Source organism: Triturus cristatus, chromosome 3_1 (assembly GCF_964204655.1).
Source record: "Triturus cristatus chromosome 3_1, aTriCri1.1, whole genome shotgun sequence".
NCBI lineage: Eukaryota > Metazoa > Chordata > Amphibia > Caudata > Salamandridae > Triturus > Triturus cristatus.
Window position 1 is genome coordinate 924248526 of NC_140583.1, and position 144179 is coordinate 924392704.

The window sequence follows — 144179 nt, forward strand, 5'->3', positions numbered from 1 at the left end:
GCACCGCACATCATCCGACGCTGGTAGGTTCTGTTTTCGGATGATTCTGCCTCGGGGAGCTGCTGAAAATTGGCCAGAGAAAGCGCGTGGACCAGGAGCCGAGACGGTCTACGTCTGCTCGGCCATCTTGCCCGGCCACGCCCCCAATAATGATATTTTTAACAAAATTAATTACATTTAATATACATTTTAACCAAATATAACAAATGAACTTAATTAAAAAACATATAAAGAGACAAACATAATAATTTTTATATATTCATATATTTACTTAAAAATAATTTATTAACTATTTCCTTTATTTGATTTTGAAACTTTAAAATTATATGACCCTGGCCGTGGGCGTCTCATACAAGAGCCTAACCCAGCTGCAGAAATTAGGACCGAAACCCAATCCTTGGAGTACGATGAACAGATATGGCCACTTGATACTATCAAAGGCCACTGATGCGTCCAACGCCATCAATGCCATCTGTTGGGTCTCAGTATACCATTAGTCATGTGCAACACCCCATAGAGTCTCCGCAGATTATACCGGGTACTTCTACTGGGCATAAACCCTGATTGGTCTACGTGGACCAATTCCGTAATGTCAGACACCAACCTGTCTGCCAGGGCCTTGGCCAGGACTTTGGCTTCTACATTGATGAGGGAAATAGGGCAGTAGGAATTACACTTAATGGGGTGGCTTCCCGCCATTATGAATCACCACTATCGTCGCTGCCCTCTGAGCTCGCGGCAGCTGCCCTATTTCGCATGCCTCCAGCAGCAATTCTCGGAGCGAAGGTAGTATGATTGAGGCCTCTCGCTTGTATATCTCTACCGGGAGCCCACTGGGACCTGATGCTTTCCCGGATTTAAGTGAGCCCAGAGCGTTGCCCAGCTCTTACTCTGTGAGGTCTGCCTCAAGCCGCTTGTATGCCTCCGGGGACAACATAGGCAAGGCAAAATCTCTCAGAAATTATGCACAGTCCTCTTCTGACCTTGTACAGACTGGTGCATAAACTCGCTCAAAATGCATAGCAAAGACTTCTGCTATATTATTCCTGGTAGATTGAAGCCACCCCGTCTCGTCATACACCCCAATCACCCAGGTTCTATTCCGATGGCAGCGTTCCAGCCATGCCAGGATCTTCAGGGCCTTGTCCACAGCATCATAGACTCGATGTTGCATCACTAGCTCGTAAGCCCACGCCTCACCAACTACCAGGGCCCTAAGGTCTCACTGTCTCAGTGCTAGCCTATGGCGCAATTCCACACATGAGGTCGTCTCCCTCCATCTGACTAATTTCCTGCTCCAGTTGACGGATCTGCAAGGACTCCTCCTTTTTCTGCGCTCCCATCAGCGCCGGTGCCTGTCCCCTCAATACTGTCTTATAAGCCTCCCACATATAATGTGTGACTCTACAGACCCTTTATTTTCTTTGAAATATAGCTCTGAGTCCTCCCTGAGCTTGTCCCCAATTGTTGGGTCATTGAGATGCCAAGGGTCTATCCTCTGGAATGCGGCTTTATCAACTAACGGGCCTCGGAGAGTAACACACACTGGAGAGTGATCCGAAATTCCCAGTGTCATTTATTTGGAGTTAAGAAACTCCCCCACCTTATCGTTCCGGGTAAAGAAATGATATATCCTGGAGAAGGACCCATGTTCTGCCGAATAAAAGGTGTAATGCCTTAAGGATGGATTGTGCGCCCGCCACAGGTCTACCATAGAGGTGTGGTGCCGCGGCCAGGGCGACTGACTCCAGAATCTGGGGATCACTGTTCGATCCCCGGCGCCGGAGGCAGATTAGCCGAGCACCATGTGACTCTGGGCAATAGCTTGCTTAATCTTCCCAATGGCCCCCAGCTCCTAGAGACCCTTACGGGTGATTGTTCGCGCTTTACAAATGTGGATTATTATTATTATTACCATACCCATTGCAGTGACGAAGTCTGCCAGACCTCGTTCCCTATGCCTGCCAGTCCGGGAACCAGACCAGTCCATTTCCGGATCCATAACTGCATTAGTGTCCCCACCAATAAGGAGGACACCCAGGGGAAGGTTTGTTATAAGAGAACTAAACTTCGGGAGGGTCACTGAGTGGAGACCCGGCGGTATATAGCAAGAGCAAAGGACAATCAGGCGCCCCTCCCACCTGCCCGCTGCCGCAACTAAGCATCCTGCATCATCCGTCCATGTGTCCGTTATGACAAGGGACAATGTGTTACATATCAGGATTCCCACCCCGTGTCCCGAAGGTAAAACCCTAGTGGGCTATCATTTTGTAACCAAAGTGGTCTGAGACCTTACACCTATTTCCCTTCAAATTAGATTCTTGGATCAAAACTACGTCTGGGTAGTGCCTCTTAATGTGTTGCATAACTAAGGTGCGCTTGATCTTGTTCCCAAGACCATTTACATTCCACGTTCATATCTGCATACTGGCTGGGTCTCCCATGGTTACGAATTGTGCCTACTTTAGCGGGGTGCGCCCTCGCTGTTAGAATAGTCTCTATGTCAACCTCCAAAAACTGGTGGATATCAAGGTCTCTAGCATAAGGCCCCTACCCCCCAAACAAAATAAACAATCAACCCAACACTCCCTCCCTGAAACCCTGCTGAGTGAATCCCCAACCGCCCACCTCCCAAACATGCAGAGTGCCTGTCACCCAAACTATGCAGAAAAAAACATTTCTGAGGAGCCGTGAACCAGCCTCCAGCGCCAAGTATCCCATGTTTGCTGACGGAGACTATAAGCCTGTAAAATGATGTTCAAAGGCCCTCTGCAATGACAACCCACACGGCCCAACTGTATTCCTAGACAAGAAAACACAGGACAGGTGGGCCATGCACTACGGCAGTCCATTCAAAAATTGCAGGCCCCCTGTACCAGGAGGCACCATGTCTCGTGTCCTCCCTCCCAGGACCCACTGGCCCCTCAATAGTGTTCGCAAAGGAGTGCAGTTCAATTTCAGCAGAGTAAGGGGTGCCCCACTAGTCTGTTCATTGCATCTGGCCACCGGATGACCGCTCAGTCTCATGGTCCAGCTACTCTCGGCTCTGCCCTCCTTTGCAACAGACAGTTCGCCAGCCCTCCAACCAGTCACTTGCATCCTCAGGTGTGTCGAAGAAGTATGCTTTCCCTCCGTCTAGAATTTTAAGCCTGGCTGGAAAAAGCATCATGTATTTCACACCTTGTTCCCGAAGGGCTTTTTTGACGGCATCAAAGGTGTGCCGCTGGTGTTGAATATGCAGCGTAAAGTCTGGAAAGAAGCGGATGGTAGCATTTTCGTGCCAGAGGTCACCATGCCTTTGTGCCGCATGCAGGATAGCATCCCTATCTCTGAAATTCAAGATGCGGGCAATGATTGTACGCGGGGGGGCTCCAGGGCCCTATGAGCACGTTCTACTGAGAAAAGGTTCAATAGGCGTTTGGGCTTTAGGTGATTTAGGATTAGGTCCTCTAGGAACAAGTCCGTTGACGGTCCCTCCATACCCTCCAGCACTCCCACTACGCGAATATTATTGCGCCGGGCTCTCCCTTCCCGGTCTTTAAGCAGGGCGTAAATGTCCGATTGATTCTTTGAGAGAGTGGCAACCTGGTCCTCAAGACGTTTAGCTTTAGACTGTAGGCCCCCTATGTTTGCCTCCGCCGTGGAGACCTTCCCAGAGATTTTGCGGAAGTCCGATAGGGGAGAGGGACCACACCCCTGCACTCCATCTGGGCAGCTAAATCTCAGCAATAACCAGTGCCTCAATTGTTTCCAGGCCACAATGTATTGAGGATTCCAGGATCCATTCTAGGGCCGCTGTTGATCTCTGCTGCAGGGGAGCAGCTTGAGGATAGGCCTCCGCCTACAGGAGGGCGCCATCTTGATATTGTGAGCCTCCGGCCTCAGCTCGCTGTCTCTCGGTGTTCTGCACCTTTCCACGAGACCTGCTCCAACCTCACTATCACCGCCCTGCCTCTGCCACACTGTTGCTTGTAACCAGCCTGCTGGGCTGCGGATTATGTCGGATGTACGGGCAAATGCGCTGTCTGCTAGCGCAGCACGATTAACTAGCGGCCATCTTCCACGGCTGCTAGCCAAGCCCCCCTGAATAAACTAAACACTTCACATTTTTAATTAAATTTATTTCCATAATTAACATAATTGATAATAAATTGAAAAACATCTTACTAATGAAAAAAAACTAAATATTAATTGAGTACACAAGCTTTAATACTCTAATATCCACAACACACACCTACATTAAACTATAAAATAAATAGACACAATTATATATTATTTTTTTAAAGAAAAACTATTCCTATTAACAACTAATAAGTAAATAACATTTTATTTAATACCCACCCTTTACCCCTTCAGAAGTAAAAACAAAACACAGAAAAATAAATATTTACCCAAAATAGATGTCAAATAATTAACAACTATTTAATAATTAATTAAACACAAATTCCTTCCCACCCTTTACTCCTATAAACACCACAACACACACATACAATTAATTACACAATTACCATAATTAATTAGCAATCAATAATTGAAATGAATTAACAACTAATTAATAATTCATCAATGAAAAGTAATTTACTTCCCATCCTTCCCACCCTTTACACATATTAAAAACTACCATACACAAATATAATTAATTATTCAATAACCAGAATTAATTACAAATTAATTAAAATTAACAACCAATTATTATAAATTTCTTCCCACCATCTACTCATATAAATACCACAACACACACCTACATTTAATTATACAATTACCATAATTAATTACCAATTAATTTACTTAATTATCAACCAATTATTAATTAATTAATAATACATTTATTTATTTACACATTTAACACTATAACATCTCAATTAAACAAATATTAATAAATAAAAATTAATTCATACATTTATTATAATTAAATTACTTCCCACCCTATTCCCCTATAAACCCACAACCCATTACGCAACTAAAAACGCTAAATTCAAACACAAAAAATGTAATGAATTTAATATAATTAAAAGACTTCCCACCCTATTCCCCTACAAACTCACAGTCCGCTACGGGACTTTAATAACTACAGAAAATGTAACGCATATATTAAAAATACAAACAAATCTTATTAAAAAAACCATACATCATATACATATAAAATATATACTAAAATACATAACAATAATAAAAAACAATATTTTAACAACTATATTTTTGCAAACGATATTTAACACTTCGATATTTTTAAAAACGATATTTCTTACCTTAAGTCGATATTCTTGACCACGAAATTCTTGCTGTCGATATTCCTGACCCACGATATTAATAACTTGATATTTGTGCAACTCGACATTTTGTACTCAATATTCTGTCTCTGCACCGACAGCCATCACCCCAAGTCCCCGAGGGACAACATCCCGTTAGGTCAGTTCCTGCGCTGCAACTGCGATATCCTGCATGAATACGATCTCCAAGTGAAGGAACTCTGGACCACCTTGTTCACCTGCAACTACCCCCGAAGAATAGTCACCCGTGTTACCACCTTCACACCATCTGCCAACCGAATCCAAAGGATTGTCAAGAAAAACTGGTTCATCCTGAAACAGGGATCCTGAACATTCCCAAACTGAGGTTTGCATTTAAACGCACACAGAATATGAGGGATCTTCTTAATCATTCATGGACCACACAAAACACCTGAAACTAACCAACCTACCCCATGAGTATTATCAAAAGTGAAAGGATATTACACATGTGGCAGTTGCACAGTGTGCAACCTTACAAAAGCAAGTAAGGAAGTCAATCTGGGTGAAACTTGTCCATGGCTACAAAGAAACCATACCAACTTTAACACAAAAAACTGCATAAACCTGAAAACCTGCCCATGCAACCTACGCTACATTGGAATGACCACAAGACCTATAAATACCAGAATTATGGAACATCGCAACAATGTTCGGTGCAAACGCATCACAACCAACATGCAACCTATTTTGTTAATAGCAATCACACACGGGAAGACTTAAAATTGACTATTTTGGAAACCAGCCATCGATGGGACCAGCGATCGCTATTTACGAGAGAACAACAGTAGGTTTTCCATCTTAGGAGCCACACACAGGGTTTAAATGATGAAATCCCCTGTCACAAATGCAACAGATGACTTTACACATATTAGGATTGATTTATAATACTTAGATTCCATAGAATAATCCTCCACTTATATGATACATTTATTATTTACATGATCATAATGACTCTCTGGCATTAATTATGGATGATCGAGTGGGATTATCCTTTTGGAACCCACGTCTGACATTATCATGACCTGGGACATAATAACAACATCCTCTCACTAATAAGTAATGGGACAAATCAGTTGTGTATTACAGCGACCAGCATTGCGGGATGGGACACACCAATGATGTCCACTCCCCGCCTTCATCTTACACAATTGGAGTAGAATCTCCCCCCAGGACGTGCAACTGACATAACCACTCTTAGTTTGCCATAACAAAGGGCACTGACATTTCCAAGATGGCCGCCATTATAACAAACATCAGCAGTACCGCTCTCATCTATCCTCTCCAGTGTGACCACCTTTGTAAAAATACGGGCATCGCGATTTTTCCTTCCTGCCCCAATATGGCTGCCAACGAGAGCACCCAGGCATATAGCAAGCCACACACTACCGTGGACTGCCCCCCTTGACTATTAACTCACTAGAGGAATCACTTTCCCATCGTGGTGGGAGTTTTTCCCTGGAAGGAGTCCATATAATGATGTTGCTCTCTAAATACATTGAGGTCAATGCATGTGTAGGCTTAGTTATTCTCCCTCTCTAATATGGCCGCCAGCTAGAGCAATCATTGGCATTGCCACATACAAAATTGACACCAACCGCACTCGTGAGTAACTTCAATGTCCCCAGCCTTGCTTGATGCACCTCACCTGCGGCTCGAACTTGCTTTAAAATATCGGAGACATCCCAGATCCCCGACTTCCAGGAAGGCAGGGAGAGGGGTAGGTCTGACGCTACACTCCATGCATGAGACCTTGAGTATGGCCAAAACAAAGGTCGTTTGGTGTTCGTGAGTACTCGTACAGCACCCTGAGGAGCTCATTCCAAATAATTACTCCTGATTGTTTGTTGTTCCAGACTGACAACCGCAGTAATTACGCAGTCCTCTGCCATGACCTAAGGCACACGTAGGCCAACTATTGGAGGTAAGAGTTGCCGCAAACCCTTTTTGAGGAATTACGTTTGTCAACGCTAATACCTGATATATCATGTTAAACAATTAATAATAATTTATTCTATGGTTGTCTTCTCAGTTTTTTCTCTTTAATCTCCAGGTTGGATTAGGAAACATGATGGGGTGAGTATATTACAGGTACTTTCTTGACCATATGCATAACCACTAGGGCATGTTAAATATGAATGCACCTTGATACTCTCTCTGATTTAGGGCAGGGTATACACATCTCTGGTCCTGAAGAAATGCCGCGGATCCCCCTGGACCACGAGGGCATTATACATGTGGACCTCACTGAGTAATACCAAACTGCCATTTCACATCAATTACCAGACATTTGTGCTTCATAATTTCGAGCAGACCGTCCTCCTTTTATTTCTTTTAACCTTACCAAACGGACCTCCAAATAAACCTATCGCTGGGCACCCTTTAGGTAGTTTTGGCACACCCACTCATCAGCTCTGCACACCCGCATGCATCATCATGGCTGTTTTATTTAGAAGATCAACGACCAATAGCCCTCTTGCCGGGCACGTGGAGCATTGCAGCACCAAATCCATGAGGAGCACAAAGCCTGATGATGAAGCATGATACCCACATGGGTGTGTGAGGGTATTACTTCCTATTAAGGAAGATTCCCCTCACCATTACCTATACTAACCGTTCTCTTAACTCTTATCTATATAGGAACAAGAACCCCGTTGCTGTTATAAACCATAAATGACCCACTTAAGTCTTTTTCTATCCTGCCTACATGTTTTCTAGTTCTTCCAGAATGTGACTGGGAATGTTACTTAGGATTTTTCAGTGCCTAGCAATAAATTCTTGTTCACTTTAGTGCTTGTTAAGGGCAAAGCTTTTTGCTTTTAAAAATGTTTGTGCTGGTGCCAAATCATGGCTTGGAATTTGAACACTATTCAGCTGTTTTACAAGCCTTTTGCACCACCAGTGCGTTACTTATAATGACACGCCGGCAGTGCAGAGTGCAGACCCATATCTACGAGGCTACTCAAAACCACTTTGCATGGCTTTTCATGGGCTCATAGCTATGGTGTAAGGCAATTCAGTGCAAGTCGCTGTGTTGCCTTATACTGTGTAAGGGAGGCATTCCAAAGGTGTTGCAGTGGGTGTTTCCAAGCAACACCTATGGGTTTTGATGCATTCCAAGATTTACCAGGATCTGTAAACCTGCGAATGCATCAAAACTGTACGCCTCCCCAAGGCAGGCGTAACGAGTAGAATTATGTTTATTTCTCCTTGTTGTTTTCCATGGCCCAGATTCACAAAGGTTTAGCATCCGGTTAGCATAATTTTTTTAAAGCACACCAGACGCTAAACCTGCTTAGGGATTAGCACACCAACGCAAATTGGTGTTTGTGTTGGTTTGTATGGAAAAGTAACGCAAAGCAGCGCAAATCGCTGCTTTGCATTACTTTGCGTCAAGGAGGCGTTACATGGGTGGTATATGGGCATTCACATGCAACCACCCATGCTTTTTGACCCAAAATCCTATCGGCTAACATTAGTAGACAGGGTTTAGCACCAAAAATGTATGCTGCTGAAAAGCAGGCGTTAAGAGGAGAAATGTTTTCATTTCTCCTTGCTTTTCCGACTTTGCATATGTACTGCACTGTGCAGCATACATACAACATGTCTAGCCATAGAATTTTGTACAGGAAGGGTAGGGCCACTGCAGCCTGCACCACCCAATGCCACTGCCAGTAACTGTGCCAACGCAACTACTAACCATCGCACTCCTATAAGTGTGTCAATTCAGACTATCCCAGGCCACCGAAAGCAATAAGAATGGCGTGCAATATTCTGAATTGTAATTTTTAATGTATATAAAATTATTGCACACCGGCTCAAATGAAGCACTGCTAGCACTATGGTGCTAAGGTGTATGCTTGGCGCAGAGCAGCAAAAATCAGCTCCGGCACTAGGGAGAGGGGAGGGCCATAATGTAGATATTTCCTGCCACGCAACGCAGCGCAGTGCAGCATTTTTGGCTTCTGCGCTGCGTTCCGTTATCTTTTTTGAGAATCTGGGCCTTAGAGTTCAACACATCTCCCGTCATAGTTTGAGCATTTTTAACACACATGTCATAAATTTCATAAATGCTCGGTCAGAATTTTTTTTTTCTGTGGATTTTCCGTTTCCGCCCACCTCTAAATGGGACCCTATTTTCATCAATGGTATGGAACAAAATGCACTGGGGGAGGAGATTTTTACTTTAAGTACATGTGAGTAAAGTTTGAAATGTGATTAGGTGCCATCTGAGTGGTACTTGTGCATGTCCTACTGGATATGAAGACTTCCTTTGAAAACTTTTTCTTAGTCTCAACTCTCACGCCAACATTGGGGACTGAATTTCTTGCTCAATCTAGGTCAAACTGCCATTTCAGCCCATCTGCAACAATAGGCACCGGGGGAGTAAAGAGATTTCAGTCATCAGAAAAGATAATATTGCTACTTTCCTGTTATTTGAGAAGGGGCTAGTCAGGGAAAGCTGATTTATGGCACTACTTTTGGAATTTTTCCCGACAAAAGTGATAATATCACTCCTGCATAAACTCGGCTTGGCATTTTTTGTTTAAATACAAACTTATCAATTGCCCGCATAAGCAGTCGCCATAACAGTGTTTATTGATGCACAAACATTTTTCAGTACATGTACATTTTTTCGGGCCTGGGAATAAATTATTTCTCTTCCTGCCTTTAAGGTCAGTTTATGTGACACGTTTTAAGTATTTCATCCAGACACCTGGCTACATATTAACATGTATATACATATACAACGTCTAACAACATATGCAAAAACATAAATTATGAAGTCAGAAGTGGGTGGAGGCGGGTAAACTGACCTTGTCTCCCCTTTTCAGTACCTAGTGAATAGATTCCATTCTGGATAACCCCTGATGAAATGGTTCTCCTGTGTTTTGTAAACATGTCTGAACAATAGTGGATGTGAAATGTTTGTTTACCACACAGCTTTTCAATCTTTTTCCGAATCTGACGTGCATAGTCATATTTTGTAGAAACCATCTGTATACAATTCCATGGAATTGTAGAACCCCAATTATGAGGCCGGTACAGAAACTTAGACCTGCTCTATTACTGCATACATAAATAAGAAACAATATCACCAAAGCATTGCTACCAGGGCCATTTATAGAATGGTCAAGTATTTTTTTGCATATGAAAATTGTGGTTTACAAAACATAATGTCTTGTTTCCGGTTTCTTTGTGAATGAATGAATGAAATGAGATTTATAAAGCGCGATGGCTACTCTGAGGCCTCCCAGCGCTACGGCCAGCACAGCCAGAACCGGTGAGATGCATGTTAGAGCCAGCTTTTGTAGAGCCAAATTTTTAAGTTTGTGAATCCAATTTCAATATCATATTTCTAATTAAGGTCATGCACAGTGGCGGCTCCTCTGCTAAGGCGGAGGAGCGTCGCCCCACTCACTGCTTTGCAGCAGTGAAAGAAAGGAAAAATACAATGATAATAACTTGATGTTATTATCATTTTATTTGTTCCTGCTGCGGCGGCATGGGGGCGGGGCGGGGCGGGGCTGCTTTGCTTAAAGAGAAGGGCTGGGGAGACTGGTGGGCACAGAGGCAGGATCTACATGTGTACAACTTATTAGAAAGCCACTTACATAACATTTACGTTCCAGTATTTGTACAGTTTTTGAACTAGCAAGCCTGTCTTACAGAAACTGGATGAGACAGAAGGAAAGCTGCCCATCTAAGATAGGTATTCCAAATAAGAATTTGAACAATGCACTAAAAAAGGCCCAAAGTCAATCCTTAGCTGCCTGAGGCAAATCTTCAGAGAACTGCAAAACTAGGCAAGCGCTTATCAGGGCAGATAATAACCATCACATTTGATCAGACACAAAGGATGGACAGGCTAAAGAATAATCAAAAATAATACTAACCTTTGTTAAAAAGAATTTTCAAGCATATTGTACCAACGCTTCGATATAAGACGTTAAAAAAGTCATTTCATGCACTGCTTCAGCCTGGGAAGTATTTATAGGCCAATCTTGTAATTAAAAAAATTAACCAATCACTAAGCCGAGAGCTATTAATGATATTCAACCGGAACCTAACTTGCCAAGGCCAGAAGTTGAGGATGTTTGGAAATATATTATTGTCTCAAGGAAACCCCAGGAAATTAAGGGCCTGGCAGTCTGTGAATTCATCTCCTCCAGTAGGATTTGCAGTTGTGGACCAGAATTCTTTAGGAATTGGATCATTATTAAAACCTCCCAGTCTAAGTCTGATAAGGCATTTTTTTTTAAAGTGAAAATAGAAATTCTTCGTAATTATTGGCTTCCCTCACCTCTAAAAGAAAACATTTTGCTTCCCATCCCTAACAAGTTCAAAAGGACTGGCACATTCTTAAAACACAATCCGCCTGGATGGCCTGTATTTAGGTCTGCCTCTCAACATTGCATAGCTGTGTTGCAAAGCAAATACTCAGAAAAATATGCAAAGAACGAACCCCAAGCTATCTAAGTAACAATCATTGACAAGGTCTATGGACGAAGACTATAGCAGGAACTGAGAAATTTGGCATTCCAGCCCCAGTGCTGCAATTAGTGATCCAACTGCTAAAACTGCATCATCTGATCTGGGTGAGGATCCAGTTAAATGAAGAAACTATGTACTGTAAACAGACTGATGTGAAATATGATCTCAAGTTAGGCTGCATCCTAGCCCCATTCCATTCTCCGTGTACGTTGCTGATCTGCAGATCGCATTCCAATATGCCCACTCCTTTCAATCCTAAACTAAGGGGATCAAGATTTCAACATCAGTGTATTTCTATGATTTTATTCTTTTGAACCCCACTTTAATTAAGCTAAAGGGAAAGCGAAGGGCATTTGATGCCTATAGTCGAGCTAACACATTGCATTTAATCATCCATTGCAGTAATGCAATTATTTTTATTTAAAGAAGTCCTACACAAAAGATCAACAAACAGTATTTATGAGATCATCCATGAACTAGGGTAAATATTTGTAAGTACTGCGGATTACATGTTAGATATTCCTTCACTATCATTGATCATACACATATTTACTGAGGTCCTTATTATGAGTTTTGGTGGTCTTGGAGCGGGTAGCACGCCACTGCTTCACTCCAGGACCGCCGTAACTCACCGCCGCCCGCCCGATTACAAGTAATCTTATGATCTGGCGGGTGGTGTGGCTGTCCCGCGGAGGTGTTGTTTAAAGGCTCATTGTGAGCCTTAAACAGCACTGATGCAGGATCGCCAGTGCACGTTCCTGCACAGGAAGGAATGCACCATGCCATGCATTCCTTCCTGTGCAGGAACTGGGGGTGCATAACTGCAAGGGTTAACAACATGTGCCCCCTGTATGCACCCCAGTGCCCTGTAGGGCCCCATTTGTTGCTTCACCGCAACCCTTTTCATGTGGTGCTACAGCCATGACAAGGGTGGCGGTGAGGCAACTCAAAATATGACCGGCGGTGCCGCTTCGGCACTATCAGCATATTTTGGTCTCGAACTGCTGCGAACCACTGTAGGTTCCTTGATCTACATCAGTAGCAGCGGTTCAGTGGCAGGTCGACCACCACACTTATAATACTTCGGGCGGTCTCGCAGTGTGGCAGTGGTCAGACTGCCACCACAACGTAGTCATAATAGGGCCCTAAGCCAGTGCAACCTCAATTAATTCTATTCTGTTCTATTCTGTAGTTTTTGTATAGTGCATGGCTACACAAAGTCTTCCCACTGCTAATCGCAGCTACTGTGTAACGACCCCAATGTAACACTATTCATTAAATCGCCAGGTCTTCAAGGCTTTGTGTAATGGGAGTTCCTGCTTCAGCTGACGTAGCTGCTGAGAAAGAGAGTTCCGGAGCTTGGGTGCCAGATAGGACGTAGAGTGTCCACCACAGCATGATCTTAGAATACTGGGGACCTTTAGTAGGTGGGCAGAGGCTGATCTGAGATGCCTGCTGGGTACACAGAGGGAGACCAGTGATCATAATAGTTGGGGACCTCTGCTATTGATTCCCCTGTGAATGAATTAATAGAGGCCTCTTGAGTTTTATCCATAGCTGTAGAAACAAAGGATTGATATTATAATATATTCATGAATCCAAGATCCCTGTGATGCTGTTGCCGGTGCTGGTCTAGCCAAACCTAGGGATGTGGAAGATTTTATTCCATAATCCATGTCTTAAGCTTCTTATGGAACTTAAGAATTGAACAGGATGATCAGATGTGTAACGACAGGTCGTACCAGGCATTAAGAGTGATGTAGGAGAAGGCCCAACCCCCTGTTCTATTTCTGTGTATGTATGGGATATGTAAAAGTAGCAGTCCAGCATGGTGAATGTGCCCGGTTGGTTTGTGAAATTATATTAATCTATTGAGGTAGGCTGAACCTGTGCTATGCAGTGCTTTGAAGGTGTGTGTGAGGTGCTTGGATTGTGATTGTTTGTGGTGGAGGCCTCCAAAAAGATAATTACCACTTGACCTGTTGAGCACAAATGATTCAGCAGGATATATCTCAACAAACTACCTCCTTCATTTCAGTTCAGAGAAAGACTTCTGAAGCTCTGGGTAAGTGATAAAGCCCACATTTTCAAATCAGATTATGGCCATCTCTCTGGTATGCTTTCTGTGGGGCCTCAAAGCACTCCTTAAAGTTACATACCTAAATCTTACCCCCCCCTAATGCCATATTTTAATGCAACAATAAAAAAACAATCATCAATTGTATGAGGGTCTCCTTGATCAGCCCAAAGATGACATTTTTGCCAGAAGCTATGAACAGCCTCACTACTGTGTGGTCAAAGGAATGATTGGGAGGATTTAAATGAAAAGGCAAAGTTGCTGAAATACTTGTGGAAGTAGAGAAAGAGATAGTGATTTCCTATTACGTTTGAGACTGGGGAATGTTGTGTTGTGGTATGTTTATACCCCTTTTCATTGAGCTAAAAAACATAACCAAAAGGCATTCAAAACCCCTAAAAATAAATGATACATTCTTGGCTCTGAACCATGCCAAAACCAACTCCCACCATAAATTCTATTATGCAAATATTACCATCCAGAAATATTTATTCCCCTCTAAGCGGAACTGTTTTTCATGCAGAAATCCTCACCATCTCTACTCTTGCTACAGAAGGACTGCCTCCTAGGAACAGATACGTCCCTTTCAGCCTTCACTGTGCTCTTATTGTGTGAGATGTACCTAGATAAAATCAAAAAACACAAGCTTGGGTCTGCACAAAAGTAAGCTGGCATATTTGACATATCATATCATTTATATTATCAGATTAGTGGACCCTGGAATATGTAATTTATGAACAATTTTAATGTGCTTTTTATAATGGGTAATATATTCAACTCAGGAATCTGCTCAACCGCGGACGTGATCTTTATACCCAAATAGGTTGCTGCTGGTACTGTTGGGATCTCCTGCGGTCTTGCAGTATCGGAGTGTATGACCTGGGTTTTATTGGCATTTAGTTTGTAACCTGATACAAAACCAAATTGTTTCACAATATCATAAACCGCAGGCAAGGCTGATCTAATGTTTGTTGTGAATATACCTACGTCGTCAGCATATGCTAATGTTTTATACGAGATCCCATGTACCGTAACAGCTTCAATCCGTTGATCAGCATCCAGCTTACTGAGCAACGGATCAATATACAGGGAAATTAGTAATGGTAAGCAGGGACACCCCTGGCGAGTTCCTCTGCTGATAGATAATTCACTGGACTCTTGCCCAGAAATCCGGACACAGACTTTAGGTGAAACGTATGGGGTCTGTACAGCTGTAAGAAATTTCGGCGGGAATCCTTTAGTCCTCAACACCAGCCAGAGAAACCCCCAGGAGACCCTGTCGAATGCTTTCTCTGCATCCAACAGGATCATCCCCAGGGGCCTCCCTGAGGCCTGGGCCCAATCGAACAAGGCTATTGCCCACCTAACATGGTCCGATGTATCCCGACCAGGAATAAAGCCATGTTGACGCATGGAGACCAGAGGAGCAATAACCCTTCCCAGCCTCAATGCTAATATTTTGGAATAGATCTTGCTATCAGCGCATATCAAAGAAATAGGGCGATATGAAGAGGGGCTGAGTTCCGGCTTGTCCTTTTTTTTAAAGACTACAATTGTTGTTCTATGCCAGGAGCAGGAGTCTGGCCATTCAGGCCTTTTAAAAATAAGAGCTCCAGTTCCCCGAGGAGGACTTGTCTGAAAGTACGATAAAATTCCAGGGGCAATGCATCAGGGCCAGCAGCCTTACCTGCAGCCAGCAAAATTATGGCAGATTCAATTTCTTCCCTTGAGATCGGGGCAGAAAGCATAACCCTCTGTTCGTGAGTAATCTGAGCGGTACCGTAACCAGATAGAAAGTCCTCATCTGAGGTTACAGAGTCTTCATTTTCTATGGCGTATAGCCCCTGGTAAAACTCCTGAAAGATCTCAAGAACTTTGGCCGGGAGATCCTGAATCTGTCCCTTGGAATTTTTTATACTACAGATTGTGTTCGCAACTGCTCTTTGCTGAATCCGTGTAGCTAGTAGTCTGCCGGTGACCTCTCCATATTCCTGTATATCAGCCCTGTGTTGCTTAAACTGTATGGCTAAATCCTCCCCGAGATGTTGATGTATTTTAGTTCTTGCTGTTGCTAACTTTTTTTGACATTCCTCACTCCTCTGAAACTCCCCAATTACCCGGATAAGCTCTTCCTCAGCCTTCCTGAGCTGATCCATCAAACCGTTAACCTTCTCTTTTATCTTCTTCTGTTGATGCAAAGAAAAGCTCAAAGTTTTGCCCCTCACTTCCGCATTAAAGGCATCCCAGACTATTAGCTCAGATGCAGTCCCCCTGTTCCTCTCGAAAAATTCCACTATCCACTTTGAGATATGTAAACAGTATTCTAAATCAAGCAAAAGCTATCTGTCAAAAGTCCACGTTGTCATTACTTGTGCAAAAGTTTCGATCGGGAGTTGGATCAATAAAGGGTTATGACCAGATACAAGTCTTGGGAAAAGCCCACAAGTGACCCTTCCTGCTATTGTATTGGTAACAAAAGAGTAGTCTAACCGTAATTTTTTTTATGGGGAGCCGAAAAGAACGTATAACCGAATTTCGTTTGACACTGACTATGCCAAATATCAGTTAATCCGTGTTCCTGGCATAACCCCTGTAGAGCCTTGAATGTCTTAGCCTTCGGTCCAGAATAGGAGTCATTACTATGGAGATTGAAGCAGGCATTCAGAAGGATGTTGAAATCCCCACAAAACACTATTAAGGGAGACCACAGAGCTAACTCAATATTTAAGTGATCAAGACTAGTGGGGTCATCTAAATTGGAACCATAAAGGGAGCATATAGTGTACAGTGTCCCCCTAATACCTACTTCTATAGTTACCCATCTCCCTAAGTTGTCTTCCTTAACTCGATTACAAGTTAAAAGCCCATGCCTTGCCATCATAGCTACTCCTTGAGTGTTAGTTGCTGAACGCGTACAAGCAAGGAGATCGAGCCCCAAGTCTTTTAACCACATCCGATTATTCCAACAGATATTGGTCTCCTGGAGACATAATACATCGACCCTCATAAACCTGATAAGTTTCGCCAATATGCTCCTCTTTTTCCTATCATTGAGGCCACAGCAATTTAAAGAGCAGATTCGGATATTTTTATTACTACCTGCCATACCAAGGAATTACTTCTAGCAGCCAAAAGGACACTAAGATTTTACCACCTACTTTCCTACAAAAAAAGGAGAACTTTATAAGATATTGGATCTTGTCACAGTTGCTATTTTTGTCAAAACTACACAATTGAACACGTGCTTGAGTACCCCCCTCATTCCCCTCTGGCCACCCCCCAGGACCCTCCCCAGTAGAAGCCCTCCCTTTCCACCCTCTCCCCACACCCCACCTCCCCCCAACAGACCTCCCATAACGCGAGGCATGGGGACCTACTGTCCCTGGTGATGCTGAGCTAACCTACCCATCCCTCCGGACAGTGGGACCTTTCATCCTAGTCTGTGTGCATTTCATTAAAAAAAAAAATAGATGGTTTGAACACCCAAAGAATACAATTGTGTGTAAGGGTGAAAAAGAAAGAGATAGGCATATAGAAAAGGAGGAGCCGATTATAGTCTCGAAGGTTAGCGCTCACAGAAGGTACTTCAGAACTGAACTCTTATTCAGTCGTGCCAGCAGAATTTTGAGACATATGCATTGACAATAAGAATTCTTTAGCCTGGATTTCTGAGTGAAAGTACTGCGTGCGCCCCTGAGAGACCACCTTCAATTTGGTTGGATTGATGAGAAATGCCTGAGCCCCTTTTGCTTGAAATTCAGATATTAGTTGACGAAGAAGCCAATGCTTTTCGACCGTCTTCTGGTAAATGTCAGGGCATACAAAAAAATCACAGCCCTTCCTGGTTCTTTTACGATCAGGTCTAGCAAGGTTATATAGCGATTCCCTGGCTAAGAAATTATTTAAAGAAATCATAATAGCACATGGGCGGTTGTTAGATTGTCCTTCTGCTCTCCGTTGATTGAAAGGGAAACGGTGTGCCCTTTGAATTTGCGTCTTCCAGTCCCATTGTGATAAGTCCGGGAAGGCCTCCTCAAAAATATCTATCACAAACTGGCCCTTCTTTGCCCTCGGGGATGCCCAGTATTCGCAGATTATTTTGTCTAGCGCGATTTTCTAAATCCATCAGTTTCATCAGTGTGTCGTCCCTTAACATTTGCATTGACTCAGTCTTCTTTTTCTGCATGTTTAATTCATCCTCCAATTGAGATATCCTAGCTCTGCCTCCCTGATTCGAGTTGCAAAGTCTGCACAAGTCTTGGCGATTATTCAAATAGAGTTTTACAGCTTTCTGCAGGCCCCTTGAGTCTGAGAGTTCTCAGCCCTAGTTTCCTCCCGAAGAGCCATGATCACTTGGTATATCGTAGCCAATGTTATTTCCTCAGTGCCTTGCATCGTACTGCCAGATTCGCCCGGAATCTCTCCTTTCCCCTCGATATCTTGATTCTCTCCTAAGTTTGGCGAGAAGGAGTAGTCCCATATCATGCTACCGGTAGCTCCCTCGGTCCTGCTAGTCGATGTAGGGAAGTTAGAGGCTTTTTTAATCGTGCCAGGATTAGACAGAGAGCTATCCACCTCTTCTTCCCAGTACAGGGGTACTGCCTGGGTGATTGGATGAGTGCATGGGTACAGCCTGCATGACTTCATGAGGGCAAGAAAAATGCCAGGGTGCTTAGATCAGTGCATGGGTAGTGCCAGAGTAAAAGGATGAGTGCAAGAGTAATACCTGGGTTATTGGATAAGTGCATGGAAAGTGCTTGAGTGAATGGATGAGTGCATGGGTAGTGATTGAGTGAATGGTTGAGTGCAAGAGTAGTGCCTGAGTAATTGCATGAGTGCATGGGCAGTGTCTGGGTGATTGCATGAGTACAGGCATAGTACATGGGTGATTCAATGAGTGCATGGGTAGTGCTTGAGTGACTTCAACAGTGCAAGGGTAATACCTGGGTGCTTAGATCAGTGCATGGTGCACTTTTGTAAAGTGTAATACTGCTCCTCAGAAATATTATGATACTTTTCAAATAGTCGAAAGGATGAACATTATTTATATTAGAGACAAATAACATATAATTACATTTAAAACATTTTTCCTTCTTATCATGCATATTAAATTATGTCTTCTTACCTTCCAAGTAATTTTGATACATTACTCAGTAAAACTAATTTAGAGTATTATTATCCTAAACAGCATTAACCCGTTCCCTGCTCATGACGGAACCACTCCGTCATGAGCCACGGGCGCCGTGTGCTCATGACGGAGTGGTTCCATCATGCTGCGGCCGTTGGCGGCCGCTCCGCCCACGCGGCACTGATTCCCCGCCTGTGCGGGCGATCAATGCAAGTGGGCGGAGTCGTGACGGAACCACTCCGTCATGAGCACAGCGCACCCATGGCTCATGACGGAGTGGTTCCGTCACGAGCATGGCGGCGCCGCGCTGACCCCGAACCCCCCCAGCGCCGCGGCGGAATTCGTGCCGCGGCGAAGGGGTTAAAACTGTTTTCAAACTTCAATTGAAGCCATCAATCAATCAATCAATCAACAAAATCTGTATAGCGCGCTACTCACCCGTTAGGGTCTCAAGGCGCTGAGGGGGGGACGCTACTGCTCGAACAGCCAGGTCTTGAGTTGTTTCCTGAAGGAGAGATGGTCCAGGGTCAGCCGTAGGTGGGTGGGGAGGGAGTTCCATGTCTTGGCCGCCTGGTAGGAGAAGGATCTTCTTCCGACGGTGGATTTGCGGATTCGTGAGACGGAGGCGAGGGCGAGGCTGGCGGAGCGGAGTTGGCTGGTGGGTGTGTAGAATGTAAGTCGGCTGTTGAGGTACTTCGGGCCCGTGTTGTGGAGAGCCTTGTGTGCGTGGGTGAGGAGTCTGAACGTGATCCTCTTGCTGACGGGGAGCCAGTGCAGGTCTTTCAGGTGGGCAGAGATGTGGCTGTGGCGGGGGATGTCCAGGATGAGTCGTGCTGAGGCGTTCTGAATACGCTGGAGTCTTTTCTGGAGTTTGGCAGTGGTTCCAGCGTAGAGGGTGTTCCCGTAGTCCAGACGGCTGGTGACGAGGGCCTGGGTAACGGTCTTCCTGGTATCGGTGGGGATCCATCGGAAGATCTTTCGGAGCATGCGCAGGGTGTTGAAGCAGGATGAGGAGACGGCGTTGACTTGCTTGGTTATCGTGAGGGAGGAGTCCAGGATGAAGCCTAGGTTGTGAGCGTGGTCCGTTGTCTTGGGTGCGGTTCCCAGGGCGGGGGGCCACCAGGAGTCATCCCAGGCGGTGGGAGATGGTCCGAGGATGAGGACTTCCGTCTTGTATGAGTTCAGTTTAAGCCGGCTGATCTTCATCCATTCCGCGACGTCTTTCATTCCTTCCTGGAGGTTGGCTTTGGCGGAGGCGGGGTTGTTGGTGAGGGAGAGGATCAGCTGGGTGTCATCGGCGTAGGAGATGATGTTGAGGTTGTGTTGGCGTGCGATGGCTGCGAGAGGGCTCATGTAGACGTTGAAGAGGGTGGGGCTGAGTGAGGATCCTTGCAGAACGCCGCAGATGACTTCGGTGGCCGAGGAGCGGAACGGGGGGAGGCGGACTCTCTGCGTTCTTCTGTCGAGGAACGAGATGATCCACTCCAGGGCCGCTCCTTGGATTACGGTGTTGCTGAGGCGCTGTATCAGGGTGCGGTGGCATACGGTATCGAAGGCTGCTGAGAGGTCCAGGAGGATGAGGGTGGCAGTTTCCCTGTTGTCGAGCAGGGACCTGATGTCGTAAGTGGCTGCGATGAGGGTGGTCTCGGTGCTGTGGTTTGCTCAGAAGCCGGATTGTGAGGGGTCGAGGGATCCGTTGGTCTCGAGGAAGGCGGAGAGTTGTCTGTTGACGGTCTTCTCGATGACTTTGGCTGGAAAGGCGAGGAGCGAGATGGGGAGGAAGTTCTTGAGGTCTGTGGGGTCCGCGGTGGGTTTCTTCAGGAGGGCGCTCATCTCGGCATGTTTCCAGCTCTCCGGGAAGGTGGCGGATGCGAAGGAGCTGTTGATGATGTTCCAGAGTTGGGATGCGATGATGGAGTCGGCTTTGTTGAAGATGTGGTGTGGGCAAGGGTCGGTAGGGGAGCCGGAGTGGATGGTGTTCATCAGGCGGGTGGTGTCCTCAGTGTTGATCGGGGTCCAGGTGCAGATGGTGGTGGTGGGGGGCGTTGGTTCGGTGGTTGGGTCCGTGGTCTGCGCGCCGAAGCTGTTGTGTATATCAGCGATCTTGCTGTGGAAGAATGAGTCGCAAAGGTCTTGTGAGGGTGTGATGTCATTGTTGCAGGCGCTGGGGTTGGTGAGCTCTTTGACGATGCTGAAGAGTTCCTTGCTGTTGTGGGTGTTGTTGTCCAGACGTTCTTTGAATGTTGCCTTCTTGGTGGTGCGAATCAGCTGGTGGTGTTCTCGGATGGCGTTCTTGAGGGCGGTCATGTGTTCTGCTGTCTGTTCGTGGCGCCAGGCTTTCTCGAGGGTGCGGCAGGTTTTCTTGGAGTTCTTGAGTTCGTTGGTAAACCACGAGGCCTTTCTGCTGCTGGGTCTGCTTGGAGGATTCTTCAGTGGTGCGAGTTCATCGGCGCAGTTGATGAGCCACTGTGTGAGTTGCGGGCTGCTTCGTTTGGGTCCGTCGTGTTGGTGGGCGGGTTCTGGCTGAGGGCGGTGCTGAGCTGGTCGGTGGTGATCTTGCTCCAACTTCTGCGGGGAACCTGTTGCGGATGGTGGTAGGTCGTGGTTCTCCTGAAGCTGAAGTGGACGCAGCTGTGGTCTGCCCAGTGTTGTCCGGTTGAATGGCTGAAGGAGATGTGCTTGCTGGAGGAGAAGATGGGGTCGAGCGTGTGGCCGGCGTAGTGAGTGGGGGTGTTCACCAGTTGCTTGAGTCCGAGGTTGGCGAGGTTCTCCAGTAGGGCGGCGGTGTTGCAGTCCTTTTTGTTCTCCAGGTGGAAGTTGAGGTCCCCTAGGAGGATGAAGTATGTGGAGGTGAGGGCGTGCTGACTGATGAAGTCGGCGATGGCTTCGCTGAATTGTGTGCGAGGTCCCGGGGGTCTGTAGATGAGAGTGCCTCTGAGGGTGGTCTTGGGGTCGGTGTGTATCTGGAAGTGTAGGTGCTCGGTGGCAGTGAGGGTGTCGTCGGAGTTGGTCGTGATGCGGATGGTGTTCTTATGGACGATGGCGATGCCTCCTCCAGTTTGGTTGACGCGGTCCCTCCGGATGATCTTGTAGCCCTCCGGGATGGCTATGGCGATGTCGGGTGCTAAGGAGGCGTTCATCCATGTTTCAGTGAGGAAGGCGACGTCTGGAGATGTTGAGTCGAGGAGGTTCCAGAGTTTGACGGCGTGCCTGTGGATGGAGTGGGTGTTGAGCAGGATGCACTTGAGGTGGTTGTTGTTGCTGGTGGTTGGCTTGGCGGGTGCGGTGCAGGTTCAGGAGGCAGGTGAATTTGCAGACTTGGCAGGTGAAGAGTCCATGGGTGCATTTCAGGGTGGCTCGGTTGCAGGCGGAGTTCCGGCCGGCGTTGAGTGCGAGGAGGGATGCGGCGGCGTAGGTTCGTCGGGTGCGCTGGCATCGACGAGGACCAGGGGTTCTGGTGCTGGGCGCGGTCCAGGCGTGGACGGGCGTAGACGGGCTTGCCTTTGGGGTGCCTTCGGCGCACAATCGGCGCTCCCGCTGCGCGTATTGATGGATTGATTGATTGATTGATAACGTCTGCTGCTATTTTTCCAGTTGTAAACAAGTTCCTTAGTAGTTGACTTTCTTAAAGCTTGTTTACCATGTTCCGTCAAGACACCAATTCTTATGTCTTCAAGAATATTTCCATAATCTTCATCACTTGCTTGTCGCATAGTCTTAAGAAGTTTTTTGTATTCAAAATGTAACCAAATGTTTACATTTCCAATACATCCCAAAGATTTCCTTGTGTCTTCATGGAGAAGTGTTTTAAAAACAGGTTGTCCTTTTACAGGAGTATGTTGTAGTAGATCTCCAAATACAATTAAATGTTTCCTTCAAACAGAACATCATAATCTGTTTTTAAAATATGTTGCATTCTTAAATGTACAAAGGCAAGCATTACATTTTTCTGCAGTACTCTTGAGACTTCATAACAAGCTTCTCCAGATAGCTTCTGATGTTCCAATTTGCATTTGCATTTGCATTGCAGTTTCTACTTCATTCATGGCTATTGCTGCTTCGTTTTCAATAATTGGTTGTCATTGTGGATCTTGACTCAGTGGACCAGAACTTTGACTGCCTTGTGAACTTTCTCTAGCTATTTCGGCTGCAGTAGTAGTTACTTGTTCAATCTCATCATTTAACATTTGTAGGTAAGTTGGTAAAATTGTGCACTTAATGCTATCTTTAAAAGATTCTTAATAGCAGTCAAAATCTCCAAGTAATTCTGTTTCATTATGCCAAGGCTTGAACAGTTGCAAAAGTGCTAAATAGAAAAGTTCTCTCTTATCTGGACTTTCGCAACTGAGTTTTCTGTGGTTAATATGATTTCCTTAAGCATGTTTTACTAAACAGACATAGGTTTTTGTGATGTGGACTCCTTTTGGGATAGTATGTATCCAACATATTAGTTTTAACAATATGCATACTTTCTGGTTCATTCTGTGCTAAGTATTGGATTTCTTGTAAAGATTTAAAAACTCTATTTTATGTGGAGGCAAGACTTACCCAAATGATTCCTCTTGACTTTGAATATAACCTGGCAGAGCTCAAGTGATCCGAACGTTCATAGGATCCAATCTCTTGATGGGAAAGCATTTTCAAGCTAAAGCTGTACAATTTCTTACTAAGGATCTTCTCTGCTGAAATTTCTTCCCACATTTCTTTCATCTCTGTCTTTTCAGATTTGGTTATATACGATCTAACATAGTGAGCAACTGCAATTGAATTGTCTGCAAAATATTGAATATCCATGTTTGCATGCCACATTTTCAAAATAACTGGATTGTAGTCATTAATGTACTTTGAAGCTTCTGTTCTTTTAAGTTGTATTTATACTTGGGAAATTTCCGAGTTATTGTACTGCTGACAAAAAACTATTTACTCTTCCTTTAGAAATTATACGATGTGGGAATCCAAAACAACATTTTGTATAAAATTTCCCTTTACACTTGTATTTTCTTTGGCAGTATTTTCCACATCGATGACTTTGAAACCGTAAAACTTGTTGTCTCAAGCTCTTTTGTCCTCCATCTCTTGGAATTGCACATGTAACATACTGTTCGAAGAAAGACAAAACAGTTTCATCAGTATAAGTTCCAAATTTTGGTGTATTCTTTATCCTTAATAGCATGTGTATATGAGGAGCACCTCCAGGTGTCTTCAATTCAATATTTTCAACATTTGAATTTGATTCTCATAGAACTTCGAGTAAATCTTCTCACACATATTCAGCACAGCTAAGTGGTACAAACCATGTAGGTGTACCTACGTTTCTTCACATACATTTAAGTTCACCATGATGAGAAAGCCAATATTCATTGGTACCACATTGACATGCCATCAAATTAATTAACTGAGATTCAAAATGTTCATCTCTTTATTGAACTTTGTCCCAGAATTCTTTTGCAGAAACATGTTGAAGATGAACTCTTGTTTTTAATATGTGGTTCACTGCATATGAAAGTGCAAACAAATCACTTCCAAACAGATGATGAAATATATATGGAATACACTGTTGAAATCTTGGATCTTCAGAGTACCATCTTGTTGAGTGGTATTCTGAAGCTGGAATCCGTACAGCTCCTCATCAAATCATCCACCGTCTCCAGTGGGGAATAGCTGTGGAAAACAACAAGCTTCTAAACCTTTTTCCCATATACTCATGGAAGTTCCCTTTGGTTTCCTCATTTGAATTAATTCAATACTGTTTCCTATCATTTCTTTCAAATGTAGAGGGTGTATAGTATAATTATTTTTTTGTCCTCATTAACCTCAGACCACAGTGAGCAACCTAGCCGCCAGTACCCTGTATGTTATTGGAAAGGCAGGGGGGGAATCGCCCACCTGCAGATACATCTGCGGAATCGGATAGCACAGTCCCAAAAGAAAGGGCACAGTCACTCTCCAATGTGATCCAGTTAACACTGACGACTGTTAATGTTGGCAGTATACGAACGGGAGTGCCCAACACTGTCTGGAGAGATCCAGAGAGGCATAATTATAGGACCCATTTTGGCTACAGGAGTATACACATTTTAGGTTTCTTATCAGTTCTCACATATCTTAGCATTTGACCATCTCAGTAGAAAATCCCAGTATGCTTTCCCCCTCCTACTCTGGGTCCCACTCAAATCCAGCCTGGATATCAGAAAAACCTCAGACAATCACTCAGCATGCAATGGAGATGAGCTTTCTACCCATATTGTGCATATTTCTCTCCTGGCCAAAAGCATAGCATAGAAAAGGAAGGACCTTGCTGAGCCAGTGACTTCGCTGTAAATCCCAAAAATTATCAGGGAAAGGCTTATTTGAAGGTTCAAAATATCTGAGATAGTTTTACCCACTTTTAGCAAAAAGTCAGCAATAGCCGGGCACTACTTAAACATATGTAGATCAGATACTTTCTCCAAGCCACATTTCTTACATCTGACTGGGGGCCCTGCTGTCATCTTTGACAACCTTAGGGGGGTTAAGTAAGCCCTGTGAATCGTGAACAGTTGGTTTCTTCTCAACCATGCCGGTTTAACTGTGGCAAACAGGATGCTAAAAGATGTTTGCCAAATATGTTCCAAAGGTTCATCAGGTAGGCTGGCGCCTCACAGTTCCTTTGCCAGTTTAAAGTCCCCATTGATTGCCTCTTCAATGCTCCAATACCAAATGGAGACCGCCTTCTTCCCTCTCGGTCTTTTGACCAGCTGTTCCTCTAAGGTGTTACCTATGCCTATAGGTGATTTCCGATTTTGGGCCCAACTTTGAAGTTGAATATTTTTGAATTTGGAGATGCCCCCTTCCAAAATAATATAAAACCTTGACCAGGGTAGAAGTCTGCCCTCTTGAGCTAAATCCCCCACAACTTCAGCCCGGTCTCTCTAAGTGGCTGTGCTAGTTTATCTCTTAGGCACTACGGTGCACCAGGGGAATCCCACAAGGGGGCCAAACTAGAAAAATAGCTGAGCCATCTAATATTTACCCATATTCTTGCCATTCCCTGTAGAACTTTTTGCCTTATCTTCTTGAAGAACTTGGGTTCTCCATATTTGAAGAGGAAACCCTCCTGGGACAGACAAGCGCCCTTTAGCAACACTGAAAATATTACCCCTACCCCAACACTCTCCGGTGTTTTTAAAAACATCCTGGAATGGGACAATTGGAAGGCCCAAGCATAGTATTGCAGATACGGAATGCAAGAGTCCTCCCTTCTCCCTCCTACATCTCAACTTCTTCCAGGCAATTATGGTTCCTCTATAGGCCCATATGAATGAATTGATAGCCTGCTGAAGTTTGTCTATAGATGGTTTATCAAATTGTAATGGAATGACATTGAAAGGAAGGTGATTTTGGGAAGCACTACTATCTTGACCAGGTTTACCCTGCCAAAGATGGATAGGGGGAGGTGGGCCCAGCTCTTCATAAGCCTCTGACATTCCTTTGTTACGTTTGCCCGATTGGTCTATGAGATTTTATTAATATCTTGTACTATTCTGACCCCAAGGTACCTCATGTATTGGTCTGATGTTGACACTCCCCCAAGTTCCATGACATAACCTCGGTCTTCTCAGCATTTATCTCATACCCAAATATCTGACCAAAATCTTGGGCATTGTTAGACTTGGGGGTCTCTAGTTGGCACAGGTATGCACTTGTGGCAAATAGGGACCTCCTCCTCCAGTCAGGGTAAAGGGGTACACTCCTAAAATAACCCCTGCTCACCCCCTTGGTAGCTTGGCATGAGCAGACAGGCTTATCTCAGAGGCAGTGTGTAAAGCATTTGTGAACACATACAGTAATCATGTGACAACACTACAGATGGACACCACACAGGTTTTATATAAAAAATAAGTATTCTTTATATAGATTTACCACAAGACCATTAAACGACAAAAATACACAATACTGTTACTTTAGATGGTAGAATTTTGCTTAGTTCTCTTAAGTTCTTAAATGCAACACTTTAAGTCAATGTACCTTTTAGATGCGACACGCAGGGCAACAAAAGTGTTGCAACGATGTTGATGCGATGAAGTTTTTGGTGCAAAGAAATAAAGACGTGAAGATCTTCTAGATGCGGCACGCTTCTCCAATGTTGCGAGAAGACTCAACTCGATGCTTCAGCTACAGCGGCGACACACTTTACGCGATGCGACGACAGCGTCCTTTGCAGCAGCACTCTTCTACGACGTTGCGAGACGCTTCCGCTCGATGCGATGTTGCAGCGGCGACACCCCTTTACGCGATGCGACGACAGTAGCTCCGACAACGGCACGCTTCTCCGTGGATGCGAGGCACTTTTCTTGATGCAGTGCAATGCGACAACTACGATGGCTGCGATGGCGACACGCTTCTTCCTCGATGCAAGACTCTTCTCTTGATGTGGTGCAATGCGTCAGCTACGATGGCTGCGATGGCGACACGCTTCTTCGGCGATGCGAGACGCTTCCGCTCGATGCGATGCTGCAGCGGCGACACACTTTACGAGATGCGACGACAACAGCTCCGACGGCGGCACGCTTCTCCTTCTTGAGTCGCGCTTCCAGCTCCTTGCGACACGCAGTCCCACAGAAGGCCCAACAACAGCAGCAGGCACTTCCAAAGAACTCTGGGGAGCTGGGGGGCGAAGTCTGTTGTTCCTGAGACTTCAGCAGGAGGCAAGCTCTTTTCCAAGCCCTTGGAGATCCTTCACAAGTTGAGCAAAAGTGCACACAAAGTTCCTTTCTCCTCTCTTTGGCAGTAAGGCAACCACTGCAGGCCAAGCCCCCAGGTTCAGGGATAGTTTCCTCCTCGGCTTCTTCTGGTTCCTCCCTCAGCAGAGGTTCTTCTTGTTTTCCCAAAGTGATCTAAATTCTTGGGATCAGGGTCCCAATATTATACCCAGAAATCCTTTGTCTTCTGAAGGCAGAGGGGCCTTTTCCCAGTCCAAACCAGTTCCTGAGCACTCTGTTTACCAGACTTCTCCTTTCCTTTCATAGTGCAGGGCAGAAACATTAGACGCCCCACAGGAGGTGGAGCCAGCATTGTGGAAGGTAAGTATAGCCCTGGAGCACTTTGTTGACAGGATTCCTTCTCTTCATTCACTGTGCAGGGCAGAGACATCAGCCGCTCCCCAGGGGGTGGATCCAGCATTGTGGAAGGCAGGCACAGCCCTATTCAGGTCCCAGGTTCAACTCCTCCCACCCATCTAGATGCAGATCTCTGTATTCACCACTGGGGCACCTCACCCTGTCTCCTGTAATTCCCCAGCCCTGTCACTCAAACTCCAGACAAAGCCTAGCAGAGGCAGGTTTGAAGGGTTAGACAAGAAAATGCATTCTTTCTAAAAGTGGCATTTTCAAACACAGAATGTTAAAACCAACTTCACTAAAATATGTATTTTATCATCCTGAGTTCAGGCATATTAAATTCGAATTCCTACCATGTTCTCTGAGTCAGTTAGGATTATAAAATATAATAACCAAACTGCCCCTTCTGGCCTATGGAGAACAGGTAGCCTTGCAATAGTGAAAAATGAAAATGGCTGTTATTCACTATTAGAACATGCCACACACACCAGGGCATGTCCTACCTTATCCTTACAATGCACCCTGCCCTTGGGCCTACCATAGGGGTGTCTGTTATGCAGAAAAGGGAAGGTTTAGGGACTGGCAAGTGGGTGCACTTGCCCAGTCAGCATGACAGTACCAGACTGCATGCAGGCACTGCAATGGCAGACCTTAGACACATGTTTACAGGCTGCTTCTGTGGGTGGCACAACCAGTGCTGCAAGCCCACCAGCAGTATTTGGATTACAAGCCCTGGGCACTCCTGGTGCACTGTACTAGGGTCTGACAGGTAACCCAACCCAATCGATCATGGAATCACAAATTATACATCAATGTACAATAGGGAGCACTTGCACAGCAGATGCACAGTGCCCTGAGCAACTAACACCAGCAAAAATACATGAGGCAACAGCGAAAAATGGAAGAGAGACTCACGCCAATGGGCCAGGTCTAACAGGCATGCTTTATTACTGCCGGCAGAGCTGTAGAGAGGTCTGAGGAGAGAACCAGAACGTCATCGGCATAGGGAGCCACCTTTCTTTCCCATCCCTCATATTTAAATGGTAAAATGCCCAACTCATCTCTTAACCTCTGGGCAAATGGCTCAATATACAAGTTGAAGAGAAGGGGAGATAAGGGACACCCCTGCCTAGTGCCCCTTGTGATTTTAAAAGGGCAGGTTAAACTGCCATTGACCAACAGTTTTGCAGATGGGTCTTGGTAGATCAGCTGGATGGCTCGGTGTAGTTTTTCGCCGAGGTTGAATTTCTCCAATACCGCCGACAGATACACCCAATTGACCCTGTCAAAGGCCTTGGTGGCGTCTAAGGTCATAGCTGCAAGGGAGAGCGAGTAGGTTGTGGCCAGATCTATAGCACCTATAAAATTGTATGTGAGATCATATGATTTCTACCCTTGAAAAAACTTTTTGATCAAGGTGTAGAATTTCTCCTGCTACTGATCCCAGCCTACCTGCCAGGATCCTTGGAAAGGTTTTATAGTCTACGTTTAGCAATGAGATAGGTCTATATGACTTACACCTCGCTGGATTCTTCCCCGCTTTCAGTATCAGGGAGATGGTTGCCTTGCCCCACGAACCTGGCAGCTTTACTCTGTCTGTCGAGTAGAATCTCATTAAAAAGCTGGGTCAAACTTGGAGCCAAGACCTCCCCCAGCAATTTGTAGAGTTCTATTGGCAGACCGTCCGGCCTGCTGCTTTTCCCCCATTACAGGCTAGAATGGCCCTCTTGACCTCTTCCTGAGAGATGTCTTGTTCTAAAAATTCCTGTTGGATTAAATCCAAGGAATTAAGCCATTCCACAACCTCGGATTTATCAACTACCTTGTCTTCAAGGTATCAATTCTGAAAAAAATCATAAAAGGCACCCCTATCTCTTTGTCTGTGTACATGACAGTATCCCCTTCCACATCATCAATTGCTTTGATCAGATTTTGCGTCCTATCTGATTTTATCTTCCAAGCCAACAGCCTGCCTGCCCCCTCACCATACTCAAAATGGGCAAGCTTACTCCCCTCCCATCTGTTCATAACCGTGGTCTGAAGGATGGTATCAAGCTGCTCTTTTAGTTCTTTCAATCTGGCTATGCTTTCCTGCTGTTTCTCAGGTTTGACCGCAATGTTCAAACCGACCTCTACAATCTTCATCTCTGCTTCCTTTTAGGCAATCTCTTCTCTGTATTGCTTATTTTTAAAACACAACCTACTGGTGATGGTCCCCCTTAAAAAAGCCTTCAATGAATCCCAGACTATGGAGGTTGAAGCTGAGCCTATATTATAGCCTAAAAAACACTCCGTCATGTGGGACAGATGCTTCATCCCCTCAATATCTAGAATCAGTGTCCAGGCTCTAGCGTTCTGCCTACTTTCCAAATCCAAATCCTGCCATACCCCTCAATGGTCAGATAAATTTGGTTCCACAACATCCGGAATACCAGAATTAGAAACCTAACCATAGGGAGAACAGGGATTCCACTGAACATGTGTGAAAAACCCCTCTTTCCAGAAAGAAACATTCTTTTCTAGAGACCCCTCACCCACCAGGGTTACCCCTAGGTGGCATGCTTCATCATTGGGGTCCTCTTAATCCGCTGCGTATTGAGGCATGCCCGGACTTGTGGACTACAAAGGAGAACTTTGTTTTTGCATGTGTGGTGCAGTGATGTGGAGTGGGAAAAATAGGTTAAAAATACCTAGCTGGTGAGCTAATATTTTATTCCTGCTCCTTGTCGGTATGTTTTAAAATCAGGGGTTAATACTAGGGAAAGACCTAACTGTAATGAGTGTGGTGTCCCTAGTACTGGGTCAACATGTTTCAAGCTTTTCCCTAAAGTTCTTCTTCAGGAGCACACGAGGGCCAGCCCCGTGCTTACCACTCCTAAAGAATTCTGTGAATAGGAAACAGTGGGGTGCACACCTAATGTGTGTTCACCTGATATTTAAAACATATGGTTGTGCATTGACTCGCTGTAGCTGTAGGAAATATAGCAAAAGGAAAATTAAAAAAGCCTGCCTACCAGCCAAGCAGGCATGCCCTTATAATATGCGGCATCGTATCTCGATCAATCAGTCAATCAAACAATTAATCACACGTTTGTTAAGCGCTACTACTCACCCGTGAGGGTCTCAAGGCGCTGGGGGAGGGGGTTTCGCAGGTTCCAGTCCATCAAGTACTCCTCTATAGTACAGCTATTTTGTGGGAGCATCTGTGGTGGAAGAAATCAATCACACACGATGTCTTTGTGAAGAAAAGTGGTTATGTACAAATTGTAGTCTAAAAGCACTAGTGGAAAAGACACAACTTGACATACAACATATCACGAAACAATAGTATTACATTTCAATGACACATACTTTTGTTTAGGCAGAATTATGCCTCATGATCTGCAGGGGTAGAGGGGCTTGTAGTCACACCCTAGAATGGTAATGGGGAAATAGAAATAGTCATTAGAGTTTCCTGAAGGTAAATGAGATAGGAACCATGGAGAGAGTTCCCAGTGCCTTGGCTTTCCTGGAAGGAATATAGAAATCTTAATATTTCTTTGGAAAAATGAGAAACAAGGTTAAACGGGTCTGGCTTGACTTACTTCGTCAAAGCACTCTTCTCGGAAAATTACCTGATGGCACCCCTGTAGACCACATCTTACCGCATCTGTCTCCCAGTGGCCAATAAATAGACCTGGAGCAGCTTAGTCATGCTTACTTGAAAAAACTAGACCGTGTCTCTCACAAAATGGCTGCTGTGACTGGCAATGGAGCGGGGCCATCTTGGGCAAATGAAATAGACCTGGATCAGCTTAGTCATGCTTACTAAAAAACTAGACCGTCTCCCTCACATAGTGGCCGCTGTGACTGTCATTGGAGCGGGCCATCTTAGGCGAATGACCAAATTTGTCGCGTATTGTGGACAAAAAAGCTGAAAATAAAATTAAATAAAACTTACAAGGGGGATAACTTGGACACTCAAATATGATGTAGAGTATTAATTGGTGCAGTATGTTGTGAGCACAACGGTACCACTGATTGATCCGCAAGACCCTTAGACATAACTGCTCGACTGTGCTCTTCTCAGTATAGCTTGTATGTACATCATGAAATGACTGATCCTCACGCCGTGTTAGGGGAAGTTGTGAAAAATGTCAGATTCCTGAATAATGCGGTACATCAGAATGATGCGCAAGATCCTTAGACTTAACAGCTGGACTGCATTCTTCTCAGAATAACTTATATGTACATCATGTAATGACTAAACCTCATGTTTTGTTAGATGGGAGTCAAAAATAGTGCCCCATTACTGGATAATGCAAGATATCATGTACGGAATAGTAGACTTGTAGTTGTTAGTTGGAGCCTGAATGCCACTGATAAGCAGTCTGCTGTTCACAAAAGAGCCGTTACTAGTAGAATGGTGATGGGGCCTTCCTGGGTAATTGGACATTCTATATGAAGTGGTACCCCTGTGTTATTAGCGTTATGATAAATGTGGTGTCAAATAGCCAATATCTTTGACTTTCCCCCTCAAACTATGGCTAGCCAGGATGTAGTCAATTCTTGATTTAGCCATACTTTCTATTATAACAGGAGCCTCCTAACTGATGGCCAGATCTGTTCCTCCAGATATCGCAGAGTCCTGTCTGCGTCATCATTGAATGGAGATATGCCCAAGATTTAGATGGTGCAATTGCTCTGCTATTTGAAGACTTGTCCAATTTGAGGTCCAGTACGATGTTAAAGTCACCATCCATGATTACTGGCTTTGGGAAGTCCAACAAGTTTGCAAGGATAGTTTTGAGGGGAGTAGGAGCATCCTGATTTGGCCCATAGTAGCCCACAAGAGTAAAAAGAGAGCCCAAGATAATTACCTTCAGGATAACCCACCTACTACCAGGATCAACCAAGAAGCCCAACACATGTGCTGTGGCTTGTTTTTTGATTAATACCTCTGGTGTTAGCACTCTGGTTAGAACAAATCATATGTTCCACCCATTTCAGTTTCGTCTATATCTCAGTTGACTCATATTTCGAAAGGTGAGTTTCCTGAAGAATAATGACCTGCGCGGGGGAGTCCCTGATATTTGTAAAAGTTTTGCCCTTCTGAGTTTGACACGTAGGCCATTCACATTATGTGACAGGATCTGAACCATTCTCACAGGGGCTTAACCTCGAGGCACATGGAACGTATGAAGAACAGAGATTGCCACCACCAGACCGAGACACTTAGAACTGACATAGCTAGAACAACAAAAGCAAGAAAAAAGCTTAGGTGACTGAGGATTTTTTTTCCCCCACATGCTCCCCACCCAGTGCACCCCCTCCCCCCCGAATCCCTCCCTGGAGATCCCCCACCAATATTATCCTGGACTGATGAAAGTCTGGTCTTCTGCACCCGGAAAGGAAGAAGGATAAAGAAAAGCTAGAAGCCTACCATAGTGACCGGTAGACTTATTTACTTATTTGTTTCTCGGTATGTCTCTGTAAAGCTTTCTGAATAATTCTGTATGATTCTACGAAGCCTAAAATTTGTGTTAGTGAACCCTACTACTAGTGCCCACCCACCTTTCTCACATGGTTGAGTGCCATAGCACCAAGGAGAGGCATTGCTAACTAGGCAGCACCTTCCTTGATGCCTAGTTGATGCTTTCTAGTAGCTCACCTGCCTCTTGTGATGACCTTACATTGTGCATCTTGTTCTAATGCATAAGTTTCAGGGTCGCTGGGAATTTAAGCTGGGCCACTGCCCCTAGCTTTTTAAAGTCATCTAGCTTTCTACCCAACTCCCATTGCCTATCAAGTGTGGCTTGGGCCAAATAAGAGCGTATTTCGAATGAAAAATCCTTCACCCTCAGTGATTTTACCTTCAGGGCCATGTTAAGGATTTTTTCCTTCAGGGAGTAGGTGTGGAAATTAAGGAGGATTTTTCTGGGTTTAATTCTGTTGGGGTTTCTTCTATATGGGTCTCTGTGCACCCTTTGAATGTCCTTCTTTAGGTCTTTTTCGGTTTTCTCTATCTGCAATGTCTCATTCAATAATGAGACAATGTAAGATTTGAGGTCTCCCCACCCCCCCCCCCCCTTCCCCTCTGGAATATTCAAAACGCGCAGATTGCATCTACGGGAACTGTTCTCTAGGTACTCCAGTTTGTCTCGAAACATCTCGTCCTCCCTTTTAAGTACTAATATATCTGCTTTCGCTGCGCTAAGTTCTTCTTTTAGCTCACCTACAGAGCTTTCCAGGGTGTCAGTTCTTGTTTTGAAGAGGTCAATCTTCCTCTCCAGGGACTCACAGAAATTCCTGATCTCTCCTTGGTTGGACTCAGACACAGAAAACCCGTTTTAATGTCCTGTGAGAGAGTTCAAAATAGTGCTTACACCGATGCCACTGAGGCCCCTATTGAGTCCTTAGGACCTTTTTCAACACCCGGGGAGTGGCTCCCTCCCACAGCATGGGCTGCAGTGACCCTCTGGCTTTCGCTTTCAGGGTCCTCGACTACATCTGTTTCTACTGTCTCTTGCCCCTGTGCGGCAGTAATAGACGGTAATGGAGAGCCCCCCGAAGCCTCCATTTTCTCCAAACTAGACCCTAAACAAAACAAAGCTGCTGACCCCCTTCTAAGTACTTCTACCTGTTTTACAACATCAAGCACAGTGGGATGCACTTTAAAGTATGACCTAAGTGAGGGAGTAATCCTTACTTTGAGATCTAAAGGTTTAGTTTTGGCTTTCCCAGCCTTTATACTCCTACTTTTTACCTCGCACCTCTGGAAGGCAGAACAGCTATTGTCTAAGCCTATTCCCTGACTGCCAGCTTGCAAAAAGGGGGGGAGCTCCTCTTGCTCCCTCCACCAATAGACTTCTCCTTTCTGGGAGCCTGCTTATTCCCCTTCGGACCTGATTTTTGGGGTCCCTGGAAAGCCCCCCAATACCCTTTACCTTCCTTTGCTGGATGCGCAGAGCTTGATAGAACTTGGTCCGATGGACTCGCCTGTGCTTGTTGGAGGGTTGGAGGTATCTTTATGGTTATGCAGGGCCCCAGCACGTCTGCCTCTTCGATGGCAGTAGCAGCCTCCTCCACAACCGAGCAAACCCAACTTGTGCTGCCGCTGCCCACACCGACCCAGCGGAGACTGCACACCGCTGCACTGCAGCCCCTCCTCAGCTCCAGGACGGCCGCCTCCCCTCAAGTGGAAGTAGTGGAGGCAGCCGGCAGGCAGATCTCAGCCAGCACCAGAACGACGTGGCACATACCCCGATGATGGATGGAGAAAAAAATGCAGAACAGCCAAGAACTCGAAGGTGCCGGTAATAGGAGAGAGGATTCTAGCTTTGCTTAAGCATTGGTGTCATGGGTCACGAGTGCCTCTGGAGAGCAAGTGGCAGTTCATGCAGTGACCGCCATGTTCCCCCAGGATGTATTCTATGATGTTCATAAATCTCACCAGTCCTGGTCTTGTCCACTTTTTCTATTTGACCACTAGACTTTAGTGTTTCATGTTCTAAGCATATTACTTCTTCATCAACATTTACATTCTTATAAAAAAGTATTATTCTGTACCAGGTACAATGCAGCCTTGTGAAGTTTAGTAACATCTACAAACTCTTACCAGATTTTCCGACTCTTTGTTGGTACACCATTTACTAGAATAACTACTGGCTCATTTTCCTCCCTGTCTACAAGAACAGATTCAATGTTTTTCTTACAATCTAAAGGTAAGTACACAACTCTTCCTTTCAGACCTCTTTGGGAAATCTGTTGGTGGTAGCTTACCTGTTTTAGGCTCCATACGAACTATGGCCTGAAATGGGTGTAAAGATTGAATAAGAATAGACTCATATGCATTCAAATATGCCAGTTCCTGAGAATAGGTACCAGCTCTAAGTTGTTATGTACTGCTCTAGCTGGCATTTTGTTGTCTTCTAATTTGTTGTAGCAGTAGTTACAAATAACTTGATCAGTAGCCAACTCCAACTGACTTTCTACCAACAAATAAGCAACAAATTGCTGCCACTCATCATTGTTTTCCTTTTTATTTTTTAAATATAAATCAACATTCATAGTTTGACTTCTATAGTGAGTACATCGACAACAAATACAAACAAAGTTTGGTTTTTCAGATGAAACTGTCTTAAACTTTGTCATTTCTTCTGCAAACTCATCAATACTGATTTCTTTTCCGTGTTCTACAACACCTACAATTATCAGACTCTCACTTTCTCTACACTCCTCTTGTGAATGAAAAAATGAAACTGTAAATCATCACAAGCTTTCTGTACATCTGATACTGAACCATTCAAAAGAGCTGTGTTCATTTCACTTATACATAATGCAGGAGTTTTTACATAGTAGGGCCTCCTTACTAACTTCCGCAGTTCAGAGTGGTGTAGCGCTAACATTCTTAAATGATGAAAAGTAGTTTGGCACACTTTTTTGGAAAGACAAACCAGAGAATGACCCTGCAAGTTAGTATATTTTCTTATTTGTCATTGATCTAGTCCTTGTAACGTCTTAATCTTCTATTTAACACATGTTTTGGTATATTCTCATTAAAAAATTGTATTATGTCAATAGATTCCTGTCAAATACTGCTACAATCTCACTTATATGTTTGAAAAGTAACAACCTAGGCAATTCTTGTAGATGACAACTAAAAATAATTTTATATCCAACAGTCAGAACAATTTAAACAATCTCACTTATATACAGGCGCTTGTGTATGGCTCCCTTGAACTTCTTCAGCTATTACTTCTTCCACATTCCTAACAACCATTTTTTCTTTTGGAATGGGACAACCATCTTTAATCTCTTAAGCATCAGCCATTAGTATCAACTGCATGTACTAATGTGTTCTCTTGAAAATAGCTTTCTTTATTAAAGAAAGGCTCAGTATTAGAAGTGTGCTTCCATTCACCGGTAAAAGTTTTACAAAAGTTACTTCTATTAAAAAGTCTTTTTCTTTTGCTTTTCTCTTTCATAAACACCATTGTTTTATCCAATGTTCTCATTCTCTTCACTAATAATACATATAATTTTCGTTTCAATTCAAAAGCAGTATCTACTACACTTTCAATGTGTTGCTTCTACTAATACGCTGATGATCTTCTTTTATACTTTTTACAATCTTTTGATACATTTTGAATTACTCTACTTCTAAACATTCTTATACGTATCTCTTTAAATAGTTTTTGCATTCTTATAATATCAGTTGTTTTTCTAAAAGCTAATATTTTTGTGCCATTACAAAATTCTTCTTTTCCTTCTCGTTTCTTGTAAAACTTTTTTTTTTTCCGTTCATTATTATTCACTTTCTTTAATCTCTCCACAACAGTTTTAAGAAACTGTTTAGTGCTCTTACCAGAAGAGATTTTATCCCGAGTAACATTTTGCTCTCTTCCTAATGCATTTTTTTAAAAACTTTTCCTTAGGTAGTACTGTTTTCTTTGTTCTTCAATTTGTGATCCAAATGAAATACATTTCTAAAACAAAGAACAGTTTTAATAGTTTGTTACATCAATTAACAATTTTAAATTAATTACATGTCTATATTCATAATAACCACTAAGCAATTACATTGATATTCTCTTATAATAAGTAAAAAAACAAAAGTGCATAAACAAGCAACAGAACTGCAGAAATAGGAAGAAAGGTGCTGAAAAAGAAAGAAAGAGACAGAAAGAAAAAGAAAGGTTCAGACAAAGTCAAGAGAAATGCACAAAGAAGCATCAATATACACAGAAATGTGAGAAGTGCAGAAAGAGGCAGCAGAGGTGCAGAAAGAGACAATAGGGGTGCACAAAGAAGCTACAGAGGTGGAAACTTGCAAGAGAAGTGCAGAAAGAGGCTAGAGAGGTTCAGAAAGAGGCATGAGACGTGCAAAAGAGCCAAGATGAATGCAGAAAAAGGCATGAGAGGTACAGAAAAAAGGTGGAGAGGTGCAGAAAAAAGCAAGACAAGTCTATAAAGAAGCAACTGACGTTAAACAACAAGCAAGAGAATTGCAGAAAGAGGATGAAATGCGCAAAAGGAGCCTATAAAGATGCAGAAAGAGGCAAGAGAGGTGCACAAAGCAGCAACAGAAGTACAAAAAGAGGTAAGAAGGGAGAAGAAAGAGGCAAGAGGTTTGCAGAAAGAAGCAACAGAGATGCATAAAAAGGCAAGAGAGGTGCAGAAAGAGAAAAAGAGGTATGGAAAAAGGTAAGAGAGGTTCAGAAAGGGACAAGAGACATGAAAAAAGAAGCAAGAGATGTGCAGAGGTTGGCAAGAAAGGTGCAGAAACAGGTGAGGGAGGAGCAAAAAGAAGGAGGAACAGTACAGAAACAGGGAAGAAAGGTACAAAAAGAGGCAAGAGGAGTGCACAAAGAAGCAACAGCGGTGCAAAAGAGGAAAGAGGTGTAAAAAAGGGACAAAAGATATACAGAAAGAAGCAGGAGAGGTACAGAAAAGGGCAAGAGAGATATAAAAAGAGGTAAAGATGGTGTAGAAAGAAGCAAGAGAAGTGAAGAAAGAAGCAAGTGAGCTCCAGAAACAAGCAAATGAGGTATGGAAAGAACTAAAAGAGGTGCAGAAAGAGTCAAAAGATGTAGAGAAAGAAGAACGAGAAGTACAGAAAGAAGTAAAAGTACAGAAAGAGGCAAGAGAAGTGCAGAAAAAAGCAACGGAAATGTAGAAAGAGGCAAGAGAAGTGCAGACAGAAGCAAGTGAGCTCCAGAAACAAGCAAATGAGGTATAGAAAGAACTAAAAGAGGTGCAGAAAGAGTCAAAAGAGGTGGAGAAAGAACGAGAGGTACAGAAAGAAGTAAAAGTACAGAAAGAGGCAAGAGAAGTGCAGAAAGACACAAGAGAGCATTAGATTGAGGCAAGAGAAGTACAGAAAAAAGCAACGGAAATGTAGAAAGAGGCAAGAGAAGTGCAGACAGAAGCAATCGAAATTCAGCAAGAGGCAAGAGAAGTGCAGAAAGAGGCAAGAGAGGTACAGAAACAGGCCAGAGATGTGCAGAAAGAGGGAAGAGGGGTACAGAAAGAGGCAAGAGAGGTAGAGAGGTACAAAAAGATGGAAGAGCGGTGCAGAAAGAGGCCAGAGGGGTGCAGAAAGAAGCAAGTGAGGTGCAGAAAGAGGCAACAAAGCTGCAGAAAGAGGCAAGACAGCTGCAGAAACAGGCAAGAGAAGTGCAGAAAATAGCAAGAGAAGTGATGAAAGAGACAAGAGAGTTGCAGAAAGAAACAAGAGAGGTGCAGAAAATAGCAAGAGAAGTGCAAAAAGAGGCAAGTGAGGTGCAGAAAGAGGCAAGAGAGGTTCCGAAAGAGGCAAGTGAGGTGCAGAAACAGGCAAGAAGTGTACAGAAAGAATCAAGAGAGGTGCAGAAAGAAGCAACAGAGGTGTAGAAGGAGGCAAGAGAACTGTAGAATGAAGCAAGGGAGTTGCAGAAAGGGAGAGCAGGGGTGCCAAAAGAAGGAACAGAGGTGTGGAAAGAGGTACAAGAGGTCCAGAAAGAGGCAAGAGAGGTGCAGAAAGAGGCAAGTGAGGTGCAGAAAGAAGCAAGAGGGAAACATGAAGAGGCAAAAGAGGTACACAAACAGGCAACAGAGGTACCAAAAAAAGTAAGAGAGCTGCAAAAAGGAACAGGACATGCAGAAAGAAGCAAAGAAATGCAGAAATTGTCAAGAGAGGTGCCGAAAGAGCCGAGGGAGGATGCAGAAAGAAGCAAGAGGGAAACATGAAGAGGCAAGAGAGGTACACAAACAGGCAACAGAGGTGGAGAAAGAGGAAATAACGCTGCAGAAAGAGGCAAGAGGAGTATAGAAAGAAGCAACAGAAATGCAAAAAGAGTCAACAGAACTGAAAGCACCAATCCTTTCCATGTCACTGTTGTAAGTCTCACGATATTCTGATAAATCATGCATCAATCAATCAATCAATCAATCAATCACAAAATTTGTAAAGCGCACTACATACCCGTGAGGGTTTCAAGGCGCTGGGAGGGGGGGGAGGAGCTGTTACTGGTCGAAGAGCCAGGTCTTGAGTTGTCGCCTGAAAGACAGCAGGTCTTCGATTTGTCGTAGGTCGAGGGGGAGGGTGTTCCAGGTCTTGGTGGCGTGGTGGGAGAAGGACCTGCCTCCGGAGGTGGTTCTCCGGATGTGAGGGACCGTGGCCAGGGCGTGGTCGGCAGAGCAGCGGTTCCTGTTGGGTACGTAGAAGGAGAGTCTTCTGTTGAGATAGGCTGGGCCGGTTTTGTGGAGTGCCTTGCGTGCGTGGATCAGGAGTTTGAAGGAGATTCTTTTGTCGACGGGGAGCCATTGCAGGTTCCTCGGGTAGGGGGTGACGTGGTCGCGGCGCGGGACGTCGAGGATCAGGAGTGCGGATGCATTCTGGATTCTCTGTAGTCTGCTGATGAGCTTGGACAGGGCTCCGGCGTAGAGGGCATTTCCGTAGTCGAGTCTGCTGCTGACTGGGGCCTGGGTGACTGTTTTCCTTATGTTTGTTGGAATCCATCTGCAGATCTTGCGGAGCATGCGGAGGGTGTTGAAACAGGTGGAGGAGACTGCGTTGACTTGTTTTGTCATGGAGAGTTTCGAGTTGAGGATAACTCCCAGGTTGTGTGCGTGGTCGGTGGGGGCCGGGGGGACCCCAGTGAAGTGGGCCACTAGGAGTCATCCCATGCGGAGGGGTTGGGTCAGAGGATGAGGATTTCCGTCTTGTCTGTGCTCAGTTTGAGGCGGCTGTCCTCCATCCAGTCGGCGACAGCCTTCATTCCCTGGTGAAGGTTGGATTTGGCGGTGAGGGGGTCCTTTGTGAGGGAGAGGATCAGCTGAATGTCGCTGGCGTATGAGATTATGTTGAGGTTGTGCTGTCGGGCGATGCGTGCTAGTGGTGCCATGTAGACGTTGAAATGTGTCTATCACTTTTGCTAGTGGCATCATACATAAAAGAAACATACAAATAGTTGTATACCTGTGTTTCAGACATCTACATCTTTAGATGCATAACACATGTGCGAATACATGTACAAGTAGACACATACCTCAGTCACAAGACCACACATACCTTTAAACTTGGAAGACTACACTTCCATTTCAAGCAGACACCTACATTTATACTGCCTGCTTCAAGTGTACCTTTCTAGAGATTCATCCAAAGTACTCTAATCACTAATTCCTCTGCCAACATGTCTTAAACCCCACTTTTCTGCTGCACCTTCATTTTTCACCGACAACCCAGAATGTTAAACCTACCAAATTTAAAATAGCCATGCTTCCCATTCTTCTGTTGTAAGTCTCACCATGTTTCTGAAAGCATGCATTCATGGGTCTGTGCCCTTTGCTAGTGGCATCATACATAATATAAACATACAAGTAGTTGTATAGTACCTGTGTTTCACATGTCTACCATCTTCAGATGCATAGCACGTGTGAGGATACATGTACAAGTAGATATATACCTCAGTCACAAGATCATGCAGACCTTTAAACTTGACAGACTGCGCTTCCCATTTCCAGCAGACACCTAAATTTATATGGCGTATACCTTTCCACAGACTCATACAAATAGCCTAATCACTAATCCATTTACCAACATGTCTTAAACCTCACTTTTTTGCTGCTCCTTCATTTTTCACCGACTGCTCAGAATGTTAGAGCTACCAAATTTAAAACAGCCATCCATCCCATGTTACTGTTGTCTCACTATGTTCCTGAAAGCATGCATGCATTTATCTGTGCCTTTAGGTAACAGCGCGCGGTTAGGCCACCCCTCATGCATTTAATCAAAAACCATTGCTGCTTACTTGCACGGCTTGCACATTGCTGATTTGCACTATTTTGCTTTTTAATCCTCGCTTTTAAACTGTCATTGTTATTTTAATCTGGGAGTATTTGTGTTATTAGAGAGACTGCTTACCGGGAAAAAGCGTGGGTTCTGTCGGTTGATCGCGGTCCCCGGTCAGTCACAGCTAACAGTGCCGATTGAACGGAGGAACTGACGCGACTCCGCCCACTTTCGCCCTTCACTTCCTGTCTTTGGGTACTTGAGGAAGATGGCTTGCCGGCTGCGCCGCTGGCACGCCGAAGGCGCGCCACAGGCAAGCCCGTCTGCGCCCGTCCACGACCGGATTGCGACCAGTGCCGGTTATACTGCCGGCAGCAGGAGCGGTCAGCCTTTATGTTGGTCGCGTGATGAGCTGTTGGGCCTACGTGGCCCTCCCTGCGCTAGACTCCATTGGGTTGATTTAGCGGTCCACCCACTCCCACACTGCTGCGGCACATGCAACATGAGCCGGATTCAGGCCAAGGCCCCTAATATGAGACCAATACGTCCTGGGGCTTGATGAAGGAGTGCAAGGTTAAAATTAAGGCCTGCCTTATTAATTGTAGATCCCTGGTCAAACATAATACGGAGGTTTGGTCAATTTTATGTGATGGTATTTGGGATATGATGTTTCTTACAGAAACCTGGCCTAACCTAGATACGGTGACATCAATTCCATTAGCTATACCACCTGGTTTCAAAATGTTCCATGCCAACAGAGATGGCGGGAAAAAGGGGGGTAGGGTGGCCATTATTCTTAGAGACTCGTGGGAGCTGGTGTCCTCTAACCCACTGTCTGAGCAGGGCATTGAGGTCCTTAATTTTTGCATACAATTTAATCCCTCTTTCGCCCTTGCTGGCATCCTTATATACAGGCCCCCCAACTGCGCATCAATGGCTCTTCAGAACCTATGCAGTCTCATTGTTCAAAAATCAGTAAATTACACTAACTTTATGGTTCTAGGAGATTTCAATCTACATGTGGATGTTGCAAATTGCGCACAAGCTGGACAATTGATTTCGTCCTTAGCAGGTGCTAATCTTATACAACAGGTGCTTGCCCCGACGCATATAGCAGGACACACCCTAGACCTAGTTTTTACCACCCTCTCTGACATTGTTATAGAGAGTCCGGCCCCTCTAACTTGGTCTGATCATTATCTGATCCCTTTTGGCTTTACTTTGCCCAACCGGGGGCACGGTGAGGGAACTCGCTTTGTACAAAAGAGAAATTGGAAAAACCTGAACAAAGCAGGATTATGCACTGCTCTGCAGGCCACTCCCCCCTGCTTATCCTCTGACCCAAATGTAGATACAGTCTCCATACACCAATGGATCGCTTCGGCAGTTGACTCAGCCACGCCGGTTAGAGTAGTAAAATCTGCTAGACTGTCCCCCAATGCCCCCTGGTTTTCTTGTGCCCTCAAGGATACTAAAAGCAAGTGCAAAAGATTGGAACGCCAGTGGAGAGTGAGCTATAGCGACTTAGCCAAGGCAAAAAGGCACTAAAAGATTTCCATAGGGACATAAAAGCAGCCAAGAGAGACTATATCATTAACCGGGTTCAGAGTGCAGACCATTCCTGTCGCGAGGTTTTTAAAGTAGTACAATCCTTCTTTAATCCCATGGCGTTGGAGACCAAAATAATACCATCCCTAGTCTTGTGCGAAAAAATTGCCAATCACTTCGATAGTAAAATTTTAAAGGTCTACTACTCCTTTGGGCCAACGGAGCCAACTATAGCAACAGACAAATCCCCGATCACAGCTGAGGCTCCTGTGTTCAGCAAGTTCACCCCAATACTACCTCAGGAAGCTCTAGCGGTAATCCAGAAATGTCGCTCAGGCGCTCCGGATGATCCATGCCCGCCCAAACTGTGGAAAATGTTATCCTCCCCCCTGATGCTCACACTGCTCCAGTTATGGAACTCTTCTTTGGATACAGGCATCTTTCCTGACAACTGGAAACATGCGACACTTCTTCCGCTAAGAAAGAAACCAAATGGGGATCCGGATGATCTCAGTAACCTTAGACCCATTTCTTTACTTTCCGCCCCAGGTAAAATGCTGGAGAAATTGGTACAGCGACAACTGACCACTTTCATCGAGCAGAGCGGGGCCCTGCATGACACACAACCGGGCTTTTGGGCCGGCTTCAGCACAGAGACCGCTCTCCTTGAAGTTGCAGAGTCGGTAAGATGGTAGCTGGACTCAGGAGCTTCGGCTTTGCTGGTGCTCCTGGATTTGTCGGCGGCTTTTGATACCGTGGACCATTCCATACTGGTCCAGAGACTACAAGGCGCGGGATTTGGGGGGAAGGTTCTGGCCTGGCTGACATCCTATCTGAGTGGGTGCACTCAGAGGGTCGCCCTTAAGCCATTTGAGTCTAATCCAAAACCGCTCTGGTGCGGCGTCCCTCAGGGCTCTGCCCTGAGCCCCCTACTCTTCAACCTCTACCTAGCCCCTCTTTTTTCTCTGATTGCCGACTGGGGAGTGAAAGCGATTTCCTACGCTGACGACACCCAGTTGTTCTTCTCATTTAAGGAGCAGACGGTAGAGGCTTTTAAGAATTTTAAAGGTTGCTTGCGCGACATAGCTGTATGGATGAACTCGAATAAATTAAAGCTTAATGCGGGGAAGACCGAAGTTCTGTTTTTTGGGCAGGGCGGTGCCCCTGATGCAGATTTGTGGTGGCCGGCAGAAATGGGCCCAACACCTTCCCCCGCTAAATGCATTCGTAATCTAGGGGTGAGATGGGAGTCTTATCTCTCCCTCCTAGCCCAAATACAGCAGGTCTCTGCAACTTGTTTTAGTAAATTAAAAAACCTACGGAAAATTTTGCATCTTCTCCCGGAAGATTGCCGTAAAATAGTAGTTCATGCCACAGTTACATCCAGGGTGGACTACGCCAATGGCCTGTATCTTGGCCTTCCTAAATATGACATTCATCGCCTCCAGATGATACAGAATGCGGCTGCGAGACTGGTTCGTCGTGTTCCATTTCGACACCATGTCTCTCTGCACCTTCAGAAGCTCCACTGGCTCCCAGTGGAGAAAAGAATCATATTCAAGGCCATGACCCTGGCTTATAGGGCTTTGAACGGAAATTGCCCAAGATATCTGAAAGATAGACTGTGTCCCTACAAGCAGAACCGTGTACTAAGTTCTAATTCCCTCAATCTGCTGCATTCTTCCCGCTTCAGGAAATCACGCATGGGCGGCAGAACTTTCACGGTCAGAGCAGCCTTACTGTGGAACTCCCTGCCTGGTCATCTGCGGCAGGCAAACTCGGAACCCGGTTTCCGCAAGGAGCTGAAGACATGGCTTTTTAGGACAGATTAATCTATTGGAGGCGGCTATTTACCCTATATGGCGCTATGGTTACCTGCTGCTCTAGCGCCGGGACACCCCTGCTTGGGGTAGCTGTCGCGCTTTATAAGCTTCGGTATTATTATTATTATTATTATTATTATTATTATTACTACTGGCATCATGCATAAAAGAAAACACAAAAATAGATGTATACCTGTGTTTCAAACATTTTCAGATGCATAATACATTTACGAATACATGCACAAATAGACACATACCTCTGTCACAAGAACACACAGACCTTTAAACATGACTAAGTGCATTTCCCATATCAAACAGAGATCTACATTTAGGCACCCTACTTCAAGTATACCTTTCCACGAATAAATTCATACAAAGTACCCTAATCAATAATCCCTCTACCAACATGTCTTAAACCTCACTTTTCTGCTGCACCTTTGTTGTCCACCGACTGCTCAGAATGTAAAAAGCTACCAAATTTAAAACAGCAATCCTTCCCATGTTACTGTGGTAAGTCTCACCAGGTTCATGAAAGCATGCATGCATGTGTTTGGGCCTCTTGCTACTGGCATCATACATAAAAGAAACACACAAATAAATGTATACCTGTCTCTCACATGTCTAGCATCTTCAGATGCATAACACATGTGAGAATACATGTACAAGCAGAGACATACCTCAGTCACAATACCACACAGACTTTTAAACTTGACAGACTGCATTTCCCATTTGAAGTAGACACCAAAATGTATACGGCATACTTCAAGTGTACCTTTCCAGAGACCCGTGCATAGTACCCTAACCACTAACCCCCTGACAACATGTCTTAAACCTCACTTTTCTGCTGCACTTTCATTTGTCTCGAACTTCTCAGAATGTTAGAGCTACCAAATTCAAAATAGCAATCATTCCCATGTTACTTTTATAAATCTTACCATGTTCCTGAAAGCATGCATGCATGTATCTGTGCCTTTTGCTACTAGCATCATACATCAAAGAAACACAAAAGATGTAAGCTGTTTTTCACACGTCTAGAATCTTCAGATGTATAACACATGTGAGAATACATATACAAGCAGAGACATGCCTTGTGCTCAGAATGTCTGTATCTTTGCCGTTACACTGTTATAAGTCTCACAATATTCCTGAAAACATGCATGCATGTGTCTATGCCTTTTGCAACTGACATCCATGTGTTTTTCACGTCTAGCATCTTCAGATGCATAACACGTGTAAAAGTACATATACAAATAGAGACATACCTCAGTCACAAAACCACACAGACCTTTAAACTTGACACACTGCTTTGCCCATTTTAAGCAGACACCTACATCTAAACCTCAATTTTCTGCTGAAGCTTCATTTTTCAACTACTGCTCACAATATTAGACCTACCAGATTTAAATCAGCATTCTTTCCCATGTCACTGTTATAAGTCTAACCACAATTCTGAATGTATGCATGCGTATGTCTGTGTCTTTTGCTAGTGACATGATACATAAAAAGAAACACAGAAATACTTGAATATCTGTATTAAGGACCGCATACTCTCTAAATTTATGTAGAAGAAAGTGTATGTATTCCTTTCTAATCATAATACAGGGGACATGGGTATAGAGCTATATAGACAGGGATATAATTTAATACATATGTCAATATGAATTCAATATCAGTTTTCTGTACTTCTTTAGTTAGAGCCTTAGAAAGCACACAACCTATTTCAATCTTCATTTCAGTACAATAAAACAAACTACAATACACTTTCGTACATTTGGTAACATATTTCAAACATCACACCTCTCTAATACTTTGCAAACTTTATAAATAATGCTTTTCAAAGTTAAAAATATCACTACAAAGACTTAAGAACTACTACGCAATACATAACACACCTTACAAATGTGTAACTCACCTCTCAAATAATATTGCAGAATATGAAATACGAAAAACTCAGAAAAGATTTTCTTTTTCACACAATAAACGTGATGCACCACTCTCAACAAGGTAAAACCAGTAATGGCAAACTTTCCCTCTCTTTCTGCACACAAATAAATGTAAGTAAGAAATCAAAATGCTTCCCTCATTATTTCAAATTCTGAAACCCATTTCTATTGGTTACACATAATAACCTTTTATTAGTCTCTTCTAAAAGTGCCCAAACTGGTTCTTTAATTTGCCGGAGTCGCGACTCCACAGCGGTGCCTCAGTGTAGCGTCACGATGGAGCTGCGAACCCTTATGGGAGTTCAAAAATCTATTTTGAATAATATTTGTATTTTTTTTTAACATCATACTACTTCTAAACACAGCGCTGATTTAGGAAAACTTACTGTAGTAGCATACTACTTATATGTAAGTTAGCATTTCATATTTTGAAGCCACAGTTAAGTTTCAACCCTTCCCCCATTCTGCTTAATCCTAGTTTCCATAGTAACACTTTCTGCAACATTCAACTGTATTGGCAGGTTGCAAGTTCACCATATTTTCAAGTTCTGCACACTAGCTTACAAATGCAAATAGCAGGTGTGATTGACTTTTGCAAAATATAACCTTATCCTATCTACTGTACTTTTCAAACATTTTTCAATAACCAATCAGAAACACGCTTCTTCAGGAAAGTAACATGAATCCTATTTTTTAAGAATACAATGTTTATGATCAACCAATCAGTCATCTGCTTTTCCTAAAACAGCACCATCTCCACCATTTTAGATACCTCTCATTCCACCAACTGACTTACTCAGCTACAGACGTCTTTTGATTCCTTCCACACATCCCTTCAAAATGCTTACAGTATGGATTGTAGGCCACAGCTATGTTTTCTGGGACAAAAGGTATGCTGAACACGGAGGTATTGACAAAGACCTAGGTGTGCAAAATGTGGATATTAAATGGTTTGCACAAAGAGGATTAAAGTGGCTCCAATTGATGCCTTTGGTTAAAACCTTTTTGCATCTCCAACCCCCTGACCTCATGATTGTGCACTGTGGTGGCAATGACCTAGGCAATATTGACTGGGGTAGGGCTGGAAATTCTAATGAAGGATACCTTTGCACAATTGATGTTGCTTTTCCCTCAAACTGTCTTTGTATACTCTAATATATGCCAAAGTCAGAAATTGAAGTGGTCAAATCAATTCTGTCCACAGATTGAGAAGGCGAGGAAGAATGTCAATAAAGCTGTTTCTGCATTCCTCTGAGACCATAGGATGGGCTTCATCTTTAACAACAATTTACGTTTTGATATGCATGACATCTACAGAAGTGATGGAGTTCACTGCACAGATGAAGGAAACAGAGTGTTTCTCAACGACCTTGAGCTGTGCATCCGCACTTACATGTAGCTCCAACAAAGTCATATTGAAAACAACAGCTCTTGTTAGAGCCACCCTATAACCCAACAGAGAAACATATTTATTTTTTTACATACATAATCTTTTTTAATATTTTTCCGGATTCGCGACCCCGTAGCGAATTCACAAAACAAAAGCACGAATTCAAGGTACTAAAACACATTACACTTTTCAAGTTTAACTTTTAATTTTTATTTTTTACATTATTTCTAACTCTATCAATTTTAATGTGATTATTAACTTCAATCTCACTAGCTCTATAAAAAAAGTACACAAATGCAACACTAATTTCGGAATTATATACTATTCATTATTTAATAAGGCTGGATCTGCGAATCCACCCCGACGTTACACGGGGGGCGTGCTGAGAGTCGAGACTCCTATCATGAGAGAAGAAACATATTATTCCCCCTACTTCCATTGCCCCATATCGGCCCTAGGGACCCCACCCTGGGGCCCGGCAATTTAAAAAAATGAATTAAAAAGTGATACGGGCTGCTTGGCCCCCCTCCCAGGCTATTTTGGGCTCCGGGGACCCCATCACCTGGGTCTTGGCCTCTTTGTGGGGGCTGCGGGGAGAGCCCCAATGCCCCCGCGGTCCCTGCCGGCTCCTCGACTCCTGCGAGAGCTGGCATTGATTTTAGGCAAAGGGAACTGCGTGTTTAAACTGCTTCACTTCATGGAAGCGAGAACAGTTTTCGTGCTCTCGCTACCATGAGCCGAAGCAGAGGTTTGCTATGGCATGGCAGGAACAGTACTCCCGCCATGCCATAGCAAACTGCAATGTCCCAGGGGGCACAGGGTCAAGACTGATTTGCATATGGCTGGGTCCAAACTGGAATGGCATGGTGAGCAAAAAAACTATGGATTTAGGCCCAGATCTCTGCACTGGGGTGACTGTATGACATTGTTCTGCATTCTGTCCATCAATAGTTCTTTTTGCATGTGTCACCCGAGTGGGACGGGTATGCTCACACGTGAGTCCCGTGCTCTCCATGCCACTGGAATCAACCTATCCTGGCTGAAGAGGGGTGAAACCCCGAAACCTGTCCTAGAATGCTTGTTTCCAGTTCAGGGAGGACCTGGCCTGGCAGTTTGGCCTGGACTGTTCCCATTGGGCACAGGGTCAAGACTGATTTGCATATGGCTGGGTCCAAACTGGAATGGCATGGTGAGCAAAAAAACGATGGATTTAGGCCCAGATCTCTGTACTGGGGTGAATGTATGACAGTGTTCTGCATTCTGTCCATCAATAGTTCTCTTTGTATTTGTCACCCCGAGTGGGACGGGTATGCCCAGGTGTGGGCCCATGCTCTCCATGCCACTGGAATCAAGCTATCCTGGCTGCAGAGGGGTGATACCCCGAAACCGGTCCTAGGATGCTTGTTTCATGTCCAGGGAGTACCTGGCTTGGCAGTTCGGGCTGAACTGTTCCCATGAGGCACAGGGTCAAGACTGATTTGCATATGGCTGGGTTCAAACTGGAATGGCATGGTGAGCAAAAAAACGATGGATTTAGGCCCAGATCTCTGTACTGGGGTGAATGTATGACATTGTTCTGCATTCTGTCCATCAACTGTTGTTTTTGCATTTGTCACCCCTAGTGGGACGGGTATGCCCAGACGTGGGTCCCGTGCTCTCCATGCCACTGAAATCAAGCTGTCCTGGCTGAAGAGGGGTGAAACCCTGAAGCCTGTCCTAGGATGCTTGTTTCCAGTCCAGGGAGGCTGAGGGGGTACCTATGGTGCCCACCTGTTAATCCCTGCACATTGTGGCAGGCACCTTGAGGTGCCTGCCACAGGGTGCAGGGATTAACACAACCTCACTTTTCTCTATGGGAGCATGTACTATGGCTGGTTTACGGCCATAACACATGCTCTCATAGGGAAATGTGGAAATGCGACTGCATCATGTGCAGGCGCATCATATTCAGGCGGTCGGGACCGCCAACCAGAGGTCAGTCGGTCCCATTTCTGCCACAGTGGCAGTCAGAGGAAACTCCGACCGACATTGTAATAAGCCCCAAAGTGTGCCAGAGCACTTTTCATTATTTCAGCATGTTAATTGTATACCACTCAACAATGCAAACTTTTGTTAGGAGGCTGTAATATGTGAAAACTCCTGCTTTATGTTCAGGAGAAATCAATAAAGCACTTTTGTGTGGTACTGTGGCAGATGTAGACAGGTTTATGATGATGAGCAGTTTTGGTTCTTTGGTCCTCAGCAGGATTCTAGGGAAAATGAAGAGTTGTTAAGAGGAGGAGTTGTAGAACAGGACACATATGTTACAATTGATCGTTTTGAAGAAGAGATTGCAAAATTTTACACAGTGAGGTCTAAAAAACCAGAGTATGTTTGTATATGATGTTGACGCACTCACTAGAAGATGTAAACAGAGACTGTTGACTTGTGTTTTAAAAGTGAAAAAGTAAATAATGATAACTGGCGAAAGTTAGCTGTGTATTTATTTGTAGAGGAATGCTTTGACTTGTCCATCCGGCAAGTTATATATAACTAGTGTTACAATAAATTAGAAGGTAATAAAATGAACAACATATAGCTATTAGATACCCATTTTGTAAGATAATAAAATTCCTGCTAATGTAGAAAAACTATGAAGGGCCAATAATAAATAATAAATTACATTTCTGATTCTTTGTAGCATTGCTAAGGGCTCTTATGGACGGCTCTCCAGTACTCACTACAACTCCACAATCCATGCAGTATGATGCTGTAGGAGAGTAGGATCTGCACTTATGTTGCCCCCACTTTTGTTCTGATGTTAACACTGGTTTCTGGCTATAGTCAGGCTGGGTCCCTGCTAATCAGGGCCCCAGTCTCTCTGTTCTCTCTAAACGACTTGGAGTTCATATTAGAGGCACTAGTGATTGGTTACTGTGGTGCCTTATGAGCCCCTAGTATATGGTACCTTAGGTACCAAGGGCATAGGTACTTCACAGGCCTACCAGGGGCTGAAGCATGTATTATGCCACCCCTAGGAAGCAGACTAAATCTGACACCTCAGGCCAGCTACTGCAGCCTGGGTGAGATAGTGTTAGCACTCCTCACAGAGGTATAGGTTCCTATATCTCACTATACACACACATATAAACCTATCAGTCACCCCTATGGCAGGCCCTATCAATCCTGAGGGCAGGGTGCTTGGTTTACAATGTGAGGGGGTGCCTCTGCCTGAGCAGGGCCCCTCTGCAGCTGGCAGGATCTATTCTCTGTGGCTGTTTGTGGATGCGGTTAAACCATATACTCTTAAGTGCAGTATAACCTCCCGGTTAATGCTAAATTTGGAATGACTGCATCAAAACATGTCGTGTTTGTTGTCAAACATCTTGAAATCATACCCCCCCCACCAATAACTGGTGTGGGAGTATGATCCCACCCTTCTAGAGGGGATGACATGTACCCACTGTAGTAAAATGACAGAAATCTGAAAGAGCCCTGGCTTCACAAAATGGATGCCACCAGCACAGACACTGGGCTGCCCTCCTGTTGCTGACTGAAACTCACAGTGGAGGAAGCCCAACCAAAGGCATCCTGTCACAGGGAGGTGTCACCACCTTCCAGACAGGATTTAGTGTATTGGAGCTGGGTGGGTGCACTCTTAGAGTGCTTTGAAATCCTGCACTGGGGGAGCAGTAGGCTCCTCTGTGCATATGCCAGCTCAAACCGGTTCACCAGGTGTGAAGGGGGCACAGTACCTTGGTCTTTGTAGAAGTTCGTCAGGGACGGCGCAGTAAATCCTCAGCGTGCGTGTATGGCGCGATGTCCTTTCAATCGCGGTGCGAGCTTCGGCTCGAAGGTGGCCTCAGTCGCGGTGCTCAGGGGGACGGTGCAGACGTACGGTGCGCTGGCTCTTAGTTGCGGCGTTCGAGTCGTACCTTTGAGGACGGCACCTTTGTTCTCAGCGTGATGCAAAGCCGGTAACACGCTCCGGTGGGGTGCCATGAACCAACCATTCTAGGAGCCACAGACTGCCCTCAGCAAGGGTAGGGGGGTACGCAAAGTGGCACGATGCAGAGAGGCAAATCAGGTGTCACGAAGTCCTTCCTTTGCGTTGCGAGCTACGGCTTTAGTCACAGTGCTTGGGCTGGGCAGGGGGCACAGGCTTGCGAAAGTACACGCCGGGTTGGGAGGCACACACTTCTCTCGGCGTCAGCTTCACAGGGAGAACGGCGGTTCTTAAAGGAGGTGAAGTCCGCTGGTCCTGGGACTTCATTCAGGGGGCAAGCTCAGCACAAGCCCTTGGAGACCTTAAACAGCACAAGTTGAAGCAAAGTTTATCAGCAATCTTTCTCCCCTCCTTCAGCAGCAAGGCAACCACTGCAGGCCAATCCCCCTGGTCAGGGACAGTACTCCTCCTACAGCTTTCCCGGTTCCTTCTCCTCAGGCAGAGGTTCGTCTTGTAGTAGGATCTGATTTCTTAGGAGCAGGGCTCCTTCATTTATACCACATTTCTTTTGTTCTCCCAGGCCAGGGGGGCCCTTGCCTAGTTCAGTCCAGTTCTGGAGCACTTTGTTTACGCGATGCAGGCTTCTTCATTCAGGGTGCAGGGCAGAGTCATCAGACGCTCCACAGGGGGCGGAGCCGGCATTGTAGTGGCAGAGCACAGTCCTATTCAGAGTCCAGGTGCACTCCTCCCACCCATCTACCTGTCAATCGTCCTATTCAACACCAGGCTACCTAGCCCTGTCCATCTGGGTTTCCCCAGCCCTGTCACTCACGCAAGCCAGACAGTAGATACACATCACGCAGAGGCGGGCTGAAATGGTTAGGCAAGCAAAGGCCAGCTTTCTAAAAGCGGCATTTGCAAACGCGGAATATTAAAATAAACCTTACTAAAAGGTGTACCTTATTATTCTGAGTTCAGGCATACTAAACTCGATCTTCTACCATGTTCCCTGGGCCTGTTAGGATCATAGGATGTAACAATCTTAACAGCCCATTCTGGCCTATGAGAACAGGGTAGCCTTAAAATAGTGAAGAACGAAAATGGCTGTAATTCACTATTAGGACATGCCACACACATCAGGGCTTGTCCTACCTTATGCTTACAATGCACCCTGCCCTGGGGCCTACCAAAGGGGTGACTAATATGAAGTTAAGGGAAGGTTTTAGGGACTGGCAAGTGTGTGCACTTGCCAAGTCAGCATGTCAGTACCAGACTGCACGCAGGTTCTGCAATGGCAGACCCTAGATACATTTTACCAGGCCGCTTCTGTGGGTGGCACAACCAGTGCTGCGAGCCCACCAGCGGTATTTGTATTTACACACCCTGGCACTCCTGGTTCACTTTCCTGGGGTCTGATAGTAAACCAAATAAGCCAATCATGGAATCCAACCAACATATACATTTTACATAGGGAGCACTTGCACTGTGGCACTGGTTGGCAGTGGCACAGTGCTCTGAGCGGCCAACACCATAAAAACACATGAGGCACAGCGACAAAAAGTGGAAGGGAGACTCACGCCAGGGTGCCAGGTCTAACAAGGTGGTAATCAGAATAAGGGTGTAGTGGGGTTGACCCTGGGTTCTGATGTGGACTCTGGCCTAGTCAGAGAAACCACACAGGCAATGCTGGTTTGTGAGGGAGTCCTTAATATGTCCTTCCTAGTGAGCCCCAGTAATCTGGGCAAGTACAAACAGCAGCCTATAATAAATGGCAAACATGCTTTGGCATTCAGGGACACAGGTGCTAGTGTCACCATGGTGGAAGAGGATCTAGTGGACTCTGCACAGATCATCCTGGGTGTAATGTACCAGGTTACCAATGCAAGCAATGTCAGGACCAACCATAGTCTGGCAGTTGTGAATTTCTCCTGGGGAGGGGTAACTGGCCTTAAGAAAGTAGTAGTCAGTGCAGACCTCCCTGTCGAATGTCTATTGGGCAATGATCTGGAGACTTCAGCTCGGTCTGAAGTAGAGTTATGGACTCATGCTGAGATGCTGGGCATACCTGCAGAGGTATTTGCTGTGACCGGTCACAAGCCAAGATGCATAAAGCTGAACCAGCTCTGGATCCTGAAACTATGGACCAGATGCTACCCAAGAGGAGGAGCAGTAGGGTTAAGGCAGTGCCTTCCCCTCTGTCTCAGATCTCAGATTCCCCTCCTGAGGGAGGAGAAGCAGAGCCTGAAGAAGGAACTGCCCCGGAGGAACTTGAACCTGATCAGGTTGAGTTCCTGGGGCAGGGGGACCTTACAGGGAAGATCTGAGCAGCGAGCAACAACAGTGCTGCCCCTCTCTTGAACCCCTCAGACAGCAGGCTGCTGCTGAGGCTGCTGGGAGTGCTAGTGGGTCCCATAAGGTTTATTGGGATGAGGGACTCCTATATTCTAAGGCTAGAGATCCTAACCCTGGAGCCACCAGGAGGTTGGTAATACCTCAGAAGTTTAGGGGGTTCCTCTTGACCCTAGCACATGACATCCCATTGGCAGGACACTTGGACCAAAACAAGACCTGGGACAGGCTTGTCCCTCATTTTCATTGGCCACACATGTCAGAGGACACCAAGGAGTTTTGTCGCTCCTGTGTCACTTGCCAAGCCAGTGGCAAGTCAGGTGGCACAACAAAGGCCCCCCTGATACCACTACCTGTGGCGGGGGTACCCTTTGAAAGGGTAGGGATTGACATTATTGGTCCCCTTGACCCTCAAACAGCATCTGGGCACAGGCTTATCCTGGTGTTAGTGGATCATGCCACCAGGTACCCAGAAGCAATTCCCCTCAGGACCACCACAGCCCCTGTGGTGGCAAGAGCCCTCATTGGAGTCTTCTCCAGAGTGGGCTTCCCTAAGGAGGTTATATCTGACAAAGTTACAAACTTCATGTCAGGGTATCTGAAAGCAATGTGGAAGGAGTGTGGTGTCAATTACAAATTCACTACTCCCTATCACCCACAATGCACTGGGCTTGTTGAGAGATTCAACAAGACCCTAAAGGGAATGATTAAAGGCCTCCCAGAAAAGCTTAGTCGAAAATGGGACCTTTTAAATGTAAATGTTGTAGACTTGTAAAGCGCACAGCTGCCCCAGCAACGGGGCGTCCCGGCGCTGTAGACCGCTGGGGAACCTGTCCTGGCTATCCCTGTGAGATGGTCCCATTCTGGGTATCTCCAAGGTGAAACCAGGCATCCCCGGTGTCTGTGGGGGGCTGTTGTAGAGATGAGGCAAGCTTAATGCCCAGAGTTGCCGAGTGTGTTCCTGGTTAGAGTAGGTACCGAGGCGAGAATTATCGAGTCCGTTTTGACCCTGGTCCACGACCCTGCCGCGTCGGGAATTCAACCCTGGTCCCTGGCCGATTCTCTGCTTACGGGTCTGCCGCCTCTAACTAGTGAGCCACACCTCTCCTGGGCACAGGTTTATCCTGGTGGTAGTGGATCATGCCACCAGGTACCCAGAAGCAATTCCCATCAGGACCACCACAGCCCCTGTGGTGGCAAGAGCCCTCATTGGAGTCTTCTCCAGAGTGGGCTTCCCTAAGGAGGTTATATCTGACAAAGTTACAAACTTCATGTCAGGGTATCTGAAAGCAATGTGGAAGGAGTGTGGTGTCAATTACAAATTCACTACTCCCTATCACCCACAATGCACTGGGCTTGTTGAGAGATTCAACAAGACCATAAAGGGAATGATTAAAGGCCTGCCAGAAAAGCTTAGGTGAAAATGGGACCTTTTACTTCCCTGCCTTCTGTTTGCATACAGGGAGGTCCCACAGAAGGGGGTTGGCTACAGCCCTTTTGAACTTCTGTTTGGGCACCCTGTCAGAGGCCCATTATGTTTGGTGAAGGAGGGCTGGGAGTTACCTCTCAAACAGGATGTGATGGACTATGTACTTGGTCTCCACTCCAGAATGGCAGAGTACATGAAAAAGGCAAACAAAAACCTTGAGGCTAGCCAAGAATTACAAAAAGCTTGGCATGACCAAAAGGCTGTCCTGACTGTTTACCAGCCAGGCCAGAAGGTGTGGGTGTTGGAGCCTGTGGCCCCAGGAGCTCTCCAGGACAAGTGGAGTGGCCCCCATACAATTGTTGAGAAAAAGGGAGAAGTCACCGACTTGGTGGATCTTGGAACTCCCAGGTGCCCCCTTAGGGTGCTCCATGTCAACAGATTAAAGCCATATGTGGACAGGGCTGACATGGGCTTGCTCATGGCAACTAATGAGGACCAGGAGGAGGAGAGTGACCCTCTCCCTGACCTGCTCTCACAGAACCCTGAAGATGGGTCAGTTGATGGTGTTGCTTTGGCAAGCAGCCTCACTGAGCATCAACAAACTGAATGCAGACAGGTTCTGCAACAGTACAGACATATGTTTAGACTGACCCCAAGTCAGACCTCCTGGTGCACCCATGAGGTGGACACTGGAGACAGTCTGCCTGTCAAGAGTAAAATCTACAGGCAACCTGACCATGTCAGGGACTGTATCAGGACTGAAGTCCAGAAAATGTTGGAATTAGGAGTTATTGAGCCTTCAGATAGCCCTTGGGCTAGTCCAGTAGTCCTAGTGCTAAAACCTCACACCCAGGGTGGTAAGAAAGAGATGAGGTTTTGTGTAGACTACGGAGGCCTCAATGCAGTCACCAGGACTGACGCCTACCCAATTCCAAGGGCAGATGAGCTCATTGATACTTTGGCCTCAGACAAATATCTGAGTACATTTGACCTAACAGCTGGCTACTGGCAAATCAAGTTAGCTGATGATGCCAAGGCCAAAACTGCATTTTCAACCCCTGGTGGGCACTATCACTTTGTGGTAATGCCCTTTGGTTTGAAAAAGGTTCCTGCCACTTTTCAGAGGTTGGTAATAAAATTCTGACTGGTATGGAAACTTATTGCTCAGCTTATCTAGATGATATTGCTGTCTTTAGTTCCACCTGGCAGGATCACCTGGTCCACCTCAGAAATTTTTTGGAGGCCCTGCAAAAAGCAGGCCTCACTATCAAGGCCACTGAGTGCCAGATAGGGCAGAGTCAGGCTGTGTACCTGGGCCACCTTGTAGGTGGAGGTCAGGTTCAACCATTGCAGAGCAAAATCCAGACCATAATGGAATGGGTAGCTCCAACAACCCAGACACAGGTTAGAGCCTTTTTAGGCCTGACTGGGTACTATAGGAGGTTTATTAAGGGATATGGATCTATAGTGACCCCCTTAAATGATCTTACCTCTAAGAAAATGCCAAAGAAGGTTCAGTGGACAGCTAGCTGTCAAAAGGCATTTGATGACCTCAAGCAGGCAATGTGCACTGCCCCCATCTTGCAGAGTCCAGACTACCAAAAGAAGTTCATTGTCCAAACAGATGCTTCAGATCTTGGTGTGGGAGCTGTACTGTTTCAACTAAATGATGAAGGTCAAGACCAGCCAGTAGCTTTTATAAGCAGAAGGCTGACCCCTAGAGAGAAACGTTGGTCAGCTATAGAGAGGGAGGCATTTGCTGTGGTGTGGGCCCTGAAGAAGCTGAGGCCATACTTGTTTGGCACTCACTTCATAGTTCAGACTGACTACAAGCCCCTTCTATGGCTTAAACAGATGAAAGGTGAAAATCCTAAACTGCTCAGGTGGTCCATTTCCCTACAGGGGATGGACTATACAGTGGAACATAGACCTGGGTCCCAACATGCCAATGCAGATGGACTCTCAAGGTATTTCCACTTAGAACATGAAGACACAACTGGTCAAGTTTAGTTTAATGTCCCTGCGTTTGGGGGGGTTGTGTAGAAGAGTAGGATCTGCACTTATGTTGCCCCCACTTTTTTTCTGATGTTAACACTGGTTTCTGGCTATAGTCAGGCTGGGTCCCTGCTAATCAGGGCCCCAGTCTCTCTGTTCTCTCTAAACGACTTGGAGTGCATATTAGATGCATTAGTGATTGGTTACCTTATGAGCCCCTAGAATATGGTACCTTAGGTACCAAGGGCATAGGTACTTCACAGGCCTACCAGGGGCTGAAGCATGTATTATGCCACCCCTGAGAAGCAGACTAAATCTGACACCACAGGCCTGATACTGCAGCCTGGGTGAGGTAGTGTTAGCACTCCTCACAGAGGTATAGGTTCCTATATCTCACTACACACATATAAATGTATCAGTCACCCCTATGGCAGGCCCTATCAATCCTGAGGGCAGGGTGCTTGGTTTACAATGTGAGGTGGTGCCTCTTCCTGAGCAGAGCCCCTCTGCAGCTGGTAGGGTCTATTCCCTGTGGTTGTTTGTGGATGCGGTTAAACCATATACTATTAAGTGCATTATAACATCCCAGTTAATGCTAACTTTGGAATGACTGCATCAAAACATGTCGTGTTTGGTGTCAAACATCTTGGAATCATACCCCCACACCAGTAACTGGTGTGGGAGTATGACCCCACCCTTCTAGAGAGGATGACATGTACCCACTGTAGTAAAACAACAGAAATCTGAAAGAGCCCTGGCATCTCAGAATGGATGCCACCAGCACAGACACTGGGTTGCCCTCCTGCTGCTGACTGAAACTCGCAGTGGTGGAAGCCCAACCAAAGGCCTCCTGTCACAGGGAGGTGTCACCACCTTCCAGACAGGATTTAGTGTATTGGAGCTGGGTGGGTGCACTCTTAGAGTGCTTTGAAGTCCTACACTGTAGCTCCTCTGTTCATATGCCAGCTCAAACTGGTTCAGGGGCTACCAGACCCTGCTCTGGCACGAAACTGGACAAAGGGGAGTGGGTGTAACCACCCACCCCCCTGACCCTCCTAGAGGAGTGGTCATAGAGCTAGTCCCTCCCTTTCTTTCACTATAAGATAGGTACACCTTGCCATTGCAAGTTAGATAACCCTGGATGACGCTTTACAAGAAGAATCCTGGCCCTTCGACATTCCACTACCTTTGGAAGACGGAAGAATCTCCCTTGGAGTCAAGGAGTGACTCCCCTGCTTTGCAGGCACCTGAAACTCTAATCGACAGTCGCAAACTTTGTCCGAAGTCCCTGCAGCCCCAGAAGTAGATTTCCTGACCTCTCGTTGGCCATTTTGAGTCCCCAGCAAAGCTGTGGCGTCTGGACCCCACGAGTGACGAGGAACTGCAATACCTGGGAACCGTGCACTATTGTCGAGTGCAACCCCTTCACGACATTCAATGAACTTGTGCTTTGGATCATTTGTGGCCCAAGCCTCCAGCAGGTTTTGCAGCAAAAATCAGAGGCCTACCACGTCCCGAGTGACCGTGGGCTCCTGTGAAGTATTTCCTCAAGAGCGTCTTCGCGATCCCTTGCCCATTGGCTAGTGGGTCCCCCGAAGACTTTCTTATCAATTCAAAGGGCTCCCCTGGTTGCTCCAGGCCTACCCTCACTTACCTTCACTGGGTAAGTCCCTCAGACCTTGCTGGTCTGCACCATCGACTTTCTTCACTCTAAACGAGACTTGCTTTTGTCAAGGCCTGTAGGCTCCAATCCGGTTGTCGACACCGCCATCAGCTGCAGACGTCGTGGGCCCTCTGAATCCAGCTGCTGGTCACCATCGATCTCTCCTGGACCTCGTGAGCGAAGAGTCAAAACACCATCATCGACCTGAAATCACCCGACATCCATGGGCATCCATCTTCCTGGCACCGGGTCAATGGCAAGTGACTGTGAACACTGTCCCTTCAATTTTCAGGTCTTCTACATCTTGAATCCAGCCTTGGATTCCACCGGACACTTCTTCAGTCGCCGCAAGCAGCAAGTCTTCTTTGGTCTCCATAGAAAACAGCGACGCGACCCGACACCAAAAGACACCTATGCACCCGGCTTCCCTGGGTGAGGTAACTTGTGCACTCTGGTGCCCTAGTGTGTGTTGGCCCTCGAATTACTTACCTTGTAAGTGGCTTGCTTGTGGACTTCCTCGAAGTACCCTAAAACTTTAAAAATCTAACCGCGACTTGCTCCAGTATAATCAATAGGGAACCCGCGTCTGTGTTCTCACACTGCACGCGTCTCCCGTGGGCCTGTTACTTACCTGCTATCACTGCAGCCATGAAGCCCCAGCGATTCTACAGGCCATAGGCCTTGTTATTTTGCAAGTCGACTTCCTAACCCATTTTTTTAGTATATGGTCTGGTATGCCCCTAGGGCCCCAGCCATATTTGTGCTTAACTTATTGTGAAACGTTGATACTTGAATGTGTTCCTGGCTTCTAATCTCATAAAGAGATTAGTAGAGTGTGTCTAGAAATAAATACATATATATTTGATATATATACTTGTGTGGTGTCCTTTCATTTGGTAATTCAAGAGATTATAAGGTAAAACAAGCTGCTTTACATTCCTCTGAGACTTAGCCTGAAGGCTGCTCTCCACAGCTACCACTAAGATAGCTTTCTTTAAAATCTACCATAAGAGTCGAATTGGACTGGTGCAAGGTGGCCACTATAAGTAGTGACCAGCATCTGCCAGGCCAACTTCTCACAGATGCCATACGGAAAAAATGTGGAGTCAAATCTGGAAGTTAAAATTGGACTTCTCAAAGGTCTGTCTGCCCCGGTGTTTTTGTGACTGGTATTCAAGTTCAGGGTCCTTAAGCCTTGCGTTGCCTTCTTGCTGCTTTTACACTATTGCTTTGGCAAGTTTTAGATGGTAAAGCATTGATATAGTCCCACAAAAATATGTTTTATTTTTACCCCTTGACAATGTTATGTGACATGTTGTGCATTGCACAAATATGCTCACTATTAACTCCTCTTAATGAATGTTCAAGATAGATAAATCTGCGTGTTCTTTTCATTTTTTTAGTTGAAAGGTACATTATCCAATGATATTACTTTATTTCTCAGTGACATTATTTTCTGTTTTGTTTTTGATTTTTTTTGTGGTTTCATACGTGGCCATTCTTGAAAACTCTGGAGCCATATGTGTTGCAGTAGTATGCACCTCTCAAAGGACTTTCTGAGTGGGAATTGTTGCTGGTGCCACTGATGTAGATGGTCCTTCAGCTTCCGTCTACTTGATTGGCAGTTAGAGATGTTTTCAATATTAGGTTTTCAGACGATAGACCATGGACGTCATCCCACACGAATATTTTCTATTTGTCCCTCTAGAGTGGATCTTATTACATAGTGTGCATTGTACTCCTTTTGGAGCAATGCTTGATTCGTGTTGAGTTTAGGTCAGAATGGGTAGTTTTGTGGGTGTTTTGTAGTTATGTTTTATTTGTGAGTTCAGGTGTTGAAAGTTATTTTTTTTAATTGTTGTTTTTGTTAAATGTGTTGTAAAAACTAAAGTTAAACAATGATGTTACTAAACAGTCAAACTCAAACCTTGTGTAACATATCTTTAAATATCTTTTTTACCTCTTGTCATTTGTATTTGTCACTACTGATGTCATTGAGACCTTCGGTGTTGCTGTGAAGAAGGAAAATGCATTTTTGATGTAGTTATTTCGATAAATGTATACAAAGGGGTACGTTAAATTAGTATATTACTAAATAACTACACTGAAATGTTATGTAAACTATGACTATATATGTATTTTACACTTTGTAAAAAAAAACAGTATTAACAGTATATCCTTGGCAATGACACACATAGAATCACACAGGCACTACCTGTGTAATCATGAAGGACGTCCTTTATCCAACACTCTGCAAACATTTCTCATGGCACAGTAATCGTTGGGGGATGAAGTCCCCTTGGCTGTTGAGGGTTGTTAAACTAAAGATTACAGGGACATTATAGTTAGGAATTAGCATTTAATAAACCTTAGAAATTCACTGAAACAAACCAAAGGTTACAGGAACGTTAATGTTAGGCTCAGATTTCACATGCACAAAACCAGAGAAATTCAACAGTTATAGTTAGTTGAGCTATCTATAGCTCACGCCCCCGCAATGCACTGCTTATGGCCTGACATATTACATACCTCAAGACATGGTCATTTTTGACTTGCCTATATCTTTGATGCTGTTTGACAAATCTTCATGAACATTTTGAAAAAAAGTGTGTCAGTGATCCTTGTTGTGCATGGAAAGTTTTGGGACAATGCGCCAAGTTGGGGCCAGGAAAAACGGGGGGTTAAAAAAAGAAGTGCCCTTCCCATGTTAATTCCCTTAGACTCTTTAGACACTCCTGCAGACTGAACAGCGGGATAGAATTACACAAAATTTGGCAGGAGGCTAGCTTTTGGCCCGCAGATTGGGCTTTTTATTATTTGGTGTCAATCGTTCAGTCATTTGCGAGATATTAAAATAAATCAAATTCGGATATCTGGGGACGTGAATAATTCATGATGATTTTGCAACAAATCATGAATGCGCAAACCAACAGGAATGCTGTGATTGTCTGACCGCTACCTGAGCAGAGAGTTACGGCTGCCATTTTAGTCCATCGGAACAGACCCTAGGGCTCAAACATAATAGCAGAAAGTGTAATAAGGGGTCAGATTGGCTGTGCCCTGACCCCATGGCTGGAACATTACAGGTCTTTGAGGAAACTCCTGATATTTACGTGATGGTCAGTGTAGCCCCCGGTGTAGCATCATGATGAATTCTTGAATATCAGTGATAAAATAAAAAAAATACATTCAGAGACCCATTAAGACACTAACACATTCACTTATAGATGCACTCAGAGACTCAAGCACCCACCCACACAGACACTTATATACCCACTCAAAGACCTACTCAGACACTCATGTAGCCACTCACAGTCCCACTAAGAGACCCACACACTCACTCACAGATACACTCAGAGACTCGCATACCCACTCATAGTCCCACTGGGACACCCACGCACTCGCTCACAGACACTCACCCACCCACTCTCAGACCCATTTAGACAGTGATGCATCCATTCACAGACCCACTCAGACAGTCCTGTACTCGCTCACATACCTACTCACAGACACACACCTACTCACATGCCCACTCAACAGTCATGTAGCTACTCACAGTCCCACTCAGAGACCCATGCACCCACTCACAGATGAACTCTGAGAGTTGCACAGCCACTCAGAGACCCACACACTCACTCACATAACCAATCAGATACTCACAGACATACTCACAGTGCTACTCAGAGAGACCCACATACCCACTCACAGACACACCCACTGAAACATGTACTCAGAGGTGCATGTGCCCACTCACAAACCCACTCAAAGACTCACACATTCACTCTGAGAACCAGTCAGACATTGATTGACCCATTCACAGACCCACTCAGATACTCATGCGCCCACTCATGGATTCCAATTAGACACTTATGCACCCACTCACAGAACCACTCAGAAACTGATACACCAACTCACAGTCTCACTCATGGAACCACACACCTACTCAGGGACTCATACAGCCACTCACAAACCCAGTCAGACACTCACACAGCCACTCACAGACCCACTCAGATAGTGATGCACCCACTCACAGACCCACTCAAACAGTCCTGTACCCACTTACAGACTGACTCACAGGCTCATACACTCACTCAGACACTGAAACACCAACTCACAAACTGACTCATACACTCATGCACCTACTCCCAGCCCCACTTACAGACTCATGCAGCCACTCACATACCTACTCAGAGACTCATGCACCCACTCACAGACCCACTCAGAGAATCACACACTAACTGACATACCCACTCAGATCTTCACACACCCACTCACAGATACACACAGGCACTCATGCACACAGTAACACACCCAGTGCAAGACTTATGCAGCCACTTCCAGACCCACTCAGATACTCATGAACCCATACACAGACCTACTCACAGGCTCACACACCCACTCACAGACTTACTCAGAAGCTCATGCACCTACTCACAGACCCAGTCATGTACCCACACACATAGCCAGACACTCGTGTACCCACTCACATACTCATGCACCCACTCAGACACTCACACACCCATTCATAGATACACCCACTCAGAGAGGCATCCAACCACTCACAGACACACTTAGAATCTCATGCACCGATTGACAGTTCCACCTAGAGACTCATACACTTGCTCCTGGACCCACTCTGATACTCTAGCACCCACTCACAGGTCTACTCAGAGACTCATACACCTACTTACAGACTCAGTTGGATACTCATGCACCCAGTCACAGTCCCACTCGGAGACTCACACACCCACTCACACACCCATTCAGAGACTTACAAACCCACTCACTGCCACACTCAGAGACTCATACTTGTTTTTAAAGATTTATTTATGTAGTGATGTACTCAGCAACCCATCGTCCTGAATATTACAAAAAATGTTAAAAAAAATATATTTATAAAACAATAATGATGAATAGGGTAGCTCTGAGAAGAGCCTTTGTGTCCATTGAGAGAATGTGAGAGCTACACATAAGATACGTTTAAGTTGCAGAGAAACACCCTGTTGCCTTCGTCCATGAAGTGAACTCCATCACTTCTATGTGTTCCATACACATCAAAACACAGGTTATTGTGGTAGATAGAGCCCATGGTCTCTGAGGAATGCAGAAACAGTTTTATTAACATGCATGTTGGCTTTCTCAATCTCTGGACAGAAATAATTTGACCACTTTCATTTCTGGCTTTAGCATAGGTTGAAGTAGATCAAGACAGTGAGAGGGAAAAGTGTAAATAAGTGTGCAAATGTATCTTTCATTAGGAATTCCAGTCCTACCCCATCAACGTGCCTAGGTCATTGTCACCACAGTGTACAATCATGAGGTCAGAGGTTTTGGCAATGTACAATGCTTTTAACCTAAGGCAGCAATTAATGCTTGTTGGACTTGGCCCTTCTTGCAGGGTCATCCCTAAACTTGTTGCCTTCCTCCTGCATTTTTTCTGACCTGGTGTTGGCTGTTTTATGACTCTGGGCACCTCACCACTGCTGACCAGTGCTAAGGTGCATATGCTCTCCCCATGGTAAAATGTATTATGTGAATTGACTTCCACGTTTGGCATATTTGGTTTACTGTCAGTCCCTAGTAGAGTGCACCAGGGGTGCCAAGGGCTTGCATATCCAAATGCTGCTAGTGGGCTTGCAGCACTGATTGTGCCACCCACCGAAGCAGCGGGGTAAAATGTGTCTAGGATCTGCCACTGCAGAACCTGCGCGCGGTCTGGTACCGTCGCGCTGACTGAGCAAGTGTCCCCACTTGCCAGTCCCTAAACCTTCCCTTAACTACATGTTAGTCACCCCCCTGGTAGGCCTAAGCGCAGGGTGCAGTGTAGGCATAAGGTAGGACATGCCCTGATGTGTGTGGCATGTCTTAATAGTGAATTACAGCCATTTTCGTTTTTCACTATTGAAGGCTACCTGCTCTCCATAGGCCAGAATGGGCTGCTGGGATCGCTACACGCTGTGACCCCAGTGGACTCAGCGAGCATGGTAGAAAGTCATGTTTAGTATGCCTGAACTCGGGATAATAAAATACATCTTTTAGTAAAGGTTATTTCAATATCCTGGGTTGGCAAATGCTACTTTTAGAAAGTTAGCCTTTGCGTGCCTGACCATCTCAGTCCGCCTCTGCTGTGTGTGTGTTCTGCCTAGCAACAGTACAGGAGCAGGGCTGGGGGATTCCAGGAGACAGGTTGGCTGCCAGGTGGTGGGTAGAGAGATTACACCAGGATGGGTGGGAGGAGTGCACCCTGACTCTTGAATAGACCTGTGCTCTGCCACCACAAAGCCGGCGCCGCCCCCTGTGGAGCGGCTGATGTCTCTGCCCTGCTGCTGAAAGGAACAAGCCGAGTCACCACAACAGAGTGCTCCAAAACTGGACTGAGCCAGGCCCAGGCCCCCTGGCGCTAAAGAACAAAAGAATCCCTGTATAAAAGTAGGAGCCTGGCTCCTAAGAAATCCGATCCAGATTGAACCACAAAGGAACTCTGCCCGACTAGAAGGACCTGGAAGAAGCTGAAGGAGGAGTAACTTTCCCTGACCTAAGGGACTGGCCTGCAGTAGGTGCCTTGCTGAGGAAGGAGAGGAAAAGACTGAAAGAGACTTTGCACTTTGTTTTCAACTATCTCCAAGGGCTTGGAAGAAGAGCTTGCCCCCTGAACTGAACCCCAGGACCAGTGGGTTCACCGTGTCTCCGCTCGTCTGAGAATCCGAGCCGTGTGCTTTCTCCCGCCGGAGTGCCCTGCGCACCTGCGCATCCCTCCTAGGGCCGTGACACCCAGAAGCCTGGCCGCCTCCACTCGCCGAGAGCCCCGCTCTACCTGAGTCGCTCCGGACCCATCGAGTCTGGCCGTCCCGCTTCCCTGTCACCTGCCTGCTACTGGAGCGCGCTTGGTGCCCTCTCGCCCTCCCGCCGGATTTCTAGTGGGGAAGTGAAATCCAGCCTCGGACGGCCGCCCGTACGTCGTAATGTATCCGGCCGCCCCGCTTCACCTCCCAGCCTGAGTCTGACCGTGCCGCCCTCCGCAGTGACCACCCGCACAGTCCGTGTCGGAGGCCCTGGGCCGCACCTGTCTACCGAGAGCCGCCCGCTGAATTCTTGATCCGGAGACCTACGAGGTGCAGAACCGGCATCTCCCCCGAAGACTCGTCCAAGCACATCGCACGTTCCCAGGTACAGTGAACTTTCTATCGGACTCGGGGTCCGCAACGTTCTGATTTCCCCGTATCACTGTATCCCGGGTGCACTGCGCTTCATCGTGACTGGACCGACTCAACCGAGCCCTGTGAAGCGCTCGTGATCAAATAAGTTACCAAAGACAAGAACAGTGCCTAATTATCATCTTGTGGCTTCCATTTCGCAACCGTTATTGATGGTCTTGTACATGCCTGCGTAACCCAGAATCTTTTATATAAAACATCCGTATTTTTGATACAACCTACGCCTGGTGTCCATTTGTGGGGGATCATTGTGGTTTACTGTGTGTGATCATAAATGCTTAACTGACTAGCGCCCTGAAGTTTAGCCCTGACTGCTCGCGCCACACTACCTATAGGGTGAGCAGGGGTTGTTCTGAAGGGGTAATTCTCTCGCCCTGAATAGAAGAAGGGACCACTGCTTGTCACAAGTGCTTACCTGTGCCAACCAGAGGTTCCCCATTCTAACATTGGTGGCAGCGGTGGGATTTCGAATTTGCATTTATGATTTACATACAGTGAATTATTGATCACCACGTAGAGCAGACCTATAACGCAGCCACAGATTGATTGACAGTTGTTGCTAAAGAAGAATCTCCACCTTAAGGAACCATGCCTAGCTCAGTCAGTGGAGGCGGAGCGTCCTCTATATTCTCTGGAGTTGATGACATCGATTGGGAGCAAGAGGCACTGAGGAAGTGCACAAATGATGTCCTGAAAGGATATCTCTCCAAGTACAGAATTAAACAAAGTGGATTATCAACCAAGAATCAGTACGTAAAGGCGCTGAGGGCCTGGTACAAATCAAAGTTCCCAGAGAATGTGCTGGAGGTGATACCCCCAGAAGGTGCTTCTAAGCCTGGCAGAGGCCTGTCGCCAGAGGAGATGGCCAACAGGAGGGCTGCAAGAGCACATGAAGTGGAGATGGCAAAACTGAGAATGGAAATGCAAAGACAAAGGCTGGCCATGGAGCATGAAGTAAGAATGAGGGAGTTGGATCTCGAGGCCAAGAGTTTAGACAACTTTCCCTCTGGTGGCAGCAATATTGAATTTTATAGTGCTGAGAGGATAGTACGCACACCCAGAGATGTGGCGCCTGACTTGAAGGAGGGGGTTAACATACACCAGGAGGTTCAAGGGCATGAGGTAGCTCCAGTAGTGCGCAGTATCCCTGAAGGGAATAGGGTAACTGGCGCAGGGGTTCATAGTCCTAGTGGAGGGAGGGACACTCTACTGACTCTAGCTGAGAGGTGCAGGGAGAGGGGTTCCCCCAAAATTGAAGTCCTGGTGGGTGAGTGTGAAGACCGCCCAGAAGAGTGTGGGTTGTGTGACAGAGACAGTCAGGTACTGTCTAGCCAGTCTCAGGAGAGTGGTGTGGAGTACGTGTGTGAGGCACTGGATGGTAAGGTGAAGGATAGTTTGGTTAACCCTGCTAGGGGGCTGTGTGATCCAATTGTGGGAGAGCATATTGTAAGTCCCTGTTTTCCAGAGCTATGCCAACACCTGTGTGAGGGTGAGTTCTCTGACCGCAGAGAGCCCACATTGGAGGCAGACCTTTTGGTGGATTCCAGAGGGTCTGGAGATGCATTGGGGAGTGACCCCGTGGGGAGTGGCTCAGGTATCTTCCAACCCAGAGTGGCGGAAGTGGTGCAGAGTAGCCCAGCTAGGTCCCATGGTAGTGGGAGGGGTGTAGGGGCTCACGTCCTGTCTCAGTGGAGAAGGAGTGAGTGTGGGGCTGCGTGCCCCCAGGTGCCCGAAACCCAGTCTCAGAGCCTGGATGGTTCTTTAAGGGAACACCAGGCGGGGAGCCTAGGCTGTCCTGATGGTCCGCCCGTTGAGGGGGATCCCCTAGTGTCTAGTGGACGGGGAGTGTCTGTAAGCAGGCCTCCCCCGGTTCTGGTATCTGGCAGTACCGCTCCAGTTGGGAGGGTGCAGAAGTCCAGAGTGAGGGGTGAGAGGGGGAAAGAGTCCCCAGTGGAAGAACCATTGGGTCAGGGGCCAGGCAGAAGGGCTGCGTCACCAGTAAAGGACCATGGTGACATCACTTCTGTCCTGGGGGATCTTCAGGCAATGTCAGATGGACAGGGGTCAGGAGATCAGCGCCAGGCAGACTGTCACACGACACATGAGTTATGTGTCACCCTCAGGGGGGGCATGCGTGCTCCCTGGGAAGTCCTGGTGCGCCAGGCAAGCGTTCAACCGCATGGGTTGGTCCCAGGGTTGGGAAGCCAGGTTCAGGTGTTATCTGACCTGGAGGGTGGGACAACTGTAATCAGTGTCCTGACCCAGGTTGCTTCTAGGGGTACCACTCCAGTTGGGAGTGTGCAGTACTCTGGAAGGGGGTGCAGAGGGAGGGAGTCCTCGCCTCTGACCCCGGCTTAGCTGAAGGGTTTAGACCCTAGGTTGGAGGGCCAGGTTCAGGGTGTCCCCCCTGACCTGGACGCCCAGTTGCAGGATAGAACCCCTGAACTGGTGGGTGAATTGCGCAAGACACCTGCCACAGGTGCCCTGGCAATTCTAGAAGGGGGTACCACTCCAGGTGGGAGGGTACAGAGCCCCAGGAGGGAGGACCGGGTGTGGGAGAGGCCACCCCAGTCTTTAGCCCAGCTGCCGGGTACAGTCCTGGGGCTGGTGGTTCAGTGCCAGGATGTCATACCTGACCTGACAAGGGGGAGAATGGACAAAGGGTGCCAAGCACCTGGGGCTACTGCCCCCCGCTCCCTGGCGCCACAGAGGTTCGAGAACCCTGAGAGGCATACGGCCTGGGTCTCATCCCTGACTACTGTCAGTGGCCACTGTAGCATTTTGCTGTCTGTCTGTTGGGACACACCTGTGGGCCAGTTAAGGTTAGGTGTTGCACAGGTGGTGTCCACAGGTGAGGAGAAGGGTTCCCCATGGATTGGCTTGGTGGGCCCTGAGAGTATGGACAGAGGGATTCCAATAGGTTCAGATTGGCGTCGAACTGGAGTCTGCCCCTGCAGTTGCGGGCCAGGTCCTTGTTCTATCGCCCCAAGCAGGGAAGACCATCACGGTGGTGATTGGTCTACCCTGCGTTTTGGCTGGAAGGGGGTTGTGTTGGACTTGGCCCTTCTTGCAGGGTCATCCCTAAACTTGTTGCCTTCCTCCTGCATTTTTTCTGACCTGGTGTTGGCTGTTTTATGACTCTGGGCACCTTACCACTGCTGACCAGTGCTAAGGTGCATATGCTCTCCCCATGGTAAAATGTATTATGTGAATTGACTTCCACGTTTGGCATATTTGGTTTACTGTCAGTCCCTAGTAGAGTGCACCAGGGGTGCCAAGGGCTTGCATATCCAAATGCTGCTAGTGGGCTTGCAGCACTGATTGTGCCACCCACCGAAGCAGCGGGGTAAAATGTGTCTAGGATCTGCCACTGCAGAACCTGCGCACGGTCTGGTACCGTCGCGCTGACTGAGCAAGTGTCCCCACTTGCCAGTCCCTAAACCTTCCCTTAACTACATGTTAGTCACCCCCCTGGTAGGCCTAAGCGCAGGGTGCAGTGTAGGCATAAGGTGGGACATGCCCTGATGTGTGTGGCATGTCTTAATAGTGAATTACAGCCATTTTCGTTTTTCACTATTGAAGGCTACCTGCTCTCCATAGGCCAGAATGGGCTGCTGGGACCGCTACACGCTGTGACCCCAGTGGACTCAGCGAGCATGGTAGAAAGTCATGTTTAGTATGCCTGAACTCGGGATAATAAAATACATCTTTTAGTAAAGGTTATTTCAATATCCTGGGTTGGCAAATGCTACTTTTAGAAAGTTAGCCTTTGCGTGCCTGACCATCTCAGTCCGCCTCTGCTGTGTGTGTGTTCTGCCTAGCAACAGTACAGGAGCAGGGCTGGGGGATTCCAGGAGACAGGTTGGCTGCCAGGTGGTGGGTAGAGAGATTACACCAGGATGGGTGGGAGGAGTGCACCCTGACTCTTGAATAGACCTGTGCTCTGCCACCACAAAGCCGGCGCCGCCCCCTGTGGAGCGGCTGATGTCTCTGCCCTGCTGCTGAAAGGAACAAGCCGAGTCACCACAACAGAGTGCTCCAAAACTGGACTGAGCCAGGCCCAGGCCCCCTGGCGCTAAAGAACAAAAGAATCCCTGTATAAAAGTAGGAGCCTGGCTCCTAAGAAATCAGATCCAGATTGAACCACAAAGGAACTCTGCCCGACTAGAAGGACCTGGAAGAAGCTGAAGGAGGAGTAACTTTCCCTGACCTAAGGGACTGGCCTGCAGTAGGTGCCTTGCTGAGGAAGGAGAGGAAAAGACTGAAAGAGACTTTGCACTTTGTTTTCAACTATCTCCAAGGGCTTGGAAGAAGAGCTTGCCCCCTGAACTGAACCCCAGGACCAGTGGGTTCACCGTGTCTCCGCTCGTCTGAGAATCCGAGCCGTGTGCTTTCTCCCGCCGGAGTGCCCTGCGCACCTGCGCATCCCTCCTAGGGCCGTGACACCCAGAAGCCTGGCCGCCTCCACTCGCCGAGAGCCCCGCTCTACCTGAGTCGCTCCGGACCCATCGAGTCTGGCCGTCCCGCTTCCCTGTCACCTGCCTGCTACTGGAGCGCGCTTGGTGCCCTCTCGCCCTCCCGCCGGATTTCTAGTGGGGAAGTGAAATCCAGCCTCGGACGGCCGCCCGTACGTCGTAACGTATCCGGCCGCCCCGCTTCACCTCCCAGCCTGAGTCTGACCGTGCCGCCCTCCGCAGTGACCTCCCGCACAGTCCGTGTCGGAGGCCCTGGGCCGCACCTGTCTACCGAGAGCCGCCCGCTGAATTCTTGATCCGGAGACCCACGTGGTGCAGAACCGGCATCTCCCCCGAAGACTCGTCCAAGCACATCGCACGTTCCCAGGTACAGTGAACTTTCTATCGGACTCGGGGTCCGCAACGTTCTGATTTCCCCGTATCACTGTATCCCGGGTGCACTGCGCATCATCGTGACTGGACCGACTCAACCGAGCCCTGTGAAGCGCTCGTGATCAAATAAGTTACCAAAGACAAGAACAGTGCCTAATTATCATCTTGTGGCTTCCATTTCGCAACCGTTATTGATGGTCTTGTACATGCCTGCGTAACCCAGAATCTTTTATATAAAACATCCGTATTTTTGATACAACCTACGCCTGGTGTCCATTTGTGGGGGATCATTGTGGTTTACTGTGTGTGATCATAAATGCTTAACTGACTAGCGCCCTGAAGTTTAGCCCTGACTGCTCGCGCCACACTACCTATAGGGTGAGCAGGGGTTGTTCTGAAGGGGTAATTCTCTCGCCCTGAATAGAAGAAGGGACCACTGCTTGTCACAAGTGCTTACCTGTGCCAACCAGAGGTTCCCCATTCTAACAATGCTACTTCAACCCTACTGGTCAATCCAAGTAATGTCCACAGTAACCAAACCCAAATCTCTGTCAATACTAATCTTTCTAGAAGACTCTCAAGCCCAAAACACATAGCTGTGGCCCACAATCCACACTCTGACCATTTTGAAGTGCAGCAGCAGTAGCAGAGAGGCTCAGGCTGGATCTGAATGACAGTTTTCAAAATAAAAAAAAGTTAAAATGGAGGTATGCTGCTGGTTTAAAAAAGAAACATATTTGATTGGATGCTGTGTATATGCAGGTGAAGAAAATTAGGTAGTGTCTTGAAAGGATAAGTAAGTAGATCTGTGTTTGGCTTTTTCTAAATAAAAAAATGTAATACGATTTTGGATATGCTTTTTATTCTGTACAGTAAACCACACCTGCTGCAGCCCATTTTGTAACTAGTATGGTCCTTCTAGAATGTGCTGCAAATGTGTGCCCTACTGGTTCTAGTGGGTTGCTATGGAGACAGTGCTAAGAGTGTATTGGGAAGGGCGTTAAAGAGAGAGTTGTCGGTTATTAGAAATTAGAAGTGTTTAGATTTGTTAATTTATAATAAGGGCTTGATTTCCTACTGAGGCTTGCTAATAAAGTGTACTGTAGTTTTAAATGTGTAAAACAACCAAGGTTTTTGGACTCCCGTTATTCTGCACTAATTCGTCACAACGATCGCAAATAAGTTGTGATTATATGCAAATATCCCACCATGTTGGGATTATCTATAAAAGTGTATGAAAGGGTTAAGACATACTAATCATTCAGAAGTGGAGTTACAAAATTAAAATATGAAAGATATGTTTATATTTGCTGCCTTCCACAGTATCAGAGTGCAAAGTTGAAAAGGTAGCCATTCATGGTTGCTTAGTATAAGAGTGGTGTAATATTCTTATGCTTAGTTTTCACATTTCCTGAGAGTATTGAATCTATATAATAAGAGTAATTTGCAGGTATGTGAATTACATTTATTTTTGAGAATGAAAATTGATTGACTGCATATGTGTATGCAAGGTTGTTAAAAGTGAGAATGAAATATATAGAAACGCATTTAAACTTTTAGAAATGAACTATGAGTGGCAGTGTTTTTATATATTTATTAAGGTATTCAGTCAAAATATCGAGTTGGAAATGTCGACTCACACTAATATCGAGTTTTAAATATAGTGCTTGTTTCCAGTCTAGGGAAGACCTGGCTTGATTTTCATATGGCTGGGTTCAAACTGGGATGGCATGGTGAGCAAAAAAATGATGCATTTAGGCCCAGATCTCTGTACTGGGGTGAATGTATGACATTGTTCTGCATTCTGTCCATCAACTGTTGTTTTTGCATTTGTCATCCCGAGTGGGACGGGTATGCCCAGACGTGGGTCCCGTGCTCTCCATGCCACTGGAATCAGGCTATCCTGGCTGAAGAGGGGTGAAACCCCGAAACCGGTCCTAGGATGCTTGTTTCCAGTCCTGGGAGGACCTGGCTTGATAGTTCCGGCTGGACTTTTCCCATGAGGCACAGGGTCAAGACTGATTTGCATATGGCTGGGTTCAAACTGGAAGGCATGGTGAGCCAAAAAACGATGGCTTTAGGCCCAGATCTGTACTGGATTGAATGTATGATATTGTTCTGCATTCTGTCCATCAACTGTTGTTTTTGCATTTGTCATCCCGAGTGGGACGGGTATGCCCAGACGTGGGTCCCGTGCTCTCCATGCCACTGGAATCTAGCTATCCTGGCTGAAGAGGGGTGAAACCCCGAAGCCTGTCCTAGGATGCTTGTTTCCAGTCCAAGGAGGACCTGGCTTGGCAGTTCGTGCTGGACTGTTCCCATGAGGCACAGGGTCAAGAAAGACTGATTTGCATATGGCTGGGTTCAAACTGGAACGGCATGGTGAGCAAAAAAAGATGGATTTAGGCCAAGATCTCTGTACTGGGTGAATGTATGACATTGTTCTGCATTTTGTCCATCCACTGTTGTTTTTGCATTTGTCACCCCGAGTGGGACGGGTATGCCCAGACGTGGGTCCCGTGCTCTCCATGCCACTGGAATCAGGCTATCCTGGCTGAAGAGGGGTGAAACCCCGAAACCCCTAGGATGCTTGTTTCCAGTCCTGGGAGGACATGGCTTGGTAGTTCCGGCTGGACTGTTCCCCTGAGGCACAGGGTCCAGACTGATTTGCATATGGCTGGGTTCAAACTGGAAGGCATGGTGAGCCAAAAAACGATGGCTTTAGGCCCAGATCTGTACTGGAATGAATGTATGATATTGTTCTGCATTCTGTCCATCAACTGTTGTTTTTGCATTTGTCACCCTGAGTGGGACAGGTATGCCCAGATGTGGGCCCGTGCTCTCCATGCCACTGGAATCAAGCTATCCTAGCTGCAGAGGGGTGATACCCCAAAACCGGTCCTAGGATGCTTGTTTCATGTCCAGGGAGTACCTGGCTTGGCAGTTCGGGCTGGACTGTTCCCATGAGGCACAGGGTCAAGACTGATTTGCATATGGCTGGGTTCAAACTGGAATGGCATGGTGAGCAAAAAACCGATGGATTTAGGCCCAGATCTCTGTACTGGGGTGAATGTATGACATTGTTCTGCATTCTGTCCATCCACTGTTGTTTTTGCATTTGTCACCCCTAGTGGGACGGGTATGCCCAGACGTGGGTCCTGTGCTCTCCATGCCACTGGAATCAAGCTATACTGGCTGAAAAGGGGTGAAACCCTGAAACCGGTCCTAAGATGCTTGTTTCCAGTCCAGGGAGGACCTGGCTTGGCAGTTCGGGCTGGACTGTTCCCATGAGGCACAGGGTCAAGACTGATTTGCATATGGCTGGGTTCAAACTGGAATGGCATGGTGAGCAAAAAAACGATGGATTTAGGCCAAGATCTCTTTACTGGGGTGAATGTATGACATTGTTCTGCATTCTGTCCATCAACTGTTGTTTTTGCATTTGTCACCCCTAGTGGGACGGGTATGCCAAGACGTGGGTCCTGTGCTCTCCATGCCACTGGAATCAAGCTATCCTGGCTGAAGAGGGGTGAAACCCTGAAACCGGTCCTAGGATGCTTGTTTCCAGTCCAGGGAGGACCTGGCTTGGCAGTTCGGGCTGGACTGTTCCCATGAGGCACAGGGTCAAGACTGATTTGCATATGGCTGGGTTCAAACTTGAATGGCATGGTGAGCAAAAAAACTATGGATTTAGGCCAAGATCTCGTTACTGGGGTGAATGTATGACATTGTTCTGCATTATGTCCATCCACTGTTGTTTTTGCATTTGTCACCCCTAGTGGGACGGGTATGCCAAGACGTGGGTCCTGTGCTCTCCATGCCACTGGAATCAAGCTATCCTGGCTGAAGAGGGGTGAAACCCTGAAACCGGTCCTAGGATGCTTGTTTCCAGTCCAGGGAGGACCTGGCTTGGCAGTTCGGGCTGGACTGTTCCCATGAGGCACAGGGTCAAGACTGATTTGCATATGGCTGGGTTCAAACTGGAATGGCATGGTGAGCAAAAAAACGATGGATTTAGGCCAAGATCTCTTTACTGGGGTGAATGTATGACATTGTTCTGCATTCTGTCCATCAACTGTTGTTTTTGCATTTGTCACCCCGAGTTTGACGGGTATGCCCAGACGTGGGTCCTGTGCTCTCCATGCCACTGGAATCAAGCCATCCTGGCTGAAGAGGGGTGAAACCCTGAAACCGGTCCTAAGATGCTTGTTTCCAGTCCAGGGAGGACCTGGCTTGGCAGTTCGGGCTGGACTGTTCCCATGAGGCACAGGGTCAAGACTGATTTGCATATGGCTGGGTTCAAACTGGAATGGCATGGTGAGCAAAAAAACGATGGATTTAGGCCAAGATCTCTTTACTGGGGTGAATGTATGACATTGTTCTGCATTCTGTCCATCAACTGTTGTTTTTGCATGTGTCACCCTTAGTGGGACGGGTATGCCAAGACGTGGGTCCCGTGCTCTCCATGCCACTGAAATCAAGCTATCCTGGCTGAAGAGGGGTGAAACCCCGAAGCCTGTCCTAGGATGCTTGTTTCCAGTCCAGGGAGGACCTGGCTTGGCAGTTCGGGCTGGACTGTTCCCATGAGACACATGGTCAAGACTGATTTGCATATGGCTGGGTTCAAACTGGAATGGCATGGTGAGCAAAAAAACGATGGATTTAGGCCAAGATCTCTTTACTGGGGTGAATGTATGACATTGTTCTGCATTCTGTCCATCAACTGTTGTTTTTGCATTTGTCACCCCGAGTTTGACGGGTATGCCCAGACGTGGGTCCTGTGCTCTCCATGCCACTGGAATCAGGCTATCCTGGCTGAAGAGGGGTGAAACCCTGAAACCGGTCCTAGGATGCTTGTTTCCAGTCCAGGGAGGACCTGGCTTGGCAGTTCGGGTTGGACTGTTCCCATGAGGCACAGGGTCAAGACTGATTTGCATATGGCTGGGTTCAAACTGGAATGGCATGGTGAGCAAAAAAACGATGGATTTAGGCCAAGATCTCTTTACTGGGGTGAATGTATGACATTGTTCTGCATTCTGTCCATCAACTGTTGTTTTTGCATTTGTCACCCCGAGTTTGACGGGTATGCCCAGACGTGGGTCCTGTGCTCTCCATGCCACTGGAATCAAGCTATCCTGGCTGCAGAGAGGCGAAACCCTGAAACCGGTCCTAGGATGCTTGTTTTCAGTCCAGGGAGGACCTGGCTTGGCAGTTCGGGCTGGACTGTTCCCATTAGGCACAGGGTCAAGACTGATTTGCATATTGCTGGGTTCAAACTGGAATGGCATGGTGAGCAAAACAACTGTGGATTTAATCACAGATCTCTGTACTGGGGTGAATGTATGACATTGTTCTGCATTCTGTCCATCAACTGTTGTTTTTGCAGAATTATCGACAGCAAGAATATTGTGGTCAAGAATATTTACTTTAAGGTAAGAAATATCGATTTTAAAAATATAGAAGTCATTAATATCGTTTGCAAAAATAAAGCTGTTTAAAACATCGACTTTTTAATTAGTGTTATGTATTTTAGCATATATTTAAATGTGTGTGATGTTTTTTTGTAAAAGTATTGTTTATGTTTTTTAATACATATGTTACATTTTTAGTAGTTATTCATTTTATTTTAATAACATTTTGCATTTTTTAGTTCTGTAGCCGGTTGTGTGTTTATAGGGAAATAGGGTGGGAAGTCATTTAATTGTAATAAATGTATTAATATTTTTTATTTATTAATATTTATTTAATTGAGATTTTATAATGTTAATTGTGTTTTCAATATTTTTGGTACTTTTTAGGGGCGGATTGTGGGGTTTATAAGGGTAAATGGTGGGAATTGTAATTAATTAATAATTAATAGTTAATCAATATCAATTAATTAATTGACACTTAATTATGGTAATTGTGTAATTAATTTTAGGTGTGGGTTGTGGGTCTATAGGGGTAAAGGGTGGGAAGTAATTTATTTTTAATTAATTAATAATTAGTTGTTAATTTATAATAATAAATTGACAATGAAATATGGAAATTGTGTAATTAATTTTAGTTGTGGGGCTTTTAGGGGTACAGTGTGAGTAGTATTTTCTTTTAAACAAATTAATAATTAGATGAAAATGTATATTAATAAATTAATTGACAACTAATTAGGGTAATTGTTAAATTTTTTTGTGTTTTGGTTTTGGGTTTGTAGGGGTGAAGGGAGGGGAGTGAATTAATTTTGCTTACTTTATAATTAGTTGTTAAATACTATTAGTTAGCCCCACACAACACATTGTGAAAATGAGACACCAATGCCCTCAGCCCATATGGCATAGGTACATACCCATGCACAATGCACAGGGACTGGCAAAGTATTGACAAGGTAGCTGACACTTGGCCCTGCTGTATGCAGCACAAGGCCCTCCTGGGACCACTGTACACTCAAACACCAACTCCACAAGCACAGGTATCTAGCACAGGAACTCATACTCACTGTCATGCCAGCATGCACCATGAGGGGACAGACACATCACCTGGGAGACCCAATGACAACTCACACTACACACAACAGCACGCCCGGTCACACACCCCCCCAACACAAGCACACACCCCCGGGGCAGGCAACGGATTTACACACTCCCACAATGGACATGTGACACAACAAGACTGATCCATAGCCAAATAAGCATCATAGCCAACAATCTAGAGATCAAACACTCAGGAGAACATCCCAATCTGTCCCCCGCAACATACCCATCCCCAAGTGGACATTGAGAGGAATGCTAGGCACATCCAACTACCTGGAGGAACTGTGTCAACTTGAATATGTATGAAACATAGATGTCGCATGAAACACCATTAACATTGTCTCTCTCTCACACACAGGGCAACGTCGTCGATCTCCCCCCAACACTGGGGGGGAAGAATCACAGTCCCAGGCTCCGCGTGAAGATGATCCCACCGGCAGCGATGACTCTCACCACTCCGTGGATGACCCCGACCAACCTGGACCCTCTGGTGCCCAAGCCCCTGCAGCACCTGCATCAGGTACATCTGTGCCAACCACCACCCCCATTCCTGCCACATCCCAGGACACACCCAGGAGCCCTGCTCGCACTGAACAACAGAGCCAGTCTGACCAGGAGGGACAAGGTTCTCCGGGCACCCAGGTGGAGGCAGGCAACCCTGCAAATGCCATCCCTCAGGGGTCCCGTAGACCCGATGTGCCCACAAGGGCAGGCCAGGCTCAAGTGGGCAGGGGTGGTGGGAGTGGAGGCAGGCGGAGGCGCGAACCTGACCAGCCAGCTCAGGACACCGGTATGTCACACATAGGCAACATCCTGGACACATACCGGCGTGACACCAGAGGCATCAACCAGGTCGTGTCGAGACTCTCAGAGATGCAGGGGACCCTCGATGAGATAAAGAACCTGCAGGTCGAGCATCATGCCAGTCATCAACAACAACAAGGACGGATGGAGGCAAGACTGGCTGAGCTCCTGGCGGTGCACAGGGACATGAGCCAATCACTCCGTCAGATCGTCCAAAGCATCGGCAACACTCCCTGTGCCACCAGGCGTAGACCAGCACCAGACGCAGGGAGGGAGGAGGAGGATTCGTCTGAAGGAGCGTCCCAAACATCATCAAGGCCTGCATCTGAGGGTCCTCGGAGGAAGGTGGGTCGTCCACGAAAAAGACCGTGAGAGTCAGCGGACCATCCACATCTCCCAGGTCACCTGGCCTGGCACCTGGCCCTCTGGCGCAACAGCAGCACCTCATCCAATGACATTCTCTGCCACATGGACTTGCTGGTCACAATCTGACCAATGATGACCAACACTGTGCCCTGGACTCTGATGACTTCCAATGCCAAGGATACCATCTCCCCCTGTGAACTTTGGATTCTATTCCCCCGGTAAAGCACCTAATTTCACCTACCAAAACACGTACCCCACTGCAAATAAATATATTACTTTGGTCATGAGACGTTCCTGTCATTTTGCATTATTCAACAACATATGTGTGTGGAAATGTCAAACTATGCCTGAGTGTTGAACTAACTCCAGCCATCCATACCCTGGGATCAGAGTCTGGTACAGGACACACATGGGTCACAAGGTATCATTCAATGTAGGCATGGAGCACAACACTCACCTGTGATGGCCTCCGGCTGCTGAGGGGGGGGGCTTGCTAAACTGTGCGGACAGACCAATTTGGGAGATTATCATCAAGGCGTAGAGGTCATGGCTCATGTGGAGGTGCCCGGGGAGGGAGTCCCAGGTATGTGTGGCCAGGTGGGAGAACAATGTCCTGTATGCTGGAGTACGGTGGATGTGAAGAACGGTGGCCAGGGCATGGTTGGATGCATGGAGATGGCCCAACGGGATCTAGGATGACAGACGTACAAGGTTGGTTTTGGGTCGGGGTTGTGGACTGCCTCCTGAGTGTGGGTGGGGAGTGTGGACTCGGAGGTCATCCTGCAGCAGACAGTGATCCATTGCAGCTATCTATGGTGGACGGTGAGGTGGCTGGGGCACAGGGTGGTGAAGCTGAGGTGTGCAGATGCACCCTGGATGTGGACAAGTTTCCTGGGAGTTTGGATGTACTTGCTCCGTAGAGGGCAGGGCAGTATTTGACACAGATGTTGTCATGGACCTGGGGGATGGTCTGTCTTTTCTTGGAGTGGATCTATCTGTGGATCATGTGCATAATGCAGAGGGCGTTGCAGCATGAGGTACAGATGCTGTGGACTAGCATGGCAAATGTGAGCGAGCCAAACATGATGCACACCATCTTGTGTGTGTGGCCACTGGGTGCTTGTGCAGGGCTCTTGCGGGTGGGACACAAGCACTTGACCCAGCTGTAAGGGGACAATCCTCAGATGATCACCTCAGTCCTGTACAAGTCCAGCCTCAGGTGGCTCGTGTTCAGCCATTCATCAATGGATCTCATGCATACTTGAATGATGGAACTGCCAATGTCTGTGTCTTTGTTGAGGGTGAGGAGCACCTGGCTGTCAATGGCATATGAGCTGATGATGAGGTGCTGTGCGCATGTGATGGTGGAGAGGGGGGTCCTGGACACTCTGTAGATTGACATGCTGAGAGATGATACCTGTGCCATGTCCCAGACGATGACACCATGCTACATGCTGAAGCCTTGAGTCCCACTCCCATGCCCTTGCTGGGCTACAGAGCCTGTGGGGAGTATTATGGACGTGACCTGGTTGGTGTGACAGGGCCTGGAAGGTGGGGCAGCGCAGTGTAGGCAGTTGGAGTTGCACACTCAGCATGCAAAGGTGTCATGTGTGTGCCCAGGGTATGTCTGACAGCAGGCGTTAGATGTGCGGATGGACATAGCTCAGAGTGTGGCTGATACATCAGACTGTACAGGACAGGATGGTGGTGCAATGTGCACCTTGCATGTGCTGATGGTCCAGCCTTTGGCACCGCGTGGCGGCAACAGTGGCATAGACAAGCTGAGGACAGCCAAATGAATGGGTGGAGGGAGGAAGTGAGGAGCATCTTGGAGGCGTTTGTGTTGCCAAATCTGGATACTCTGTGGGCCCTTGCTGCAGGGGCCGCAGCAGCAGGCGGCATCTCCTTGCCAAATGCCAGTATTTGCACACAAAGACTAGGATGTCAGAAGGACAACTGCAACAGGCGCGTGTGTAAAGTAAGGAGTGTCCAGTGTCATATGGCACACCCAAAGACAATGCATGCACAATCACCAAAGAAGCATGACACCTGATCAGGAAACTGAAGGCCGACCTGCGCACAGGAGAGACACCCTCAGCAGGTGTTGATGGCCCATTGTGTGGACCAACATGCCAAAAAACATACACGACCATGTACTTCATGGCCAATAGGGAGCCTAATCCATGAGCAACTGCATGCATGTTGCTAAACTACACATGGACTCCTATGCATAATCTTCCACAACTATGCCAGATATGCCGCATGCAAAGTGGCAAGAGACCTGCATTGACAGAGATGAGGCACCTTGGAGTGTGACGAACACCTTTATTACTCAGCCTCACACTAAGGGAAATGCATCAATTGGAACAGACTCACAGGTCATTTGGCTGACCATGTGTGACCTACACTGGACACCCCCTTCAACACACAGATGTGGTAAATCCTACTGAGCTGGCACACAAGTGAAGGGGTTGAGCCTAGCACCTCTTGCTGCACACGGAGAGTCTGCAATTCCCCATTGAGCCTCATATGGGGATGTCCCACACTATGTCCACCATTAGCATCCCGTATGTTCCTGAGGGACGTTATACACACATTGATGCCTTCATCAGAATCCACAAACCATTACAGATGACTGTCAGGAAGGGTGACTATCAATTCATGGGAGCCATGCAACACGTCATGTGCCCCATGGTGAGTCGACATGTATGCATGGTAACACAACATGCACAGGAGCAGTCCCCACATATCACAAACACATACCACCCACAAAATGCCTTGCTGCACTCCTTACCCAAAATGACTTTTCACCATGTCTGTGCATGTAACTGATCCAGCACACGTTGCAATACTCATGAGGAATAGCAGGAGGGCAATGATGACATGAGCAGACAACAGCCGCAAGAACTTGGGGAGGGCAGACACACAACAAGTCTGCGAAGAGCTAGTAATCCGCAGACATGTACATGTACTCTACAGGAATGATGTTGTCACCATGCCCTTAAAAAATTTAGTGTCCCAGCTAAAATGTGTGGAATGACATCATCACTTGAATGACACATCAGAACACACCTCCAAGTCACTTAGCACACAGTCAGCTGGACACACACATTGCAACACATGCCACACAAGGCTTAAAGCGTGCACACTCAGACACAGGGACTCACCATTATGAGAAGAAGTTGCGGATAAGCTGACTCCGGATGTCCTCATCCTCATCCTCACTTGCCCCGTGCCCAAGCCCTTCATCCTCCACGGGTGGATGATCCTGCTCATCCGGATAAAGGATGAGTGGCACGGCCTTCTCCACTGCCATGTTGTGCAGCATGCAGCACACAATGAAGATTTTGCAGACCTTCACCGGGGCATATGGGAGGGCGCCGCCGGTCTTGTGGAGGCACCGGAATCTGCTCTTCAGGACTCCAAACGTCCTCTCAATCACGCGCCTCATCTGCCCATGGGTGTCGTTGTACCGGTGTTCTGCGGCTGTTCTGGGGTTGAGGAGAGGTGCCATCAGCCATGGCATGTTGGGATAGCCAGAGTCCCCTACATGGAAACATCATGTGAAGAAGTTGGTCAGGAGATGCCGTAAGATACAAAGATAGCGCAAAACACAGGACTAACAGAGTATACCCACCAACAAGACATGCTTGTTCCGCGTGCAGCTGCAGCATCATTTCTGGCACCCTGCTACGCCTCATGATGTAGGCATCGTGTGCGGACCCTCGAAAACGGGCACAGACATGGGAAATCAGCATGTTAGCAAGACACACCACAAGGGCATTGATAGAGTGATAATGTTTCCGGTTCCGAAAGGCTACCTCCTGTGCCTGTGGTAGTACCAAAGCCACATGTGTCCCATCAATGGCCCCAATTATGTGAGGCATCCCTCCAGGGCATAGAACTTACCCTTGATACCTGTCAACTGCTCACAAGGGGGAAAATGGATGAATTCATCCAAGTGCTCCAACATGGCTTCTAAAACATCATGCAGGACACGGCTGAACATTGTCTGGGACATGCCACCGACATCAGCTATGGTCAATTGAAACGTACCGGTGGCAAAAAAATGTAGGGCTGCCATCACCTTCATCTTGGGGGTCAGAGCTGTAGGATACCTGTGTTGTGGTTGGAGGTGTGGTTCAAGCCAGCGGGTCAAGTCCTCTATCAACTCTTGCAAGAAGCGGTATCTGCGTATGCAGTCATGTTCACGCATGGCATCCAGGTCTGGCATTCGTCTGGGGAGAGGCGGTGCCCTGCAGAGATTTGGAAGGAATAACGAAGAGTGAGTACATTACCACACCAATGTTACTGAGGTGAGCACATGTTCAACAGCTAATACACATCTGCTTAATACAGAGTCTGGTCTGTGCAATACATCCAGGACACGTAGGCCAGCCAGGTGATACTCCTACGAAGAGCCAGCCACAATAGTTGCATGGCAATGTTGACGTGACATGCCATTAAAATAGCTGTGGGCCAGTGTAAGTGACCAGCCAGACACATTACATGAGTGACAGACATCCACATATCAGCATTTGAAGGATGTTATCTCATACAGACAGCTGGCGGGAGTCTAGACGCACAGGTCACATGTCATCTGTAAAAGGACAGATAACACACATTTCCATGAAGGGGTACATGTCAAAAACTGATGACACAGACATTGAGACAACGCAGATATTGCCTCATGTCAGGAAGTCATATTCGAACCATCATGACACATGTAACGTGTGAGTCCACATGTTGCATGGTGTGCGTATATGTGTGTCATGCACATATGCACACAGACACATGTTGGATGCTGCAACAGCAGATGGAGTTGACGGAACACCAACTGCAAGCTCATGGGAACACATGACACACACATGACATAGTCACATCGTGGCACGTTGGTAGTCACATGTCAGGTGTAATTATCCGTGTACCTGGCAACAGGGGACAGTTGCGGGTGTTGGTGACTGTGCCATACCAGTGATGCAGTGCTTGACACATGTGTCCTACATGCACACATGTGCAAAGTGTGAAGGGGAAGTGTGCCATGTAGTGCCCCATCACACATGACATGTGTAAACAGCTCATCACACATCTATTGTGCCACAACATGGTGAGACATGTGCCACATCACTGCCTGAGACACCTAGGCCCTGCACATGAAGGACTGCACTGACAATGACTAGATGTCCAGCCTTGTGTGAGTCTCACACCTCCATTTCTTTCGTGTGCACCTCCTATCACCAGTGTAAGCTGTGAAACGCAGTACACATGCTCTGAGGGCGTGTGTACAGGCCGTACTCACGCGTGAGTACGTGCCGTACACGCGTGAGTACATGCCTATCACTATAGTTGGGGTACCGTAGGCCCTAGTGTTATGGCCCGTACACATGTGTGTACGGCCCGTACACGCGTGCGTATGTGCCTATCACTATAGTTGGGGTACCGCAGGCCCTAGTGATACGGCCCGTACTCACGCGTGTACGGCCCGTACACGCTTGAGTATGTGCCTATCACTATAGTTGGGGTACCGTAGGCCCTAGTGATATGGCACGTACTCACGCATGTACGGCCCGTACATGCATGAGTATGTGTGTATCACTATAGTTGGGGTACCGTAGGCCCTAGTGATACGGCCCGTACTCACGCGTGTACGGCCCATACACGCGTGGGTACGTGCCTATCACTATAGTTGGGGTACCGTAGGCCCTAGTGATACAGCACATACTCACGCGTGTACGGCCTGTACACGCGTGAGTACGTGCCTATCACTATAGTTGGGGTACCGTAGGCCCTAGTGATACGGCACATTCTCACGTGTGTACGGCCCGTACACGCGTGAGTACGTGCCTATCACTATAGTTGGGGTACCGTAGGCCCTAGTGATACGGCACGTACTCATGCGTGTACGGCAGGTACACGCGTGAGTACGTGCCTATCACTATAGTTGGGGTACCGTAGGCCCTAGTGATACACACGTACTCACGCGTGTACGGCCCATACACACGTGAGTACGTGCCTATCACTATAGTTGGGGTACCGTAGGCCCTAGTGATACAGCCCGTACTCACGCGTGTACGGCCCGTACACGCGTGAGTACGTGCCTATCACTATAGTTGGGGTACCGTAGGCCCTAGTGATACGGCACGTACTCACGCATGTACAGCACGTACAGCGTGAGTACGGCCCGTATCACTGTAGTGATGGTGCCCTAGGGGCACATGTGAAAAGCGCCGTACCTGTGTGGGGATTTAAGAATTACAATGGGGACACATGAGGGACAAGTATTAGGGCCTAAATGCATGCTGGTTGTCATGGATACCGAGTTTCAAGTTCAAAATTGAACATCATGTGGTCTGGAGAAAGCAGTTGGCTACATTATACATTGTTGCAAAGTGGTTGTTGACTTGACATGATGCTGCAAATTCGAAAGATGCTAAGGCTGTCACTGGTGTATGTTTAAAGGGATTGGAGGAAACGTACGATGCAAATGAGTCTGACCAATCACTCTGTACTCCTGTAAATGAAATAGGCCAGCAATGCAGATATAAGGCAGGCAGAACCCATGAGAGGGCACTTGCCTGCACAACATGTCAGTCGATACCACTGCTGCTGTATTGTCTCCCTCTGGCACCATGTCAAGGACTGTGGAGAGGGCCCAGCCTTTCACCCAGGAGGAGAACGAGGCCCTGCTGGATGTTATCCTCCCACGGTACCCCATGCTTTATGGTCGACCAGGGGAGCAGGTGAGTGCTGTCTCCACTACCTTTGCCTGTGCACCTTTTTTGTGTCTGTCACTTCTGGCATTGCGTCCAGGTGTGACAGACATGCAGTGTTGTTTAGAGTGGGTCACAGGGGGGTGGATGGCTTATGTCTCTCATGCAGGGCTTGATGTAGTTCATGTGTGCACTCCTCACTTGCATTGTGCTTACTGTGACATTCACTGCATAGTGCATGGCACATTCAGCCTGGCTAATCCTCTTGGGCATTCTTTTTCTATTGTCCTGCGGTGATTCAGTGGTCACCCCGGTGTGACAGGTGACTGCACCCACAGATGTGTGTGAGTTGAGTGGAGCTGTGGTGAGAGTGGTGAGAGTGTCCAAATGATGTGTACGCCCCCTGGACATTGATGTGTGTGAATGTTCCTTGTCATGTGGGTGAGTGTCTATGTGGAGTGTTGCACCACAGCTGCATGGAGGAGGCAACTGCTCGACCCATCTGATGTGAGAAGGAATCTGTGCTGTGTGTCTGACTTGCTGAGCTAGCCCCACACGTGTAACCCCCCCCTTCGGCAAGTGGCACATGTGCAGAGTGAGCTTTGTATCCACTGTTGACAATGGCAGGTGATTGATCTGTGCCTGTGTGTGTCTGTGTACTCTGCTGCGGTTTCGTCAGTGGCCTGGAGAATGTGACTGCTTTGCGGTGCTGGCCATCAGCCTTGTGTTGCTTGGGATGCACAGTGTGTGCCATGATCAGGGATTGTTTCGCACCCCTCATGCCACCTGTGTACTTACTATGCCATGTAGTGCATTGGTGCGTCCACAGTGGAAAAAGTCCCTATGACTAAGGTGCTATTACTTGCCAGCATACTATGCCCTGTTCAACAAATCAAAGATGTTCAAATGTGTGTCTCTGTGACATGGTGCAGGTGTAGTGATGTTGTCCCACTTTGTCATCCACACAGGTAACCGCCTACCACAAGGGGAAGATCTGGAAGGAGGCCGTCAAGGCCGTGCAATCGGTGGAGGGTCGCAGTCGGCGCCTGCCACAAGTGAGGAAGAGATGGCAGGACATCCGGTGCTGGACCCGGAGGATCGCCCGGGTCATGCTGAAGGAGGAGGCTCCTCGCAAGCATGGTGGGCGCCGGCGCCTGACCCACCAGATGAAGCGTGTCCTGGCGGTGGTCCTCCCTGACCTGGATAGGCGGATACAGGAGTTACAGCAGCAGGAAGGGGGTAGGTACAAGTGTGTTTGTTGTGTGTCGCCAGCTTTTGTAGCTGCTCAGTCGCCTGGATACACTGCCAGGGTATATATGTGCAGTGCATATCCTGTTCCCCCAAGTCAACCTGTGCTGTTCTTCCTCCCTTCCCCTCCTTGACATGTGTTACCTGGTCTGTGTGTTATCACTATTGCACATGGTCATCTAGGCTGCCAGTTAATCAAGGTGCACACTGCTTTCAGCATCATGTGTGGGGGTGGTCTGCCTGTGCCCTGTCCTGTTCAGTCATTTGGGGGTGCATAATTGTTGGCACTGATGCTGAGTCTCAACATGGGAGTGTGAGGTTTCAAATGAACAGACTTGCAGCATGCATTACCAATGTTGTGGCCTCAGACATGATGTGCATGAGTGGGATATATGCATAGTGCTGGGACGGTTGCTCCTGTTACAGTCAGCTCATTCCAGGACCATGGAGCAGTGTGCCCACTACAGTCCCCTGACACAGCCTGCACTCCTACTCATGTGTGTCATCCAACACTGTGCACATTCACTGTGGGTTCAGCATGGCTCTGCCTCTGTGGCATTGTTCCCTGGCCTAGGTAGTATTTTTCACATGTGTGATACATTTGTCCACTGGACAGGGATACACCAGCATACTCACACTGGGCAGTGCCTGTGTGGCTATTCACAAAAATCTGTTGATGTTTGTTTGTGACCAATATGTTTTGGCAGCCCTACAAGGTGATGTTGTGTTAATGAAGCTAGATTTCTAGCACAGTTATTGTAACCCTGAATAAGAGGTGTCACTTCTTGATCGGTATCAGTCACATTGACTCCGGTATGGGTGGGTGTGTGCGGGAGGGGCATACATGTTCAACCCTGATGTTTCATTGCCAGTTCTGACTTGTGTGTGATGATTCGCAGTACAGAAAGTCATCGTGCAGTGCCCCTGTGATGTTGGCCAGTGCTTAATGTTCGTGCTTCGTAGCCTGTGTCAGTTTTTGACAATCATGTATCCTGCTTGTACATTTTTGGCACCTGTGTGTGGTTCAGATGCTACACAGTTGTGACTTTGTGTGCTGACATCTGTGGGTACATTTTGGCTTGCCATGAGGGGGAACCCACAGTACAGCTAGGGCTTTTTTGCTAAACAATTGCAGGCCCATTAGCTTATGCATTGTCCTGGGTGTGGACATGTGTGCCACTCCAGATGACAGTCAGTAGGTCATATGTGTAGCCAACTGTGTGATCAGGTGACGGATAGCCATGTGACAAATTACATTATTCAAGTTGTTACTCAGAGTAAATGTCCATTGGCACTCACTACACCTGTCAACATGTCTCAATGTTTCATATGCTTGACCTTGTTGTTTTGTTGTGAAGGACAATGATGTGCCTGCATGACAGATGTCTCCCAAGGAAGTGCACAAGACACCACCTTTACACTTTCCAGGGACACACTGGCACATTTTAAAGTAAGGCACAGTTTGAACAAAACTTGTTTGGAGTTCATACATATACATGTTCCCACAGTGTGGTAGCATTTGGGTTAGTCCTTGGTTGTTGCTAATACCAACTTACGAGTGTCAAGTCATCCAGCTCACCGTGGTGCCATGTATATGTACTTACTGATACGCCATTTCTGCCTAACTGTGGCTGATTTGAATGAGTCTGGCAGATCAGACAATGACTGTGTACATGTAGTTTGGTGTACACCTCCTTCTGTGACTTTTGCTATACAGACCCATGTGTGTTGTGTTCACAGAGTGCCACATTCACACATTCTAGACATGTCCATTGTGTAAAGGGTTGTGATTCTCCAGGAGTCACAATGTATTTCTTTGGGGTTTCAAAAGTACTCACAGGTCTCTGAGTGTGGGGACACCTTCTGCATTGGCATGTGGTATTTGGCCTTGGGTGCGACAATACTGTTTGGTTCACAGTGAATAAGAGGTGGCATGCCTTCATAGTCTTGCTGTGCTCAACTGTTCCCAGACACTAGCTTCTCATGATCTTGTGATTTCAAGTTATTTGCTGTTGTGTCCTAATTTGCATTGTTTCCAAGTGGCATGGTGGGTCAACCAACTGGGGAGTGCAGGGCTTACGTATGTGTTGAGTATACTAGATGTTACTCATGATGCCTTTCCTGATATGCACTGTTGCCTATTTTGTTTGGACTCATGTGTCAGATGTTTACGGTGACTGATTTTTTCCTGTCTCTTCACCTTGCCCACAGCATCATCGGAGGACACCGAGGGAGACACCGGCATGGACGTGGAGGAGGGATCGAGCACTGGTGCCACCACTGCTGAGGAGTCGGTGGAATCTAGTGGCACGGAGGGCGAGGGGAGTGAGGCGGAGGACCTGCCCAGTACCAACACTGACTACGAGGCTGACGGGTCCGAGGCTGAACTCCTTGAGGGGGCTGAGGCTGCTCCAACAGCTGGCAGCAGCACTCCATCCGTACCCGCCCCCTCCATTCCCATCACTGCCCTCCCACTTGCTCGGGTCCCTTCTGTCCGTGCTAGGCCACACCGTGTCTCCTTCGTGCCAGGCACCGCACCCCCTGCCCCTGTCCCCCACTTCTGCCCTCACTGCCGAGTCTGTGGACATTCAGCGGCAGTTGCAAGTTGGGCAGACATCGATCCTGACTGTCCTCCATGGCCACACCAGACTGCTGACCCAGATGGTGTCGTACATGGAGGGCATGTCATCAGCGATGTCTGACCAACGGATGTTGCTGAGGTCCCTGGACTCGTCACTGATGGCAGTAGTGAGTCACCTGCAGTGCTGCATCCCCCCCCTATTCCTGCCCCATCCACAAGTCCCACACCCATGCCTGTCCCAAGCACACCAAGACATCCACACACACGCACCCCACCAGACACAAGCAGCACACCACCACGTAAGGACAAGCGCACACCTCCTGACACGCAAACTCAGGGGGAAGCAGGCACACCCACTGGGTATGGGGCACACAGGCAGGCACACAGCCACAGTGCTCGTCCACATGACTCACTCCCCAGTCCCTCCGATGTCACTCCCCTTGGCTCCCCTGCCCCAGATTCGGAGAAGGAGGCCTACTTTGCTGGGCTGGGCCTCAGCCCCACTAGTTCACCTGGCCGGAAACGGTCAAGGCACTCCACGGGTAGGGGAGTTAAGTCCCCCAGCCTGTCCACCACCTCCCCCAGTAGCGCTGCAACCCATCCCTCCGACCACCCCCTCCTTGGGGCCTGTTGTTTCTCCGGGTGCAGGGGAGACGCTTGAAGAACTGGCAGAAGTGTGCAGCGCCGAGCTCACCTCCGCCTTTGGTGCTGCCCCACCCCCTGTGGTGGAGTCATCCGTCCCTGCACCCACCACACCTACCCTTCCCCCTCCTGTCCCTGCGGCACCTGGTCCTTCCCCACATGATGCCCCCCCAGTCGCTGAACCAGAGGTTTAGAATGTGCAGGCAAGCTAGGGGAGACACGTGGCCATGTGTCCCCCCCCCCAAGGACTTCATATCTGGACTGGCCATTGGCCTTTGTACATAGTGTTCTTTACTACATCTTATTTTTTCATGCTGAATAAAGCATTTTCTTTTCCGTTTTGAAAAGTCTTGCATTTCATGTATTGATGTTGATGCTGAGGCTCCAGGAGTTGGGGTTGTGGGAATGTGTTATGTTTCATGGAAATGTTGTAGTCTGCATCTCAGGGGGTGGAACCTGGTATCTGCGTGCCCTCACAAGGTGTCTGCAAAGAATCTTTGGTCGTGTCTGCTCTTTGTGTTGGAGACATTGTCCCTAGGAGTGTTCCTTCCTCTGTGGCACCTGACATCTCCCCTGCAGAGGGTTGCACAATTGTTGTGTTGCCCTGTGTCTACTTTTCCTTTGTTGGTGATGGATCCCTTCAACTCTGGCCATGCCTGCTCAGCAATGTCTCCGGCTGCATCGTCTGTGCCATCCTTGGTACTCACTGTACTTGTGTATAGAGTATTATGCCATGGCTTCATGGAGAAATTGTCCCTTTTCCGCACAATGCATGTGTGTAATCCCAGCCTAGCACACATATGGTACTTGTTCTTCTGGGTATTTGAACACCTGACTCACAATTGTGGGCATTGTATCTGTGGGAACTCCACCCTATTCCTTCCATGACAGACAACATCTTGGTGGCTGTCCCAGCACCTGTACATTCTTATCAGTCCTGGGATGTGCGGACAGTGTGTGTTCCCTTTGTCTCTCTTAGTTTAGTAAGCATTGACATGACCATCCAGTCTTGTGGCATGATCTCTGTGTGTGTATTGTGCTGCATCCGCCAGGGGTGGGTATGCATGTGTGATTTGTCCTCACACCCACATGTGGTGTGTCATGCAGTGGGGGAAAGACATCCATCCTCATGGAAGTGGGACACTGCTGTCAGTGATGTGTTGTTATGGCACTATCAACATAGTCCAAATATCGGGATGCGTACATACACCCATGGAATTGGGATCATCTGATAAGGATGTACACACCCCCATGTCTGTGTCCACTGCTGGTATTCCTCTGCACCCACCCCTCACATGTCTCTGTCCACTGCTGGTATTCCTCTGCACCCACCCCTCACATGTCTCTGTCCACTGCTGGGAGTGATAGGCACCCACCCCATGTCTCTGTCCACTGCTGGGAGTGATAGGCACCCACCCCATGTCTCTGTCCACTGCTGGGAGTGATAGGCACCCACCCCTCACATGTCTGTGTCCACTGCTGGGAGTGATAGGCACCCACCCCTCACATGTCTCTGTCCACTGCTCGGAGTGATAGGCACCCACCCCCATGTCTGTGTCCACTGCTGGGAGTGATAGGCACCCACCCCTCACATGTCTGTGTCCACTGCTGGGAGTAATAGGCACCCACCCCCATGTCTGTGTCCACTGCTGCGAGTGATAGGCACCCACCCCTCACATGTCTCTGTCCACTGCTGGGAGTGATAGGCACCCACCCCCATGTCTGTGTCCACTGCTGGGAGTGATAGGCACCCACCCCCATGTCTCTGTTCACTGCTGGGAGTGATAGGCACCCACCCCATGTCTCTGTCCACTGCTGGGAGTGATAGGCACCCACCCCTCACATGTCTCTGTCCACTGCTGGGAGTGAAAGGCACCCACCCCTCACATGTCTCTGTCCACTGCTGGTATTCCTCTGCACCCACCCCTCACATGTCTGTGTCCACTGCTGGGAGTGATAGGCACCCACCCCCATGTCTGTGTCCACTGCTGGGAGTGATAGACACCCACCCCTCACATGTCTCTGTCCACTGCTGGGAGTGATAGGCACCCACCCCCATGTCTGTGTCCACTGCTGGGAGTGATAGGCACCCACTCCCATGTCTCTGTCCACTGCTGGGAGTGATAGGCATCCACCCCCATGTCTCTGTCCACTGCTGGGAGTGATAGGCACCCACCCCTCACATGTCTCTGTCCACTGCTGGGAGTGATAGGCACCCACCCCTCACATGTCTCTGGCAACTGCTGGTATTCCTCTGCACCCACCCCTCACATGTCTGTGTCCACTGCTGGGAGTGATAGGCACCCACCCCCAAGTCTGTGTCCACTGCTGGTATTCCTCTGCACCCACCCCTCACATGTTTGTGTCCACTGCTGGTATTCCTCTGCACCCACCCACCCACCCACCCACTTGCCCCCTTGCTGTGGTACACTGCTGTCCTGGGCATACACCACCCCCAATTTACAGCTGATGTGCTGCACCAAGCGGTAGACCAACATTCGCGGCGTGTGCACGCCTTGTATCCATCATGTAATGGGGCCGTAGGGGTACGGGTGGTACGGCCCGTACCCCTGCATTCATAGGGTGTGTACGGGCCGTACCACGCGTACCCCTACGGCACCTCTACAATGGCGGTACGGCCCGTACCCACGCTCTGAGGTGCGTGGGTACGTCCCGTACCACCATTGTAGTGGTGATGTAGGGGTACGCGTGTACGGACCGTACCCACGCTCTGGGGGGCGTGTGTACGGTCCGTACATGCGTACCCCTACATCACCACTGCAATGGTGGTACGGACCGTACCCACGCTCTGGGGGGTGTGGGTACGGTCCGTACACGCGTACCCCTACATCACCACTACAATGGTGGTACAGACCGTACCCACGCTCTGGGGGCGTGTGTACGGTCCGTACACGCGTACCCCTACATCACCTCTGCAATGGTGGTACGGACCGTACCCACGCTCTGGGGGGCGTGGGTACGGGCCGTACCACCATTGTGGCGGTGACGTTGGGGTACGCGTGGTACTTCCCGTACCCACGCTCTTGGGGGCGTGGGTACGGGCAGTACCACCATTGTGGTGGTGATGTAGGGGTACGCGTGGTACGGCCCGTACCCACGACCCCCAGAGCGTGGGTACGGGCCGTACCACCAATGTGGCGGTGACGTAGGGGTACGCGTGGTACGGCCCGTTCCCATGCTCTGGGGGCGTGGGTACGGGCCGTTGTGGAGGTAGGTAGGGATTGGTGGACACGCCCCCCCCCAGTGACCAGAGCCTGGAGGTCATTTCTGTGCAGGACATATGTATATTTGTAATTGGGTGGGGATAATGTTTCCTGCCCCAGCCCCCCCACCCCCCTTTGCCCCTGGGTGTTGTTCTGACCTTCGGTTTCTGAACACGAGGTCGTAGGCTATGAGGGCCGGGATAATGCGTAGATTGGGGTCCATCGCTGACCGTCGCGTACCGCTGCTCCTTGTTCGCGTCGTCCTCAATTTCCCGGCAGTTTTTGGCTCCCGTAAAAAATGCTACGTGCGGAGTGACGTGCGGAGTGACGTAGGCATGAATCGTACTTGCTGGTTCGTAAAACGCTGCCTGACTCCGTCCGGACGTCGCGTACGCGCTGTCCAGATTCAGATTTGTATGCATTTTTTTGCCGGTCAGTCTTTTGTACGACTCGTACAGAAATGGTATTTCTGTGCGAATCGTACTTGCGAGTTTGTAAGGTGTTTTTCCCGGGTACGAGTCGGACGGAGAAAACGCTCCGTACGACCATTTGTATAGAGTTTTACAGGATCGGAATCGGCACCTTTATGTTTTTATTTGTTTATTTTTCATAGTAAATATATTTTTATTCTTAACATATTTATATATTTTTTACTTTTCTTTAACCCCTTGTGTGCCACGCCCTTTCCCCGCCCTGTGCCGGGTGTTCCATTAGCGGGCGGGGTTCATGACGAGCTGGACTCGTCATGGGCACAGCGCAACCGCGGCCCATGACGAGTCCAGCTCGTCATGGGCACAGAAGGGGTTAAAATTGTATTCTGTTGATAATTTTTTTTGTTTTTAATTTTTAACTGACTGGAGTGAGAATAGTAGCTTTTACCCCTCCGCAATCCAACACTTTCCCTATTGATGCATTGACTGGAACGGGAATAATACATTTTATCCCTCTGGTATCCAGCACTTTCCCTACTGTTGCACTCACTGGTGTGGTAATAGTAATTTGTACCCGTCTCTATCCAACACTTTCCCTTCTGTTGCACTCATTGGAATGGGAATAGTAATTTTTAACCCTCCGCTATCCAACAATTACCCTACTGTTGCATTGACTGGAGTGAGAATAGTAAATGTTATCCCTCCGCTATCCAACACTTTCCCTACTGTGCACTCACTGGAGTGGGAATATTAATTGTCACCCTTCCGCTATCTAACACTTTCCTTACTGTTGCACTCACGGGATTGGGAATAGTCATTTCTACCCCTCCGCTATCCAACACTTTCCCTACTGTTGCACTCATTGGAGTGGGAATAGTAATTTTTTCTCCTCAGCTATCCAACACTTTCCATACTATTGCATTAACTGGAGTGGGAATAGCAAATGTTATCCCTCCGCTTTCCGACATTTTCCCTACTGTTGCACTTATCGAGTGGGAATAGTAATTTTTACCCCTCCCCTATCCAACACTTTCCCTACTGTTGCACTCATTGGAGTGGAAATAGTAATTTTGACAATTAATATGATAACTAAAAGTTTCATCAAGAAAAACGATTTTTTTTTCAGCCATCAGAAAAGGAATGCCAAGTAAACAATAAATACAATGTGCTCTCTCCCATATTGACATATTTACATTTGAGTCTTTGGCTTATGTGTAGGTTTGTCTAAAAAACTGTATGTGAGCCAGGTATCACAGCACACAGAATATAGCAAGCTAGAATATATCTGTGACAGTTGAAATGTATAATGAATGCATTTACTATGGATTTGCGTAAATTTTTTTTTTACTTTACAATGTTATATACTTTTATATTTAAAAAAATCAAAATGCCACTTTGGAAATATTGATACATGCAACAGATCGGCTGTGTTATATTATTGTGAGATGACTGCATATTTAGACACAATAAAATTGCCGTTTGATGCGGCCTGCCCCATCTACTTGTTGCACAGATCCATGTGAAACAATTGTCAATACTGGGTGCAGTCACAGATACAGATCGTATTAAGATACACAATTTGAAAAGAAAAATACTTTTTTTCATTTAATATGTTTAAATCCCCAAGATAAAATCATCTCTTTTCACAGCTGCCCAAAACTCGACTCGAACAATAGCTTCGAATGGATTGTAGTGTTTGGCACATCCATATTGAGGACTCAGGGTATTCCAGTGCAACATCATAGCAGAACCGGTATTGTTCCGGGGTTTCCACCATGTTTGGTTTGCTGTTACGAAGAGTCTTTAATGCATGAACAATATCAACAACGTTTTGTCTTTTGATCATGTCGCAGACGATGACGATTGCACAAAACATTCCACTGTGACCTCCTCCATTTAAGCACTAAAGAATGGTACGACCTTCACCTTCATCACATTCCTCCTGCCACTTTTCAACCTGGGGAGTCAACTTCAGGAAGGATCGCTTGGAACCAGGAACTTCTCTGTATGAAGCCCATCCCAGGTACTGGAACTGCTGCATCATCAGATAGCCTTCCTGAGGTCGGTTCAGATTGCATATCCTGAAAATCCTGTTCACCACATCTCAGTCCATTGAAGACGACATGCATTCCACTTGTATGGGGCTGTATCTCAGCATCCCTTCTTCCGGCCAATACTGTGGGCAGCCCTGAGCCAAATCTACCTAATTTAGCATCACCGGTGACTTGCAGCCATAGTCGTACACTTATCTCCAGAAGTCCTTGACGGTGTTTGGCAATGGGTGCTGCGTGACAATGAAAGAAGCAGGCTGCCTGTAGCTGTCCACTAAAGCAGCGTTGATGAAGTTGCTACTTTCCGCATCGATAGTGATTAAGAAAGGCAGGCATCTGTTGGGATGCAGTAGATCCATGATTCGGTTCTTCTCATGGTTCCTTGGCAAGCTTGTTATACTGTAGTCGTCTGCTTGTAGTCGTGGAGTCACAGAATTCAGGGTCTGAAATTCATCTTTGAGGTGTGAAGAGTTGGTCTGCGAGTCAATCTTAATCATATCAAAATAGGCAGCTTTGTATTCATAGACTGGAATGGCAGTTTCCCCACATAAACAGGCTTCCAAGATGGCACCATGAATAAAAATGTATTGTTCCTCGGTTTGAACCATATTCATGCGCCGAGATCATAGCGCCTTCACACAGTTGTATATGTCCACAGCCCCAACCAGTTCGGCCAGCGTCAGCACTGCAGTGAACTATGATGGGTCCCGCACTGGGGGGATTCAAAAGCTTCACTCGCCGGATGAAAGACAGGAGACCTGTTGCATGGTAAGGGATGCCATGATCTGGTCAGCCAGTGAAATGGAACTGCTTCACCTCACAGATTTCATTGTACCCTCTCCTTTCAAGAGTGAACGTCCTGATGACATATTCTGCAAGGGGCTCCATTTACACACATGTGACTTTGAAGTCGTCATAAACTTCAGTGTCATCTGGCCAATACTTGTAACACTTGACTCGCCCAACTTCAACCAAGTTTGTCACCATCACAATACAGGCAGACAGCTCCTGACAAATCATCCTCCAGAAATCATAAACCATTTCGTAAACCGGGCCTTGCGTTGCGATTTACTGGCTGGGTCTCTGATACCCATCTATGAAGTTGACATTAATGTAATCTGAAGATGGGTCATCCTCAGCAGGTTGCAAGACGACACAGGAGTGATCATAAGCAATAATATTTCCATATCAGTTCTTTGTTCTGTTTTGATCTTTCTTAGCAACATCCCAGGAAGCAGACTGTCCCTCGAAAAAACTCTCGTACTCTTCTTTGAAACCATAACTGTATGAGGTCTTCATAAGGTTGATGTGCTGCAGCAAATCGGCCACTCTAATCGCTGGATTCAACTGGCCAGTCTGATGTGGCAATTTGGTCCCTTCAGAGAGATAGCGTGGGACATCCAGCAAGCGATTGGCTTCTGCTGCACTTCCTGCTTGGTTTTCATATCTCTGGGTGAAGTTATGCGAGTCCATGAAGGTGACGTTGAATTGGTCCTCTGCATGAAGTGTGCTTTGGTCTGCGTAGCTCCGATCCATCGCATTCACCATGTGGGTCATTTCCTGATGCGTGTTGCCAATGGCATCCTTTCGTTTTTTTGATAGCTTGAGGTAGTAGGAGTAAGACCAGTAGCTCCTCCTCATTTTGACAATTAATATGATACTCAAAATATCCCCATACAAAAATATTGAAGCCAAAAATATCTACATCCTGTACTTATAAAGGCGAGTACAAAAATATCGAGAGAAAAAATATTGATGTCATAAATATAGTTGTACAAAATATCATTATTTATATATATATTCACTGAAAAAACCAAAGGTTTCAGGGGCGTTATAGTTAGGAATTGACATTTAAAAAACCTTAGAAATTCACTGAAAAAAACATAGGTTTCAGGGGCGTTATAGTTAGCTGGACATTTCCCTCATACAAAACCCTAGAAATTCCCATGTTATAGTTAGTTCAGCTAACTATAACTCGCGCCCCCGCAATGCACTGCTGATGACGTCACATATTACATCACTCATGACATGGTCAGTGACATCACTGATGAGATCTGAAATGACATCACTGATGACATCATTGATGACGTCATCCAGTGAGTGTGTGTTTCTGTAAATTTTAAATATGTTTAATATATATATAGGGAAAAACCTATGGAAGAATGAGTGGGTGTATAAGTGTGTGAATGGATGATTTAGTAGGTGCATGACTGACTCTATAAGTGAGTCATTAAACGTATCTTACTGCAGACTAGTGACTAAACTGTGTGAATGTCTGTATCTGTCTGTCTGTTGGTATATAAGCGGCTGCATGGTTTTGTGAATAGCTATATGAGTGTCTCTTTGGGTTATTGATTGGTTGTCTGAGTATCTGTATGGGTGCCTGAGTATTTGTGTGGGTGGGGTGTGTGCGACTCTGTGCATACATGTGTAAGTGGGTGATTCTATGGGTGCATGGTTTTAAGAGTGCATCTGTGATGGACTGTATGGTTGGGTGAGTGTATGTATGGGTATGTTAGTGATTGAATGTATATCTCAGTGGTACATGTGTGAGTAACTAAATATGTGAAAGGCAGTATATATGTGTATTAGAGTATATAAGTGGGTATATGTGAGAGTGTGTGATTGTGAGAGTGGCTTTATGGATGAGTGTGTGCTTATATCAGTGATTGTATAAGAGCGTAAGAATGTGGTACTATTTTTATGAGTAAGTGAACTTGTTTGTGTATAACTGCATAGGTGAGTAAATGGGAGTGTGAATAATTATTTGCATGACTGACTAGGTGTGAGAGTACCTCTATGGATGATTGGTGGTGTGTGAGTGTCTATGTAGGTGTATAAATGCATATGATAGTCCTGTACTGAGTGACTGTAAGTATGGGTGACTACAGGTGAGTGAGTGGATGTGTGTGTAGATCTAAGAGTCAATGAGTGGGTATGTAGTTATTGTTATTGGAGTATCTATGGTTTTTTGAGAATGGACGTCTGAAATTTTGATTGAGTATATCAAAGGGTGTGAGAAGATGCACTAATTTATCACATGGATGACGTCATCAGTGATGTCATCAGTGATGTCATTTCAGATGTCATGAGTGATGTCATGAGTGATGTCACTGACCATGTCATGAGTGATGTAATATGTGACATCATCAGCAGTGCATTGCGGGGGCGCGAGTTATAGTTAGCTGAACTAACTATAACAGGGGAATTTCTAGGGTTTTGTACGAGGGAAATGTCCAGCTAACTATAACGCCCCTGAAACCTATGGTTTTTTCAGTGAATTTCTAAGTTCTTTTAAATGCCAATTCCTGACTATAACGCTCCTGAACCTTTGGTTTTTTCAGTGAATTTCAAAGGTTTTTTAAATGCTAATTCCTAACTATATCAGGCCTGAAACCTATGTTTTTTTCAGTGAATTTCAAAGGTTTTGTAAATGACAATTTTTAATGTATTCATTGTTGTACTGATTTTCTTGATACTGATTTACTACATTTATTTATTTTTAGATTTTTTTTTAATTACATTATACATTACAATACAAAATATACTTTCTCAGAATGAATTACTTTAGTTTAAATACTTGGCAAATAGGCAATAGACTTTTAAGTACAGTAGTTACAGTTGTTGCAATGGGCAACACAATTTCAAACACAAAGCAACATTGAGCTCAATGTGAATTTCTAGTTAAATGCAATTAGTTACTTTATGGATTACTTTTCTAACCACAGGACTGGATCCTAGATTCAGTCCTTGGACATCTCCTGTAAACCGTTGAGTAAAAGCGCTTTGGTTACAGTAGTAATTTTTAAGGAATATTACTGTATTTTAAAACTTGACACTTAGAAACTTTTTCCCATAGAATCACCAATGTTATCCTATGGCAGAAAATTCACTTAGCAGGTAAGTAGTGTTATCGTTACTTTTTCTTACTCAGTGGTGGATCCTGGATCCAGCACTGGCCAACCTCCTGTAAACAGTTGAAAGAATGTGTTTAAGTCATACAGATGATTTTTTAGGAATATTTTTAGTTTGTGAAAATTTTCTGGTGAAAACCACACAATGGATTCCTATGGAAGGAAATACAAGTTACTGGTAAGTACGCTTAGAATTACTTTTCAGGGTCAGTGCTGGGCTAAAAGATGCAGCACTGGGTTCTCTCCTGATTACAGGTGAGTAAATCGGAATTCGTAGTTCGGCTGATTTTAGAGGAATATTTGTACGTTTCAAAAATGGACACTTAGAAAATGTTCTGGTGAAAACCACACAATGGATTCCTATGGAAGGAAATACAAGTTACTGGTAAGTACGCTTAGAATTACTTTTCAGGGTCAGTGCTGGGCTAAAAGATGCAGCATTGGGTTCTCTCCTGAGTACATCGGAAATCATAGTTCGACTGATTTTAGAGGAATATTTGTATAATGGTGAAGGAAGGGGGAGGGGCCTGAAGTGACGTGTGCAAACACGCCCTGTTGCGCGTTTTAAATTGGGGAATTAATTCCTCTTCAATCCTGAGGTCCCCTGGGGGCCAATTAGCCCACCAGGTACCTCCAGTATGCGCCAGGGAGCTGCATTGCTGAGAGGTATTCAGAGGCCACGCCCCTTTTTACAACACTCTGCAACACAGCTCCGTGGCCCTTACTGGAGGTACCTGGTGGGCTAGTTGGTCCCCAGGGACCCTCAGGATTGAAGAGGAATTAATTCCCCAACTTAAAACGCGCCCCGTGGGGTGTTTTAAGTTGGGGGATTAAGTCCCCTTGAATCCTGAGGTCCCCTGGCGGCCAACTAGCCCACCAGGTACCTCCAGTATGCGCCAGGGAGCTGCGTTGCAGAGATGTGTTCAGAGGCCACACCCCTTTTTACAACACTCTACAACGCAGCTCCGCAGCGCTTAGTGGAGGTGTGGCCCCCCTCCCGAGGCCATCATTTGCTCTGGGGACCCCATCCCCCGGGGCATGGCCTTTTTTTATTTTTGTTTTTGGAAGGGGGCTGCTTTGCCCCCTCCTGTGTCCCCTTTTGGCCCCGGGGGCCCAATCCCCCGGGGCCGTTTTTTAAATTATTTATTTTTAGGAGGGAGGGCCGTGTGGCCCCCCTCCTGAGCCACTACTGGCCCCGGGGACCCCATCCCCCGGGCCTGGCCATCTCATTGGGGACCATGGGGGGGTCCCAATCCCCCCACGGTCCCAGCCGGCTCCCTGCTTCCTGTGGGAGCCGGCATTGCTTTTCCACATGGGGAGCAGCTAACATGCTGTTCCCCATGTGGAAAAGCAATCGTCTTTGCTTCATTGAAGCGAGAGCAGGTTTCCCGGCTCTCGCTTCAATGAACCAAAGCAGTTTGCAATGGCAGGGTGGGAGCCGTGAGGCTCCCGCCCTGCCATTGCAAACAGCAGTGTCCCGCAGGAGCCGGCCCTGGGGGGTGGCGATCCCCAGGGCCATCTTTGGCTCCAGGAGGGGGGCCACGCGGCCCCCCTCCCACTTAATTTTAAGCCCCGGGGGGTGGTGGTCCCTGGGGCATGTGGGGGGGCTCGAGCCCCCCCACACTTTTTTTTCCAAACAAACATAACCGGGGGTGGCGTTCCACGGGGCTGCGGGGGGCCCCCGCATACATTAAATTAAAGCCCCGGGGGTGGCGTTCCCCGGGGCTTGGGGGGGCCTTTGAGCCCCCCCACCCATTTATAATGAAGCCCCGGGGGGTGGCGGTCCCAGGGGCTGCGGGGGGCTGTGAGCCCCCCACATATTCAATCTTGGAGCCCCTGGGGGTGGCGGTCCCCGGGCAGTGTGGGGGGGGATTGGGACCCCCCCACACTTTTTTTTTAAATTATGCCCCCAGGATTTGGCCCTTGGGGGCAAAATAGGATATTCAGTGCGGGAGGCCGCGCTGAATTTTTAAAAAATTTTCGGCCAAAATTTGCACTGGGTGCGCGAATCTCGCAGATTTTATTTTAAAAAAAAAATATTTTTTGGGCCCTGGGGGTCCTTGTGGGACCCCCTGAGCAGACCTAGGGGGTCAGGGTGTTTCTACCCTGCCCCCTTGTCGCGTTTTTCATGTTTGTTTTTTAGGTTTCTTGTGCCTCGGTTCTACCGAGGCACAAGATGGCTGCCAACACTTCCTGATCTGGAGTGTTGACAGCCAATTAGCATTCAGCTCGTGCACGGCAGGGTGCGCGAGGGATGCGGGGAGGGTCTGCGGATCCTCCTCGGCCATAGATATATATGTACTTTTAACTGTAATTTTCTCAGGAACTACTGAACAGATTTACACCATTTAAGCAAAAGGCACGAGTCTGAACTGAGAACTACCTCTTTGCCAAATTTGGTGTAATTCCGTTCAGCAGTTCGGGCTGTAGCTGCGACAACAGGTCCTATGGGAAATTGCATGGGGAAAACGCGTTTTGGGACCCCCTTTTTTCTCAGCCCTACTTGATGAATCACCGCAAAACTTTCAGGGTAGGAGCGGAGCGGAGCTGGCCAAAAGTTTGGAACATTTCGCGAAGATTCGTCAATCGGCGACAACGTTATTCCAAATAGAATGTTGCGTATTTCCTATGGAAAATAGGTCCTAACAATAACTATCTACTGGCGACTGCCAGTAGATAATATATATATATATATATATATATATATATATATATATATATATATATATATATATATATATATATATATATATATAATAAATTAATAAATATTAAATATATTAAAGAATAAAATATATTGAAAAAAATTTATTTAATGTACATTTTTACAAATATAACAAATAAACGTAATTTGAAAAAGTTAAACACACATATATAATAATTAGTATATATATATTTTTTCTCGATATTTTTGTACTTACCATTATAAGTATAGGATGTAGATATTTTTGACTTCGATATTTTGGTCATGATATTTTTGTATGGGGATATTTTGAGTGTCAATATTTTGTCTGTGTACCATTTATTAGCAGGTGAGCAAGACGCTTTGTGAGTCTGTGAGTATATAGACTTTATCTGAGGTGCAGACTAGGGGCACGATTCCTATCTCGTGCGGAAAGCAAACCGAACGACTCATGTCCGGAATGCTTTCCGTATGACTCGTGTCAGGGGAGTTAGATCGAACAAGTACAATGCATTTGATTGCATCCGGATGCGATTCGGTTGGACTCCCATTGAGTCCAATAGGAGCCTGTGTGCCGAACGCGTACACAGGCTCCCATTGACAAAAGTGGTGGTTGGGGATAATAGTGCATCCTGTGGTGGGCACCCCTTGGTGCCTGCCACACTGTGCATGGTTTGAAAGGGGGGACCCCCAAGGGCGTGAGTCGGATGGCCCCGAGTGAAGATTCAGGCAGCCTTTTCGATCCGGGCAAAAGCAATCCTAAAGGCTGCCTGAATCGTTCATCGTACTTGCTCGCTTGGAAAACCTACTCCATAGAATTGTATGATTCGGCTCCAGAGGGCTCTATCTCTCCGTATGCCTTTCGGAAACGATTTGGTCAGCACTATCGGTTTCCAGGCATCGTACTTGGTAGTTTGGAATTGGGAACAAGTCAGTCGGAAACAAGGTCTCCTGATCGGTTTAGGTAAAACCAAATCTGATTCGGAGCTCTTCAGACCGAGATTAGAATCGGGTCCTAGGTGTGTGAGAAGTTGCTTCACAATGTGTTACCCTGAAAATGTATATTGTACACGTGGTGTTTTACCGCGTGCTCTTAATGCTAGAAAAAAACTGCTTGCTAAGGGTTAAACTTATACTTAACAATGCATTAGAAAATCTGCAAAGTTTTACATGTCTATACATGATCTGCTGTTCACAAAGAATGTTTTGCTTTGAACTCTGGGACTTGTAGTCCTATTTATTCCATTTTAAAAAAGGACTACAAATATTCGAATTGAAAGGAAAGCACATGCTCTGTAGGTGTACATAACACATGACCTTCTGAAGCTTGACAACTATGTAATAGATATCCTTTAGGGTAGGTTTGATAAATTATAGAGCAGGTTTGTATGTGCTTGGATGGTAAGACATGCCAATTAAAAAACTAATACTGAGTTACATATGTAGTATGAGAGTGCTAGGCATAGTTAAATATACAGTGTTTAAACATGGGTCAGGCCTACTACTGCATACCGTCTCTGTGCACTGTCAATGCCAGGTTGACTTGGAATGTAAAAGCTGTTTGTCTAGTCTTAAATCCATGTTTTAATATACATAACTCAGTTCTGAGATACACTGTAGGTATGCCATAAAGCATGGTGGTTTGTTCTTAGAAGATTGAGAGATATCCTTTTGCATTTTCCGAAGTTACTCATGTACTTGCAGAACCCTATGCCACTCACTGGCTGAATTCAGTCTCAGGTACCCCAACCCCCGGCCCAAGTAAAAAAAGAGGGAGGGGCATGCAGCCCGCCTCCCAGGTTAATTTTGGCCCCGGAGAACCCATCTCCAGGGTGTCTCTCAAGTAAAAAAAAAGGGGGAGAGGGCATGCAGCCCCCTTCCCCAGGCTCATTTCGGCCCTGGGGACCCCATCCCCTGGAGCCCAGCCATAAGAGTAATGGGGGACTGTGCAGCCACCCTACCCATGGTGATTTTAGCTCCTGGGACCCCATCCCCGGGGCCGGCTGGATTAGCAAAGGGAAGTGAGGCCACACAGCCTCCCTCCCTGATCCATTAATGGCCCTGGGGAATCGCATTCTCCAGGGCCGGCTCCTACTACGTCCCGTGGTGCCCAACCTAGGATGTATCGATTTCCCTGCCCGCACAAGCGTGCGCAGGGAAACATTTGTTTACTCTTAATTAGTGGCAGCAATTTTAAAGCTCCTGCCACACGAGACGAAACAGGAACTCTGCTCTCAGCTGGTGGGAGCTTTAAAAATGCTTCCACCAGCTGGGAGCAAGTGTGGGCAGGGAAACAGATCTGAATAAAACAGAAAGAGAGTGACATTTTTAGCTGCTCGTTGTGGGGTGAAGCATTGCTGGCTTCTGCTGGATGCATGGAGCTGGCTAGGGCCACTGGGCTCCTCCCGCAGCCCCTAAGGAGGATATGATGGGTGCCCTGGGTGATCACCAAGGCATTTACCCTTAGTTGGCTGGGTCCCGGGAGAAGGAGTCGACAGGCAGGGCTGAAATTGGCCGGGGAGGGAGGGCTGCATGCCCCTCCTCCATAATTACAGTGGTAAAACCACGGGGAAGGGATCCCTGGGGCCCAAAACAGCCCCTGGAGGGGGTCCATACCCTGCCCCTAAACAAACCATGCTGTACCCTGGGAGATGGGGTCCCAGGGGCCACAATTGTTCAATCAGGGGGGCCTGCATGCCACCCTCCCAGGTTGGCTGCCTTTGGGAGCTTGGCCTAGCCATGTGCAGCGGTGGTTGGATTCATGTATGGCCATTAAGTAACCCCCTAAAAAAAAATAGAAATTCACTGAAAAATTCAAAGGTTACAGGGACATTATAGCTAGGAAATAACATTAATGAGCTCACATGATAATCCCACCACTATTTCCCATATCTGCAGTGTGGTGCGTTTGCCAATCAGTCCCTAAGTTCTAGCCCTAAGTCCTTATACATCCCTCTACGTTGCTTCAGGAGGAACTTTGCAAGGCATGTTCCACCTATCTCATAGAGTGAGTTTTGCACCCCGTACATATTGCCACTTTCACCTTTTACGTCATCTAAAATGTAAACTATAATAACACAAAACATAAATCCTGCCTCCCTGCTTCCCTGGAATCTGGGTTTAGAGCTGCCCATTCCCCAACTATGCAGAGTGCCTGTCACCCCATACCCAACTAGTCTACACGATAAAAAGAGGGGGGTGTCCACAGCACCACAGCACAGACCTTTGCCCTCTCAATTTAATATCACAGTATCTGCAATATCTGTTCTTTTCAAAAAGGATATTATCCAATAGCCGCTGTTTTGCCCCACAGCCTTGGTCTCCTCTGGCCTAGCACTCCCTTGCATATCTGGGACACAGGCCAAATGTTCTGTAGGCCCAAGCGAGAGGATCTGTTATCTTTGTCATCAAGATTCACAGTTTTTACATTGGCTGCTCTATGGTCACGATATTCACAAGTCTTTTTGTGGGGCTTCTCTTTTCGTGGTCTGGTGCTGCTCCCTCATACTGTTTTCCAACCGTTGAGCCACTACAGTGCCATCTGTGGAGTCTAAAAGAACCATGTTTTCCCTTCCGCTTTGACCCGTAGTTTTTGCTGGAAATAACATGGAGTACCTCACCCCTCTATCACGTAATACCTTCTTGACCTACAGAAAGGATCTCCTTAACTTCTGAACCTTGACTGTGAAGTGAGAAAACAACGTTATAGTACTGTTTTTGAATCTAACTGGTGAAGCACTCCACGCTGTCTGTAATATAGCATCCCGATCACGGAAGATGAACAGCCTGGCTAACAGGGGACTTGGATGAGCCCAGGTTTTGGATTGCTCCCCGGAACCTGTGGGCCCTCTCAATCGAAAAGAAGTTGGATAGGCCCCTCGGTTGCAAATAGGTTGTTATTAGCTCTTCCACAAACAGGTCTGTCGCGGGTCCTTCAGCATGTTCAGGAACTCCCAGGATTCTGAACTTATTGCGTCAAGATCTGCCAGCGTAATCATCAAACTTCATTTCCATAATGTGACTGGTGGCTAGCAGTTCTTTGATTTGTTGTTTCAGTGTTTCCGAGTCTTATTGGAGCGCCGTAGTGACAGTTTCAATGGTTTGACTGTGTCACTAATTTTTAGAATGTCGGCCCTGATTAATGTTACCTCGCAAGTAATAGAATCCATTCAGTTTTCTTGTGAGGTACGTACTCCACCTATTGCCCCCATAATGTCTTTTAGTGTGGGGTTCCAGTGTCCAGCAATTGGTTCCGCCGGGGGTGGCCACTCTAATTGAAGCCATAGTTTCAGTTTCTGGGGTCTTTAGCATAGTATATGTATCTAGCTTGATTTGAAGAGTGCCCTTCCACCCCTTGGATCCGGGCATCTTGTTTGTCATGGGAAGGATTTCACCCCTGGCTCAAGCACAGCAATCTCACAGGTAGTACCTGCCACCTGACCTTGAGGTCGACTTACCCCACTCGGCCTGTCGGGTTTCCCCGGGGTTTAGGGGGTCACTCCCCTATGATACCACAGAACCCCCATTCCACTCATTGGTCGGCTTGTACCAGTCTCTGCAGGTCAGACAATTATTGGAGGCCTCCGGGTCTTAGACAATTAAAAGGAGTTTGGTAGTGCCCAGAGGAACCCATCCCGACGGGTAAGGTGTTGGATGGTGAATGCAAACAGCCCCTTAAGAGGGCATGAGAGGCTATCTGATTGCTGCTAGGACCGGGTGAATGGCCAGTTAACTAATAGATACATCACTGCCAGATCGTGTTAGAACCCGGGGCAAACTCTGTTCAGACAAGGACTTCACCCCTGTATGCATCACTTCAGGGAAGGACCCCCAGCAGCCAGCAGATCATTCTCCATCCAGCACATGAGGCTTTCTAACCTTCAGGAGCACTTTAATATGTCTATTCACCAACTGCAGTGTTTTATGTCTCAGGCTCTCCCTCAGGGGTGAGTGGGCCTTGTGTCATGCAATATGGGGTCACGCCTCCCCTCCTGTGTCCTAGGCCCTTTACCTGGTTTTACACTCCTAGTCGAATCCCCAATGTTATATGTAGACCACCGGGTCAAAATCGGAATGCGCTGCCTCTCTTCAATCTGATCACCATGGCTTCTCTGTCATGCTGGGTGGTCGCTCCCCACTCTCATTACCAGTGTCACAGTGGTGGAAGGGTGGCGATGTGGGGAGGCCAGCAAGACAGTTTACCGGGGATTGAGGGCCACTCGCCTGTGGCTTCCCAGTCCAATAGTTAGGTGCCGTCTCTCGAGACCGCATCCCACCCCTTCCACAGAGCTCTGGCATCTCAATTGATTCCGATTCTGTGGGCTGTCCATAGGCCGTGACCAATCAATGCTTGGTCGGGCTGGCCTAGGGCGGGCAATATTAGCTCAGGACCCAGACAACCTGGCAAGGGAGCGGTGACTCTGAGCAGATACTTTGATGTGCGGATATTGAATGGATTAATGAAAGGGAAAGGCAGCGGGCTGCTGGAGCCTCTTTAGCTTGCGGCCATCTTGGTCGGCCCTCTGTTGTAAAATTATTGTTGAGAAAACTGTGCATGATGGGGCCAAAACATCACTAGCCATGCCATCTGTTCCTGTGGCTGCCACCACCAGTAACACCAGAAAAATCCTCACTACTGTTCTCTCAGTACAAAGCCTGCACCCGGTCTGTAAATGGAGTGGGGTGTCCTGGCCATGGGTACCATATCTTCCTGCCCCGATCCCACAAGCACTGGTGGAGGATCTTAAGAGCAACTATCTCAAGTGGTTGATTTCCTCGATGGCAAGCACTCTTCGCCTGACAGACAGGTCCTGTACCTGCTAGACCTCCTTTGGCACCAGTGCTTCCAGCACAGCTGCCCCTAGTTCTCATTCTGCTGTGATTTGAACCCATGCTCTCACTTCACCATCTGCCCCCATTCAAAGCCCTGACCTGTTTCCAAAGCCCACCCCAATTATTCATGCTAACCCAGTTCCTCCACATCTCTCAACTTTTACATGTGTCCCTAAATAACACCATAAGCCAAAATACTCCCATATCCCTAAACTTCACCATTTACATAGAGATATCTCCCTAAACCCCTGCAAAAAATTCTGAAAACCCACTCAATCACCAAAAGTGTAAACGTCTAGGCCACTTCAATAGCAATAATGTGTTCATACGCTTACTGATTACCTGAATGGCCAATTGAAAATACAGCCTCTAGTAATGGGCAAGGGATATAATCTATGCCAGAGAAAATTATTAATAGCATAGCAGTGGAAACACATCATGTTTAATAGAGATAGAAACATGGCCAACACTTTTCACATGCACAACAGGAGTGTGAGTGTTACGAAGCACTTGATGAAAGGCCAGATTTAAATTTTTTTGAAGGCTTGCTCCATCATTAATGTCTTAGATATCCCATTTGAATTGCTACAAATACATTATTTCCAATGGGCCTGGTTTATAGTTTGGTGGTTGTGTAACTGTGTCACATACTGACTGACATCCCACATTTGTGATGCAGTAACACAAACGACAAACTATAAATCAACCTTTGTAATATACACTATGCATACATATGTTATTACACATATAGATGCCCATACATGTTAGGATGCAAAGTCAAATTGATTAAAGCATTGGTATTTGAATCACTGAAAATATTGTGGAGATACATAGGGCTTGATATTCCAGCTTTTTATTTCATTAGTGGTAATGTTATCGATATACCTTTTTCAAAATTAAAATGGCCTGCCTAGAGTTTGGTGGATGGGTAACAGCATCACAAACGTGAAGATATCCTGTCTGCCTTATTATAAAAGCATTTTATCCAATGAAATTTGAAATAAGGCAGATGGGAAATCTATCAAATATGTGAAAGAGTATTCGTCTTCCAAACTCCAAAACAGGCCCATATTCTATTACAAGGCACTTGTAATAGGGACAACAGTATATTCTTGAAGTTTGTGACATAATATTGCAACATGAAAACTTAAAAAATAGGGTTAACAGCAACATACAAACAACTTTAAAATCAGGACCATTTTTGTGTACCATAGGTTGTTTTGTACGTTTTGGATAAGTTACTCCTGGGCAAAGTGACAGGTAGGGCGTCCACTTTATTACACGTGCATTATATATAGTCTTTCCTGTTTTCAGTGTTTATTTCATTACAGTGGCTATATTCCAGTGTCTTTCCAAATTCTTAAAATCAGTGTTTATCAATGTCATACATTTTGGTGCCTCAAACATTTGCCTGACATTGTATTTTTCCAGTGCTTACAAAATGCATTCACTGATAACACTTGTATTGTAGCAGGACCATGCCTTAGATTAACTGACGTACATAGCAGGATCCTTCTTTGTACACCTGACATTCTCCATTCTACCCTCTGAGACATCCTGCCTCCAGGACACAGAGCCATACCTGCCGATGAAGGATTGGTTTTAGACCACAACATCCAAACCCTTGCAAGACCTATGAAAACAGGCATGGTGCAAAAAGGACCACCTGGATGACAAAACTTGGAAACAAATGTTGCAGCTTAATAAAACACCAATCCAATATACCATTCAATCTCCCCTCCTTCCCAGTCACCTGACAGCAAACACTAGTCTTTCACTGCAACCTCTATACATATATCAATGAGACATTCCACTACTGCTGACATTCTAAAATGCCTCACCTCACAGCCTCACCATGATTACAACATATTACTTCTAACTTCAACGTCTCATGTGAATTACAGTTAGATCCACCTTAGTAAATCAGTCCCTTTTTGCACTGGAAAGCATGTCTATGAGTCTTAAAAAAAGGTTCACTGCTGCCTTTACATGCTACATGGTTTACATCGCATGCCACAGTAGAGTACTCTTGCAGAGAAATGAGACTCCCTGAAGTCATGGGTTGGACTCTGACTGTCACTGCTCTGGTGGCCTCCTACAGAATGACAAGCTACCTTCAATCAGAGGAGGTCAAGCTATTACAGCACTTTATTGTCTACCCTGAGACCAGTCACTGTTTTGATGAAATTGCTTTCTCCTGCAGGTGCATTCTGTGCATGCAGTAGGAAGCAGTCAAAGTAAAACAAGGAGTGGGGGGTACTGTTAGTGATTGTCCCCTGAGTGTTCAGGAGACAACAATGTGCTGGATCTAATAGCCTCAGATTGTTATAATATCCTTCGCCTCTTGACAGCTTGGATGCAAAACTACAGTGTCATGAATTCTTACTTGAACTTAATCCACTGATCTGTCAACTGGTGGCTGGGCTGAGAGTGGCTGGTGAACAGTGCTGTTCCTGGAAGACACTTCTGTCTTGCAGCGCAAAGCCCAAATATGAGTTCCCAGCAGAGCAGCTAAACCAGTTAAGGCTCATTGAACTAAGATGTTTGTGACTGCAATGCTGCTCCCCTGCTGGCAAAAGTTGTTCACATTCACATTATTATCATCTTTTTACTTGCCCCCCCCCCCCTTGATGCTCAGAGAGAAACTGAGAGAGAATATAGGAGTGAGTGGCACTCCATGTGGAAGGTCGAGGGTAGCTGGCTATCCAGTGGAATTAATGGTTGACACAGGTCAGATTGTACTCCAACAGGTCATATCTCAGCTGAGACAGTAGCTGTTTGTTGCTGTTTATACAGTCTTTGCAGAGACACCTTTGGTCCTTTGCTCTACTGTTCTTTCTGCATATAAGTTCTTGCACCGGTGAAAAGAGATGCATGTTGACTTTTGAGAAGTCCGACTACAGGAACAGCTTCAGAGTGTAGCTAATGATTTGGTGTCACATTTCATGCCAGTCAGGGGAAGAGACATAAGCCAGTTTGTAACCATGTTGTGTTGGTATAGGTTCCGTGGCAACCAACATTTTTCAGAAGTAATACACTTATAATAGCCTTTTTGTTCTGTGACTTAGACTCAAGGTTCTTTGCATTCATGCCTTGTTTCCCTAATGTGCCTCCACATGCCTAACAAGATACAAAACGCCTTTGCATTTTAGTTTTTTCCTTCCTGTGCCAAGGCATTTCAAACTACTTCATAGTAGAGTAGCTGCACTTCTACTGCTTTATCTCTAGATGGAGCCAAAGCCTATAAAATGCAGAGCAAAATTGGTGTTTTTCAGGTTTCCATGGAAAAGCATAGCTTTTCTACTGGTGGTGGTTTACCGAGTATTTTCAGTTCAAACCAACATCCGGAAACCCTAATTATATAGTATTTTATGTGTAATAAAGTGTATAGAATATCTATAACATTGAGATGGGGAGCCTTTTCTGCAAATAGAAACTCAGTGTCTTTGTGCTTTATGTAGAGAGTACTCCATTCCAAATGTCTGGGAGAGCCCTGCCAACAAATACTTTTATCAATGTCATCTTTAGAGTGAAGGGCACTTTGAAATGACAAAAGGCAAACACCCCATTGGCTTGTCAGCTAGAAAGGTAACTTTCAAAGCCAGGGCCACCCTTGACGCAGATAGTTTAATGTATTAAACCACTATTGACAGTATAACAATACTCATGGTATGCTTTGTGACACCATGAATGTTATTCAATTTGTACCTCAATTTGTTGTTGCCATTGTCGACTACACAGCTTCCCCATGACAACATGAAGGCCAGCATATGGACAGTGAATTCCGCTCCATTCACTGAGTTTGCGGAGTTTTCGGCACTCTGCCCTGCCCACTTGCCAAGGTCTACTTGAAGAGCATGAGCGAGGAAAATCAACCTCCTGGCGAGATTTCTCAACACGGGTGATTGGATTTCTCAGTGCAAGTGGTCGCAGGAAAGGCTCTTCTCTTGGCACAGGCCCGGGTTTTAGGTACGAGAGAGATAGAGGCACAGAGTAAAAAGTGCATGGACATAATGTAAGTGAGGTATGTGGAACGCACTGTGAAACCCGGAGAACAAGGCATTAATGGTTGACATGTAACATATTGCAATACAACAAGCAATAAAATAAGGCAATCGACATGTACATAGCCCCATTGGATTGTACACCATCCTTGACTGGAACCACCACAAGGGAACTGGAGTCTCTGGTGGAAAGAAAAGCAACAAAAGGCTCCCAGATGTCCCTGGTAACCAATTACCGAATTTGGTTAGAGATTTGCTATTAGGAAGCCACGTGATCAGGGCGTCCCTTTCCAATATCGAATCACATTGGTATGTAGGAATGTAGGAATTGGTATGTAGGAATGCTTTGTGACCGAAATGCAGTCTCAAAACATTCACATTTTACCACCTACTTCAAGTAGGTGGTCACCCATTCCCAAGGGTCTTCTTCCCCTTTGTGAATATATGCAATAACCTTTTTAAGAGCAGGCAGTGGTCCTACGGACAACTGCCTACTCTTAAAAAATAAAAATAAAACTTCACGGACATGGTGGTCTGCTGACCCCAGCAGGCCACCATCCCTGTGATTTTAGCAATTCATAGAGGGTCGCAAATTGCAACCTACCTCATTAATATTAATGAGGTAGGTCGATTTGCGACCCCCTATGAATCGCTTTATGAAACTCTTGGAGTTTCATACATTTGTACCAGCGATTACCTAATCGCTATGCGCAGAAAATCGCAATTAGGTAGTCGCTATTGTCTGTAGCTGCTTAATTTCCAATTTGTCTCAAGTAAAAAAAAACTGTATTTCAGTTTTATGGCTGATTTTAAAGAAATGTTGTTAATTCAAATACATTTATATATATTTAATTTAAAAAAAGTTTGAGTATCTAACAACAATCATATCAATTATTGACATTGTTGCCATTTTATGTGCATCTGTATTTACACATGGGCCTAAATATATTATTTTTTATCAAAGGTGTGAACATATAACGTGCATATTGTGTAGGAAATTGTCCCTTTTTGCGTGGTCACCCTCACTTTTTCCTAGATTTTACATATGTTTTTGACTGAGAACTATGACTCTGCTAACCAGGACCCAGTGTGTGTGTTCTAACCCCTAAAACATGTCAAAATTGGCTATGCTCATAAATGGCATATTTAACCTACCTATAAATCCTTAGTATATGGTGTCACCCACTACAGTTGAAAATATATTGTGAGGAGAAACGTCTTCTCACTGACAAGGGTGCACTTAATATACGATGAAACACACGGGTTTCTTCACCAATTTTCATTTATTAATCGAAACACAAATTATTTGATTCCATACGATGAGTTTCAAATGTTCATCAATTCATATGGAAAATCATGTTCATACTTCATTTCCAATAAAGTAAAATATTCTCTTTCATGACAACCTTAGATGTCCACCCAATGCATTTCGGGTCAATAACATCTGACCCTTCTTCAGGGGTCTAAAAATAAATGAGACAGGACCATTAAGTTCACTATGAACATTAAACTAAATGCATAAACAAAAAATCAATAACGAGTGCTAAATCATGTCAAAAATCAAATCATAAATGATCATACACTCTGATGCTAAAAATTAAACAACCTAAAAGGTGCCTAAAAACTAGAGAAATGTGCAGCGCAAAAACCGGAAAGTGACATAAGCTATGGGAAACATGCACATGATCTGAAGAACGGTGATCTGTCCATGAGCGTGTAAAAAGTGAAATACGATCAAAAAGATTGCAAAAAAATTATTATTATAACTATCACGGTGTAGACTTACTGGGGACTAAGCGGTCTCCGTGGCTGTCAGGTTTCTGAACTCGACGGACGGCGTTCGCGCCAAAACAGGTGACGAGTCAAAGTGAAACATGATGGGTCAGGATTAGTAGACCAAATCACGTGGTATGAGACTGAACTAAAAACTACACTATGAATGGCTCTTGGGGGAACCAGTGAAAATAAGTGGCTGCGGGTGAACCAATCATTACGAGCGAAAGAAAAATAGAGCTGCGAATCAGCTGAAGGAATAGGCTAAATGTTCTGCGCTTACAAAAAGCAAACAAACGTCAGAGAATGTATGTGAGGAGTGTTCAATAAAGTTAACAACACAAAAAAGAAACAATGTATATATATAGAAAAATGTAAATATATAGAAAAATGATCTTAGGACCACATGATGCCTTATGACAATGCTGAATTATTGCAATGAAAATTATAGGAAACATGCATATTCTATGCGATCATTAATCCCAAAAGGGTGGGAACAGTTCAATTTCTTGATCCAATAATATTCAGTTCTTAGTCTTTGTTTTGTAGGATCCATGTCGCGGCGTTGTGAGATCGTTTCCAGTATGGTAAAACGTAGTTGGGATATTTGATGGCCAGCTTCCATCCAATGACATGCTACAGATGATTTCAAATTATTCATCCTAATGTTACTCTTATGTTCAGTAATGCGAACTTTCACTTTCCGCTCTGTTGGTCCAACATATACTTTGCCACAGGGGCATTTAATGGCGTAGATGCAATTGGCTGTGTCGCAAGTACTGGTATGATTGAGGGCTATAGCGTAACCCTTGGTAGGATGAGTGAATTTATTGCCAATTATTACATTCCCACAATGAGTACAGTTTTGGCATTGAAGCATGCCGCGCCATTTCTGTGTCGATTTCTTGGGAGTGTTCAACATTTCTTTAAGATTTTTAGAACGTTGAAAAGCAAAAGTGATTTTATTTTCATATAGGTTATTTAAATCAGGTTCCATTTGTATAATTCTCCAGTGCTTGTTTATCGTTTTCTGAATTTTGTGTGACTCAGTGGAATATTTTAACACACATACTGTTTTCTTTGTTTCTTTAGAATGGATAGTGCGTTGTTGAAGAAGGTCATTTCTAGATAGCGATGATACTTTATCTAAAGATGCCATTAAAACACTTTCAGGGTAACCTCTTAATCTGTACTTCATTGTTTGTTTATCAAGAGTAGTTTTTAAATCTTCTTGGTTGGATACGATGCGTTTCATTCTGATGAATTTAGAGGTAGGTAAGTGTTTCTTCAGTGGTTCTGGATGAAAACTCTGGAATAATAAACTGGAGTTTTTGTCAGTCTTTTTAATGTGGAGTTGAGTGGAAATCTGATTTTGATCAAGTTTCACAGTAACATCCAGAAATGCGATGGATTTCTCATCGATACAATGCGTGAATTTTATACGATCATTGTGCGTGTTCAAATTAACAATCTTATTTTCAAGTTGTAAACGAGATCCTTTCCAAATTAAAAATAAGTCATCAATATACCGCTTGTATATTACAATGCCTTCATTCCAAATGGGGTTCTCAAGAATGTGATCTGTCTCAAATTTACTCTTGAAAATATTAGCGTAAGAGGGAGCCCCCCCGAATCCCATAGATGTACCGCTGGCTTGATTGTAAAAATTACCTTGCCATTCAAAATAGCTACAGAAAAGTGCAAACTGCATAAGTTCCATAATTAGCAATTTTTGAGAATCATCTAATTCACTGTTTAATAAACTCCATTCCAAAGCTTCCAAGCCTTCATTATGAGGTATCGAAGTATACAACGCAGTCACGTCTATGGTGCACAGTACATATGTTTCATTTTCATCAAGTTTGATTGATTTTAACAAATTCAAAAATGCTGTGGTGTCTTTGATGTAGGTGACGCTTTTTTGTACGATGGGTTGTAAAAATGTATCCACAAATTTTCCAATGGGTTCAAAGGTGGACCCACAAGCCGAGACAATGGGTCTGAAAGGTGGACAAACTATGTCCTTATGTATTTTTGGCAGCATATATAATTGAGGCCTTCTGGAAAACTTAGTGACAAAGAATTGCTTGGTTTTGGCGCAAATCCAATTCATTTCAAAAGCATGTTCGATGATCTTATCAAGCATTTGTTGATATTCAACTGTGGGATAAGATTCCAAAGGAAGATAAATATCCTGGTTAACAACGTGTTCATTAACACTCTTAATGTAGAATTCTGTGTCCATCACGACAAGGGCACCAGCTTTATCTGCTTTTTGAAAGGTGAGTAGTTTATCCGAACTGAGATTTTTAAGGGTATTCCATTCTTTGGGGGACAGGTTCATCTTCTTGGGTATAGTGAACTTGATTTCTTGAATGTTCGCTAATACCGACCGTTCAAAAGCTTCAATCGTTTTATGTGTGAATGGCGCACAAAAAGTACTTTTTGGTTTAAAGTCTTTATCCCATGTCTCAATCACTTGAGATGTTTGAATGTCTTTGAAAAAGAATTTTGTTTACTACGAGATTGCTTTCGACATCTGGCTCCTGGTCCTCTCTGCAATATTTTGATCTGTTTCTTTTGCCCCTTCGTGTAAACCTTCTGTTACTGGTGGGGAGTTTGCTGCAGGACTGATGTCTAAAAAAGACGATTGTTGAGTAATTTTACTTGTGGACGGTTTTGTGGTGGATATGTTAGACTTGTTTATTGGACCTCTTGATGCTGAAATCTCAGAGTCAGATACCACACTTTCTTGGGATGAAGATGTTGTTGTCTTTTGTGCTTGTTGTTGTGGTTGCCATTTCCTTTGGTTATACACTTCAGCCCAAGAATACACTTCTTCGAGTTTATAATCTAATGTATCTCTTCGATACTTTCGTATTTTTCTCTCGTTCACTTCTTTGGCATATTTATCCAATTTCAAATTGATTTCTTCCAAAGTTTTAGTGAGATCAGGACTTTTGTTGATTTCTGCTTGTAAGATTTTAATTTCTTCTTCTAATTCAATTAAAACTTTAGATAATTCTTCAACGATTAACAAAATCAAATCAAGTGAACATTTATTTAGAATCTGATACCATCTTTCAATACATTTCTTGCTGTTTTTGCAAAGCATTGGCTTAAGGGCTATCCTGAGGCCCCTTGGTTTTCTCTTGTTTTTATGATAATGGATTAACGTGGTCCACCCGCAGCCACTTATTTTCACTGGTTCCCCCAAGAGCCATTCATAGTGTAGTTTTTAGTTCAGTCTCATACCACGTGATTTGGTCTACTAATCCTGACCCATCATGTTTCACTTTGACTCGTCACCTGTTTTGGCGCGAACGCCGTCCGTCGAGTTCAGAAACCTGACAGCCACGGAGACCGCTTAGTCCCCAGTAAGTCTACACCGTGATAGTTATAATAATAATTTTTATGCGATCTTTTTGATCGTATTTCACTTTTTATACGCTCATGGACAGATCACCGTTCTTCAGATCATGTGCATGTTTCCCATAGCTTATGTCACTTTCCGTTTTTTGCGCTGCACATTTCTCTAGTTTTTAGGCACCTTTTAGGTTGTTTAATTTTTAGCATCAGAGTGTATGATCATTTATGATTTGATTTTTGACATGATTTAGCACTCGTTATTGATTTTTTGTTTATGCATTTAGTTTAATGTTCATAGTGAACTTAATGGTCCTGTCTCATTTATTTTTAGACCCCTGAAGAAGGGTCAGATGTTATTGACCCGAAATGCATTGGGTGGACATCTAAGGTTGTCATGAAAGAGAATATTTTACTTTATTGGAAATGAAGTATGAACATGATTTTCCATATGAATTGATGAACATTTGAAACTCATCGTATGGAATCAAATAATTTGTGTTTCGATCAATAAATGAAAATTGGTGAAGAAACCCGTGTGTTTCATCGTATATTAAGTGCGCCCTTGTCAGTGAGAAGACGTTTCTCCTCACAATATATTTTCATTTGTAAGACACGTTGGGACTCCGTGTGACACAAGGAGCGCCGAAATTATTATCTTGAACCATTCACATATTTCTGAGTGCACGGGGATTACACAGTGTTGTGTCACCCACTACAGTGGCAGTGAAAGCATGCCTGCAGGCCTACCACTATAGAGTGTCTGCAGTTTTAAAACTGCAAACTCAGCCTGTCAAAATAATACCTTTTGACAAGCCTAAATCCTCATTTTAATTATTAATACATCAAACCTAAGATGGCCTTAATGTCCATAAGGCAATACACATGGTATGTAAAAGCAGTTTAATGTTGAATGTGTTCTTACAGTGAAAACACCTCAGAAACTTATTTCACTGTAACAGTGTTCGCTGTTTCATAGGAAGCATTGGGATCCAATATTAAATTTAATTATGTTATCTCCACCTAGGAAATAGCTACAACATTCATTCTTGGACTTTTATTACATTTATTACAAGACCAATTCACTGTTAAAGTCGGATTTGCTGTAAATAGTTAGCAAATGATACTTTTTGAGTTACCTTCTCTGTGCCTAAAAGCCTCTAGAAGCCCATTTGCAGGAGCTTCTATCCAGCACCCAGGAGATGAATAGCCCCTTTATTAAGGTTTTGAACATACACCCAAAGCTGAGACAAAAGCCTTGGGAGTGGGGAGGTGTTCTGTTCCTCTGGTAGAATGACGTTCAACGGCTGGTGACATACCTTCCTTGGGCGTGAATTTGGAATTTCTCCCACTCAGAGTTTCTCACCAAAAGTCAACAGCTTCATCGGAACATCGTCCTATGGCTTTGGCTTTCAGGAGTCCCCCACAGTCACAACCTGATGTCTTATCCAGCTGAATATTTTTGACTTCCATTTCAGAGACTAAGAGACGGATTTATATAATACCGGACAAAGTATTATCCCTCGGCCAGGGTGCATATGTAGCATTTCCTGGAACCGCCCTCATTGCTGTGCCTGGAAATGCATTGATAGTTACACGTACGGCTCCGTACAACATCACATTCTCTATGTATTCATGATTTACCATTTACTCACTCTGTAAGGTCCCATCTGTTTGACTGTGTTTTCTATATGAGTTTGGTTAGGGAAAATGTAGTGCCAGAGTGAGTAAATGCTAAATCATGAACACATAGACAATGTGTGAGAGACATCAGTAGCATACTTGTGTAAATAAGTTATCAATAGTTGCATTAGGGATTAGGGATGTGAAAGTGTGGATAATTATCTATTATGATAGAGCTAGTGTTTCCATTCTAGCTGCAGTCCCCACAATGTTTACAATATGGACTATGGACAACACCTTCTCCTCCCAGGGCATGAGGTTGCAAGGCCTGGAACCCACCATCAGTTGCCAAGGCATCTTTGTCTGCCCTGGAAACACAGGTTGTTCCACCACTTGGGGATTCCCTCCTGTGATTATCTGGTGGTGAAAAGAGCATTAACTTTATCCACAATTCTGGTCCACAGTTTCCTTCTCTGGCTCATAGATGTTGTTTGGACCAGTGCTCCAAACAACTGGGCTCAGTCTTAATTATCTTCTCCACTATTACAGTTAACTGATTTTCAGTGAATCTGGGTTGTCTTCTTCCAGACATTTTACCAGATAATGAGGAATTAGCTCTGATGCTGATCGTTTGTGTGTTTAGAGGATTGTCTTTTGAAGTCAGAGCTGAAGGTGATGTTGATTTTTGTTGACGACACATCATGTTTGCCATCGGAAGCACTGTTACCCCATTTCTATCCTCCATCGTGTGTGTCCTTCCATCTCACTCTGTCAGAAGACAACTCAAGATATGGAGTGTTAGACCTGGCTTGTCCAGTGGGTGTATCCCCAGACCTTTTACCTTTTGACCACCTGTTTTCGACCTTGTTTTGTTGCTTTTATGACTCTGGGCACTTTACCACTGCTGATCAGTGCTAAAGTGCATATGCTCTCCATATAAATTGTATTTATGGATTGGTGGTTCCATGATTGGCATATTTGATTTACTGGTAAGTCCCTAGTACATTGCACTATGTGTGCCCAGGGCCTGTAAATCAAATGCTGCTAATGGGCCTGCAGCACTGATTGTGCCACCCACATGAGCAGCCAGTAAATGTAACTCAGACCTGCCACTGAAGTGTCTGTGTGAAGTTTGGTACTGCCATGTCGACCTGGCAAGTGCACCCACCTGCCAGGCCCTAACCTTCTCTTTTCTTACATGTGAATCACCCCTAAGGTAGGCCCAAGGTAGCCCCATGGGCAGGATGCAGTGTATGTGAAAGGAAATACATTTACTGAGGTGTAATACATGTCCTGATAGAGAAATACAGTGTATTTTGTTTTTCATTATTTTAAGGCTATCTGTCCCATAGGATAGAATGGGAGTTTATTTATAACATCTTCTAAATATAACTTTCCAGTGGGACAAGATAGAAAGATGACTTTTAGTATGTATGAACTCAGAATATAAAGATACATCTTTTAGTAAGGGTGATTTTCACATTCTGTGTTTGAAAATACCACTTTTAGAATGTAGGTATTTCTTGCTTAGCCATCCTGTGTGCCTCTGCTAGGTTTATGTATTGACTGTCTGGCTTTGGAGTGACAGGGGCTGGGGGAATACATTCTGTTCAGACAGCCACTTGGGGGGCAGGGGTAAGGTGTGTCCTGCCTTTCCAGGGTGAGTCAGGGCTGGGCTGAATAGACCTGGGCTGCATTCAGAGTAGGGGAGGAGATTTCTTTCACACTTGAATGGGCCTGGTCTGCTTTGGACAATGCTGTCGCCACCTCCTGCCAGGAAGCTGCACCAGAGAGGACAGAACTGGTTTTAGCTGGGCAAAGAGCTTCTCTGCTCCCAGAGAACAAAGGAATTTGTGCTACAAAAAGTAGGGCCCAGACCCCAGACTTTGACTACTTCTGGAATTCAAGAGGAACCTCTGCCAAGGAGAAGAGCTGGGAAAAACTGAATGAGGAGTACTGCCCCTTTGCTGTGTGCTGTCTGGGATTGGCCTGCAGTAGCTGTTTCTGCCAAGGAGAGGACTGTGTGTGTATCCTGCTTGTAAAGTGTCTCCAAGGGCTTGAAGTGGAGCTTGCCCCCTGTTGAAGAGGTCTCAGTACCAGCAAAGACCTCACCATCCTTCTGGGCACCATCTCTGTAAACGCTGGTTTCAGTCGCCGCAGAAGAAAGGAGCAGCCGACTGTAACCGAGTCCGTTGCGGGTTCCGAGTTTTGACGGCACCACAGAAGGCCCTGCCACACGTCACACCGCATCATTGGTCTTACCGACACCATCTGGATGATAGTTACGAGCCGTTGCTTGCCATGCGTCCTGTGGGCACCGCACTCTGCACCGCTGTATTTCACACTGCCTGGACATCACCGACACCGTCGCTGCATGACCCAAACGTCGACCGGCTCCGTCACCTACACTGCAACCTGCCAGCACTGCATCAAGCACCACCTCACCTCGTACAGTAAGCCTTGGTCTCACTGACTCGATGATCAACACCGAGTCGCTGCCTGCTCCACATCGTGAGGGAATCTCAACCTGCACTGCTTCCATTTTTGCAACGCAACCGCTTCGGTTGCTCTGACCAACTCACATCAATGTGCTGGCCGCAACGAGAAAGGTACTGTTCACAAGTATGTCAACACTTTAGCTGGCCCTTACCGACGCGGTCAGCTGGAACTGTTAGACTCTGTTGTTTTCAGCATCGTGGTGGCCCCAGATGGAGCTGCGAAATTGGAAGAACTGTGTCTTGTGGATAGTGCTACAAGTTTAAGGTTTTTTTGCAAACTGCATATTTTTCAGAACTGCATTGTGGATTTTTATTGATTTTGGTCTTGTTTGGTTTAGATAAAGATTTGCTTATTTTTCTAAACTGGTGTGGTGTCCATTTGCAGTGTTTTCACTGTATTACTGTATGTGTGCATAAATACTTTACACACTGCCTCAGAGATAAGCCTGTCTGCTCGTGCCAAGCTACCAAGGGGGTAAGCAGGCGTTATTTTAGAAGTGTAACCCCTTACCCTTGCTATGAAAAAGGGTTCCTACTTGGACAAAGATGCAAACCATTGCCAACTAGAGACCCCATTTCTACTGGAGGATGGATGTCTGATATACCAACGTTGAAGAGTGCTGTTTGTCAATGGTAGACAGGTGGATCGATTACAGAGGGCTGAAGTTTAGCTGAAGTACCTTCCTTCATCATGATGGGTGGTAGTCCATCAGACAAAACTCTAAATACGTAGGACACATAACCGCCAGCCTGATAGACAAATCAGATCTTCTATGATGGAGAAACGAATGCCCTGCAAACTCTAGATCAAGCCCTATATTTCATGTGTCTAATGTGAAAGGCAAAATAACTTATTTAAAGGTAAAGTAAAGGAACAAGTATGTTAGGATTATTCAAAAAAATATTAGGGGCAGCTTTGCATACACTAGGGGATCCACTGACAAAATATTGCCTATGAAAATATCAGCATACAAAAATATTGTGACCAAAATATTGTTGTCAAAAATATCTTCATCCTATACTCATAATGGTAAGTACAAAAATGTATTAAAAATATTGTTGTCATTATTATCGTTGTATTAAATATCGTTTTTTAAATATATATATGTGAATATTAAATATATTAAATAGTGACATTCATTTATTACAAATAAAATAGATTTAATATATATTTCAGCAAATAAACTATTTTTTTAAAGTTAAAGATACATAAATATGAATATATATGTAAATATAGTTTTAAAACTATTAAACTAATCATTTACATTTTTATTATAATTTTCGATTTTCATAATAATGTGATAATATGCACTATTTTTAAATCCTCTTGTTCCTATGTGTTTTTAAATTGTGATTTTTTTATAACATAATGAAATTATAGATAGATGTATTTAATAATGTGTGCATTTATGATTATAGAATCGAATAAAGCTGATTGACTTGTAATAATATGTAATATTTTAACAAATAACTATAAACAAATATATATATACAGATTGAAAAAGTATTATTGCTGAAACGTGTCTCTGGGGGCTACAGTTGTAAATAAAGTTTTTCCAAGCCACACCCTCCCTTGAGTGACATGATTCCTGGGGAGCGATAAGGAGTGAAGGTGGAGATATATATATATATAAAATTCACTGAAAAAACCATAGGTTTCACACATGTTATAGTTAGCGGAAATTTTACTGATAAAAAACCAATGAAATTCCCCCGTTATAGTTAGTGCAGGCAACTATAACTCACGCGACCGCAATCCTCTGCTGATGCTAATACTGTATTTAGACACTTATTTGCCCATGTCTTCTTCCATACATTTTTAGCTATACATATATTACAAATATTTTTTTTTCATAAAGACACATATGTCATCAGCAGAAGATTGCGGTCGCGTGAGTTATAGTTGCCTGCACTAACTATAACGGGGGAATTTCATTGGTTTTTTATCAGTAAAATTTCCGCTAACTATAACATGTGTGAAACCTATGGTTTTTTCAGTGAATTTGCAAGGGTTTTTAAATGCTAATTCCTAACTATAACGTGTGTGAAACCTATGGTTTTTTCAGTGAATTTGTACGTTTTTTTAAATGCTAAGTTACTTTACGCCATTCGTGGCGTGCGCGCCCACTTAACGCAGTTCGTTCCGTGCACGCACGGTGGGCACGCGGTGCGATGACAAAGCAAGAAAGCACGTCAACAAATCTGTTTCTGCTTTCCTCCGTGACTATGGTATGGGTGCCATTTACCACAACAACTTGCGTTATGACATGCAAGACATTTATAGAGGAGATGGTGTGCACTTCAATGATGAAGGGAACAGAGTCTTCCTCTTGAACCTTAGACTCTGCATCGGTACTTACTTGTAGGTACCACTAAAAAATCATTTCATAAACACAACGGCTCTTTTTAGAGCCCCCTAATATCTAAACACTTAAATCTGATTTTCATTTTTTTTTTTTTCTACCGTACGCTTACCGTAAGCTTACCGTACGCGTACCCCGTGATTTTTTTTAAAATCAATAAATGTTTTTTTTGTACTTTTCTGTCCTTCTTTGACCCCCTTACAAATGTTAGGGGGTCTGGCTCTTTTTAGAGCCCCCTAATATCTAAACACTTAAATCTGATTTTCATTTTTTTTTTTTTTTCTACCGTACGCTTACCGTAAGCTTACCGTACGCGTACCCCGTGATTTTTTTTAAAATCAATAAATGTTTTTTTTGTACTTTTCTGTCCTTCTTTGACCCCCTTACAAATGTTAGGGGGTCTGTAACTCTCCTCATTGCCCCCTTTCCTTGTTTTCACTCTTTTTTTTCAGAGTGAAATACACAAAATGGCGGCCGCCGCTTCCTGGTTTCGGCCGATTCGAATGTTTACTAAGATCTAAGAGCCAATCAGAATCGCGCTCGCGCACGCCACCGTACGCTTACCGTAAGCGTACGGTAAGCGTACCGTAAGCGGGCTCAGATATATATATTGATTTAAAGGCTATTTTCTCAGAATCTACTGAACAGATTTACACCAAACCTACAAAAGGCACTTCCTTGACCTAGGGACTACCTCTCTGCCAAATTTTGAGTAATTCTGTTCAGCCGTTCGGGCTGTAGCTCGTTCTAAAGGTCCTATGGAAAAATGCATGGGAAAAACGCGTTTTGGGACCCCCCTTTTATCTCAGCCCCCGCTTGATGGATCCCCCCGAGACTTTCAGGGTAGGAGCGGAGCGTAGCGCCCCACCTATTTTGAGAAATTCGCGAGGATTCGTCGACCGGCGCCAAAGTTATTCAAAATAGAATGTTGAGGTTTTCCTATGGAAACGTGGTCCTAACTATAACTACCTACTGGCGACCGCCAGTAGGTAATATATATATATATATCAAAAACCAAGGCCCCTCAAGGGAAGAAGAACCAGGCACACACTCAGGATCGCTTCTGGCAGCAGATTTAATTGGTAGTGGCATAATGCATTTCGGATTGATTCCTTCGTCAGATGCCTTTCCAGTAAAAGAATACTGCTGGAATCCAATTTAAATGGTGCCTGCTTCGCTACGATAGGCTGAAGACACACGGTGTTCGTGGCAGGGATTCGAGAAACGGTAAGTACCTTCCCCCATGTGGGTGGTGCTCTTATTCCCACCAGTCACACCCTAGTCACAGGCATATCTGCTGTTCCCATAATCCATCACCCTGCCGCCTCCAGACTCCTTGGAAGTCCCGTACTGAAGTATTAGGTCGCAGGAGAATGGCGGCGCTGCAGCGTTTCAAGTCCATTGAAAAAACACCAACTTTGCCACTTTCGCTGCAGCACTGCTTGTAGGGTGGGGCGCCCTGGTGCATAGTGACCACGCACCGACATATCAAAAACCAAGGCCCCTCAAGGGAAGAAGAACCAGGCACACACTCAGGATCGCTTCTGGCAGTGGCAGAATGCATTTCGGATTGATTCCTTCGTCAGATGCCTTTCCAGTAAAAGAATACTGCTGGAATCCAATTTAAATAGTGCCTGCTTCGCTACGATAGGCTGAAGACACACGGTTTTCGTGGCAGGGATTCAAGAAACGGTAAGTACCTTCCCCCATGTGGGTGGTGCTCTTATTCCCACCAGTCACACCCTAGTCACAGGCATATCTGTTGTTCCCACAATCCATCACCCTGCCGCCTCCAGACTCCATGGAAGTCCCGTACTGGAGTATTAGGTCGCAGGAGAACGGCGGCGCTGCAGCGCTTCAAATGCATATATATTACCCATTGGCGGTTGCCAGTAGGTAGATATAGTTAGGACTATATATATATATATATATATATATATATATATATATATGTATATATATATATATTCACTGAAAAAACCATAGGTTTCACACATGTTATAGTTAGCTGGACATTTTATTGATAAAAAAACCAATGAAATTCCCCCGTTATAGTTAGTGCAGGCAACTATAACTCACGCGTCCGCAATCCTCTGCTGATGCTAATACTGTATTTAGACACTTATTTGCCCATGTCTTCTTCCATTAAATTTTAGCTATACATATATTACAAATATTTTTTTTTCATAAAGACACATATGTCATCAGCAGAAGATTGCGGTTGCGTGAGTTATAGTTGCCTGCACTAACTATAACGGGGGAATTTCATTGGTTTTTTATCAATAAAATGTCCAGCTAACTATAACATGTGTGAAACCTATGGTTTTTTCAGTGAATTTGCAAGGTTTTTTAAATGCTAATTCCTAACTATAACGTGTGTGAAACCTATGGTTTTTTCAGTGAATTTGTACGTTTTTTTAAATGCTAAGTTACTTTACGCCATTCGTGGCGTGCGCGCCCAGTTAACGCAGTTCGTTCCGTGCGCACACGGTGCGCTTTGCGCACCGTGCGCGCAGTTAGTGCCGTGCACGCACGGTGGTCACGCGGTGCGCTGCGCGCACTGCGTGCCCACGTTATGCGGGATGGGCCATGTACGCACGATGCGCTTCGCGCACCGTGCGCACATGGGGGACATATTATGCGCATCTTTGTGAAATTTATTCTTTGTTTATTTCTTACCTGTAATAAGCAATGCACAAATGGCGCCCACTTTACGCAGTTAGTGCTGTGCACGCACGGTGGTCACGCGGTGCGCTGCGCGCACCGCGTGCCCACGTTATGCGGGATGGGCCATGTACGCACGATGCGCTTCGCGCACCGTGCGCACATGGGGGACATATTATGCGCATCTTTGTGAAATTTATTCTTTGTTTATTTCTTACCTGTAATAAGCAATGCACAAATGGTGCCCTTCGGGCACCATTTGCACACGGGGTGGGGAGGGTGTGGATAATTTTTTTTTTAAAAGATTTTTACCGTACGCGTACGGTAAGCGTAATCGGCGATTTTCCGAAAGAAAAAAATTTTTTTTTTTGGGCTTGGGGGTTGTTTGGGGACCCCTATATCAATGCTGGGTGGTTAGAATCTCAAGAAACTGCCTCTTTAGACATTTTTTGGCATCGTTTTTGCTGCCCAACTCAGAGAGCGAGAGAGAAAATGGCGGCCGCCGCTTCCTGGTTTCGACCGATTCGAATGTTTACTAAGATCTAACAGCCAATCAGAATCGCGCTCGCTCACGCCACCGTACGCGTACGGTAAGCGCACCGTAAGCGCACCGTAAGCTGGCTCAGATATATATATTGATTTAAAGGCTATTTTCTCAGAATCTACTGAACAGATTTACACCAAACCCTCAAAAGGCACTTCCTGGACCTGAGGACTACCTCTCTGCCAAATTTCTAGTAATTCTGTTCAGCCGTTCGGGCTGTAGCCCTGTCTAAAGGTCCTATGGAAAAATGCATGGGAAAAACGTGTTTTGGGACCCCCCTTTTATCTCAGCCCCCGCTTGACGAATCCCCCCGAGACTTTCAGGGAAGGAGCGGAGCGGAGCGCCCCACCTATTTTGAAAAATTCGCGAGGATTCGTCGACCGGCGCCAAAGTTATTCAAAATAGAATGTTGCGGATTTCCTATGGAAACGTGGTCCTAACTATAACTACCTACTGGCGACCGCCAGTAGGTAATATATATATATATATATATATCACCAAACGACCACCTTCCTTCAAAGAAGTCCAGGGACACAGCGGGGATTCTGTTGAAGCCTTTATTCACGGATTATCAGCATGGCATAATGCATTTCGACTTTACGTCTTCTTCAGATGCTGCTGCTGAATTGTTATCACCTGTTCCTTCCTTTGAACGACTCATTGCGCTCCCATTGGTGGGAGGTCAGCTGGTCCTGCTGCCTTATATGGAATGCAGTTTGATGGACAACTACAATTCCCAGCATTCATTGTTCAGGTAAGTACTGCAGCCGGATAAAGTTGTAACTGCTGTGAGTGCTGAACAGTGCACCACAAAGGGGGGCCATGTAGTGGCAGGTAAAAACAAAATAATAGACGTGTTGCAGGCTTCCTCAGGTCCCCTACGTCCAGCCCCAGTAATGAGAACACACCTGGCCCGAGGCAAACTGAAATCATGCTCGCCTCCCCATATAATAACAGGCTGCGTGGTCGCAGCGGCCACTGGTATGGTCCGTTCTCGAGGCGGTCCTGGCAAAATCAATACCTTGATTGCACAGTCCGAGTTGCCAGGAAAAGACCAGGACACTTGATGGACGGATCCCTGTATCGCGCTCCAGGCAGGCGCGAAAAATATCACCAAACGACCACCTTCCTTCAAAGAAGTCCAGGGACACAGCGGGGATTCTGTTGAAGCCTTTATTCACGGATTATCAGCATGGCATAATGCATTTCGACTTTACGTCTTCTTCAGATGCTGCTGCTGAATTGTTGTCACCTGTTCCTTCCTTTGAACGACTCATTGCGCTCCCATTGGTGGGAGGTCAGCTGGTCCTGCTGCCTTATATGGAATGCAGTTTGATGGACAACTACAATTCCCAGCATTCATTGTTCAGGTAAGTACTGCAGCCGGATAAAGTTGTAACTGCTGTGAGTGCTGAACAGTGCACCACAAAGGGGGGCCATGTAGTGGCAGGTAAAAACAAAATAATAGACGTGTTGCAGGCTTCCTCAGGTCCCCTACGTCCAGCCCCAGTAATGAGAACACACCTGGCCCGAGGCAAACTGAAATCATGCTCGCCTCCCCATATAATAACAGGCTGCGTGGTCGCAGCGGCCACTGGTATGGTCCGTTCTCGAGGCGGTCCTGGCGAAATCAATACCTTGATTGCACAGTCCGAGTTGCCAGGAAAAGACCAGGACACTTGATGGACGGATCCCTGTATCGCGCTCCAGGCAGGCGCGAAAAATATCACCAAACGACCACCTTCCTTCAAAGAAGTCCAGGGACACAGCGGGGATTCTGTTGAAGCCTTTATTCATGGATTATCAGCATGGCATAATGCATTTCGACTTTACGTCTTCTTCAGATGCTGCTGCTGAATTGTTATCACCTGTTCCTTCCTTTGAACGACTCATTGCGCTCCCATTGGTGGGAGGTCAGCTGGTCCTGCTGCCTTATATGGAATGCAGTTTGATGGACAACTACAATTCCCAGCATTCATTGTTCAGGTAAGTACTGCAGCCGGATAAAGTTGTAACTGCTGTGAGTGCTGAACAGTGCACCACAAAGGGGGGCCATGTAGTGGCAGGTAAAAACAAAATAATAGACGTGTTGCAGGCTTCCTCAGGTCCCCTACGTCCAGCCCCAGTAATGAGAACACACCTGGCCCGAGGCAAACTGAAATCATGCTCGCCTCCCCATATAATAACAGGCTGCGTGGTCGCAGCGGCCACTGGTATGGTCCGTTCTCGAGGCGGTCCTGGCGAAATCAATACCTTGATTGCACAGTCCGAGTTGCCAGGAAAAGACCAGGACACTTGATGGACGGATCCCTGTATCGCGCTCCAGGCAGGCGCGAAAAATATCACCAAACGACCACCTTCCTTCAAAGAAGTCCAGGGACACAGCGGGGATTCTGTTGAAGCCTTTATTCACGGATTATCAGCATGGCATAATGCATTTCGACTTTACGTCTTCTTCAGATGCTGCTGCTGAATTGTTATCACCTGTTCCTTCCTTTGAACGACTCATTGCGCTCCCATTGGTGGGAGGTCAGCTGGTCCTGCTGCCTTATATGGAATGCAGTTTGATGGACAACTACAATTCCCAGCATTCATTGTTCAGGTAAGTACTGCAGCCGGATAAAGTTGTAACTGCTGTGAGTGCTGAACAGTGCACCACAAAGGGGGGCCATGTAGTGGCAGGTAAAAACAAAATAATAGACGTGTTGCAGGCTTCCTCAGGTCCCCTACGTCCAGCCCCAGTAATGAGAACACACCTGGCCCGAGGCAAACTGAAATCATGCTCGCCTCCCCATATAATAACAGGCTGCGTGGTCGCAGCGGCCACTGGTATGGTCCGTTCTCGAGGCGGTCCTGGTGAAATCAATACCTTGATTGCACAGTCCGAGTTACCAGGAAAAGACCAGGACACTTGATGGACGGATCCCTGTATCGCGCTCCAGGCAGGCGCGAAAAATATCACCAAACGACCACCTTCCTTCAAAGAAGTCCAGGGACACAGCGGGGATTCTGTTGAAGCCTTTATTCACGGATTATCAGCATGGCATAATGCATTTCGACTTTACGTCTTCTTCAGATGCTGCTGCTGAATTGTTATCACCTGTTCCTTCCTTTGAACGACTCATTGCGCTCCCATTGGTGGGACGTCAGCTGGTCCTGCTGCCTTATATGGAATGCAGTTTGATGGACAACTACAATTCCCAGCATTCATTGTTCAGGTAAGTACTGCAGCCGGATAAAGTTGTAACTGCTGTGAGTGCTGAACAGTGCACCACAAAGGGGGGCCATGTAGTGGCAGGTAAAAACAAAATAATAGACGTGTTGCAGGCTTCCTCAGGTCCCCTACGTCCAGCCCCAGTAATGAGAACACACCTGGCCCGAGGCAAACTGAAATCATGCTCGCCTCCCCATATAATAACAGGCTGCGTGGTCGCAGCGGCCACTGGTATGGTCCGTTCTCGAGGCGGTCCTGGCGAAATCAATACCTTGATTGCACAGTCCGAGTTGCCAGGAAAAGACCAGGACACTTGATGGACGGATCCCTGTATCGCGCTCCAGGCAGGCGCGAAAAATATCACCAAACGACCACCTTCCTTCAAAGAAGTCCAGGGACACAGCGGGGATTCTGTTGAAGCCTTTATTCACGGATTATCAGCATGGCATAATGCATTTCGACTTTACGTCTTCTTCAGATGCTGCTGCTGAATTGTTATCACCTGTTCCTTCCTTTGAACGACTCATTGCGCTCCCATTGGTGGGAGGTCAGCTGGTCCTGCTGCCTTATATGGAATGCAGTTTGATGGACAACTACAATTCCCAGCATTCATTGTTCAGGTAAGTACTGCAGCCGGATAAAGTTGTAACTGCTGTGAGTGCTGAACAGTGCACCACAAAGGGGGGCCATGTAGTATATATATCCTTCCGGTGTCTGCGAGTTTTCCTTCCGGCTACCTGAACGCCGGTGGTGCCAAGTTTGCAGCGCTTCACCGCGTGCTGCTGAACATGTTATCAATACGCCTCCTGCGTGGTAACAGAAAACCTCGGCACTCCAGAGTCGTTGCAAAGTAGTTTTAATCAAAAGCAGAGTCGCATAACGCCAACACGTTTTGGTGCTTCCTAGCACCTTTATCACGACATCGTACATTTCACAATAATAACTTTTTATACACACTGTCAATGTGAGTGGTGCAATAAAGAGCATAAACATAAAAAGAGGACTTTTTACCTTTTCTTTTTCTCTCATTGCATTCCCATGGCCATTTTGGAACATGTTCGTATATATAATGAGCATCGATTGCATAATCCATTGATTATTGTTGGCCTTCATTGTATGACTGATAATATCTAATACATTTATTTCCTTCTATGCTAGAATAAATGACAAAAAATCATATTTTTTGCATATTTACATGTCATATCATATGCCACAAAAATGACCCCAAAAAAGTGAAATAACTCAATTATCTTGTAATCAGAAAAGGGGGATATTGTGACCACGCAGTGCATCTAAGAAACTGTTCATTCCCCAAGTTCTGCTCAGTGCTTTCACTGAACAGTGTCAGCCCGGTCTCTATATATATATATATATATATCTATATATATATATATATTCACTTAAAAAACCATAGGTTTCACACATGTTATAGTTAGCTGTACATTTCACTCGTAAAAAACCAATGAAATTCCACGTTATAGTTAGATCAGGTAACTATAACTTGTGCGCCCACAATAAACTGCTGATGAGGTCACATATTACATCACTCATGACATGGTCAGTGACATCACTCATCACATCAATGATGACATCTGAAATGACACATTGTGGATTGCGGTCGCGCAAGTTATAGTTACCTGATCTAACTATAACGTGGAATTTCATTGGTTTTTTAAGAGTGAAATGTACAGCTAACTATAACATGTGTGAAACCTATGGTTTTTTAAGTGAATTTGCAAGGTTTTTTAAATGCTAATTCCTAACTATAACGTGTGTGAAACCTATGGTTTTTTCAGTGAATTTGTACGGTTTTTTAAATGCTAAGTTATGCATTTATTTTTTATTTTTTTTTCTGATTTTGCACCGTGCGCGTGCTGTGGGTACTCGGTGCGCTTCGCGCACCGAGCACCCACGTTGCGCAGTTCATACCGTGCGCGCCTCGCCTTTTTTTACACAGTAACTATTTTTTTTTCTCCCTTGCGGGTCCTTCAATTTATTTATTAAATGTGATTGTTATTTCGTTTTTTTTTTTAATTTATTTTTGCCGTGCGCGTACGGTAAGCACTCGGCGATTTTTTTTTTAAATTAATAAATGTATTTTTCGTACTTTTTGGTCCTTCGTGGACCCCCTGACAAACGCTAGGGGGTCTGCAACTCTCTTCGTTGCCCCCTTTTCACGTTATCCACCTTTGTTTTTCAGTGCGAGAGACAGAAAATGGCGGCCGACACTTTCTGATTTCGACCGATTCGAATGTTTACAGTCATGTAACCACCAATCAGAATTGAGCTCGCGCACGGCACCGTACGCGTACGGTAAGCTTACCGTAAGCGCACGGAGCGCGCTTACAGATATATATATTGATTTAAATGCTATTTTCTCAGGACCTACTGAACAGATTTACACCAGGCACATCTCTGACCTGAGGACTACCTCTCTGCCAAATTACAAGTAATTCTGTTCAGCCGTTCGGGCTGTAGCTCGGACTAAAGGTCCTATGGGAAAATGCATGGGGAAAACGCGTTTTGGGACACCCCTTTTTTCTCAGCCCCCGCTTGACGAATCCCCCTGAGACTTTCAGGGTAGGAGCGGAGCGGAGCGCCCCACCTATTTTGAAAATTTCGCGAGGATTCGTCAACCGGCGCCAAAGTTATTCCAAATAGAATGTTGCGGATTTCCTATGGAAACACGGTCCTAACTATAACTATCTACTGGCGACCGCCAGTAGATAATATATATATATATATATATATATATCTATATATCTATATATATTCACTGAAAAAACCATAGGTTTCATGCACGTTATAGTTAGGAATTGGCATTTAAAAAACCTTAGAAATTCACTGAAAAAACCATAGGTTTCAGGGGTGTTATAGTTAGCTGGACATTTCCCTCGTACATAACCCTAGAAATTTCCCCGTTATAGTTAGTTCAGCTAACTATAACTCGCGTGCCCCCGCAATGCACTGCTGATGACATCACATATTACATCACTCATGACATGGTCAGTGACATCACTGATGACATCTCAAATGACATCACTGATGACATCACTGATGACGTCATCCAGTGAGTCTGTGTTTCTGTAGAGTTTTAATATGTTTAATATATATAGGGAAAGACCTATGGAAGAATGAGTGGGTGTATAAGTGTGTGAATGGATGATTTTCTAGGTGTGTGACTGACTCTATAAGTGAGTCATTAAATGTATCTTACTGAAGACTAGTGACTAAACTGTGTGAATGTCTGTATCTGTCTGTCTGTTGGTGTATAAGTGGCTGCATGGTTTTGTGAATAGCTATATGAGTGTCTATATGGGTTATTGATTGGTTGTCTGAGTATCTGTATGGGTGCCTGAGTGTTTGTGTGGGTAGGGTGTGTGTGACTCTGTGCATAGATGAGTGAGTGGGTGATTCTATGGGTGCATGGTTTTAAGAGTGCATCTGTGATGGGTGTGTTAGTGATTGAATGTATATCTCAGTGGTACATGCGTAACTACATATGTGAAAGGCAGGGTATATGTGTGTAAGACTATATAACTGGGTATATGTGAGAGTGTGTGATTGTGAGAGTGGCTGTATAGATGAGTGTGTGCTTGTATCAGTAATTGTATAGGAGCGTAAGAATGTGGTAGTATTTTTATGAGTACGTGAACTTGTGTGTGTATAATTGTATAGGTGAGTAAATTGGAGTGTGATTAATTATTTGCATGATTGACTAGGTGTGTGAGTATGTCTATGGATGATTGGCGGTGACTGAGTGTCTATATAGGTGTATAAATGCATATGATAGTCCGGTACTGAGTGACTGAGTGGAGGTGTGTGTAGACCTAAGAGTCAATGAGTGTGTATGTAGTTATTGGTATTGGAGTATCTATGGTTTTGAGAATGGCCGTCTGAAATTTTGAGTCGGTGTATCAAAGGTTATATTAGGGTGTGAGAAGATGCACTAATTTATTACATGGATGATGTCATCAGTGATGTCATTTGAGATGTCATCAGTGATGTCATCAGTGATGTCACTGACCATGTCATGAGTGATGTAATATGTGACGTCATCAGCAGTGCATTGCGGGGGCACGCGAATTATAGTTAGTTAGGGGGAATTTCTAGGATTTTGTATGAGGGAAATGTCCAGCTAACTATAACACCCCTGAAACCTATGGTTTTTTCAGTGAATTTCTAAAGTTTTTGAAATGCCAATTCCTAACTATAACGTGCATGAAACCTATGGTTTTTTCAATGAATTTCTAAGGATTTTTAAATGCTAATTCATATCTATAATTTATCTCTAAAGCTATGATGTTTAATGATTTTCATTGAATTTCAAAATTTTTCAATTTCAGTATGTCAAATCCTTTAATTATGTATTTCTTCAATACTTTTTTATCACCTTTTTTTTAACTTATTTTTTCAATTAATTCTTTTAAAAATTTAAAAATATTTGTTTTTTTTGGGTTTTTAAAAAAAAATTGGTTAATGTTTTAAAATATAGTTTTATATTTTGAAAAACTATTTTTGAAACTATATTTTCAAAACTTTTTTTTTTCTTCATTTTTTTGGGATCCGCGCACCAACGTGCTAGGAACCTCGCATCCTGCGTGCATTTCACCGTTTAAAAAAAAATTGTTAATATTTTAAAATATCGTTTTATATTTTTTTAAATATTTTTTAAACTATATTTTCAAAACTTTATTTTTTTTCCATTTTTTTGGGATCCGCGCACCCAACGCGCTAGGAACCGCGAATTTCGCAGTTTAAAAAAGAAGAAAAAAGGGGGGCCCCGGGGGTCTTTCTGGGACCCCCTAAGCAACACTAGAGGGTCAAAGTATTTCTACTGTGCCCACTTTATATGTTTTAAACACTTATTCCCCTTACTTCTTCAGCCTCGCTTCTACTGAGGCACAAAATCGCTGCCAACAGTTCCTGGTTTTGAATGTAGACAGACACTTGACAGCCAATTAGCATTCAGCGCGTGATCGGGAGGGTGCGCGCTCGGTTCGGGGAAGGTGTGCTTAGGGTGCCTCCGAGGCCATAGATATATCTATCTTTTTTATTCTAACTTTCTCAGGAACTACTGAACAGATTTACACCATTTATGCAAAAGGCATGAGTCTGAACTGAGGACTACCTCTTTGCCAAATTTGGTGTAATTCCGTTCAGCAGTTTGGGCTGTAGCTGCGTCAACAGGTCCTATGAGAAATTGCATGGGGAAAACATGTTTTGGAAACCCCCTTTTTTCTCAGCCCTCGCTTGATGAATCACCACGAAACTGGCCAAAAGTTTGGAAAAATTCACGAAGATTCGTCAACCGGTGCCAGACTTATTGGGAATAGAATGTTGCGGATTTCCTATGGAAAATAGGTCCTAACTATAACTACCTACTGGCGACCTCCAGTAGGTAATATATATATATATATATATATATTCACTGAAAAAACCATAGGTTTCACACATGTTATAGTTAGCGGAAATTTTACTGATAAAAAACCAGTGAAATTGCCCCGTTATAGTTAGTGCTGGCAACTATAACTCACGCGACCGCAATCTTCTGCTGATGACATATGTGTCTTTATGAAAAAAAAATATTTGTAATATATGTATAGCTAAAAATGTATGGAAGAAGACATGGGCAAATAAGTGTCTAAATACAGTATTAGCATCAGCAGAGGATTGCGGTCGCGTGAGTTATAGTTGCCAGCACTAACTATAACGGGGCAATTTCACTGGTTTTTTATCAGTAAAATTTCCGCTAACTATAACATGTGTGAAACCTATGGTTTTTTCAGTGAATATATATATATATATATATATATATATATATATATATATATTCACTGAAAAAACCATAGGTTTCACACATGTTATAGTTAGTGGAAATTTTACTGATAAAAAACCAATGAAATTGCCCCGTTATAGTTAGCGCAGGCAACTATAACTCACGCGACCACAATCCTCTGCTGATGCTAATACTGTATTTAGACACTTATTTGCCCATGTCTTCTTCCATACATTTTTAGCTATACATATATTACAAATATTTTTTTTTCATAAAGACACATATGTCATCAGCAGAGGATTGCGGTAGCGTGAGTTATAGTTGCCTGCGCTAACTATAACGGGGCAATTTCATTGGTTTTTTATCAGTAAAATTTCCACTAACTATAACATGTGTGAAACCTATGGTTTTTTCAGTGAATTTGCAAGGTTTTTTAAATGCTAATTCCTAACTATAACGTGTGTGAAACCTATGGTTTTTTCAGTGAATTAGTACGGTTTTTTAAATGCTAAGTTTTTTTCCCTTATAATAAGCCCTGTACATTTGGTGGCCTACGGCCACCAAAAGCACAGGGGGTGGGGTAAGTGTGGATAGTGTTTTTTTCCATTGTAATAAGCCCAGCACATTTGGTGGCCTTCGGCCACCAAAAGCACAGGGGGTGGGGTAAGTGTGGATAGTGTTTTTTTTATTTTTATTTTTTTACCGTACGCTTACCGTAAGCGTACGGTAAGCGTACCCCGCGAAATTGCCGAAAAAAAAATAAAACCGTTTTTGCACTTGGGGGATGTTTGGGGACTCCCTCCACATGACTATGTGGGAGGGAGTTGTCAAAACAGCCCCTTTACATGTTTTTGGGCTTCCGATTTTAAAAATCTCTCTCAGTGCGAGAGACAAAATGGCGGCCGCCGCTTCCTGGTTTCGGCCGATTCGAATGTTTACTAAGATCTAAGAGCCAATCAGAATCGCGCTCGCGCACGCCACCGTACGCTTACCGTAAGCGTACGGTAAGCGTACCGTAAGCTGGCTCAGATATATATATTGATTTAAAGGCTATTTTCTCAGAATCTACTGAACAGATTTACACCAAACCTACAAAAGGCACTTCCTTGACCTAGGGACTACCTCTCTGCCAAATTTTGAGTAATTCTGTTCAGCCATTCGGGCTGTAGCTCGTTCTAAAGGTCCTATGGAAAAATGCATGGGAAAAACGCGTTTTGGGACCCCCCTTTTATCTCAGCCCCCGCTTGACGAATCCCCCCGAGACTTTCAGGGTAGGAGCGGAGCGTAGCGCCCCACCTATTTTGAGAAATTCGCGAGGATTCGTCGACCGGCGCCAAAGTTATTCAAAATAGAATGTTGAGGTTTTCCTATGGAAACGTGGTCCTAACTATAACTACCTACTGGCTATCGCCAGTAGGTAATATATATATATATATATATATATTCACTGAAAAAACCATAGGTTTCAGGGGCGTTATAGTTAGCTGGACTTTTCACTCGTACAAAACCATTGAAATTCTCCCGTTATAGTTAGTTCAGCTAACTATAACTCGCGCACCGGCAATGCACTGCTGATGACGTCACATATTACATCACTCATGACATCGTCAGTGACATCACTTATGACATCACGCATGACATCTCAAATGACATCACTGATGACATCATCCAGTGAATGTGTGTTTTTCTGAAAATTACATATGTTTTATATATGTATATCTCAAGGTCGATGGAAGAATAAATGGGTATATAAGTGTATAAATGGATGATTTGTTTTTGAAACATTGATTGTATAACTGATTGATTAATTGTATCTTAGTGAATACTTGGCTTAGTGAGTAATGTTTAAATATGTAAATATCTGTATCTGTCTCTCACTTTGTGTATAAGTGGCTGCATGGGTTGGTGAGTAGCTACATGAGTGTCTATATAGGTTATTAGTTGGTTTTTTGAGTATCAGTGTGAGTGTCTGAGTGTCTGTATGGTTCAGTGGGGGGTATTACGTAGTGCATAGGTGCATGAATGAGTGACTCACTGTTTGTATGTGTTGAAGACAGCATGTGTGCAGGACTGTATGGGTGGATGAGTGTGTGCATGGGTGTGTTAGTGAGTGAATGACTGTCTCAATAGTGTCTTTATGAGTAACTACATATGTTTTAAACTAGTATATGTGACTATTGGTGTATATAAGTGAGTATATGTGAGAGTAAGAGATTGAAAGAGTTCCTGTATGAATAAGTATGTGTTTCTATAAGTGATTGTTTAAGAGAGTAAGTATGTGTAAGTTTCTGTAGAAGTAAGTGTGGTGGTGTGTGTATAACTTTATATGCAAGTAAATGGATGTTTGATTCTTTATTAGCATGAGTGATTATGTGTGTGAGTAACTCTATGGATGAGTGGTGTTGTGTAACAGGATATATAGGTGTATGAGTACATATGATGAGTGTGTACATGTATGAGTGACTGTATAAGACTGTTGGTGAATGAGTGTATGTGTATGTGGATCTTAGAATTACTGAATATGTTGTTGTAACTGGTACTGGTATGTCCATTGTTATAAAAATTTTAGTTTCTATTTTTGAATGCGTGTATCAAAGGTTATATTAGGGGGAGAGGAGGTCTGCCACCCTATCACAAGAATGATGTCATCAGTGATGTCATTTGAGATGTCATCAGTGATGTCATGAGTGATGTCACTGACCATGTCATGAGTGATGTAATATGTGACATCATCAGCAGTGCATTGCCGGCGCGCGAGTTATAGTTTGCCGAACCAACTATAACGGGGGAATTTCAATGGTTTTGTACGAGTGAAAAGTCCAGCTAACTATAACGCCCCTGAAACCTATGTTTTTTTCAGTGAATTTCTAAGGTTTTTTAAATGCTAATTTCTAACTATAATGTGCCTGAAACCTATGGTTTTTTCAGTGAATTTCAAAGGTTTTTTAAATGCTAATTTCTAACTTTGCCTACAGAGATAGGGCATGTGGAGAAAGAAGAAAAAACGCACAGAAAGAAAAAAAAGAAATGCAGAAAGAAGCAACAGAAGTCCTCAAAGACAAAGAAAAGTGCAGGAAGAAGAATAACGTGCAGAAAGAACAAACAGAAGAGCAGAAAGAAGCCTTGTTGCTAAATCATCCTGTACCCTCAACTTTTTCAGACGGATACTGGTGGTAACTGAGTCTGACTAACCAGTCCTAGAGCCAGTGCTATGTTAAAAGACACTCAGAATACAGTGAAAACACCTACATACACTAGGGAATACTATGCGTTGGGGTTCCCCTGTGATTAGCATGACCTCCTCTGTAAGCCCCTAGTATATAATAGGGCAGGGGATTAAAACTACCTCTTAAAACGTGCCACAGGGCATGTTTGCACACGTCACCTCAGGCCCCGTCCCCTCCCTTCCCCACTGTGTAAACACGCCCTGTGGCCGTTTTTTAAGTTGGGAGATTAAGTCCCCTTGAATCCTGAGGGTCCCTAGGGTCCAACTAGACCACTAGGTACCTCCAGTAAGCACCACAGAGCTGCGTTGCAGAGAGATGTAAAAAGGGGCACAGCCTAGACCACCTGTCTGCAACGCAGCGCAGTGGCGCTTACTGGAAGCACCTGGTGGACTAGTTGGCCCCCAGGGTCCCTCAGGATTTAAGGGGAATTATTTCCCCAACTTAAAACGTGCCACAGGGCTTGTTTGCACACGTTAACTCAGGCCCCGTCCCCTCCCTTCACCACTGTGTAAACACGCCCTGTGGCTGTTTATAGTTGGGAGATTAAGTTAATTTGAATCCTGAGGGTCCCTAGGATCCAACTAGCCCACTAGGTACCTCCAGTAAGCGCCACAGAGCTGCGTTGCAGAGAGGTGTAAAAAGTGGCACGGCCTGTACCACCTCTCTGCAACGCAGCTCAGTGGCACTTACTGGAAGCACCTGGTGGGCTAGTTAGCCCCCAGGGGCCCTCAGGATTGAAGGAGAATTATTTCCCCAACTTAAAACATGCCATAGGGCGTGTTTGCACACGTCACCTCAGGCCCCGTCCCCTCCCTTCCCCACTGTGTAAAAACGCCCTGTGGCCGTTTTTTAAGTTGGGAGATTAAGTCCCCTTGAATCCTGAGGGTCCCTAGGGGCAAAATAGCCCACTAGGTACGTCCAGTAAGCACCATTGCAGAGAGGTGTAAAAAGGGGCACGGTCTGCACCACCTCGCTGCAACGCAGAGCAGTGGCGCTTACTGGAAGCACCTGGTGGGCTAGTTGGCCCCCAGGGTCCCTCAGGATTGATAGGGAATTATTTCCCCAACTTAAAACGCGCCACAGGGTGTGTTTACACACGTCACCTCAGGCCCCGTCTCCTCCCTTCACCACTGTGTAAACGCGCCCTGTGGCTGTTCTAAGTTGAGAGATTAAGTCCCCTTGAATCCTAAGGGTCCCTAGGGTCAAACTAGCCCACTAGGTACATCCAGTAAGCGCCACAGAGCTGCGTTGCATAGAGGTGTAAAAAGGGGCATGGCCTCAGAACACCTGTCTGCAATGCAGCTCCCTGGCGCATACTGGAGATACCTGTTGGGCTAATTGGCCCTCAGGGACCCTCAGTATTGAAGGGGAATTAATTCCTCAACTTACAACTGGCCAGGGGGGCGCGTGTGCAGAGTGCTGCAAGGAAGGGGCGTGGCCTCCGGCGCGATGCCGGTCCTTTACTTTTTTTATTTTTTTAAGAAGGAGGGCTGTGTGGCCCCCCTTCTTTTTCTAATTTATTGGCGCTGGGGACCCCATCCCCCAGGGCCTGCACCCTAATTTTTTTTGTTGAAAAAAATAAATTTGGCCCTCCCAAAGCCTTAATCGGCCCCGGGGACCCCAACCCATGGGTCATGGCCTTTTTTTTAAAATTCTTTAGGAGGGGGGCTGCGTTGCCCCCCTCCTCAGGCCACTTATGGCCCGGGGACCCCATCCCCCGGGGCCGGCCTTTGTTTTTTATTATTTAAAACATTTTTTTTTATAGAAACACCTAGGACATGCTGGACAAACCGTATGTACCTATCACCATGACTATTTGCGTGATATTCATTAAAAGGTGACTATGCATACAATGAATCCATGTGGAATGTATTTACACCGCTAGTGAAGCTCTGACGTGTCTGACGCCCTATCGTGCCTAATCCCGGCACCCCCACCGGCGGGTACTCTCCAAGTAGACACCCTTGTCGTTTATTTATACAAACATGGGTAGCTATTGATGGGCATATTTAATATACACGCACACCAAGCCATTCAAAGGGGATTCAACAAAAAATCGACCAAACTATGCAAGAAACCCCCCTCACGGTTAATAAAACACACATCCACCGCCGGATGTGTAATACTTTTTATTTTACTCTCTGGAAAGGAGACGAACCTCACTTGAGAGTCACAGCGTGCTCCTGGCTGAGCCCAATGCTGTGTTACACCCACCAGTGCCCGCCGAGTGCCACACACCTCTGTGTTGTATTCCACCAGCTAGTGCGTATGCTATGACACTCTCTAGCCCATGTGCAATGTAACACCACCCCGTGAATATGTCATGCCACACTTGCCTTCGCACGGGTTATATTGCCCCATCTAACGTGCCTTCCTCGATGCCTATGTTATAACGCACAGCGTATGCCATACATATTACAATCTGGGATCCATATCTTTGTCACAGTGCATATGCAACGTTACACTCCCCAGCACATATTTTATATTACAACTTTAGAGACTAGTTAGGTCACTCAACACTGCCCTGTGCAAATTACACTCCAAGGCGCATATCGCATAGCACGCGCTAGTGCCTGTGCTAACTCGTGCTCTCCAATGAATCTGTCATTGCGCACAATGTATTGCATTTTATATTTCACCCCCCAGTTCATCTTATATTACACTTTTTGGTGCATAGTTTATACCATATACTACATCTAGTTTTCATTTTCAATCGTGCTCTCAGGACTATGTTCTATATAACACTGCGTCCACCTACCCTTTTCACGGGCATTACATTTTGCGATGGGGGTGGAGGGTCAGGGGGTTGTTTCTGCCAAGTCAGCCCGGAGTCACAGTCACAAACGTCCTCTTCTTCCTGAATAAAAGTGAGATTATGCTGCATACTTGTTCATATTTTAAGTAGTTCGCACAGACACACATTTTAAAAACAATAAAGTTCCTAAAACTCACCTTCTCTGAACAGTTAGCTTGCTGCCCCATCCACCTCCTCCCTATCCTCTGTTGTCTGAATCCATGGACTAGCCTCCTCCCTCCTGCCATGCATGGTCTGATGTGCTGCCACTGCCCTCCATTTAGCATGATGTACCAGTCCACTCCTCTTGCCCTCCATTGCCCAATTCTATGGCCCATCCATTGACCTCCTGCTTAGCCTCTGTGCTTTGCTTGCTGCCCCTATTCTCCTTCCCCCTGCCCTCTGATGTCTTTGTGCATGCCCCTGCTCCATCCTTTTTGCCCACCATGTTCCATGGACCTGCCACTCCTATCTACTCTGAGTGTTCTGTTAAGGTGCCACTCCCCTCCCACCTGCCTAGCATTGTCAGATGACTGTAACCTGTCCCTGCCACATCCACCCTGCCTATCCACATGCCATGCCCCTATCCCCTTCCTCCTGTCCTCCATGGTCCATTTTACTGCCACACCCTTCTGCACTCCCTGGTCTGTTGTGCTGCAACTGCTCCTCCTGCCTGCCCCACGCAGTCTGTTGTGAGGACCCTTCCCCTGAACTCTCTTGTCTGTGCCCAGGTCCTGACCCTCCCTTCTATCCTCCATGGTCCTTTGTGCATTCCCCTGCACCCTCCTTCTTGCCCATCATAGCCATTGTGCTGCCACTAACCCTCCCGCTTGCCATGCATGGTCTTCTGTGCTACCATGGTCCCTCCCACCTTCCCTGTGTGGTCAGCTAGCTGCCCCTGACCCCCTCCCACCTTCCCTCCATGATCTGTGTGTATGCCATCATAGTCTCATTGTTGCTCTCCATGATGTGTCTTGTTTCTAGTGCCCATCCTGCCTGACCTCCATGGTCATCTTGCTGCTCCTGCCCTGCCCCCTTGCCCCCAGCCCTCTGTTTCCATGTGCAGACCCCTAATTCCCTCCTTCCTGGCTTGTCTGTTCCATTGTAATGCCCCTGATCCGTCCCTCCTGTCCTTTATGGTCTGTTATGCTGCAGTTTTCTCTCCTGTCTGTCCATTATGGTCAGCTAGCTACCATTGCCTCTTTCCCCTCTGTTCTCTGTTGTCCATGTGCATGGTCCTGTCCCCTCCCTATTGCTTTCCATGGATTGTTGTGCTGCACTCCCGTCCCGCATGCCCTGTGTGGTCTATTGTGCTGCTGCAAACCCTGATGCCTGCCCTGTAGGGTCAGTTTGGTGCACCTCTCCATGTCCCT

General features: G+C 45.7%; 1 long non-coding RNA gene and 1 pseudogene across 1 annotated transcript; one reads left to right on the plus strand and one right to left on the minus strand.

The window, feature by feature from the left end:
* The first annotated feature begins 6756 nt into the window (after window positions 1-6756).
* LOC146861282 (uncharacterized) lies at window positions 6757-79318 on the plus strand. Its single transcript, XR_014979239.1, has 4 exons — window positions 6757-7008; window positions 7145-7212; window positions 7321-7364; window positions 78830-79318. It is a non-coding gene; the product is annotated as an uncharacterized LOC146861282 (long non-coding RNA).
* Window positions 79319-96110: 16792 nt separating this feature from the next.
* Window positions 96111-98169, minus strand: LOC146861283 (receptor-type tyrosine-protein phosphatase kappa pseudogene; annotated as a pseudogene).
* Between the last annotated feature and the right edge of the window lie 46010 nt (window positions 98170-144179).